Source organism: Phascolarctos cinereus, unplaced genomic scaffold, assembly GCF_003287225.1.
Source record: "Phascolarctos cinereus isolate Bilbo 61053 unplaced genomic scaffold, phaCin_HiC Scaffold_7;HRSCAF=346, whole genome shotgun sequence".
NCBI lineage: Eukaryota > Metazoa > Chordata > Mammalia > Diprotodontia > Phascolarctidae > Phascolarctos > Phascolarctos cinereus.
The window spans coordinates 28,620,245-28,764,423 of record NW_027556180.1 but is presented as its reverse complement, the minus strand read 5'-3'; the positions used below and the strand labels follow the sequence as shown (position 1 = coordinate 28,764,423).

At 39.0% G+C, this 144,179-nt stretch overlaps 2 long non-coding RNA genes and 1 pseudogene across 3 annotated transcripts; 2 read left to right on the top strand and 1 right to left on the bottom strand.

Moving 5' to 3' along the window:
• Nucleotides 1-59,746: 59,746 nt before the first annotated feature.
• On the top strand, nt 59,747-61,908 carry LOC110203422 (peptidyl-prolyl cis-trans isomerase-like 4 pseudogene; annotated as a pseudogene).
• Nucleotides 61,909-84,558: 22,650 nt separating this feature from the next.
• Nucleotides 84,559-100,176, top strand: LOC110203687 (uncharacterized). Its single transcript, XR_002323055.2, has 3 exons — nt 84,559-84,773; nt 94,954-95,166; nt 99,688-100,176. It is a non-coding gene; the product is annotated as an uncharacterized LOC110203687 (long non-coding RNA).
• LOC110203658 (uncharacterized) lies at nt 96,418-114,191 on the bottom strand. Of its 2 annotated transcripts, none has more exons than XR_013483275.1 (3): nt 114,054-114,191; nt 103,344-103,491; nt 96,418-96,520 (listed from the first exon to the last, which is right to left on the bottom strand). It is a non-coding gene; the product is annotated as an uncharacterized LOC110203658 (long non-coding RNA). The 2 variants fall into 2 exon arrangements; XR_013483276.1 differs by lacking the exon at nt 114,054-114,191 and adding an exon at nt 112,714-113,897.
• Between the last annotated feature and the right edge of the window lie 29,988 nt (nt 114,192-144,179).

Below are 144,179 nucleotides of genomic sequence, written 5' to 3'. Positions count from 1 at the left end.
CCCTCCCAGGTACCCATCCTGTTATATTTGGTATTCCAGTTATTTGTGCACGTGCTTCTCCCCTGCAAGATAATAAACACCGTGAAAGCTAGGACTAGGCTTGCGTTTTACTGACCTTTGTATATTCCATGGTGCTCCCTGCACGTGGTAGTCATTTCGTAACGTGTGGTGAATTATCAGGTGTGGTGGCTCAGGCCTGCAGACCCTGCCGCGGGGGAAGCTGAGGTTAGTGGATCGCTTGAATTTAAGAATTCTGAGCTTTAGTAGACCTAAATAGCCTATTGGGTGTCTGTTATGTCCAGGTTCAATTTGGTGAATCCCTAGAAATGGAGGCCTACCAGGCTGAATTGACCTAAGTCAGAAAAATGGAATTGTTGAAAAATTCCATGCTGATCAGTATAGGGATTGGGCCCACAACTGGCTGCTATATAGAGACCAGATCGCACCCCCTCATCCCTCTCCCAAATAAAACGTATATTGTGAATTGCCTAAGGCCCCACAATGAGTTAGAGCAGTGGTCCTCCAAGTGTAGTCTGGGGATCCCTGGGGTTCTCAGCCCTTTCAGAGGGTCTCTGAGGTCAAGCCTGAGGACTACAATATTTTAATTTCTAATATGATAAATATCAGTAGACATAATCCAAATAAACAAAGACTTTAGAGGAAGCCTCAATCATTTTTAGAAGTAGAAAGGAGTCCTGAAACTAAAAAGTTTGAGAACTGCAGAGATGGAGCATGTTGCGGAAAGATTGTTAGAAGCAGCAAAGACATGAGTTCGAATGCCATCTTCAATCCTAGCTGTGAGACCACGAGCAAGTCATTTAATTTCCCAGCCTCAGTTTCCTCAATTGTAAATACTCTGTGATTTAGTGATAGTGGATGTTCCCTACAATGATTAGAGCTCACTAGTACCTTTCTGTCCTTTATGACTCTTGTCCTTATTATCCCCATACGTTTGCCACTGAGGATAACCCAATTTACTAGGGACCTACCTCAATTTCTTATAACATTGAGAGGATAGCAGGAGAGCAGGTAACAGAATCCCTTTCTCCCCTGGTGTGATCGACCCATCCATTGCCTTTTTTTATCATACATTTCTTTGACAGTATATCTTATCCTAGGTCTTCGCAATTCGTTCTTTGTTATGTTGAAAGCATCCTCACACTCACCTGTGACTCACTAGTATCTTCTAAGCAATCTTCACTCATTTTAAATTGTTCAGAGACTGTGGTGTTCTGTGACTCATTAGCCATACAACAAACACCATTAGTAAAATATTGCTGTTAAAAAGATGGGCCTTTGTTTCAGAGAGAAGCTTAAAGGAGTTTTGCCATTACAAAGGGATACCATTATCTGAGATAACTAAATGTCTCGTGAAACAATAGTTTTTGTTGCTTTGGGGCACATGATCGATCAATCAATAAACACCTATTAAGCACCTACTATGTGTCAGGCACTCTGGTAAGTGCTAAGGATACAAACGGAAATGAAAGACAATCCCTACCCTCAGGGAGCTTACAATTAATAGGACAGACAACATGCAAACAATTGTGTATCAAGCAAATCACATACAGGATAAATAGGAAATCATTAATAGACTATAAAAACACATCCACCAAACCCTCTTGATTTTCTTCCCCAAGAAGAACCATTAAGACATCCTTCCATCTAGAGGCAACTTCTTTCTGGGTTTTGGTTTCATTTCTAGCAAGAATGTCAATACGGATAGAATCCCATTCTTCCCATACACTGTCTAGACACTGGTCACCAGAGATATGGATCTTCTATTTAAGTACCAGTAGTTCAGTTATAGCTTATCGAAGAACTATGAGGTCTTAACACGTTCTTCCCTTTTTTCTATGACTTTTTCACCATCAGTAGACAAACAGAAAGAGGCACAGGGCAGAGGGCCATTTTGTATTTTTCTTAGAGTCATTAATCAACAGATATTTATTGAGGTCCTACTATGTGCTAGGATAAGGTTGGATATACACAGACAAAAATGAAATAGCTCCTGAACTCAACTAGCTTTATTTTATTGAGAGAGACAACAACACGTCCACATATAAGGAAAGAGCACGCTCATACCCCAAGTAAGTTGAAGGGAGTAGGTTGCTAGGGAAGAGGGAAGGCAGTAAGTATTTGTAGAGCACCTATTATGTGTGCTAAGCTCTTTATAAATATTGTCTCTTGATTCTTACAATAACCCTGTGAAGTAAGGACTAGTATACCTATTTGACAGTTAAGAAAACTGAGGCAAACAGCGGTTAAGTAACTTTCCAAGGGTCACGTAGCTAGTAAGTAGGCCACATTTGAACTCGGGTCTTCCTGACTCCAGCCCTGGAGTTCCATTCATTTGCTATGCCACTTAGTTGTCTGTGCATTCGCAGTGGAAATAAGGAAAGGCCTCATGCAGGAGGAAGCACTTGAACTGAGCTTCAAAGGAAATGAGAGATGCTTAAGAGGCAGAAGTATGGAGGGAGGGCATTCCAGGCAGGGGGCACAGCTAGTACAAAGGTCCAGAGATTGGAGATGGAATATTGTTGTCAGAAAACTGCAAATAGTCAAGCTTGGTGGGAACATAGAGCATGAGAAATGGAGTAGTGTGTAATTACACTGGATAGGCAATCTAGGTCCAGATGAAAGGTATTAATTGCATTTAATCTTAGAGTCATTCTGGATCTGGTGGAGTTTTTAAGCAGGCAAATGACATGATCTGATTTGTGTTTCAGGCACACTTCTCAAATGGCCCTGAGGTCAGAGTTGAGAAGGAGAACATAATACGTAGGGATCAAACTTTTGTTCAAAAATTCTTATTAACTATTGCAACCCACAGTTTAAGAAGTGCTGAAGGGGTTGTAAGTGGAATAAATTTAAGAAGCTCTGAACTATATGGTGTCAGCTCAGTGGCGCATAGATTGGCTTCCATGCTACATTTTTGGGGATAGAGGGAGTCCAGAAATATGATTTCATCAGTATAGGGACCTCCTGTTGTGAAAATGCCCTCCACCAATGCATATTGACCATCCTTCTGTAACTCGTCTGGGACTACTTTGAGGTGAGGTGATTTGCTCATGGTTTCACAGCTACCATGGATCCACCCTAATAATATGCCTTCTAATTAAGTATAGCAATTGTTAACATCCATCATTACTGTTCATATTTCCTAATTGCCTGGTAGTAAAGTTTAGATGTGAATGTCAGTAAAGTCTAATTTTTTCAGTCTGTTGATTTCAGAATGTGTGCCTGTGGCTGGTGGTCATTGACACTAATAGGCGATAACTCAAGATAAAGGAGGATTCGAAATTATATACACCCTTGCTAAAGGTCAGATTTTCATAGCCGTGCATGAGGAATAATATAATTGAAAGTATTAAAGGAAGTCTGTCACAGAAGAATCAAATAAAGGAAATGAGTTTGATATAAATTTAAGGACCCACGAATGAAGGTGCACTCATCAATGGGGGAACTTTAATCGTATAATTATGGATCCTTGAGATGAAGGAATTCTAATGGATGGCTGATGTACCATTAACTTGTTAATGATATTATAATACCCCAGGGAGGAATTAGATCAGTCCTAGAGTACATCTGAAAGATGTTCACTATTTCTTCTTGTTTGGGCTGAGTTTTCTTCCTGGTGATTTCTACTGGCTACATTCTTTTATTGATGCCTCAGGAAAATATTTGATTATAAGACCTGTTCAGTTATGGATGGAAGGTCATCCATCTACTAATTTCTCCATTGTGGTAATAACTATTCTTCCTCTTCTAGGCCCAGGAATGTTTCCTGTTTTGTAAAACTGATCATTAGAATTTAATGGTCCTCACTGTTCTCAGGTCCATAAATGATTCACAAAATGTTAGAGACAAAGCCACCTGTTGCTTGTCTTGAGTAAAGTGTATGGGAGAGGAAGGAAGGGAGATAGGCTCTTGAATTCTCTTTCTGAAATGTTCAATTTGATACCAAACCACAGTTTACCAACTTCTTGTACTGAACCATGCTTATGAAGGTCCCGGAATTCTGACAGCTCCCAGTGTACACAAATGAAAAGAGATATGGGGTGGGTGAGGACAGTCCTAGGAGGGAGGGTAGGCTATCTAAAACAATATGATTACAATAACAAGGAAAGAAAAGAGGGATGAAGGGGAGAGTATCAGTGGCTATTCCACTGTCACAGAAAGACTTGTACAGAAACACAACTAGCAATTTTGGTAGCAAAACAATGAACCTGGGGCAAACACACAAGTGTAACTTCAACACTTTGAACAGAACAGTAACAGCCATGTTGTGCGATGACTAACTTTGATAGACTTAGCCTTTCTCATCAATGCAAGCATCTAAGACATCTCCAAACGTCTCATGACGGAAAATGCTATCCACATCCAGAGAAAGAATTATGGAGTCTGAAAGCAGATGGAAGCATACTATTTGCTCTTTTTTTTCCCTTCTGTTTTGTTTCATTTTCTCCTTCTTGTGCTTCCTCCTGTGGGTTCTAATTCTTCCTTACAACATGACTGATGTGAAAATATGTTTAATAGGAACGTATATGTAGAGCTTATATCACATTGCATACCATCTTGGGGAAGGAGGTAGGGAGGGAGGGGGAGAAAAATTTAAAATTCAAAAGCTTATGGAAGTGATTGTTGAAAACTACAAATAAATTAATTAAAAAAAAGACTTTGGGTAAAAAGGCTAAGTCAGCTTCTAGGAAGAGGAAATATCTCATTTGCAGTCACCAAATGGGAAAGAGCATCTATTAGTTTCCTATTTTTAGCTAATTATTACTGATAATTAAGGAGTGAGCTCATTTGTTTCAAGAGATCTTAGTATGATCTAAATTTCAACAGTCTGAGCAAAGCCCTAGTTGCCCCACCTTAGTTATGGCTCTGGGTCTGAAGCTCTGTATTTGGGAAGAATCAGGAAGACCACTAGCTAAAAGGAGAAAAATGGTTCAGCATATACAGGTAGGAGTGTCATCAGTGCCAGTCTGAACAAGGTGGGCAACCAGCACGACAAGGAAAGTCCAGCTTGACTTGCAATGATAAGCCAATCAGTTCTTTCTGATGCTTTAATGTGCCTTGACATACTGGTCGGGAAACACTATTCTAAAGCTCAGGTTAAATGATGAATTGGTTCAATATTTTCAATTGCCTTCAACCATGAAAAAATGCAAGGGAAAATATACAAATTTTATACAGTATTCATATATTCTTTACTTTAGAAATACACAGAAAGTTTGAAGCTGAAATGGATACCCTTACCACAATGTAAAAAAGGACCAATCACCTAATTCCTACGTTTCAGGGGATCTTCCCATGTCCAGAGAAGGAGAGTTGTGATCATGGTATTTCAGTGAGAGCTTTGAAATCCCCCAATTGTAGGCTATCAATGAGATAGAAGACCAAAGTGCTTTGTGGATTTCTAAGGATGGGGAGTAAGGATAGCAGTGGACAATCTGCCTCTCTGCTTGAGAAATTTAATGTTTGACTCAAACAAACCTAGAGGAAAGAATTCTCTGTGTAAGCACATTGAGGAAGTCAGGTCAGTCAACATGCGTTTATAAAGCACATACAATACGCCAGGCTCTGTGATAAGCCCTGGGCACAGTGCTAAGTGCTGGATTCTGATGAGTTGCAATATCTGACACGGCAGTGATCTTGATGGCTATTTCTAGCACTTCATTTATATGCTGCTGACTCACAATATGATAATTATGGAAGAGATACTTAATTGTAAGAACCATCACTTTTTAAATATTCTGGCTCAGAAAATTTGTGAAGACTGGCAGAGAGGAGGGCTCAGAGTTTAAGATGCTAAATGACCCATGAATGGAGCTCGAGCACCATCTTCTATAAAAAGCATTTCCTGATCCCCACAAGTGCTTTATTTTGTATTTAATCTGTATACACTCATATTTGTGTGAATCACTTTATTACAATAATTAGCTGATTTTAAGGCAAGCAATATAATGGCCATTAACATCCACTTAGTTGCCTCCTCTTTGGCTTTATAGAATTTATTTTAGATGAAAAGTCATGAATTCATCCACAATTGCTCTGAGCCCCCAGTTAGAAAATTCTTAACTGCTTGCCAGAAGATGGGTTGTCTGCCTAACCTTACATTTACAGCTATCTCTAGTTAACTCCTGGCCTCTTTGTGGTTGAGGAAAAATTTGGTTTACTGGAAATATTGTGAAATGAAATAGCAGATTATATTATAGTGATTGGCTTGACAAACATCAAGAGGAGGAAGCTGGGGGGAAAGGAGAACTTTCCTCTGGACTTTCCTCAGCTTGGGTCCTCCTCTTTGACGTTTCTGGAGTGCTAGTAACTCTCCTGGCTACCTCCCCTCTCCAGGACAGCTCATTTGGTCTTCAAAGATGGGCTGGAAAAGTCATGCTTGCTCCAACCTCTCAAAATCTGAATACTTAGAATCTCCTCTCTTTATCTCAAAATAAGCACAGCTTCCTCCTTTTTTACAAATTGCTTAGGATAGAACCCAGTCTCTTACACAATGACTTTGACTGATGCAGGAAGTTGTAACTACTGTCCATAAACAATTCTGATTGTTTGCTTCAGTCTGAAAATATTCACACCCAGTCTAGGTACCAGAAACAAAGGGGTGGGGAGGAGGATTTCCACTTTATCCTTACATACATGTTGTTTTCTCGACATAGAATGTAAGCTCCTTGGAGGCTGTATTGTTTCATTTTTGTCTTTGTATCTTTATTAAGGGGGCGGCTAGGTGGTGCAATGGATAGAGCACTGGCTTTGGAATCAGAAAGACTCCTCTTTATGAGTTCAAATCCACCTTCAGACATTCACTAGCTTTGTGGCCCTGGGCAAGTCACTTAACTCTGTTTGCCTCAGTTTCCTTATCTGTCAAATGAGCTTGAGGAGGAAATGGGAAACTTCTCCAGGATCCTTGTCAAGAAAACCCAAAATGGGGTCATGAAGAGTTGGATATGACTGAATAGCAGCAGCAGCATCCTTCTTAATCTAGCACAGTGCCTAGTACCCATAATGAATTGCTGATTGATGATTTGACTATCAAGACCAATTAAAATATATTAAAAAAAAAAGATATTGACGTCAATCTAAGAATCCACCCATTACAAAAATACTGGTCTTATGGAGAATATACTCTTAAAGGACATTTCCTTCCTTCCCCACCAAAACAATCCTTATTTTAAAAAAGAAGTGTTTAACATCTGATTAATGGGGTTCTTAGAATAGGTTTTAGTGGAATAATATTTACTCATTTTATCCCACTGTGGCAATGCAGCTAGAACATGAGGTAAAAATACATACAAAGTAGGTCAAGTAAGATCCTTTTTCCATCATAATCTAGGAGTGTATTTATATTCCTGAAGAAGAAATCTTTGAGAGACAAAAATACCCAGTGCGGTGTATCACCCGATATAAAAAATATATATTATTTTCCATAATTCAAAAACAACAGCAGCAGCTGGATATTGGTTTCACTGGCTAAAATATAGTGGTGTTCTTTATTTTCAAAGCCACATCATACTCAGTTTTGAAAAGGAATCAGAGTAAATCAGCCTTCCATGGCAACATTAGATTTATCTGTGCATATTTTATTTGAATATAATCATCCAATGCATTGCAAATCTTGCTAACTGAGGCCCTGAATGAAACAAAGGGATATATTTATGCCTCTTTGTTGTTATTAATAATAAGAGAGCTGGGAGCAGGTCTCACTTCTGTTTGGGTTTTTGTTTTGTTTTGGTTTTGGGGTGTGTGTGTGTGTGTGTGTGTGTGTGTGTGTGTGTGTGTGTGTTTCCTTGCTGTTGAGTCAAAAACTGATCTACATGCACGTGTTTTCATGTTGCTCCAGATGAATCCCTCAGGGCCAGTGACCATCAGTTTACACAGTCGCTTCTAATATACTAGTAACACTCTGGGTTGTGGATGGAATCACCTTTCAATCTGTTAGATTTAAAGAAATGTCTCAGTTTGATGCTAAAAAAAAATGTTTTAAGTCGAAGTGATGTGGGGTGCACGTTTGCAAGGGCCAAGAAAGAATCCAGCTACCGCATTCCACATTAGCTACAAATGTCCTAGAGTACTATTTCCAGTGCAGAGCAAAGTCTTCTCATGACATTGAAGGTTATGAGAGAGATGGGCAGGAAACAAGCATTTTATTAAGCTCTTACTATGTGCTGATCACTAGATACAAAAGCAAGCAAAGAGACAGCCCCTGACCTCAAGGGGCTTACCTTCTAATGGTGGGGGGGGGGAGACAGAGATAACACATGAAAGAGAGCTGAAAAGAGGTGAGGAATGAAGGCATCTATGTGGGTGGCATGGAGAATAAAGGTTTGCTAGAATGGGCCCCTCCCCAAAATAGGCCCTGGGAGAAACTAACCAATGGGAGAAAAGGGATAGATGGCAGTGAGGGGGCACACTAGAGAGGGGCATAGGACCTGTAATTAGGAATACTTGAGTTCAAATTCTGCCTTGGGTACTTATTAGCTGTGTGATCCTGGGTAAGTCAGTTAACCTCTGTCTGACTCAGTTTTCCTTGTTGTGAGGATCAAATGTATCCACATATGTAGATTGCTTTGCAAACTTTGGAGCACAATGTAAATGCTAGCTATTATTAGTAGCTATTATGTTCCAGGGTAAAAGGTGCTTGAGGGAAGTGGAGTCCTGGGCACTGAGGGAGGTTCCAAGGTGAGACAACAGCTGGGGCATAGAGTTGAAATCTAGACAATATTTGGACCACAGATTCAAGAGGTAGCAGAGTCAAGAGGAGGCTTTTTTTTCCCTTTAAGAATAGGGGGGACCCAAGAATGTTGGTAGACAAAAGGGAAGCAGCCAGTTGAGAGGGAGGGATATTCCCAGTAAGGTCTCCTTTTATTTACTAATTATGAGATTGGTTGTGGTAACCTGCCCAGCTCAGGCTGCCTGGTTTTTCGCCACTATTTTTTTTTTCTGTTGCCATGCTGGAATCCATGGACCAGTCATCTAGATTGAAGAAATGTCAACACCCTTACTTATTTATTAAGCACCTACTATGTTCCAGGCATTGAGGATACAGAGACAGACTGTAACCAGTGTCTGTCCTCTGGGAGCTTAGATTTTACTGCAATGCTTCCTTCTTTAATTCAGCAAGGGCCTACTATGACCAAGGCCTTGTTTTAGCTGCTGAGGATGTAAAGATAAACTAAAAACAGTCACTGTCCTCAGGGAACTTACTTCTACCTCTAAACTTCAGTGCATAAGGATTTTCCCCTCTGAAGCACAGGCCCCTGATGACCCTTTTCCATACTGGAGGCGTGGTGGTTGCACATGACCTGGGCTCATTTCCAGCAAACTCTCCAAGCTGCAGCTGGAGAGATGTTTCAGCCAACAGGCTTTTTAATGGGCTGAGCTCGTTGGACTATCAAATCTACACGTGCCATATTCCGAATTAGCCATTTAGCACATAAAAGGACTCAAGCCCAGTGAAGTCTTTGTGTGGTCTTCTGGGCTTCTGTGCCTCCCTTCACAACATCTTTTGCAGCCAGGCCCTTCTCTGCATTCCGATAATACTGCTTTATCTCAGGCCCTCTTTGCCTTTTATCCAACTTATTGCCCTGGCTCCTCTCTGGTCTCTCTGCCTCAAGTCTCTCACATCTCAAGCTCGTTCTCCACTCTGTAACCAAAGGAATTCTCCTTAAAACGTAGATCTGGCCTTACAACTCCTCTGCTCAGCCAACACCATTGCGGCTAGTCTAAAACGTAAATTCCTCTGGGGAGCTTTTCAAGCCCTGTGTGGTCTCCCCCAGCCCTTCTCTCCTGCCTCAGCGGACGTCATTTCCTCTCCTGCACTCTGATCCAGCCAAACAGGCCTTTTTTCTGCTGCTCCCACATGGCACCCCACTTCTTGTATCTGTGTCCTTGTACTGGCTGTCCTTCATGCCTAGAATGCACCCACTCCTAATTTATGCCTCAGAATCCCTTAAGATGAAACTCAGGGAATGTCTTTGGCATGAATTGTTTCCAGAAAAGTGCTTCATAGGATGCTTTAATAAATGCTTGGTGACTGATTCTCTCTCCTTCCCCACTAGTGCCCTCCCACCCAAATGACCTTGTACTTAACTGCTTTGTATGGAACAAGACACTGTATGTATTTTTGTATGGACTTGTCTTCCCGCATTAGAATGTAAACTCACTGAGAGTAGAGATTGTTTCATTTCGATGTATTCATATCCCTCTCACCTAGCACTTGGTCCAACAAATAGTAGGGGCTTAATCAATTTATCTCTGCCCCTTTTCTGACTTATCTTTTTTTTTTCCTATAAATCACCTTTGTTCAAACTTTTTCGTATTCCCCTTTTCCTTGGCCAGATTCCTAGCAAGAATATAGATGCTGAACCATCACGAATTGCTATAATTATTCATATAACACACAGGGACATGGTACTGGTCTGTTTTATCCAATAACAGGAAATACTTGTATAAAAAGCATCCTTAAAAAAATAACTTCAGGATAAGAGTTCTGTCCTCAGTGCTTGGTCATAGATTTCCAGAAACAGTTAGCCAAATATGTATTTCAACTTGGACCAAGTCAATGAACTCACTAGGTGCCTACCATGGTCAAACCATTGTGCTAGAGCCTGGGAATACCCCCCCCAAAAAAAAGAAGCTGCCCTCAGGGAGCTTACCCTCTCTTAGGATCCAAATACCATAAAAAGATTAGATTAGATATGCTTTCACTTCTAATTCTCTTTGTTCTATATATCTGGAAGCTATTTGGACATCAACAATGACTGCGACCTCCATGTAAGAGGAGCATTCATCTGCATTTTTTTTTAATTTCCAAGCTCTTTGGGACTTTTCAAATTGGGAGCAAGAACTAGATCCCCAATCAGAAGGAATGAAGGTTGAAGCTATTTCACCAAATGACAACTTGCTGCTAGTATCTGAGTAGGAAAAAGTGACTTTTCCTTTGACATTTATCTCCCTTTTCTCCTCATGCCTCCCCCCCCCCAAGGAACCCTGTGGTACATCTCTGTTTCTCTTCCTGTGGGCAATTCTCACAAAATGAACCCTTTCAACTTTAATGGAATTTTGCCTGCTTGGCCTCTTCATGGTAAATGACCCTTTATGAAACAGGCAATCTTTTTTTTTTTTTCTGTTTTCTTGTTTGAAATGCACTTCTATTTTGCCAGTTTGCCAAGTTGATGTGAGGAATGGCTTGGTGCTTTGGGGCATTGTGGACGACATGTTAATTATTTCATTTAGGCAGCCCACCTTCAAGAAATGGACCATGTGTGTCTTCTTCTTCTCATTATTTTTTTCCCAGCTTCTCTATAAAATGTTCTTTTCTCTTCAGGAGAGGAAGCGAGTTGTTTAAACTGTGAGGATGAATGATTTTTTTTTTCCACCAGGAGATTGCTACCGCAAAAGCCAGATATCGATTCCTTTGTTTGAAATATAGCAAAGTCATTTTAAAAAACTTTTTCCTTTTCCTTCTCTGGAGATAGAAGTTGTAAATTCATGACCCTGTTTTTTCCAAGGAATCACTGAAGAACTTGAGGACCTCATATGATTTTATGTTTTTGTGCAAGGGGCTATAATAATAATAATAATAGATTCCATGCTTGGAAAAGTGAGTACAAAAACAATTTCTCCTCTGGCAACCCAAATGAAATTTTATTTTCATTCTTAGGAGCATTAAGAGAAACCATCTCACATTCAGCCTTACTTAGTGGCAGATGTGATTTTGGATGAAGTGCCCTCTTAAATAAATGAGTTGATGCCATCTTTTCTGTGCAGAGGCATGGTACTGAGACAACAATGTTGCTTCATGGTGTTAAGCACAAAACTACTTTATAAACGTGGCAGGGCTTTTGGCATGAAACATACCCTATATGAGGGGAGCATTTTTTGTGGGTTGGGTTTTTTTTTGGCAGGGGAGGGGGGTGGAGTGGGGTAACACATCTCATGGAACATATGCAGAATGAACTTAATTTCCCTAGTCAGTTTTGGTTACACATACCCTTTTGACTGGGACATTTTCCATGGAGTAGAGCATGTGCCCTGGATTCTTGCAACCAGAGGCTCCTGGTTAATGGTCCTGGCTCCTAACACTAGGCATTGTGACAATGATGGCCGTTCCTGCCCTGTGTATTTGGTTGGAGGTGGGGCAAAACCCTTATATTCCTGTCCTGATTGGTCAACTTTTTTAAAGTTCTATATTTTGTTTTGCAATTTATTTCTTCTCTAATTTGAGAGAGTTACCCTTTTAAGCTTACTTTTCCGCCCCACATTTCTTTTTCCCCCTTTAAAAATATTTATTTATTTCATTAAATGTTTCCCAATTGCATGGAAAAAAAATAATACTCATTTTTAAACATTTTGAGTTCCAAATTCTTGCCTTCCCTCCTCTTCGAGAAGGCAAATAATTTGATATTGATTATACATATGAAGTCTTATAAAACACATTTCCACATTAGCCTTGTTCTGAAAGAAAACACAAACAAAATAAAACAATAAAAATAAAGAAAGCAGAAAAAAAGTATGCTTCACTTTGCATTCAGAATTCGTCAGTTCTCTCTCTCTAGAGGTGGATAGCACTTTTCATCATGGCTCCTTTGGAATCATCTTGAGTCATTGATCAGAGTAGCTAAGTCTTTTCCGGCTGATTATCCTTACAATATTGCTGTTACTATGTATAATATTCTGCTGGTTTTGCTCACTTCACTTTCCATGAGTCCATATCAGTCTTCCTAGGATTTTCTGAAACCACTGTGCTCATCATTTGGTATAGGGAAATAGTATTCCATAACAATCACATACTATAAATTGTTTAGCCATTCCCCAATTGATGGACAACCCCTTAATTTTCAATTCTTTGCCACTGTAGAAAGAGCTGCTATAAATACTTTTTTGTACAAATCTGTCCTTTTTCCTTTCTTTGATCTCTTTGGGATCTAGTAGTGGTATTGCTGGATCAAAGGATACGTACACAGTTTTATAGTCCATTGGACATAGTTCCAAATTGTTCTCCAACATGTTTGGACTACTCTGCAACTCCACCAAAAATGAATTAGTGTCTAATTTTCCACACCCCCTTCAACATTTGTCGTTTTTGTTTTGTGTCATGTTAGCCAGTAGGTGTGAGGTGGTATCTCAAAGTTGTTTTCATTTGCATTTCTCTAATTAGTAGTGATTTAGAATATTTTTTTTCATATGACCATAGATAGCTTTGACTTCTTCATCTGAAAACTGCCTGTCCATATTCTTTGACCATTTATCAACTGGTGAATGGCTCTTATTTTTATAAATTCAGCTCAATTCCCTATATACTTGAGAAAAATTAGAGTAAATGGAGAAATTTGAATGCTACAGGTAAGTTCACTCACCTTGGCAGTGTATTTTCCAGAGATGTACACATATATGATGAGGTTGATGCACACCTTGCCAGAGCTAGCTCAGTGTTTGGGATGCTCCGAAGGCAAGTGTGGGAGGGAAGAGGTATTAGACTGACTATCAGAATGAAGGTCCACAGAGCCATTGTGCTGACTTCATTGTTATATGCCTGTGAAACCTGATTAGTATACCAACGCCGTGCCAGGAAACTGAATCGCTTCTATTTGAAATATCTTGGGAAGATTACGAAGATCACCTTGTAAGTTAAGGTACCAGCCACTGAGGTCCTTTCACAAGCTGAATTATCAAGCATTCAACTCTACTAAAGAGATTGCAACTCTGATGGGCTGGCCATGTTGTTCAAATACCAAATGTATGCTTGCCTAAAAGGCTATTTTATGGAAAACTCATACAAGGCAAATGCTTACACAGAGGTCAGAAGAAGCAATACAAGGATCCTGTCGAGGTCTCTCTGAAGAACTTTGGAATTGATTGTGGGACATGGGAGACGGGCACAGGACTGCCCAGAATGGTGTGCTTACATCAAAGAAAGTGCTGCACTTTGTGAGCAAAGCAGAATTGCAGTAGCTCAAAAGCAACTTGAGATGCTCAAATTTAGAGCCACCGCCATTCCAAATGTTCATATAGACTCTTTGTGCCCAACCTTTGGTAGAGCCTTCCAAGCTCATATTGGTGTGATCAACCACAGTTGGACATGTTGTACGTTTACCCCAACATAGTGGGGTCATTTTGGTCCTTTTTGAGTATGAAGTATAACAGCTGAGAAATGAGACCTTTATCAGGGCAGCTTGATATTTTTTTCTTTGTTTTCTGTTTTCTTTCTAATTTTGGCTGAATTAGTTTTGTTTGTGCAAAAGCTTTTCAATTTCATAGAATCAAAATTATTTATTTTACTTCCTGTAATTCTCTGTATCTCTTGTTTAATCATAAACTCTTCCCTTATTCATAGATCTGACAGGTATGTTTTTCCACGCTCCCCTAATTTACTTATTATCTCATTTTTTCTATCTAAATAATTTATCCATTTATCAGTATCTTTATTATAGGCTCATAGAATAAAAGATGGAGGGAACCTTCAAGGTTACCTGGTCCAGATATCTCATTTAGGGAAGATGAAGCAGGCTCTGAGGGGTTAAAAGTCTTGCCCACAGTCTCATTGCTAGTACATGCATCAGAACTTGAACTCAGATCTTTCCAACTCCAAGTCCACCACTTTCTATGAGACTTCATGTTAAATGTCTGACATAATTGGCTGGTAGAGGTAGGGAGGAATGGGAAGAGATGAGATGCTTTTGTCGAGTGTCAAAATAGTTCAATTTTTATCATCTCTTTTTGAGGTCAAGATTTTGACCCTATCAGGTGAGGTTTTCCTCTTTCCTCAGTCATTAAAGGCATTCATTTGAGCAAATGGGATGTAGGAGAAGAGAACAATGATGCAGAGCATTCCTCTCCTCAATTAAATCCAGAACAACAATAAAGATATAAAGGGCACTGGAGGACAGATACCATTTTGTAGGATACTAGGGAGGCAGTCTCTTTTTCTACAAGAAATATACTGTATGTATATACATATATATATGTAGATGTGTGTGTATATATATATATATATATATATTAATATACTTTAGTGTACCATGTATGCAGTTCCAGATTTACTTTCATTTTGTATATTTAATAACATATATATGCATACATATGTGAAAAGTTTGCTCTTCACAGATCACCACAACTGTACTTCATACCTTAGGAGGTTGCTACTGCAGCTATTATGACTTTCATTTTATGGATGAGGAAAAGTGGCCCAGACAGGCTAAACGATATGACCAAAACCACCTAGTTATTAAATAGGAGAGGCAGAATTTGAATCCACATTTCCTGTTTCCAGTTCCAGAACACTACCCACCATGCCATGTTACCTCTATTTTAGTAGGTCTTTGTCTCTTCCGATTCCACAATAAGGAGGACAGCACCCTTGCCCCTTGGGTCTAACCTAGTAAGCCACGTGAAAAAGGCTACCACAGAAAAAGTCTGCACTAGCCATTTCCTTGGCAGAATTAGTGTATGGTCATAAAGTTAGGATGTAAAGGGATTTTCAAGGTCATTGAGTCCAATGTGATCATTGTACAGAAAAGGTCCAAAAAGTTGAAGTCACTTTCTCAAGGACTGTAGGATTCTATGATTGTTGATTTAGAGCTGGACAGGATGTGAAAAGTTTCCTAGCCTTGCCCCCTCTTTTTACAGAAAAGGAAACCAAGGCCAAGGGAAATTATGACTTGCTCAAGATTATACAAGTACCTAAATGTGGATTTGAACCCACGTCCTCAGATGCTAAATGCAAGACTTATTTCACCACCCTGTGAACCTTATCCTCACATGGTTTTTTTTTGCATCCAGTTTCTAATATGGAGTCACATAAATATTATTTATATATATGTCATTTTTGTTTCCATTTTTAGCAGAAAGAAATATTGGCTTTTTAGAAAAATATTAGGCATTTTTAGTGCTCCCAGCTGAGAACATGATTGTAAATTAAGTAGCATATTTGTGATATGTGGGTCTTCTGTTCAGATTCATTGCGAAGGTAAAGGAGGGAATAATAATAGCTCCCATTTATGTAACACTTTATGCTTTACAAAGCACTTTTCTTACAGCAGGAACCCTGTGAGGGAAGGAGCATATTTATTATCTTCATGTTACATGTCAGGAAACTGATGCTTAATGTAGGTGAGTTCTTCTGTCCACTCGCAGTCACTACAGTTCTGGCACCAATCACTTCTTATCTAGACCATGGCAGTAAGCTGCTGACTGGCTTTCCTGTTCCCAATTCTCTTTCTTCTCTTGCCCTTGCTCTACTTTGCTGCCAAAGTGTTCTCGCTAATGTGACCATATCACTCCTCTATTGAAGGGTCTTCAGTAGCTCCCTATTCCCCCTAAGTGGTTTGCTAGGATTGCTTGAATTGCTAGATTATACCCAAGGGGAAAGAGTATATCTTCTTCATTGTAGAATTAGAGGCAATAAAGGCTGGCTGAAATAGAGGCAGCATGGCATAATTCTGGAGCTGGAGACAGGAAGACATGGGTTCAGATCTAGGTGGTGCAGGGGATAGAACATAGGACTGCGAATTGGGAAGAGCTGAATTCGAATCCTGCCTCAGACACTCCCTACTGATCATAGAGAAGTCACTTAATCTCAGTTTCCTGAAGCTGCTACCTCACAGGGTTGTTGTGAGGATCAAACGAGTTAACATGTGTAAAAATACTTTGGACACATTTAAGAACTACATAGATGCTAACTACTGTTAAGTTTAACCTGGTTTTTAATGCTTACTATTATCAGCTTCCAGTCTAACTGTCCAGCTTTCTTTAACATTATCCTCCTTCACACATCCTATATTCTAGTGACATTGACTGACTAACTGCTCCTTGAACTTGGAATTCATTTGCCATCTCTGGGTCTCTGCACAGACTCTCCCTGATACCTGGAATGGACTCCCTACTTACCTTTCTCTGCCTCATAGTGTCCCTAGCTTCCTTCAAGACTACTCCAGGGCCATCCTCCTTTCCTAATTGTGCTCCCATGGATACTTCTCTCTCCCTTTTCAAATAAGTTTGAATTTGCTTCAGGGTACATGTTATATATCTCCCCTCCTTCTGAAAATACTGGAGTTTCTTGAAGGAATGGATTATTTGAAGGGGGGTTGTCTTTGCATCCTTAGCCCTGAACAGAGTGTCTTGTATGTAACAGGTGCTTAATAAATACTCGGTGAGTTTATGAATAAATGAATGAATGACTAGGCCATAACCAAATAGCTAGTCATAAGTTATTGAGCACATGCTGCAACTCCAACAACAAGAAGGAAGGCTGTGAATAGAAAAGGCAATTGTGAAAAGTGGATGAATAGCTTCATATGGTAACTCTTCAATATGTGATATGTACTTATGCATATATATGTACATACATATATTTGTGTATATGTGTGTGCATGTGCATGCACATATGTGTGTGTGTGTGTTCAAGGAACACTAGAACCTCTGGTTTGAGGGTTTTCAGGGCTGCTCATCCACCTTTGGCGTCCACCTTTCGCCCAGCTCTCCCCTGTGGCTCTAAGAATGCACAGTGGCCGTACTTCAATAAAACCATTTCAACAGTCCAACTATGCCAGTTTAAGGGTAACTGACAGGCCTCAAACCCAATGGTTTAGTTAGTTAGGGGGCATCTACCCTAAGCATGTGAAGATTTCCCTTAGTGGAATGGGTGGATGAGAACAATTTGTTCCAACAGCCATAAAGGCAGATGAACTGGGTGCTGTGAAGTGCTTAGAGCTTGGTCAGACATCAAAGACACAAAGGTCATCCACTGCATTCCAGGCCATAGACATCATTCTGACTTTTGACTCTGGAAGAGAGAGTGAAGCTGATGACTTTCTGCTGCCTCTGCTTCACTTAAATCCATGTACTCAGCCTCCTTCAGAAACAAAGGACAAACCAACTAGATAGATAGACAGACAGACAGATAGATAGATAGATGGATGGATGTAGAAAAGCTTATTAAGCAGAGCTAGAACTAGAGTAGGGCAACTGGAGCTACATCCCTGGGTGTGCTGAAATTTAGAACTTAGAATTTAGCGCTTTCAGTATGACAGCAGCTTAGAAATAGTGGTAGCAGCAACAGCAGCAGCAGCAGCACTAGTAGTAGTAACAACAGCAGCAGCTAGCATTTATATAGCATTTTAAGGTTTGTAAAGCACTTTACAAATATCATTGCATTTTATCCTCACAACAACCCTGGGTGTCAGTTATTTCTCCCATTTTACAGATAAGGAAATTGAGACAGGTAGAGGTTCAATAACTTGCCTCAGGTCATATAACTAGTAATTATCTTTTCTTTTTTCCTCTTTTTTTGGGGTTAGGCAACGAGGTTAAATGACTTGCCCAGGGTCACACAGCTAGTAAGTGTTATGTGGCTGGGGCCAGATTTGAACTCAGGTCCTCTTGAATCCAGGGCCGGTGCTCTATCCACTGTGCCACCTAGCTGCCCCATAGCTAGTGATTATCTGAGGCATGATTTTAACTCAGGCCTTCCTGACTCCAAGTCTATCACTTGGATCTATTGCAACACCTAGTTTCCCCTAATGTTTTAACTTAGTATCTGATTAACAAGAATTAGTGGATACAAATAGGAAGCTGCAGAATGCGGCTTCCTCCCTGTAGCAGTTATAAATCTTGTGACCTATTCCCCAACACAGCCTGGCCCTGCTCCCCCCCTTCTCAGCATTACATCCTGGGGTCTTTGTCAAGCCCTTATCCCTCACAACTGAATTGAGGGATGCTTTGTGCTGATTACCCTGGGTACAAAAACTCTAGTAAGGGTTCTGAGGCTTTGTAAGCATAGACTTCCTTAATGATCTTGCAGAAACTTAACTGACTAAAATGAGAGCAGAGATTAGCCTAATGCTCCATACCTTGATTCCTTTCACTGTCATCACTAGTTCATGGAAGATGGATCCAGCAATCTAATCCTCTAAGGAAAAAACAAGCAAAAGCCCCGCAACATTTTTAGAAATGAAAGGTAAAGCTGGGGTAGTGCTGGAACACATAGAGGCTCATTTCATAGTATTATAGATGCACAGCTAGAAGGAACCTGAAAGACTACTAAGCTTAATATCATTTTATAAAGGGGGAAACTGAGGAACAAAAAGGCTCAAAGGCCTCCCAGGGTCACACAGGCAGGATCATAGATTATGGAAGTGGAAAGTTCTTAGAGCCTGAGTTCATAGATTTAGACAAGGAAGGGACTTTTAAGACCATCTTGTTCAACTCTTCTTTTTCGGATGAGGAAACTGAGGCCCAAATTAGTTAAGTGACTTGATCAAAGTTACACAGGAAATGCAGTTGGGATTTGAAGCCAATTCCTCTGATTCCAAATTCAGCACTTGCTTTCCACTATACCACAGCAAAGGATTTCATTACAGGGAATGACTTAAGATTCTTTGAGGTCATGGAAGTGCCTCATTTTCCTGAGGACTGGAACATTAGCAGCTGCCAGTCTAGCTCTCTTGCTTAAAGAATCTGGTCCTTTGGCAAGCCAAAGTTACTTCCTAGTGGTAATAACCTCTTATGCTATGGCTGCCCTCAGAATGTTTAAGCAGGAAGAGGTCAGGATAGGTCAGCACTTATGTGAATGAGACATCTCCAGGAAATATGAAAATGTCACAAGGTCGCATGGTGAAGAATTTCAGATCAGGTAGGGTTTTATTTCTTCTTGTTTTATGAACTTTAGTATGATCCTTAAGGGAAGAAGTCACCAAAAAAAAACCTTGCAAAGTGTTAACAAAGGGATTTATATTTGACATAAATTTATCAATAAACCAGTAAGGATTTATTAAACACCTATTGAGTATAAGATACCATGTTAGGTATTGGGAGACAAACAAAAAAAATACAATAATCCCTGCTCTCAAGAAGCTGACATTTTATGGGGAAAACCATATCCTAATATAAGTAATTCTATGGTATGTGTGTATATGGGGAGAAGGTACACATGTAACTAATTACAACATATATGAGGTAAGTGCAAAGTAATTCCAGGATGCAACTAATAGCTAGAGGATTGATTTATTTAAAATTTAATTAACTTTTTCTGTTAACTCCTTCTCTCTACAGCCTTAGTTCAGGACCTCAGTACCACTTGCCCAGATTATTAGAAAGACTTTTAATTGGTCTTCTTACCTCAAGTCTCTCTCCTCTCTAATATAGCCTACACCCAACCACCAAACAGATTTTGCTGAAGCACCATCCAACTATGTTACTCAGTTACTCAACTTCAGTGGCTCCATATTGCTTCTAGGAGGAAAAAAAACTTTTAAAGCCCTTCATAACCTGTCCCAAACTTGGAAATACATTTTCAGCCTCATTGTACAATGACTCCTCTAGCCATAGTCTGTGATTCAGCCAAACTGGCCCTTTCTCCATTCCTCACATGCAGAAATCTCAGCTCCCACCTCTTTGTCCATGTGCAGGCTGCAACACATTCTGCATTATAGAATCTTTTTCATAGCTCAAGTATCATATTCTATAGTAAAATTTTTTTTTTACCTTCTCCGGCTACTAGTACCCTCCATGCCTAAGGTCAGTATTTAATTATTTTGTATTTATTTTCTTTATACTTATTCTGGAAACACTTATTGGATGGCTCTCCTGTCATAATGTAAACTCCCTGAGAATAGGCACCATTTAATTCTTTGCATTTGTATACCCAGCCCTTAGCACAGTGCCTGAAAGTAGGTTGTTAACAATTATTTATTGATATTTATTAATTCATTGAAAAATGTCAGGGGGAATGTAACCTAAAAGAAAGAATGTTGAATTTGAGTTATGGGACCTGGGTTTGAATCCTGTCTCTTATACTTACTATGTGAACTTAGGCTATATCCAGATTCAATGAGCTCTTCTTCTTTGGAAGTCTTCAAGCAGAGGCTGGAAAACCACATGTTGAATGTTATAATGAGGATGCTCTTTGTGCATGGGTTGGGCTAGGCTAGGTGGCTGCTGAAGTTTTTTCTAACTTTTAAATTCTGTGATTCTTCAATTCTATTAACTACATTGACAGCAATGACAAGAAAATTAGTGTTTATATAGTGCTTTATATTTTGCAAAGTGCTTTACAGGTATTGTCTCATTTGATCCTCACAAAAACTCTGAAAAGTAGGTACCATTATTCACATTTCACATTTACATTTACATTTATTTGGTTAAAAAAAATCTGAGGACGCAAGAGGTTAAGTGACTTGTCCAGTGTCATATGGCTAATAAGTATCTGAGGCAGGATTTGAACTTGGGTCTTTCTGACTCCAAGTCTATACTTAAATCTATTGCACCATCTAGTTTGCCTCTAAGTAACAATATCTAAGTAACTTAAGTTTATATTCTAATTGGAAAACTGTATGTATGCAGATAAGCACATGAAAAGTACATACAATAAGATATTTGGAACTGGAAGGGACCTCAGAACTCATAGACCTCAACCCCTCATTTTGCAGATGAGGAAACTTAGACATAGAGAGACTTACCCAGGCTCATACAGCTACTAAGTGTCTGAAGTCAGAATTTGAACCTAGCACTAAATCCAATCCCCCTTCCACTATGCCACTCATCTCATAAATAAATACAAAATAAATCACAAAGCAATTTCAGAGAGGGCTGAGTGTCTTGAAGAGATCACTAACAATTAGCAGAGAGGAATAAAAGAAAGAATAAAGCCTCTTGCTACAGGTGGTGCTTGAGTTGAGCATTGAAGGAATGACCACCCTGGTCAAGGAGTCATTCTTGTACCTGCTGATGTGTTTCGATTTGCCCTTGTCCAAGGTCCTTAACTTTTGTAGGCATCCACATTTTCCTGTGTAAAAGGTACTTCCGTTTCTAAAGGATTGAAGAACAGCTGTGGCAGCACTGTGCTCAAAGTACCAGCATTTCTGATTCTTGAATATCTTTCAGATGAGCTTGTCTTTGAGTTTGTGAAAGAACTGTTCAGGTGAAAAGCTGCTTTTATTGAGTCTCAGCCTTCAAGGACTTGCTTTTCACCTGGAAAAGAGTCCGAATGTTATTTTGGTAAGAACCGCAGTTGGGTTATTTCTTCCTAAGAATGAAGAGATTTGTGAAGTATCTTTGCTTCAAGACATCTTACATCCCTGTCTTTCATTCCATTCCTTTGCTTGATGAAGAAAGGGATTGTAGCAAAAGCCTGGATCATCTGGGCACCCATCTTAGGGTATTAGTAGTGAAGTGGAGGGGACTGGGGGAAAGAGTGACTAATATGCTTCTATTGTATTCAGCCTCACATAGAGAAGGGTATCTGTTGTTGTTTGTGACCTGAGATGGAGACAAAGCTTCTAACAAGTTCCTCCTTTTACACGAGTCCCCTTTGGAAGCTGAGGCAAGTATTGTGTTGGAGGCTAGATGCTTGACATTTATATCACTGGAAGAGATCTTAGAAAGCACCCAAAACAACCCCTTCATTTTACAGATGAATAAACTGAAGCCCTGAAGGGGAAATGATAGGCACACTCAAGGCCATGTAATAATGAAGAATGTAAGTTCTCTTACAGGAACAGCTTAATTTTTGTCTTTGCATCACCAACACCTAGTACAATCTCTTATATACTTTTGTTGTTGTTCAGTTGTTTTTCAGTCATGTCTGACTCTTTGTGACTCTATTGGGAGTTTTCTTGGCAAAGATACTGGAGTGGTCTTCCATTTTCTTCTCCAGCTCATTTTACAGATGAGGAAACTAAGACAAACATGGTGAAGTGACTTGTCCAGAGTCACCCAGCTAGTAAGTGTCTGAGGCCAGGTTTGAACTCACAGGGATGAGTCTTCCTGAGTCTAGGCCCAGTACTCTATCCACTTTGCCACCTAGATGCCCATCTTGTATACAGTAGATGCTTAATAAATGTTTGTTGCACTTAATTGAATCAAAGCAGTGGAATAAAGATCTGAACTCAGGTATTCTGACTCCAGATTCAATACCCCTGACATTATTCCCTGACAAGGAAATTAGTATATTGTGTTATGTGGATTGTATTCTAATTATTAGAACTAGAGAGTGATAAAATCCTCAAATTTTAGAACTATTGAGGACCTTCAAGATTTATCAAGTTCAATGTCCTCATTTTTACAGGCGAGGAAATTTAGGCATAGGGAAAATAAATGATTTAAAGTTTAAATGATTTAAAGTTAAAAGGGATTTTTAAGATCATCTAGTCTAAGCCATTTGTTTGCTAGCTGAGTAATGCCAAGACAGGGAGAGTGACTTCCCCAAGATCACACAGAGAGTAAATAACAGAGCCAAGATTCAAATATTTATAAGTGGAATTAGCTCCATAATTTCCAGATGATGGCCCATTCAGGCATTACCCTTACCTGACCTTCTCTGTATAATGAGAGTCTGCTTATGGTCCCAGGGGACCACAGCATAAGCTGTTACTTCCAATGAGAAGTTACATTATCTTGCAAAGTTGCAGATGATGTTAAGAAGGAATTGGGCTAGCAGGTTCTCTCCTTCCAAATGTAGAGCTCTTTCTGCTACACTACTTCTTATATTGGGTTCCTGCTTTAGAGAATCATTTGTTAATGGAACCAGCTGCTTAATTGGACTAAAATGTGGGGGGGAAAAACCATTTGTGAATGCTTATAGGCTGAAATCTCCCCTTCTAGAATCACTGTTCTTGGTTTCAAGAAAACAAAACCAGCATGCTATGGTGGAAAGAGGATTGGAATAGGGGAAACTGTTTTGTTGTGTCATTCTTGCCATCAACCAGCTGTAGGACCTTGAGTAAATTACTGCCTAAACTCTTTGGGCTTCTATCTTCTCACATGAAAATCAGAGTTGAACTTTCAGTTCTAAGATGTTCTGGTCTGTAATCCAACAATCCAGGCCAGGGAGTTATTTTATGATTCTGACTTGAAGGGTTTGGATGATGGGTCCAAATGCATCTGAAGTGGTACAAAGAAAAGACCAAGGCCATAGTTTTGTAAATCCCCTTTTTGCTTTGGTGCAGAAGATATACATATCCCTCAGGTCCCCAGAAGTCATAATGCTTCATGTCTGGTGCTGTAGCCCAACAAAGAATTTGTTCATCAAATCTGCAACCAAATTATGAAACCCCATACTAAACACATGCTGCCAGTATGATGAATGCTTACCTAATGTTAATAATCACTGCTGAGCTCACGGGGCCTGGGGCACTGCACCCATCTCCTCTCCCTGAGCAGCCCCTCTACTCTGGACATAGGCATTCATAGACTCATGATTAGATTTCAGTTCTAGGGGAGTCTGGCCTGTCCTGAGAAGCTTAGGTTCCCTTATCTCTTACTTTTTGGCTCATTATGACTCTCACCCTAGTGTTCTTGGTGGAAGATTTAATTACAAATTAAGTTGTAATTCATGTCTACAGTCTACAGAGTAGAAAGGTTCTTAATGTATATTATGAATCTGATATGGCAAGGATATTTATTTTCTATACATAAAAGAAGCGCTAAACGATGAAGGATTCATCATTCATTGACAGAATGGTTTATAACAGGCATCATTAATTTATTTTGTAATTGCTGTCATAATTTCTCTGGAGTCTAATACTTAAACCTCATCAGACCAGGAACAGTTTGTAGACCTACTAAATAGGTATTTCACAATTCACCTCACCTCTGCACTATTTAACCAACTTCAGACCTATGTCATCTGCTGGTGATCACTTTCTTGGATAAATAAACTCTCTTTACCATCAGTCGGTTCCAAATAGTGAACCCAAAACCTCTCTGGTTTACAAGGTCACCTCCAAGACTAGATGTGTCCATACAAAGAAAGATGCTATCTGGATCCAGAGAATGAACTAATAAATAGAAGTATGTATAGAATAATTTCACACACACACACACATACACACATGTACATATATACACAGACATATATACATATACATACATGTAGGTGTGTGTATATGTACATTTGTGTATGTGTGTATATATATATATATATATACATATATAAAGAAATTTACATGACAATTTTGTTGTATATTTGAAAGGAATAGCAAGTTGGAAATAGTAGATTTGCAGTTTCATGTGCAATCCTCTTTTTTATTGTACTATGTGATGGATATGCTTGTTCTATTCCATAAATTAAAAACAAAATACATTTTAAAAAAAGAATAATGTTGGGTCACATACTTAAGAAAGGAAACACAAAACAGAAAATGTAGTCACTGGCCCACTTAAAAGTTCACCTGGTTGAGTCTATACCCCATACATAAGCAAATGGAGTGTGGGTGATGAATAGTGGTGTCCATCCTCTCCACTTTTCCATGAAAAGTCTAGTGACAGTCTTGCCTCATGAGAGAGTCAAAGAAAGGAATGAGCTGTCTTCCTTTTAATTGACATTGTGTTTCACTCTCCTGCCACTGTTGGAGGAAAGGAGAACAACAATGAAGGCCCCTCAAGATTATCTATGCCATACCAAACAACCATGTCCTTTTGATCTCTGTGCCACCATATGGCAGGAAGCAATCTGAGGGGTTCAATCACTGTGATACAGACACTCAATGTCTGAGCAATACGTGGTCAGCTGGAATCAGAAAGGTCAACTTTGCACATGACCTGTGAACCTCCACTTATATTTATAACTCATGTTTGCTTCACTCTATCAAAACTGGGAGCTCAGAAAGGCTGTTAATGTGCCAGCATAGAGTAATTTTAGTGACATTAATAATAATGTTTTTACTAGTTTTAGAAGTTTAATTGATGCCTTTTGATTTTACACATTCATTTTTTAGATATACCTCCCCATGCCATCTCCCAACTTGAACCCTCTTATAATGGAAGAAACTGAGTCTTAAAGAGGTTGAATAACATGGTCTGGATTTTAACCTGGGTTTTTATGACTTCAAGTTCAATCTGCTCTTGACTATGCCACACTGGCTCCTTAAAAAATAAACTTTCTTGGAGGGCGGGAGAACCAGTGGAAACAAGCTCAGAAAACTACCAGGTACCTCAGCATTCTACAGCAACCACCTCTCCCAGTGCCTCAGCAAAACTAAGGGAAGCAGCCCTCCAAAGGGCCCCAGGCAGATAAAATCCCTACAATGTGCATCTGAAAAGAGCTGAAGAAAGCAAAAGGAAGGAAAGGCCTGGGTGAGCAGGAAATCCCCGGGAGCCACACTACCCAGTCCTACCCCTAGAGTTCCAGTATTGTTGTTTCCAGCCAAACACCAGGTAAACTACCAGAATCCTACAGCCTCCAACTGCCAACACTGGAGGCCCCAGCACACAAAGCCATCAACCAGACCCTAGGCTCCCAACACAAGAGGTTTGGGTTACTGCCCTCTGCTCCCCATCAGGACAGCCAAATCTTTTTAAAGGCCAGGAAATAAGCAAACATCATGATCAAAAAGAAACGTATGATAGATTCTTATTATAGGAAGAGTGAAGATCAAGGCAGAAATTCTGAAGAGGACAACATTGTCAACAAACCCACATCTGGAACCTCAAAAGGGAATATGAACTGGTCTGAAGCCCAAAAAGCTTTCTTAGAAGAGCTCCAGAAGGATTTTGGAAGTCAAGTGAGAGAGGTAGAAGAAAAAATGGGAAAAGAAATGTGAGGTAGGCCAGCAAGAGTCAATGGCTTGGACAAGCAAGGACAAAAATTAACTGTGGAAAACAAGTCCTTAAAAAATACAATTGGCCAACTGGAAAAAAGTACACTGAAGAAAACAAGTCCCTAAAAAATACAACTGGTTAAATGGGGAAGCAGGTACAAAATCTAATAGAAGAAAACAATTTGTTAAAAATCAGAATTGAGCAAATGGAAGCTAATGACTCTATGAGAGAGCAAGAATCAGTCAAGCAGAAACAAAAGAATGAAAAAATAGATGAAAATGTAAAATATCTCATTGGTAAAACAACTGACCTGGAAAATCGATCCAGGAGAGACAATTTAAAAATTATTGGTCTATCTGAAAATCATGATGAAAAAAAGAGCCTGGACAGTATCTTTCAGGAAATCATAAAGGAAAACTACCCTGAAGTCCTAGAACCAGAGGGTAAAATAGACATACAAAGAATCCACCAATCACGTCCTGAAAGTGATCCCAAATTGAAAACGCCAAGGAATATAGTAGCCAAATTCCAAAATTACCAGGTAAAAGAGAAAATACTGCAAGCAGCCAGAAAGAAACAATTTAAATATCATGGGATCACAGTCAGGACTACACAGGACCTTGCAGCTTCTACATTAAAAGACACAGGGCATGGAATATGATATTCCATAAGGCAAAGGAGCTTGGATTACAACCAAGGATCAACTACCCAGCAAAAGTGAACATGACTTTCAGGGGAGGGAGATAGATATTCAGCGTAATAGGGAACTTCCATACCTTTCTGATAAAAAGACTGGAGCTCAACAGAAAATTTGATCTCCAAATACAAGAATCGAGAGAGACAAAAAGGCAAATGGGAAAGAAAATAACAGCATGTTATTAATAAGGGCAAACTCTTTACATGCCTACAAGGGAAGATGACACTTGCAACTCTTGAGAACTGTATTGCTATTACACTATGTTAAAGGGGTATACATAAAGGGGGGGGTATAAATTGACTTTGACATAATGATGAAAAAAAATCTAATCAAGTGGGTCAAATGGATCCAAGTAAGTGAATTAATCTGATCTAACTAAGAAAATGTACTGAGAGAAAAAGAAAGCAGGAGGCAGACAAGGGTAAATTGCATCACAGGAAAAGGCACAAAAACCTATTACAGCAGAGGGAAAGAAGGGAGGGAGATGAGCATTGTTTGAACCTTACTCTCATCAGATTTGGCTTAAGAAGAGAATAACATAATCAGTTAGGTATAGAAATCTAACATACCCTATAGGCAGTAGGAGGGAAAAGGGGAAAGAAAAGGGAGGGGGCTAAGAGAAGGGAGATGGGACTGAAAGAGGCGGTGGTCAAAAGTAAAACATTATTGAGGAGGGAAAAGAAGAAAGGAGAAAGAAAAGCATAAACAGGAGGGGGAAAAGATGGAAAGGAAGACACAGATAGTTATCACAATTGTGAATGTGATATATGAGTGTAATGGAATACTATTGTGCTATAAGAAATGATGAATAGGCAGACTTCAGATAAACCAGGAATGACTTGCATGATTTGATGCCGAGTGAAGTGAACAGAACCAGGAGAATGTTGTACACAGTAACAGCCACATTGAGTGATGACTGACTTTGATAGGTTTAACCCCTCTCAGCAATACAAGGATCTAAGACATCTCCAAAAGCCTCATGATGAAAAATGCTATCTACATCCAAAGAAAGAACTATGGAGTTTGAATGCAGATAAAAGCATATTATTTGTAATTTTTTTCTTCTGTTGTGTTTTGTTTCCTCTTTATGGTGGTTCCTCCTATTAGTTCTAATTCTTACTTACAACACCACTAATGTGAAAATATGTTTAATAAGAATGTATATGTATAGCCTCTATTAGATTGTATGCCATCTTGGGGAGGGAGGGAGGGAGGGGGAGAAAAATTTAAAACTCAAAAGCTTATGAAAGTGATTGTTGATAAATCAAAATAAATTAAGAAAAAAAGAAAAAAAGAAATTTTCTTGATGTCCTTCTTTATATCACAGTCATTTCAATTCTTTAACATTGAATAGTTTCTTTTGACAAGTAAAAACAATTAGGTACAATTATCTGATACCGTGACCATGTTTGAACACATCTACAAAATTGTGTCCTTATAGAATTCAAGCTCTCTCAGATGATAGAAGTAGGTTTCAATATCTGAGGACCTTCACTCATTTTTTTCAGTTATTTAGCACTTTCTTTTACTGATTTCTTCATTTACATTGTGGTAGCATTTAACAATACATCAGTATTTAATGTGTACCTAATATGTGTGCCTGGCACGTAATCACTGTCTCATTGTGTACATTGTATTCATCGTATGTAGTGTTCTTTCGCTCTGTATCAGTTCAAGCAAATCTTCTCCATGTTCCTCTAAATTTTTCATGTTGGTCACTTCGTACTACCCCATAACAACCCAATATATTACATACCACATTCTTTTCAGCCATTTCTTAATATATGAGGGCCCACTTTATTTCCAATTTTTTTTTTTTGCTGCCACAAAAAGACCTGCCTTGAATATTTGGGTATATATTAAACATTTATTTCTATCTTTGACTTATAGTTTAGCCACCTTTCTCACATAATTTCAAATTATTAGGTAGAATATTTGAACCCTTTCACAGCTTCACCTACAAAATACAGTCTGTCTTTCTATAGCTGCTCACACATTTTTGTGGTTATTCAGTCATTTCTGACTCTTTGTGACTTATTTGGGGTTTTCTTGGCAAAGATAGTGGAGTGGTTTGCCGTTTCCTTCTCCAGGTCATTTTACAGATGAGGAAACTGAGGGAAGCAGGGGTAAGTGACTTGCTCAGGGTCACACAGCTAGTAAGTGTCTGAAGCTAGATTTGAACTCATAGAGATGAGTCTTTTTGATTCCAGGTCTGGCACTCTATCCACTGTGCCACCTAGCTGCCCTTTGCTTGTATATTTACTGCTCTTTGTCATCTTTGCCAACTTACATGGCATGAAGTTAGGAGTCAAAGATGGTTTAATTTGTATTTCTCTGACTCCTAGTGATTAGAATCAGGTTCTAAAATGATCATTTACTGTTCACAATTCTTTTAACAATTTTTTGTTCACTTGGAGCTTTGATCTATTTAGAAATGGCTGGTATGCATTTCTGTTGATTAACCATATCCTTCATATATCAAATTTCTATTGATGATATTTGATGCAAATATTTTCCCAGTCTTTAATATCACTTTTTGATCTGCATTTATTGACTTTATTTGTGCAAAAGCTTTTAAAATTTTTATCTTTTATGGTCTCCTCTGTCCCATGCTCACTTAAAAATTCCCTGATGCTTATCAGAAAGGGCTTTGTAACTTATAATCTCAGAGTCTGTATTACCTCTAGAATCAAATATAAAATCCTCTCTTTGGCTTTTAAAGCCTTTTGTAAACTGGATTTTTCCCACTTTTCCTGCCTTCTTATACTTTATTCATTTCCATGAACTCTGCCACCTAGTGACATAGTCCTTTACTATTATTTCTTTGAAACAACACTCCATCTCTTGAATCTGTTCATTTTCACTGGCTGTCCAGTGAAAGTTATTGCTGTAAATAGTAGCTAATAACTTTCCTTTTAATATTCATGGGGTCATTTTAATATTCAGGTTATTTATTTTCAATTTATTGTAGTCTATGTAATCAATCTATTGTAATCTAACCTAAATGCAATTTCTGCCGAAATATGTTCAATCTTTTCCAGCACGTCTCATAAAACTTTGTTCTTGGATTTAGGAAATGCTGGTTTACTGTTTTCATTTGCTTCTATTTATTGCTTATTTAATTTGATCCACTAGCCTACTTTTCTATTTTTTTTTTAACCTGGAACAGATAGTCTCTGAAAAAGTATTGTTTCATAATATAATTTGAGGTCTGAAAAGGCTAGTCTTCCTTAATTTGTGCCACTTTTCATGATTTCCCTTGAGATTTTAGACATTCTCTTCCCTGAAATGAATTTTTATATAACTTTATTTAGTTCTAAAAAGTCTCTTCTCATGAAGTTAATTGGTAGAGAATCAAATATATAAATTTATTCAAATATCATCATTTTTATACTATTGGCACAGTTTAACTATAATCAGTGAATGTTTCCAGTTATTCCATCTCCTTTTGTTTCTGTAAAGAATGTTTTGTAACTATTTACATTTTTTCCTTGTATTTAACAAATTTAAGGGTTTGTTTTCTATTTCTCTATTCCTTTTTCTTTTATTAGAATCCATTTGCATTCTCTTTCATCCTTTCATGTTATAATTATATTTTTGTGTTCTTCCATAAATAATTCACCTTCTCCTCTTAACTGACACTTAGTTTCTGTTATTTGCTCATACTCTTTTGAACCAACTTTCTTCACCCCACTTCCTCTCATTTAGTTTACCTGCACTCTCCAAGTTCTTTTGTTATTTTCTATTTTTTAAATTTCTTTTTTGTTTGTTTTCAGTTATGTTTGACTCTTTGTGACTTCATTTGGGGTTTTCTTGGCAAAGATACTGGTGCCACTGTCTTCTCCAGCTCATTTTGCAGATGAGGAAACTGAGGTAAATAGGGTTAAGTGACTTGTCTAGATGTCACAGAAGTGTCTGAGGCTGGATTTGGACTCAGGAATGTAAGTATTCCTGACTCCAGGCCTGGTACTCTATTTACTATGCCACCTACTTGCCCTTTGTTTCCTTTATCAGAACTTGGTCTGAAGTCCTGCGATATCCATATTTTGGCTAGATGTCCATGGACAAGTCACTTAACCTCTCAGTTTTCTCCAGATGCAGTCAAGTCAACAAGCACTTAATAAATGCCTACTATGTGCTGCACAGTGTGCTAAACTCTGGAGGTACAAAGAGAAGTAAAAACAACTCCTATTCTCAAGGAGTTTACGGTTTGATGGGGGAGTAGCAACATGTAAATAACCATGTTTATTTATAGGACAAATCAAAGAAAATCTTGGGAAAGGCACCAGTATTAAAGTGAATTTGGGAGAAGTTTCTTCAAGAGAATGGGATATTAGATGAGACTTGAAGAAAATCATAGACACAAGGAGGCAGAAACAGGAAGAAAACTCTAGGCGTGGGGGACAGCCAGTAAAATTGAACAGATTCAAGAAAAGAGTGTTGTCTAAGAGGAACAGCAAGGAGGAGCATGTAGCTAGATGGCAGAGTTCATGGAGGTGAGTAAAGTCTAAGAAGACTGGAAAGGTAGGGAGGGTCCAAGTTACAAAGGGCTTTAAAAGCTAAAGAGATGATTCTATATTGGATTCTAGAGGTAATATGTACTCTCTAAGACTTTAAGTTACAAACCAGTTGTTAATGAACATTAGCAGAGAGCTTTTCTATACTGGGATTTACCCAGAACAATAAAATTTAATATGGACCCAAAAAATAAGGTCAGGTGATAAACCATTTATCTTTGGTATCAACCTTCATGTTAAAAGTTTGGACAAATGTTGTGGTACCAATGTGGTAATTATGGAAGATGTCAGAATTGGTAACACACATTAAGGTGTTTATCAAGGGGCAGCAAGCCCAGTGTAGCAATCCAGCCTGATTTAATTAAATTCAGGAAACATTTCTTAAGCACATACAATGCAGTACCCCCCCTCCACCCCATAGTTGATATTTGTATTCCTATGCAGGCATATAACTGGACTTAGGAACTGTCAACAGATTTTCAAAGCTCTCTCCAAATGTTCTTTGGTTCACTATTTGTCTACTCTTTCATCAGGGTTTAGTCTGAATTGAAACCTAGATTCTACTTCAACATCATGCCTCCTGTATGCATTGTAGATTAATTCTGTGGTTATGGCATCTTTTTTCTCATCTCAAGCTGTATAGTTTTTACTTCTGAAATTCAACCAGTTCATTTACCTCTTAAAAATAGAATTGTACCTCACTTGGGTTGCTGCTAATGAACTAAAGAAATGATGGGGACACTGATGGGGATGGGGATATGAACCACAAAAAAAACCTAGATTTTAACCTAAAATAATCAATTTTCCTTCTCTGAAATAAAATACCAATGGTGAATATTATTGTGCTTTGGGTGGAAAGAAAAAAAATCATGATGATAGTATTCAATCTCCCAATATCTGAATGATCTAAGATTCTCTGCCCAATATTTTGTAGAAAACATCCCCCATGGCTAATACACTTTCCTAGAAAATCCTTTTAAAACAAGTCTTCCATTTTCCTGCCGTTCTGATATTTGCTTTCTTTTCGTCAAATCTGACACCTATCCACAAATCCATTTGGGTAAACAGGTTACTTCCATAAGGACTCAAACAAACAGAATGTGTAAACAGACTCCAGATGTTGCCCATCTGGAAAGACTATCTTTTCTGTTATTATTTCCATTTAGTATTTCACTTTTCCCAGTTGCATGTAAAAACAATTTTCAACATTTGTTTTTAAAATGTTGTGATCCAAATTTTTTCCCTCCCTCCTCACTCCCCTCATGAAAAGGCAAGCAATTTGATACAGGTTATATATGTGTGGTGAAAAGACTAACTTTTTAAAAATCCATCCTGATGGTTAAGGGAATTTAATTTTTTTTAAAATTAGCTCATTTTAATTGAGGAGAGAAATTAATTCTTGGAAAGATAGCTGTGCAAAATAGCTCATAGTCATAGCTGTGAAACTCAAATATATTCATACTTAAAGAAACTGGTGTTTGTCTGTGGGGGTGGAGGGGTTAGGTCATAGGATCTTAAATTTAGAAGTGCTCAGAAGTCATCTGATCTAACTCCTTTATTTTATAGATGGGGGGGGAGCCCAAGTAAAAGGACATTATTCAAGTTCACATAGGGAAGGAAATAAAAAAAAAGAAGCTGGGATTTGAACCCATGTCCTCTGATACTAAGTAATATTTAGCATTTATGTATTTATAGAGAACTTCAAGGTTTCCAAATCTCATCTTATCCTCCAGAAAACTCTATTATTATTTCCATTTTACAGTTAAGAAAATTGAGGCACAGAGAGGCTAAATTTTTTTCAGGAAGGGGAATAGTGCCTACTACAGGTCAGGCACTTTGCTAAGTGCTTGACAAATATTATTTCATTTGATCCTTACAAAAACCCTGACAGAAAAGTGCTATTATTATCCTTATATAGTAGAAGAGGTGAAGTGACTTGCCCAGGGTCACACAGCTAGTAAGTGTCTGAGGCCAAATTTGAACTCAGGTCTTCCTGACTCTAAGCCTGGTGTCCTATCCATTGAGCCAACTAGCTGTCTCATGGCCTTTTCTATTTTATAATATAGTGATAAACATATACTATTAGTAAAGGTAAGAGTATAGTATGATGTCCATGTAGCTGTTCCTTGAGTTTCTCTTTGGGATTGATGCTTTCATTTATTGCCTACATTGTCACCTTGAAATTCTGTCAGAATAGGGGAAAATATTTCCATTTCCTCAATTGTCCTGACTTGTAGTATATCCTTTGCAAGGTTGTCATAAGCATCTAATGCGGTAATGGAGTGAGTGCCATGCTGTGTAAACTTTGAAGTACTATATATACACTATATTGTATGAAGTGTATATATGTATATACATATATACTATGTATACTATCATCAGTTATTATTATTGTTAATGATAATAATTTCATTTGTATAGTTATAATTTCTTTGTTTAGCTGTCCATACATTGGCTTAACTTTCATAGAATCACCAAGCAATAGAATTAGCCAAAATTAATAATAATTGTGAAAAGCAAAAAAAAGTCTATATCTCTTATGTTAATCTTATGTTAGTTTTACTATGAATCTTCTAATTATATGAAGCAAATGGAGAGCACATTATTTTCAGTGCGTTTTTCACCAGATCTGGCAGGTCAGCAAGAGTATCAAGCTTTTTGTCATGCAGAGCAGCAACTAAGGTAGGGTGGCCAAGATTTTGCCCCAGGGCACCAAAGTTAAAAGAATGTTGACAGTACTTAACTGGTTGTGGTCCTTCCTTCTGAAGAGGACCAAAATGACAGCCCTATGTTAAGCTCAAGATATAATGCCTCAGACTCTGGCTGATCAGACCCATATGAGCTCCAAATGTTCTACCACAGGTCGGCACAAATAGTCCATGTGAATGTTTGGAGTAGATTCTCTAAATTTGCACATCTCGTATTTCTTTTGAGCTATTTCAATTCTGCTTTGCTCATAGAGCACAGCACCTTCTCTGATGAGAGCTCACCATGCTGGGTAGTCCTTAACCAGCATTTCGCATGTCACATAATCAGTTCCAAAGTTCTTGAAAGTGTCCTAGTACTGCTTCTTCGGACCACTATGTGAATGCTTGGCCTATGTGAGTTCTCCATAAAATAGTCTTTTTGGCAAGCATATATTTTGCATTCAAATGACATGGCCAACCCAGCGGAGTTGTGCTCTCTGAAGTAGAGTTTGAATACTTGACAGTTTAGTTCAAGAAAGGATCTCAGTGTCTGGTGTCTCTTCCTGCTAGGTCATCTTCAGAATCTTCCTAAGACAATTCAAATGGAAGTGATTCAATTTCCTGGCACGGTACTGGCATAATGTACAGGTTTTACAGGCATACAACAATGAGGTCAGCACAAGGGTTCTGTAGACTTTCAGTTTCATAGGCAGTCTAATACCTCATCTCTCCCACACTTTCCTTCGGAGGCTTCCAAACACTGAGCTAGCTATGGCAATGTTTGTGTCAACAGCACTGGCTCTCAGCAGTGTGAAATCAGCTGTGCTCAGAGCTGATTTATCATGAATAATTAGGCAAAAACAAGAGTAGTTGACCTGGACTTCTTTCCCAATGCTGCCATACCTCTAGCAAGCTGCCCCCTTCCTGGCTGCTATGGAGTGGCCTTGCTGTGCTCAGGGTCTCTGTCTCTTCATTTCAACTGAATTCTTAAAATGGTTATTCAAATGTTTTCCTCCTTGCTTCCCTTCCCTTCCCTTCCCTTCCCTTCCCTTCCCTCCCCTCCCCTCCCTCCCCTCCCTCTCCCCCCCTCCCTTCCCTTCCCTTCCCTCCCCTTCCCTTCCCTTCCTCCCTTCTTCCCTTCCCTTCCCTTCCCTTCCCCTCCTTCCCTTCCCTTCCCTTCCCTTCCCCTCCCCTTCCCTCCCCTTCCCTCCCCTCCCCTCCTCTTCCCTCCCTCCCCTCCCCTCCCTCCCCTCCCCTCCCTCCCTCCCTCCTCCCTCCTTCCCTTCCCTCCCCTTCCTTCCCTTCCCTTCCCTTCCCTCCCTTCCCTTCCCTTCCCTCCCCTCCCCTCCCCTCCCCTCCCTCCCCTCCCCTCCCCTCCTCCCCTCCCCTCTCCCCCTTCCCTTCCCTTCCCTTCCCTTCCCTTCCCTTCCCTTCCCTTCCCTTCCCTTCCCTTCCCTTCCCTTCCCTTCCCTTCCCTCCCCTCCCCTCCCCTCCCCTCCCTCCCCTTCCCGTCCCTTCCCTTCCCTTCCCTTCCCTTCCCTTCCCTTCCCTTCCCTTCCCTTCCCTTTCTTCTTCTTTCCTTCTCCTCCTTCTTCTCTTCTTTTTCCTCTTTCTTCCAGGCCCCTTATTTGAAGATTGCCCCAGGAATTAAAAATACTGGTTATGGGTTTCTTATAAAGTAGTGGTATCAGAATCTATAATGACTTTAATCTTTACTTGGAAGGCACCTCAGTGTACAATGGGAATTCTCTGGGGCTGTGAATAAAGATTTAATCCTCAATTCTGACGATAGGGGCATGACTTCCACTGGTGCAGATTGTATCTCACCCACCCCTTCTTGTCCCATAAGCTTTTTATCTGCATGACCCTATACACAAATAGCATTTCATGGAATTCTTGACCATGCCATCACAAAAAGTGTCATCCCATTGGCTTCTTACCCATATCTTCCCACAAATCCCTCCCAACATAATATAGCCTTTCCTCTAAAGGGTTATTTTTTTCTATAGGTACCAATACACCACTCAGGCTATCCATGCAGGTAGAGGGCACAATGGATAAAGTGTGGGCCCCAAAATCAGAAAGATCTGAGTTAACCTCCCACCTCAGGCACAACTTACTGTGTGACTGTGGGTAGTCACTTAACCTCTGTTTCAGTTTCCTCACCTGTAAAATGGGGTAATAATAGCCACTGCCTAGGATTTTTGTGAAGATAAAATGACAGATTTGTAAAGTGCTTTGTAAACCTTAAAGTGTTAGTTATTATTATTACTACCCACCTTAGCCTTTTCTTTCTCTGCTTGACTGACCTAGCTACTTTTGAGATTATTTCCTTCCATGACCCGCTTCATGCTACTGCTTATATTAAAGTCACTGGTAGTGTTAAGCTGAAGGCTACTTATGTCCACTACGTATCTCTTCGTTGTTAGTTGACTCATTCTTTGGACAGTGAGACTATCATTACAAACTGTTATAAAGCAAAAGATGATAAAGGTCTAAGCAATAAAACATCTTGGGGGTTTTTGGGGGGATGTATACAAATAGTTGTGTTCTGTTTTAAAAACTTGTTTTTTAAAATATCTTAAAACAGTATTTTAAAATCAGTATTAAAAACAATATTTAAAAATAGTATTTGATAAAACAATATTTAACTGTTTAATTATATAATTGCCTCTTTTTATTTGAATCAAATGGCTACTGGGAAAACCTAAAGTGAATTCATTGAGCACTACACTTTAATTTTTCAAACAAAAATTTCATTTTTTCATAGAGGTTGGTTGCTTTCTTAAGTGGATTTCTCAATATCTAAATAGCATTAGAGGTTTTCATTTTCTATCACAAGAACTACAGAATGAATTGTGCTTAAGATTGTAACAGAATCTGTGTAATATTTAAGAAAATTGGAATGTCTGAATTTTTAAAAGAATAGGTATTTACCTACTTCAGTAAAAGGCATTTGAAAACATATATCAGACAATAAAAAACTATTTCATGTTACACTTGCAACCAGTTATATAGTGAAATTTGGGAAGATGAGATTCGTTTCAGACATCTTCACTTCCAGTAGAAATATTCAGGTGGCGACTAAAAGCAAGGCAAAGGCTTGTTTTGTTGGGGATTTACACAGTTTAAAAGCTGTTTTCACCTTCATCAATTAATTGGTTATGAAGCACCTACCATGCACCAGGCATATGTTAGGCTCTTGAGATGCAAAGAACAAACAAAACAAATGCCTTTTCTCAAGAGCTTCTATTCTAATGGCAAAGACAGCGTGTGCAGCAGTAAGGTAAAACAAGATACACAGGAAATACAATCAATGTGGTCTTGGAAGGGCACACGCTGATGGCTGAGGGAACCAGGAAAAGATTCATGAAGAAGGTGATGCTTGAGTTGAATTTGAAAGGAAACCAGGGAACCTAAAAGGTAGGGATGAGAAAATGGTGCATTCCAGGAAAGGGGGATAGCCAATGAAATGCATAGAAATAGAAGGTGTTATATGTAAGAAGTAGCAAGAAGACCAGATTGACTGAACTCTGCAGTATGTAGAAGGCAGTAATGTGTGACAAGGTTGGGAAGGTAAGTTGGGCCAGGTTGTACAGAAAATGCATCCAGAAAACGCTTATTACTCTGATATTCCATGAAATTCATGCTCTTATCAAGGTGAATATTTTCTCCAACGATTCTGAATTCTTCCCACTGATGTTTACCCATCTTGTGTGACTCTTGTTTACCATAAATTCACGTCACAGTGATACCCAACATGGTGCAGGTCTTCCTTCCATTGTCTTGAGTTGGCATGGATGCTAAAGGACAATGTGAGAATCTTTACTCTATTTCTATTATATGATTCCTCATTTGTAATGTGTCTCAATCTGCTCAGACCCATCTTGGACTTCTCCATTGCTATTTGTGTGATCCTCAATTTCAATTCTACAGAGACTGTAGTGTTACATGATTCACAGCTAAAAACTTTACCAAAAGAATATCAATGTTAAAGCAATATCTTTTTATTTCAAGAAAATCTTGGGATTCATCAAAATTATTTTAGTTAGTTGAAATTATGAGTACATAGAAATAAACCATAAATTTAAAAAAATTTAAATATGTTTAATTAATGTCCTTTATTTGAAAATATATTTTATTTTATTACATATTTACCAGTTACATTTTTAAAAATTTTAATATTTATTAAAATTTTTTGAGTTCCAAATTCTCTTCTCCTTCCCATCCTTGCCTTAATGCCCTTTATTTATTTTTAATTCTGTTTATGCTTTTTAACTTTGTCTGACCTTTCTCCTGCATCACTCCATGCCTCTTCCTAGAAAGCCATCTCATGGTTAATGAAATCTTTTTTAAAAGAATAAAGCAAAATTGCTTAACACATTGAAAAAATCTGTTACATATGCAATGTTCCTTGCCTATGACTACAACATTCCTCTGAAAATGGGGTAGGGGGAGGCATCCCCTCACATTTCTTCTCTGAGGTCCAATTTTCTCTGTGCAACATTACAACATTCATCTTTAACTGTTTGTAGTTAGTTTTTTCCCCCATTTACATTGCTGCAATCATTGCATATATCATCCTCCTGGTTTTTTCTTCACTTCATAGCAGTTTCTTTAAGAATTTCCATCTTTCTCTGTATTCATCATATTTGTTATTTTGTAGAGTTTAGTAATATTCCATTATATTTATAAACAATTTATTTACTCTTCTTCAATTGATGGGCATCTATTTTGTTTCCAGTTTTTGCTACCACAAAACTTTTATTTTTATGCCAAACTGGACAGAAATACCCATTTCTGCTGAGCTCTCCTTTACAAAATGATCTTTTCTTTTATCACTTCGCTTTCATATATACATATACATACATATATACATGCATACCTGTATATGTATATATGTGTGTGTATATGAATATATATACACATATACATATATACATATACATATACATATACATATACATATACATATACATATACATATACATATACATATACATATACATATACATATACATATACATATACATAACATATACATACATATACATATACATATACATATACATATACATATACATATACATATACATATGCATATACATATACATATATATATATATATATATGTATACGTATGTATATCCCCTCTTGCCTTGTAATGGGCAATCCAAATGAAAGAAGGGGAAAAGAAGTTCAACAAAACTAACCAACACATTAACCAGGTCTAACAGGATAGGCAAAATTCCAAACTCATCATCACCAACCTATGTGGAGAAAGTAGAGAAATGTAATTTCTGATTTCTTCGTGGCCAAGTGTGTTTATGACAATTCCACAGCGCTTGTTGTTGTCATTGTTGTTGTTATTGTTTGAATTGTCAACGTCAACAAACACTTATTAAACATCAGTTGTGTAGGCAATACTGTTGTGGTTCTGGCAGAGATACAAAGATTAAATGAATAATGTTTTTTGCCCTCAGGGAGTTTATAATCTAGGATAGAACTGTAGCACTTGTAAAAAAAAATAGCAATAATACAAAATGATCCATGTTACTAAAGTAAAAGAGCTGCAAACCAAGCACATTGCAAGATAAGAGGGGGAGAAACATTCTCATTGACCTGGGACATTCTAGTAGGCTCCAAGGAGGAAATACAATTTTATCTAGGCTTTAAAAAATGGCTAGTATTTCAAAAGACAGGCATGGTAAAGCATGGCATTCCATGTATAGATTATAGAAGAAAGACCATAGGTTATCTTCAAAAAGAGCCTGGCAGACCACGTGTGGGTATGCTGTAGTGTGGATTCCTTTGTGGGGGGGGGGGCTTGATTATTGCCACTGAGGTCTTTTCTAACTCTTAGTTCTGTAATTCTGTGAAATACACTAGCAAGGTGGAAGAAGGCTGGTCAAAGGTGAATAGCTGTTGAGAGTGCACAGCTTGGTACAATTACTAACTATACCCCAAGCAACATCAATAGCATTAGAAGTTGTTTCCCTAGAAACTAGACCCGGGTATATGAGTCAGAAATGGAGCCAGAGAACTGCGAGTTTATTGGAGTAGTCAGGGAGGAAACATGGAAACCATCATTATAAAAGCAAATAGATAACAGTGGTACAAATGGGAGTTAGTTCCATTGTGTGTGTGCATATAAAGAACTTGGGAGCTTAGCAGTGTTGTGGGAAAAATCATTCAGGAAAAGTGGCCCTGTGTATGTGGGAGAAGATCTAACATTATAGAAGGCTTCGACATTTCAGGGTTCCTTCCGTAGATGACTCTTCAGATGAACGTTTATTGGATTCAACTACTTGCGTCATTTCAATTAAAGAACTTTTGAAGGAGATATAGAAGACCTTTGGGTACAAGCGCTTTCCTGGTCAAACTACACCATTCTGTGTAGAATGTTGTGATATTTACCTTGAGTTTTTTATATTAACCCATAAAATTGATCACGTGAGGTGTCACAATCCTGATATACCAGTAAGCAATAATAATAAAATTGACATACCCTAGATATACACAGATATGCTCCAATTGCAGTCACATGTCAATTTCATAGCCACAGTCATTAAAAAAAATTGAATGCTAGAGCTATGGAGGCACCTTGAGAATCATCTGCTCAAAGGTATTACTTCAAAAGTGACACCTGAAGTGCTAAATGACTTGTCTAAGGTGACCTGGCTAGTTAATGGCTGATGAGTAAGGAATCATCTAGGTCTTCTGCTTCCTAGTAGAATGTTATTTCTATTATATCATACATGCTGTTTCTCCCTTGAGACTGAGCAAATTTTGATTGTATAATTGCATTTGCAGACAACATTTTAATATGCTTGACGAGGGTATTTTGTGAGAGTAATAAAAAGTTTTGAGGTTGTAGAAAAGGCAAATCTTTTGAGATAGACAGAGGTATTTAATATGATATGAATTTATGACCAAAGACAAGTAGTATCCCCCAAGTAGAATGTAAACTCCCCAGAATAGGCTCTTTTAATTTTGTTTTTGCATCCTCGGTACCTCGCACATAGTACTTAATAAGTATTTGTTGGATTGCGTGGGATTGGAAAGAATTTAAACCACGGGGTCCTAGCTCTGGGTTGAGTTTACAAGTGAGTTTTGTTCTTCAACTTTATGGAGGAAAAATATGACCCTTGAGTCTTCTTAGAATTAATGAGTAGCAAAGCCCTAAAGTGAAACGAGTCCCTGCTTCTTTAATTTCAATTTTTAAAAGTGCACTTATATTGGATTTGAATAACATAGTGAGTCTTTGGGAATAAATGCCCACCTAAGGGTGTTATCTCTCCAGTATAACATTGTCATGCTAATAACAGAAAAAATGAATAAAAATATTTAAAGGAATTTGTTCTTTAAGGAGTCGTATGCTATGAAAAATGATTCCTTGGGACTTGTGGGAGAGTTAATTACTATTATTGGCTTCAATGTGATACTCATCAGTGAGGTAAATGTATGGCCAAGTAAATGACTATTAGGAAAAAGTGTTATTTTAAAAATAATTTTGTTAAAGCTCCCCTGAAGATATGATTTGTTGTTATTTGGTGCTTTGGGGCTGTGCCTTGTCAACTGAGCAAGTATTTTTAAGCTCCTACTATGTGCCAGTGTGAGTATAAAATGGTACTTATTTGAATGTTTTTTTTAATTCAGTGTGACAGAGGGAAAAAAAAGACATTTGTGTGAGAAATGGTAAAAAAAAGTTTTTAAGAGAAAAGTTCTTGGTAGATGCACAGACAATTCTGAGATGGCCCAAGAGAAAGCACTCCCTCAGAGGAAAACAACTCACTACAGACAAAGATAGGTGGTATGGCTTGTTTCCCAACAGCTAATTTATCTGATTGTTTTATGGGGTTTTATTGAGGCTGATAGCTGGGAAATTATGATCATGAGAACTTTTGGTAACTATTAGATAATTGCACATTATTGCATTTCTTAACCTAAGAAAGGATGAAGAGGACCTGATTTGAGGCATGAGGAGCCAGACATCAGAAACCAGAGCAAGATTCAGTGACTGAAGCTTGCTCAGAAAAGAGATCAGAGAAACCAAGAGAAGTTGATCTCAGAAGCCAAGCTTTCAGAAGAAAAAAAATATGAAACACTATTTGGAGCAAATCTCCATTATTTCAAAGAGCTGATTGGGAGAAAGGAGAATTGTCTGCTGTGGGTAAAGGACTGGAGGAAAGACTGCTTTGCTTTCTAGTTGTCTACAACACAAAAGAGGGGAAACTCCTCAAAGATTTTACCTATTTTGCCCTTTATTGCCCTCTATATCTCAAGAAGAGAAAGCCCTTCAAAGATTATAGAGAGCACCATCTGAGTGGTTTTGCAGATCTTAGGATAAAAGGGAACTACTTTTCACTTGAAAGATTGTCACAATGCTTTAGTACCTAGCCAAAGGAATAGACCAAAGCAACTCTGCTTATCCCAGGCTGAAGGCTTTTGATGAGCTAGAAGAGCTTAATTCTACTTCAGAGTAAAAGTAGCAAAGAAGTAGCTTTGTTCAGCAAAAGACCAGGGGGTTCAGAAGATGAGAGATCTTGCTCAGCATGACTGTTTCCCAAAGAGACCATCAGTATTGCAATATTGAGACACCTCCTGCAATCCAGTCATAGTTGGGGGGTTTTTTGGTTTTTTGGGGCCTTGGTTTTCCCTATTTGCTACGTATTTGTAAATTTATGCCCATTCACACCCCCCCCAATAGACACTATGTACATTGGTGGGAGAACATGACCCAGATTTATGGGTCTATAATTGTTTCTATTATTCTTGTTTTTACCTTTCTTTAATAAATGCTATGAAATGATTATTCTTGTTTTTGTCTTTTAGAACATGTTTGAGGCTTAAGAGTTAACAGTATCATTGTGACTAATTTGTGTAAATGGGAAGTACGCTAGTAGGGGCTCAAAACTATACTTGTGAGTTTCCCCCACATCAAGAGTTAAGACCTTAGGACCTGAGAATTGAGTTGAAGTAGTATGGCAGCCTTGAAACCCCTCCCTGACCAGCCCCTCAAGAATTGTCAATGTAAATGCAGATTGAGGTGAGCCGCCCCAGACAGAGACAGAAAGAGAGAGAGAAAAGAGAGTGTGGGTGCCACATGGTGGTGGTGGGGGGTGGGGTGGGGCAGACACTGTACCTGATATGTAGCCATTGAAGGACTTTGTTCCTTGCTCACGTAAATGATTTTTTAGAGAATCATTCCACTGACTTTAACCTATGGATGGGCCTGACATCAGTGAAATGCTAAATAAGCATCTCATGCTTTAATATAAAGAAACTGAATGGAGATCTAACTGAGTTATTCCATTATAAGCTTTATAACCTTTTCTTGCTCTTGACATTTAAGAAAACTGAAGAAAATACAATCTGATTACTTAAAGGTCTATAATTTTCCCCCTGCTATTTGACCCTCACTCATTTGCCTCTTGTGTGATTCTAAACTTCACTTATTTAAAGATAGTGGTGTTTCATGGCTTAACACTGTCACAGGAGAATATTGGTGTTAAAATGAAGTTTTTCTTTCAGTTAGCAATTTGTAGCCATTAAAATACTCCAAAGGCAATCTAGCCCCTCCCCTTCCCCTCCAGTTTGGTTCTGGGCCCAGCTCATTGTTCATACTCAATGTCTGTCCCAGAGATATCCTCATGGACCATCTCTATAGATTCTCCATTCAACTACTTATCAACGTCTGGCCAATAGGTTTTCTTTATCTACCTGGTTTTACCTATACAGAGAGTTAGACTGAGTTTTTTTAGTGGTCTCATTTAGGAGCCTCTGTAGTACTCTGAGGACTTCTGCAACCACCATAATATCATCCACAAAAGGGAGGAATCTGGAGGATTTCACCAACCCTCTCCAATTTGGACTCTTGGACTTTATAATAATAATAATGCCTTTCTCTCATCTTATTCTAAATGCAAGCAGGAAAGATGCTACTGCTGAGGTTTTTCATCTCTCCCTTTTTCATAGAATCATAGTCATAGATCCTGAAATAATATTCAGTAAGAAGATACTCGAGACTAGTTATACTTTTTTTATTTCTTCTTTATCACATATTCAAAGGTGTAGTGGGTGGTTTCAGAGAATATATATATGTGTATGTAAACTATTTCTTGATAGATTCTTAATTCACAATGCTACTGACCTGGTTCTCTCATTTACATATTCTGTTTCTTTTGGATAAACTGTGTATGTGTGTATATATACATATATATATATATACACCCACATATATATACATACAAATATACATATATATGTATGTAAATATATGTATGTATACATACACATACATACACACACACACACACACACACACACACACTTCTGTTGTGGGTCACTTCAGTTCACTCAATTCCCTCTACCATTTGCTGTTCTAATCCCCTTAATTCCCTCACTTCTAGAGCCAAATTAGAATCATGGCCTCATCCTGTAAAGCCTCTGGGATGCCCATGTATAAACAAGTCAAAAAACATTTACCATGAGTCAGGCACTCTGCTAAGCATTGAGGATGTGAGCTCAATTTGCCTTCTTGTGCCAGGATCATTCATTCATTTTGCTCATTACCCAGATTCTATGTATTTAGGTATAGGCAGTGGGATTCTATTATTGCATTATTGGGTTTTTGTCTCCCTTGAACTTCTGAGTGTGACTAATGCTTTTCTTTCAACATTGTAGCCACACTGTGCAGCATATATTGTAGTGGATACATAGAGGCAGTGAGTTCTCTCCATATTCCTTTTCCATTGAAATCCCTTTTGGTCACATTTTCAGAACTTCAGGTGTCTGGACTGGTCCTGACTCATACCAATTCTCAGGAAGTTGAAGTTGAATATTGGAACAAAATGAGACATTTGTCATTCAACACTTGACAAAAAAGACATTTACTTAGCCATAGCAGAAGAAAGACATTCAGCAAGAGTAGGAACTGAGGGTACCTTGGGTTGATTCAGTTGAGTGAAACTTATTTTCCTGAGTTACCCATTGTGATCTACTAGCTAAGTATCCACTTAAACTGAGACAACCTACCGCCTTACCTGCCCTCTATCCCACCTCCCCAACACCCCCCTTCCTAAACCCTACCCCACCCCATTCACTTAGTAAGCACTATGATTTGTTTAGTGACAGTTACTGGTATTGCAGAAACAGTGCCCAGGGGGGAAATAACCTCTCTAAATACGTTCTGGATCTCCTCATAGTTGCTGTGTACTCAGGCAATGAGGAAGTGACACCTACAGATTGAGCCTTTGGCCCCCTGAGCCAAACAAAGCTCAAGGAATGTCTCAATTTTTCTTAAGGAAAAACGAATCTAACTTGCATGGTTGAGGGGAGGGTGGGAAGTGGGGGAAGAGAACAATTCCTCTTTGTTCTGTGAAGTTTGGATTCAGTCAAAGGGCTGCACTTGAGGACCTAGAGGGCCATATGTGGCCTTGAAGCCGAAGGTTCCCTATCCGTGGTTAGGCTACTGCTCCTACCACACCAGGCAAATACATATTTTTTCCAGTCTATCCTTATTTTAAGCTGTGGCTCTAAAATTCAAACCCCATTTTCAGGCATTATTTATTCAATCAAATCTGCCTTTCCCTTCTGAATTCATTGTGTTCAATGAGCAGCCATGATGAATGACTCCATCCATGCCCCTAATGGCTTCAATTTCTTGCCCAAACCTTAGTAACCTTTAGCAATGCTTTATATGTTTCTAGGCAATATTATTTGAGCTCATGGGAATTCCCAGAAATGGTTAGCTATCATTTGCTTTGTTAAATCTTGATATAGTCTCCGTTACATCTTGTACACCTGCCCCAGGAAGAGAGTCTGCCTCTGTTGTTGTTTATTGCTTGACAGATAGCTGCCCAATGTTCCTCATTGGGAAAATGCCAACCATCACCAGTGGTCTCTTCTTCCTTTGCCCCAGAAGCAACTGTGGGTCTAAAACATCATTCTTTAAAGGACACAAGCAGCTGCTCCTTCTTGGGGAATAGCTCCATATTTCTTCTGTAGGCCCAAGTCTTCATTGTTCTTTTTTCCTCTCTAGATCCTCTCTGTGGTATTCTTCCATCATCCAACTTCCTAACACTAGTCAGGATCACACTTTCCCTTTCCGGATCCTTTCTTCAGAAAAAGGCAGCTAGGTGGCACAGCAGAGCACTGGCCCTAAAGTCAAGAAGATCTGAATTCAAAATCAACCTAAAACAATAACTAGCTCTGTGAATGTAGCAAGTCACTTAACCTCTAGCTCTCAGTTTCCCCAACTGTAAAATGAGGATTACAGCACCTAGCTCACAGGGCTGCTGTAAAGATCAATGACGTCACATTTGTAAAGCACTTAGTACAGTACCTGGCACAGAGAAGGTACTTAATAAATGCTTATTCCCTTCCCCCTTCAATATTTTCACACTGGGACCCATTTTCTTTTTTTAAGAAACACTATTCTCTGGGCAGCTAGGTGGCGCAGTGGAGAGAGCACCGGCCCTGAAGTCAGGAGGACCTGAGTTCAAATCCAGCCTCAGACCAAACACTTGACACTTACTAGCTGTGTGACCCTGGACAAGTCACTTAAACCCCAATTGCCTGAAAAGGAAAAAAAAACCAACCCTATTCTTCTTGAAAACATTAAAAGTGGGGAAATACCTCCTCATACATAGAATAGTAACCAGAACTTTGGACATACACAGCAGTCACTTGGCTGTGGAAAAACACTCGCTATGTAAGTTGTCTTGAAATTGAGCTTACTGGGGGTAGCTAGGTGGCGCAGTGGATAGAGCACCGGCCCTGGAGTCAGGAGGACCTGAGTTCAAATCTGGCCTCAGACACATAATACTTCCTAGCTATATGACTCTGGGCAAGTCACTTAATCCCAATTGCCTCATAAAAAAAAAAGAAAAAAAAAAGAAATTGACCCTACTCATCACATTTGCTGAAAGCGAGGTCATCAGTCCCTATAGTTCATTCTAGTACCCCTTTCGCAAAACTGGTTCTGAGAGGATCTTCAATTCTGGGTTTCTTCTTGTCATCTCATTAGCTCCCCGATGGCCACACCCAATGTCTTTTCCCTTCTCTCAGTAGCTCTTTCCCTGTCTTATCAACTTTGTTTTTTACTACGACTTACCAGCTTATTACTCTTGAGCCTTTCTCTTGTATTTCTTCTTCTCCTTCTCCTTCCCTTCCTGCAGCTCTAATTTTATGGTTTCTCTTTCCTCTCCCTGTGCCTTTCACCTTCTTCTTCTATTTGAGTCCCTATCACCCTTCCCCTCAAATCAGGCACCTCCTTCTACTTCCTCTTTGTAATCACATTCATCTCTTCCCCAAACAGTTAATGACTTCCCGTTGTTCGTCTAATGATGTATTACCTCCCGACTGAAGGCCTTTTGCAATGTCTCCAGTGTACTTGGCCAGCCTTTCTTCATGCTATTGCCTTTCATATATTCTATATTTCAGCCAAATGAGACTATTCTCCATTCCCTAGTTTTGTCCATCAGTGAGTTATCTACATTCTTTTGATAAAACTGCCCCCCTCCCATTGCCAAAAACAGGCTTTGTGCCAGCTCCGTTTATTGAAGCCACTAAACCTCTCTAAGAGCAATCTCAAGGGCCGCCTTCGCCAAGAAGCATTCCTTAAGCTTTCCCTCCTTTACACTCTCAACTAAAAGTAACCTCTTTCTTCTCAAATGTGTTATGGTAGTCTACTTGGATCTCTCCTTCACATTTATGTCACATTGTCTTATATCAGTTATTGGTATACTTGTCCTCTCTCCCAAGATTGTAAGTCTCTGCTTGAAAGCAGGGACTATAATACATATGTCTTTGATTTCATAGCATCCGGCATAGCCCTTTGTATATAGGATCACAGATTCCAAGACTATCTAGTCCAACTCTTCATTTTAAAGATAATGAAACTGACACCCAGAGATAGTTAAGTGACTTGCCCAAGGTGACACAGGCAGTCAGTACCAGTTAGATTTCAAATCAAGGTGCTCCGATCCCAAAGCCCTAACTCTCTCTGCTGTAGCATGCTGACTCTCTGAATAGAATGGTCATTATCAAGGCTTGCAGAGGCCCAAAAGGTCCTCTATCAAAACAATACTTCCCCTGCTACCTTACTATGGTACCCAGAATTTCCACCATTGTTTGGATGAAGCCTAGCATCCAGAGAGATGTTGTCTTTTTGCCTGAGTTACTCATTAATCCATTAATGCCCATTATGACTGTAACATGGTGTAGTTGATCAAATCACCTCTTTTTACTTCTTGAGGAAAAGAAACCCGAGCCTAAGGGAATGAGGCACAGGACAAGTACATTTTGGTGAGTGAAGTCCTGGTATTGGGAACACTATCAGGAAGGTCAAGTCTGGGTGGGCATCATGGTATATTTATGTATATATGGGGTGGTAGTAATAGTAGGAATGAGGGGGACACCTATAGGCATCAGGGAGTGGGGACACCTGGAAAGCCTGCTCAAGTAGAGTACAAATATAAGAATGCCACCAACAGAGTGCCCCCAAGATCAGTCTTTCTCTATGTTCCAATTTTCCCCAAAGCAGTCCATAGGAATTTTCTGTATATAAGTGTGATTGAAAGACCCACTGCAGGGCAGACATTCCTATCCACTCTGTGGTCACTGGAATGAAATTAGTGGCTGTTCCTTCTTCTGGTGACCTAGAAATATCTTTCCTTTCTTGCCCAGAATACATAATCACAAGGGGGAGAAACCCTACTTTAAATCCTTTAAATGCAATTTACTTATGACAAATGAGCCTGAATTTGATGCACTGTACTTAGGTGCAAATTCTCCAAAACATGCCATTCAGAAATTTTCTGTGATCCCTATCTAATGAGAGAAAACTTAAAGTGTTTGGGACACATGAAAATCCATCTCAATTCAGGCAGCAAACTGGAGCATCTGAGCCCTCTTTCCCAGCCTTGATATTCAAACTTCTGACATCTCATGGTCTAGCACTTACATTTATTTTGACAAAATACCCAAGTGCTGAAGGGAGAAGATGTATTTATCAACTGCAAATTAACGATATTCATGCCACTAAGTAAACATATGTAGGCCAGCCATTATTAAAGAAAACCTGAAGAGACAGGTATGAAAGAACAAAGTAATCCTCTTCCTGAGCGACGTTTTGGTCCTCATACAGAAAGGTGCCATGGAATGTTCATCTAAATACTGAGCTCCCCAGGGAGCAAAACAGAGACCCCGCAGGGGGACAGAGAGGCTTCAATGATAGAGCTAGGAAGAATTGCCTAGGGATGATGCTTCATAAAGTAAAGGAAAGCATCTCTAGAATTCCAAGTTGTGGCTGCAAATTGGCCAGCATGATTTTCAAGCAGCAGTGAGGAGATCAGCCATCCAAGCACTAAAGCTCAGAGATGTCAAGTGACTTGCCAGTGGTCACTGAGATAGTCAGTATCAGAGGTGAGATTAGTTCCTAGGACTTCCAGCAATGTCCACTATACTATACCATACTATACTATACTGTACTGTACTATACTATACTATACTATACTATACTATACTATACTATACTATACTACACTGTACTATACTATATACATATGTATGTATAATATGGCTTTACTGTATATGGCTTTACTGTATAAAAACACTTAAAATTCTCCCCTAAATTCCTATTTTTCCACTTTAAAAATATCACGTGTACCTCCCAAATTCCCTATGGGCCTTGAACTTTGACCTGCAAATTGGCCAGCTCAGGAGGCCAGCAAAATCAGGGTTTAAGTATCTCACTCTCAGAAGGACACTTTGGAGCACATTACCTCTTCCCAGGAACATGCCACTCCCATGGGAACAAGCCTTCCCAGCTAATAGACCCATATCTCTGTGCTCCCCAATGCAGCACCACCCTTATGTGAGTTTTACTCTATGTTAGTACGAATATGTCTGAGTTGTGTGGTGGGTCCCCTTTTCTTCTTCTTCTTCTTCTCTTCCCATCCCACTCTTCCTTATCACTTGCCGATAAAATTTGAGCATTGAACTAGTCCCCTTTTTTATGACATCCTAATTCATTAAGGGGTTTGTTTTTCCCAATGTTGCTGGATGGTCGATGGGCCTTTCTTTAGACATAAACTGAGTTCCCCAGACAAAAGTTTTGACAGGTGCACATAAGCGGGGGGAGTCCTTGGGCAGTGTGAGCCCAGAATTAGAAAGTAAGGGGTAACAAGGGAACCTATGAGCTCCCAAGAGGAATTGTCTCATGTCAAAGGACTGTCACCAAAGTGCCACCATACAGATAACTAAGATTTAAAGATTAGCTAAAGATATTGGAGCTAGTACAAAGAATTGAGTAGGTAGAAAAATCACAAGTATCTACTGAAACCAACCAAATTAAATCAGCAGATTCTTAAATACTCAGTAACTTGAATGAGAAGTTTGACATAAAAGATAAAGAATAATATCTCAGAAAACATGGTTCCAGATTAAGAAACTGAAGAGGCCAAAAGCCTGTAGACTCCATAGTGGCAAGGATTTTATAATATAAATATTTTCCCTGCTACCTTACCCAGAATACCCAGAGTCTCCACCATTATTCTTTGGATGAAGCCTAGCATCCAGACAGACCTTTTCTCTTTCACCTGAGTTACCCATTAATCTATTAATGCCCATTATGACTGTAACATAGTATAGTTGATCATCTTTCTTTGCTCATCCAGCTACATTCCATCTTTTTTTAATAGCTATATTCCTTCTTATAGCTATGAGCCTTCTCTTCCCCAGGCTCTTTCTTTATGCATTTCTAGATTGTCATGGTGCCACTAAGTGCCATGTTTCCCTTCATTTATGATCTCTCATTTTATCCTGGCTCGCTATCTTTGAGATGAGAAATAGAAACTCGAATAATGGTCCAGCTAGAGTAGGGGAAAAAATCAATATTCATGACTTTTTGAAAGTGATAAACTGTTGCATTAACCTCCATGAAATGCATGTAGCAATTCCATAATGATGCATTACTTATCAATCTTGAATCATTTTGAGTTTTGCAATGTTTTTTGCGTAAGACATGAATCCCTATTTCATTAAAAATCAGCTTAAGAGAAATGTCCTGATTCCTTCATTTGGTTATGTTGGGTACTGCTCAAATGAAGCAGGCCATCCCATACGCTTAGACATCTTTTTTTATTCTCCATAGTTTTTCATCATGCCAGTTTTCTATGGTAGCTTAGGAAGCTAATGTGATCTTTAGCAACATTATGAGAAGAGTAATATCCTGTTCTACAGGGAGGTTATGACCTCATTGAACTTTACCTTGATCATACCATATATGAATTATTGTATTCAGTTTGGGATTCTTTTTTAGGAAGGTCACTGATACGTGAGAGCGAATACAGAAAAGGACAGCTAGTATGGTGAAGTGCATTGAGTTCCTGAAAAATAAGATTGAATGAACTATGGGTGTTTAGCCTGGAGAAGAAAAGACCTGGGTAGGAGTCGGGGAGGAAGCTGATTTGTGGTTGTTCAGTTGTTGTTGTTGTTGTTGTTTTTAAATTATGTCAGACATTTCATGACCCCATTTGGGGTTTTCTTGGCAAAGATACTGGAGTGGTTTACCATTTCCTTCTCCAGCTCATTTTACAGATGAGGAAACTGAGGCAAATAGGGTTAAGTGACTTGCACAGGGCCACATAACTCTTAAGTGTCTGAGGTCAGATTTGAACTCAGGAAGATGAATCTTCCTGACTTCAGGCCTGGCACTCTATCTACTACACTACGTAGCTGCTGTAGGAAGCCGATGGTTGATAGGCAATCATGGAGAATAGGGATGAGACTTATTCTACCTGGCCCCAGAAGGCAGAAATAAAAAGCACTGGTAGGAAGGTGCAGAAAAGCAGGTCTGACTTTGATGTAATCAAATGCCCCCCCATAGATTGGAACTGATGGCTGGAGAAGGAAAGGGCCAACCACTCCAGGATCTTGGCCAAGAAAACCCCAAATGGGGTCATGGAGAGGCAGACAGGACTGAAACGATGGAACAACAGCGATGACAATGGCAGAATAGGCTGCCTTGGGAGGAGGGGATTGATCCTCTCCCAAGGTCTTCTAGCACAGGTTGGAAGCCCTTGTATTGACTTGGGTAAGTCATAGAGGGTATTCTTGGTTAAATGTAGGTGGCCTCTGAGGCCCCTTTCAACTCTAGGACCCTGGGATGCTGTTCCCACACTTAGTCACCTGATCAACAAGCATTTATTAAGCTCTTACTATGTTCCAGGTCCTATGCCATGGGGATACAAAGAAAGGTAGAAGGAGTGCCTGAAACCAAGGAGTTCACATTCCAGTGAGAGGCAACATGTATGCAAATGTCCATACAACATATATACAGAGTAGGTGGAAGATAATCTCAGAAGGAAAACAATAGTAGGGGTAGTGGGGAGACCAATTTGATCTCATTTTACAGATGAGGAAACTGAGGCAACCAGGGTTAAGCTACTTGCCCAGGGACATAGCTAGTAAGGGTCTGAGGCCAGCTTTGAACTCAGAGAGATGAGTCTTCCTGGTTCCCAGCCCAGTGTTCTATCCATTGTACCCCCTAGCCGCCCTTCAACAAGGACAACAATTTCAGAGGGAAAACAAGTGTTTGTTGGCTCCTTGTGGGAGGTAAAATTTGCTCTGAGTCTTAAAGGAAGCCAGAGAATCCGGCTGGCAGAGGTGAGGAGGCACAGCATTCCAGGCATGAGGGCAACCTAGAGGAAAGATGTGGAGATGGGAGATGGGCTGCTATGTTTGAGGAACAGCAAGCAGGCCATTATGGCTAGCTTGTGGCGCATTAACAGAAGATTAAAGTATGAAAATACTGCAAAGTAGGAAAGGGACAGGCTGGGAAAAGCTTTAAAAGCTAACAGAGAGAGGGGCAGCTAGGTGGTGCAGTGGATAGAGCACCAGCCCTGGAGTCTGGAGGACCTAAGTTCAAATCTGGCCTCAGACACATAACACTTACTAGCTGTGTGACACTGGGTAAGTCACTTAACCCCCATTGCCTAACTGAAAAAAAAAAAGGTAACAGAGGATTTCATACCTGATCCTGGAAGTAACAGGGAGCCACTGGAAGCTATCGACTGGGGCAGATGACATGGTCACACTTGAACTCGAGGAAGATCGCAATGGGTTTTAAGTAGGAGAGGAGCTATTGCTGTCGTGTTTTTTTTGCCCAATGAGAGACATATTCTTAGGGAAGTTCTCTCTTAACTTAAATGAATGTCATGTAACTCACAGGCAAATAAAAGAACTATACAAGCCAGTACCACTTGTAAAGAAGACTTTAGGCTCTCTTTGTAAAAACAGTGTGTTGACATTCCTTCCAAAATCAGTCCTATTTCAAACATGACAATAAAGCATTTTTTTTTTAGATTTTGAAATATAAAAAGCAATCACAAGTCAGCCAGCAGCCAAGTAGAATGAATTTTGGTTGCAAGGGGGAGGAAGGCAAGAGGCTTTAAATAAATAAGAAGAAAAAAAATCTTTGCTGGAAATGTCATCCTAGAAAGGCTGTTGATCATACCCATCTTCTGGTTGATGACTTCCTATGAAATATGTATTAATCTCCTCAAGCCCAGCCATACATACAGCCTCATGGCATATTTATTTTCCTGGGATGGGCCATTCCATTTTAATTTCTGTGGCAGTTTTATTGAGCCTTCTTGGGTCTGCCTTGAAATGATTCCACTCTCTATTGCTCAGATCACTGCATGATACAATTCCATCTATTTTGCCAGAGGATTTAAAATGCTGGGGAAGTTTTCAGTTATGATCCAGAAGGTAACACCTGGGCTTAGGGTGTCACGCTCACTGCAGATGGAAAGTGGACTAATCCACAGCAACTGCCCGAAGCATTTGCATTCAGTTTGTACATCAATAAAAGCCTTTGAGGTTATGCTCACTGGGATCAGAGAAGAAAAAGTTGGTTGTCCTTCCACCTCACTGAAAAAAAATGGCCAACAGCTAGCCGTGGGAACCATCCAGCTCTGTGTGGCACATTTAAGTAAAGTCAAACAGAACCTGCCCAAAGTCACATAGACACACATGTGTCAGAGGCTGGATCTGGCCCCGGTCTTCCTGACTTTGAGGCTAGCTCTCTAGCCACTCTCTGTTGTTACTGCTCCTCAGGAGGCACAGATCTGTTGCTTATCATCATCAACATCCTCATCATCATCATCCTCATCACCACCACACCACCACAATAATATTGATAATATCAAGATGAGAATCCAATGAGGTCATCTATGTAAAGCGCTTTGTAAATGTTAAGCACGATACAAATGTTAGGTGTTAGCTAACATTTCATTTCATTTCATTTGATCCTCACCATAGCCCTTTGAAGTAAGTGCTGCTGTTAGGCCCCTTTTACAGGTGAAGAAACTGAGGTTATGTGACTTGCCCAGATGTTCTGCACTCCGCCCACTGTGTCCCAACCTCCCAACAGAGGGAGCGTAGATTGATTGGCTGGCCTCTCATTGAGTGTGCCTCTGGTTTTCCTGGGTGCCAGTGGAGGGGATTGGGGTCCGTTTTCTGAATTTTGATCCTCGTGGTTGCAATGGCTCTGGAGTCAGGAGAACAAACAGTGCTCGATCTGATGGCAGTGGACCCAGGTTCGGTTCAGTTCAGTTGCGTCCAGCAAACATTTATTAAGGGCCTACTGTGTGTTGGCCACTGTGCTGAGTGGCTCACTCTCTTAGGACCCTAGGCCATTCATTTCATTTCTCTGGGCCTCTGTGTCCTTATCTCCAGAATGAAAGGTTGGGCTTGATAACGTCTGAAGCCTGTACTAGAGATGCCTCCCTGATCTTTGTATTCAAATCCTATCACTGCCGCTGATTTCTACGTCACATCGGACAAGCGGCTCCCCTTCCTTGGGTAAGTCCCTCCCTAGTTCCTCATCTGTAAAAGGGGTGGGCATACTGCTTATTCTCTCCCTTCCACTTCGCAAGGCTGTGGAATTGTTGGGAGGCTGAGTTGATGTCAATGATACAAACACATGTAGCAAACTGTCAGTTCATAGCCGGGGGCTCATTCAGGGCTATTTGATTCTCATTGGCTTTTCTGAATGTCAGTAATAAGGACCAAGATGTGTCTTTGTCCAAATGGGCTATTTTGGTTCCATTTCCTTTAGTGGGTCCATCTATTGCTCTTCCATCCCTACAGTAATAAAGCTAGCTGACATTCATAGAGCGTTATAACATTTGGCAAGTGTTTTTTGCAGACATCACTACATTTGAGTGCTACAATGACTTTGTGAAGGAGACCCTACCAGCATGATTATCTTTACAAATGTAGAATCCAAGGTGCAAGAAATTAAAATAATTTGACCGTAGCCATACCGCTAATTCCCAAGTGGGGTTTGAGCCCAGATCTATCCAAGTACAACATCCTACTCACTCACTATGCCCCTCTTCCTTTCACCCTTGTTTTATGCTAAACCTAGCATCTCTTCACATGTTTGACTGCATCCAATGAATCTATCATAGAATTACCCATTGGCCACATGCTCCTCCAGAGAGTTATAAAGAACATGTACACAAAGGTGAGACAAAGGCCATGGACTCAGTTAACAAGTCTTGTTACTGAGTAAAATCTTTGATTACACATTGAAGTCTTGAATTATGGAATACTGATGTTAATCTTTGCACTTTTTTCCTTCTAAGCACACAGAATTCAAATTGAAGAGGCAGTGTTGCCTAAAGATTAGAGAGCCAGCCTTGGAATCAGGAAAACCAGAGTTCAAAGCTTCCTTCTTACCATCACTGGCTCTGTGACAGTGGATACATCACTTAACTTATCCATATCCCAGGCTACTCTCAAAGTCTTGAAGTCCCAGATGTGCTCATCTTTATCAGGGGAAGGCTTTCTGTAGCAAGAGTTTCTTAGAGGTGAAATCATAGGTCTGAACCTCCCAAAAAAGAGAAGAAAAGAAAAGAGAATTGATAATCATTCAAACTGTGCTGTGATAGAAGCTAAGGCTCGAAAGAAATTAGACTAAAACTAAGAAAAGTCATACTTTGAAGGGGAAGAACATTAGAGGAAAGTAAAATTATGACCAACTACATTAGTTCTGCATTTTTTTTTTGGTAATGGCATTATTAAGTAAGATGGGGAAGGGGGCCATTAATGAAGAACTTGGCAGGCTTTTACCTTTTTTATGGGTCAAAGGAATTATTTTCCTCCTAGGCTAATCATCACTTTCTCTTTGTTATTGTTCCACATTCACTGAGTTCTTTACAATATTTCCAAGATTTCAAAGCTGGGAGGAACTTTAGAGGTCATTTAGTTTACCTCCCTTCTTTTTATAGTTGTATTAACTTAAACTGAGGTTCATGAGGGAAGTGATTTGCTTAAAGCCATAAGGGTTGCTACGCAGTAGTGAAGGTCATAGAATTGGAGATCTGCAGCCAGACTGGAACGTGGAGCTGTTGAACCAATGTCTTCATTTTACAAGGGAGTAAGCTGAAACCTGGAGAGATTAAGTGATGTAAATTCACCAAGTTCATAAATAATTGGCAGGACTGTGATTTGAATATGATTCCAAATCTAGATGGCAAATCCTAAGCCCAATATGATATGCTAAAGGATGCTGAGCCTTACTTTCTCCCCTCCCCTTCCTCTTTCTTCTCTTCTTCCTCTCTTCCCCTCTGTCTCTCCCTGCCCCATCTCCTTCTTCTCTTGCCCTTTATCTTTATCCCTCCTCCTCTTTTTTTAGAGGACAACCTTTTAAATACATTTCATCAAACCAAATGCTCACTTTCTAAGATACATGGAACAAAAAGTTTATCAAACAGAGATCTAGCAAAGGAGATCAAAACAATGTGGAAATAGGATGAATGAATGAATGAATGAATGAATGAATGAAAAATGCATTTATTAAGCACTCTGTGTTCTAAGCACTGTGCCAAGTGCTGGAGATACAAAAAGGAAACTGTTAGATAGTTCTCACTCTCAAAAAAGCTCATCCTCTAATTGAGGTAGACAACACATGGGCAAATGGTCAGCTTCAGGTCAGATGGAAAAGCCTTGAAGTCTTAAAGGGGCAGCATCAGAGAGGATCACAAGGACCAGTTGTCTCCAGGTTATCACAGTAGGTCAGATGCCAGTGCTGGAGATCTATAAGTAGATAAGACATGCATCGTTCCTGTCATTCTGTAGGCTACTAGAGTTGTTCTGTGGGTGCTTTCATTGAGCCTACATCTATGAGTTTATGTCTTAAATGATAATTTATCCGTGCAATCGGGAATAGAAAGCTATCTCTAAGAATAATAGCAGGATAAAGACCTCTACAAGAACCGTTGCTACTTGGACTGTAATAAAAAATTGATGACAATACAAGAATAATAGCTCACATTTGTCTAGTGCTTTAAGCTTTACCAAAAGTACAGGAAAGTGCTATAAGTAAATATTATTCCCATTTTAAATATGAGAAAACTGTGAGCCAAGTAAGTACAGTAATTGGTCCATAGTTAGTAATCCAGTTTAATCCAATGTAATCCAACTAGCATATGAATCACCCATTCTATCGAAGGCAACGTATTAGACTCAGGAGCTACAGAAAAATTAAAAGAATCTCTGTCCTAGAAAGCTAACATTCTTCCTGGAGAAGAAAGGGATAAGTGTAAAAGAGGATTTGAATCCACGTAGCTTATTACAGTTATCTATCCTCCCCAAAGTAATTTCAATAAACTTCATGGTAAGTGTATTTCTCAATTTAGATAATTGTTGGGGACTGTTTTTCCTCATTAGTCATCTCTGGCTTCATTTCCAGTAAGTCTCATTGAAGGGAGATCTGTTGTGTCAACACTGAAAAACTCCTATCTTGACCTCTGCATTCTTTCCACAGTTTTGAGGGGCTACGAGTGGACTGCATTTTATTTGCCCAGGATGGTTATGTGAAAAAATCAAAGTAGTAAAATACCCTCCAGCTGCTTTGTGAGTGTTGTTTTTGTCCTGACTCCAATCTAGCTTTTTAAGTAACTACAAAAAGAGATTTATTTAAACTTCTACATCAAACCAAAAAAAAAATACATTTTCCTTCAGTATTTGAATGCTGTAGATAGTGTACTTTCTAGGGATGCACACATTGATAATGAGGTTGATGCACACCTTGCCAGGGCTAGCTCAGTGTTTGGGATGCTCCGAAGGCCAGTGTGGGAGAGAAGAGGTATTAGAATGACTACCAAACTGAAGGTCCACAGAGCCATTGTGCTGACTTCATTGGTGCATGCCTGTGAAACCTGGACAGTCTATCAGTGCCATGCCAGGAAACTGAATGGCTTCCATTTAAATTGTCTTAGGAAGATTCTGAAGATCACCTGGCAGGAAGAGACACCAGACACAGGTCCTTTCTGGAACTGAACTGTTAAGCATTCAAACTCTTCTTCAGAGAGCACAACTCCTCTGGGCTGGCCATGTTGTTTGAATGCAAAATGTATGCTTGCCAAAAAGACTATTTTATGGAGAACTCACACAGGGCAAGCATTCACATGGTGGCCAGAAGAAGAAATACAAGGACACTCTCAAGGTTCTCTTAAGAACTTTGGAATTGATTGTGTGACAAGGGAGACACTGGCACAGGCCTGCCCAGCATGACATGCCCACATCAGAGAAGGTGCTGTGCTCTATGAGCAAAGCAGAATTGAAGCAGCTCAAAAGAAACATGAGAAGGGGCAGCTAGGTGGCACAGTGGCTACAGCACCAGCCCTGGCGTCAGGAGAACCTGAGTTCAAATCCGGCCTCAGAAACATAACACTTACTAGCTATATTACTCTGGGCAAGTCACTTAACCCCAATTGCCTCGCCAAAACATATAAAAATTAAATAAAAAAAAGAAACACGAGATGCACGAATTTAGAGAATCAATCCCACATGTTAATATGGACTATTTGTGCCCAACCTTGGTAGAATATTCTGAGCTCATATTGGCCTGATCAACCACAGTTGGACACACTGTAACTTAGCTCTAGCATAGTGATGTCATTTTGATCCTCTTCAAGAATGGACAACCACCACCACAAAAGGAAAGGTCATGTAATTGGTGCCCTTGGCACACAGAGAGTAGGGCAGGCAAAGCTATATCCTCTCTGAACATATTGCCACCAGCTGACTGTACGCAGGAAATCATTGGCTTTGCAGTTAGTTTTCCGAAACATCTATGCCCAATATTATCTAGCCCACAGAATTTTATGACACCTTTCTCAATATACCAGGATGAAGGAATGAATGACAAGGTCAATATTCAGTGATTTCTATGTTCCAGGCACTATGCTAAACATGAAGGATACAGCAGCATGCAAAGGTAATTGTTGTTTTTTTTTTCTCCAAATCTGGGGTGGTTTTGTATGCTGCTGCATATATAGGGGGAAGAGCTGATGCCTATTTGGCTGACAGATTACTGAGCATGATGCTGCATACATGAAGCGAGATCTCAAATCTGATTGTCTAGGAGAATGCTCAGCATGACACTGTATAGCTTCATGCAAGGCATTGATATTTGCTGGCTCCAACCAGTCTTCAGAGAGAAAAACACATAGAGACAGAACAATTAATATACACACATAATCTTATAGAAGAAAGTCAGTCCTTGCCTTCAAGGAGTTTACATTCCAAAAGGGGAGCTATAGGAGGAGAGTGAGCTAGAGGATGAGAGGATAGGAGTGAAATCACATATCTTAGGCTCATGGCTGGAAAGTGCTTGGAGGACCAGAGACCAAGCTAGATAAGGTGAAAACTCACCCATCAGAACCTAGGGTGGCTGCAGGGGAAGGAGTCTGAGTTGTGGTAGGAGGGAAATGCAGCTTGATTACAGATGGTGTGGCTTGGAGAAGACCAAGACATACATATTCATTTGTTGATTCATTCATTCATTCATTCATTCATTCATTCAAAAAACACAGAGTGCCAGCATATACAAGGCACTGATAAATACACACAGGAGCTACAACCACAGGAGATAAACAGGAGAAACAATTACAAAAGAGTTCAGGCTTTCAATGCACTTGAGTTTTCTTGCAATGGCTCTATACAAGAAAGTTGAAGAAATTTTATGAATGTAACTATTGGGACTTTTCCATCTTTATTAATGTTCTTAGTGATTGGCATCCTAGCTCTTTTTTTGCAGAGGCAGAATGATATATGTGCACTAGAGTGCTGATTTGGATTCAGGAAGATGTGAGCTGGAAAAGTCATTTAACCTCTATATGCCTAAAGCAAATTTGTTGGACTTATCAAAGTTGTAGATAGGATGTAATCTGTATTGCTGAAGGAAGTTTACCAAGCTCAAAAGAACTATAGATCCTGCACATATATTTTCTTTTAAATTTGTTCTGGGTTCAGCAGGGTATGTAGAAGCCTTTCCCCCCAACATGGTTCTCGATTTCTCATTACCACAAGAGAAAATCTAGATTGCCTTGATGGTACACATACAATGTGTGTCGAAGTAACAGAAGGAATGGATGTAATCAAGAAAATTAAAGAGAATTGTTGACAAAGACTTTGTATCTTACAAAGATATTGGGATAAAGCATACAGTGATTTTAGATAATCCATTTGATGAACTAGCTGGCCAACCAATTCCTGATGGATCACCAGAACCAACCAAGGAGCAACTTGATAGTGGAGCAGATAAAGAAACCAATGATTTCTAAGAGAGACCAGCTGAATAAATTGAGTCATGGCCAAGAAGAAGGCAAAAACTCAAGCTATTCTTTTATGAAGGATGGGAGATTTACCCAATGCAGATATTGAACCTCCAAAAACTGTCCCATTTGTGTTCAAATTGAATCCAGTGACCACAGATGAAGATCTGGAAATAGTATTCTCAAGATTTGGGCCCATAAAAAGCTATGATGTCATTTGTGACTGGAAGACGGAAGAGTCCCTTTGTTAGGCCTGTATTGAATTTGAAAAGGAAGAAAACTGTGAAAAAGCCTTTTTCAAAATGGATAATGTGCTTGTAGATGACAGAATGACATGCATTTTAACAGTCTGTTGCAAAAGTTAAATGGAGAGGGAAAGGTGGGAAACATACCAAGAATGAATTCAAGGACTATGAAAAGGACCAAGAAAAATCTTCTAAATTTGCTTTCAAAGATAAAGTAAAACCCAAACAGGATACAAAATATGATTTCGTGCTGGATGAGGAGACAGAAGACTTTAAATCAGCTCATTCACATACAAGTAAAAAACAAGAAAACTCATCACTGCTCTGGAGGATTATACAAAAGTAAAAAATGGCATCATAGGAAATATGAAGAGTGTTGTGAAAAGGGAAAGACCTCAAAGTCACAGTGGTGGCCACAGCTGCAGTGGATCTTGGGATAAAGATGTCTGCTATAGTAACAGTAAGTCTAAATACTGAACAGAACTCTGTGAAAAGAAAAAAGACAAAAGCAAAAGTCCAAAGGAACATCTAAGTACAGATGAAGGAAGATACATCAGAAATGATTTCTAAATTTTCTGTAGTGTGACATCCTACTAATTATAGACTTGGACAGACTAGAATCAAATCAGTCAGACACTATTCTTACCTTTCACTTGCTTAAATCTTTCACTAGAAGTACATAGACATTTTCATTAATGCAAAGTAAACAAGACAGTAAAAGTCTCATGAAAAGATTTTAAAATTTAAAACAAAACAAAACCAAAAACCTATGAATAAATTAATATCTTGTCTCTGGACCTCAGCTTTCTCATTTGTGATGTGAATGCATTGTACTAGAATGGTTAGTAAGATCTCTTCCAACTATAACCCTGTGATCCTTTTATATAAGTCTAGTGTTCTCTTGACTACCCAAAGCCTAGACTTGGGGTGGTGAACCTATGGTCTCGAGGCCACATGTGACCTTCTCAGTCCTAGGGTGAGGCTTTTCGACTGAGTCCAAGTTTTACAGACCAAACCCTTTTAGTAAGGGGATGTGTTCTGGCATTTGGACTCAGTCAAAGGGCCACACTTGAGGACCTAGAGGGCCCTATATGGCCTTGAGGCCACATGTTCCCCACCCCTGGACTCTAGACCAAATACTTGTTAACTGACTAGCAAGCTGGAACCCCTAGCTGTACATATATGGAAGCCCATTAACTTACCATGGAATTCAGTATGTTTCAAGACAGGAATGGGGGAGGTGAAGCACTGAATGCAAACTGGCCCATGGAGGGTGCAAAGCCAGGCCAAGGCTATGGCTTCCCTGGAAGGCAGCCTTTCAAGCCTTCTAGCGCTACTGGCATCATTATCCCTGTCTACCTGCGGTGCTCCTCTTTCACTGTTCATCAGATTCCTCCTCCTTTGTACCTCCTTGCCAAAAGTTAGACGAAGCAGGCATACATGTAGGTGGCATTTCCGAGACTTATGTGATGCCTACCTGCCCAAAACGCTCAGAGATCATCAAACGGAATTACCTGAGAAACCTAGAGGGCTTCCAGCAAAGAGATTCCCTACTTACTTCTTACCCCCCAAAACCAAGCCCTGTGCTGTATGGTTTTAAGTACATCTATTCAACAAGCAGGTGTGTAGGTATTTGATGGAAGGAATCAAGTGAAATACTGTGAACCTAATTATCACTCAAATCAGGCCTGATTCTAAAGAACGACAGCGCTCTGCCCAGTAGGTCTTTAGCAGTAGGAATCAGTTTTAAAGATATCCCAGTCTCTTCAGGAATAAAGTTAAAAATGGGGTTCAGTGGGTAGATTGAACCTGGATTCAGAATAGATTCGAGTTCAAATCCTGCCTTCCATACTTAACTGGTTGCATGACTGGTCAAATCATTAGGCCTCTATCATGCTCAACTTCCTCATCTGGAAGTGGGGATAATAACAGCCCCTAACTCACGGTGTTGTTGGGAAGATGGAATGAGATATTTGCAAAGCGCTTTGCCGACCTTGAGGTGCTATATAAATCTTGGCTGTAGCATAGAAGAATGACCCTTAGAAATTGCTTATGCCAATTCCCTCCTTTTGTAGGTGGTAGTACTAAGACTCCAAGAGATCGGATGATTTACCCCCAGGTTACTCAGCTACTCACTGAGACAGGATTGTAAGCTATATACGAAGAGAGATTGATCCATTGATTATATTTACTTTGGTGTGTAGCTCAGTTCCTAGAAGATAGTAGGGGCTTAATAAACGCTTGTCGATTGGTTGAGAGGTATAAGGGACCTCAATTAATCCAACTCTTTCATTTCACAAACAGGGTACCTCAAGCCTGAGCGTTAAAGTGGCTTGTCCAAGGTCACCAAGGTGGTGGGTGACAGAGGTGGGATCTGAAACCAGGTCCTCCGACTTGGGTCAGTTTTCTTTCCATTGATCCAAGTCTTCTTTAGCTAACAGTGATTTCTCTGCCACTCACAACTCCATGTTTCTAATCTCATGTAGAGACACCCCCAACCTCGTCCCTTTGCTTCCTTCCTCCTCTCTAATGTATTTTTCTTTGTGTAGTTGTATAAGAATTTCACATATAAGCTTGAGTCCCATTAAGAATATAGTGTTGTATTGATATGATGTGTTTCATCTGAGATACCCAAATATCTTTTGGATCCTGCCTGGATGTACTTTCATCCCTCATATTTAGTGGGTAACATTTCTAGGTCTCGCCTTCTAGTCAAGTGCTCTTTGTCTACAGATATTTATCTGTAGAATTTTGTGGTTTTCATTTTTATTTTTAGAAGGCCAAGCAGAGACCATCACATCTCTGGATAATTCAGAATAATTAGCAGTTTGATGTAGGAATGCTGAGAGCTGGAGGCAAGCAAAAATTAAACCACAGTAATACCAACAAGGATTGAATTCACAATATGGCTTTCTGTCCTTTGTCTGGCAAGATGAATAACTCTCCCTGCAGTTATGTTACAGTTCTAGAAAGAAGACTAATTCTGGAGAAGGGGCAGTGAGGTACAGTGGAAAGAATCCTGCATCTGGATTCAGAGGACCTGGATTTGAATTCTTCTCATGTCACTTTTAGTACCTATGTGACCTTGTACAAGTCTTTCATTTTTATGGCCCTTAATTTTCTCATCCATAAAATGGGGGTGGGGAATCGGATTTAGATATCTTCAGAGATCCCTTTGAGGTATAAATCTTTGATCTCATGAATACTAGTTTATCCCTTCCTTAAGCTACTCTCTTTTCAACTGCTCCCAATCTCTTCACATCCAGGAATTTATCGTATCATATTCTGGATTTGTGAGAATCCCTTTCTGTGACCCCAAACCCTGAAATCCTTTCCTTCTCTATCACCAAAGATTGGCATGCCTTATCAAAAGACATAACTTTGGCCTCCTGCTTCCTCAACCTTCTCAACCCCCACGGCTTTTGTCTCTACTCTACCTCTCAACTATATACTGAAACCACCAAAACTTAATCCCTGCCCCCCTCCACACTGTACCAAACATTATTCCCTGTCCTCTCTATCCCATCATTTCAAATTAATTTTCCTAGCTACTGGAATTGCTGACTGCAGCTTTGAATCAAGGACATGTCATCTCCAATTCCACTCTGGTTGGCTCTACAATTGTACACTAAATTTAATGGTTGCCCTTTGAAATATTCCATAGTAAACAGCTGGGACATTTTGCATCCAATGAAAAGGAATGCAGATAAGCACATGTACACCTGCCTGAGTCAAGTCCTAATGCATCTGGCCCTGGAGCTAATTAGAAACTTTGTTTCCTGATGACAATTAGCCTTTGGAAATATCGAGGCACGCTGAACCTGGTTAGTCGAGTAATGACAGGCAATTAGTTATAATTGTCCTACTCAGGGAGGAAGAAGTAATAATAGGAAGGAGATGACTGCTGGAGGAATTGGAATAAGATTATGTTAATTAAAAAACATGGCAAAGAGAATTTATTTTGGGAATCTTCAAACTTGCCAATTTCTGAGTGTGGAAAAAAAAACATACTTTATTTGCTAAGGATAGTTAATGCTGGAAAGTCATAAAATGACAGTTTGTGATTGGGATCTAAATGGGATCATAGATCCCATCTAATCATTTCATCTACCACCCCTTCCTACATTTTACAGCTTAGATGGCTCTTGCTCTTGGTGTAAAGGACTCCTGACTTCTGATGAGCTTCTCACACGCCCTTCCCTTGATCCACAGTATTCTCTTTGGAGGTTTCCATTCAGATATAATGTAGAATTCCAAGGAACTCTGAGGACTCTGGGTGGGTGAATACCCCTCACTGTAAGGTTGCCATAATTGACTATAGCTATTCTCTTATAAGAAGCTCTCTATAAGCTCTGAGATTATCATCACTTCATCACATCTTACTTGCGCATACACTAAGTCTCCCACTTGTTGAAAACCTGGATGGTGTAGGTAATGTTAGACCTACATAAGTGTTCTATACTTCAAACTGCTTGGAGTGGAGTGACAAAGTCATACCTTAAAAGTGGGACTTTATTGTTCATCTAGTCTGTCTCTTCAGCTTACAGAAAATCACAGAATCATTGATTCAGAGCTGGAAAGGACATCAGACATCATCTAATGCAACCCCCAGATATCACAGGCAAGGAAACCAAGAAATAAAGTGATTTGCCCTATCTCTTTTTAAGGAAGCAGAGCTGAGATTTGGTACCCAATCCACTGGCTCTCGGTCTAGTGCTATTTCTATAGTACTATGAAGAAGAAGAGATGATGACCTAGGGAACTAAAGGACACTGGATGTAAGGTCATGGACAAAAGCCGTGTTATACATGCCCTTGTGTCAGCCCATACCTACCAAGTCCTAGTGAAAAGTTTGTTTGAACAATAAGAGATATAAATAGGACTAAAGGTTTCCATATTTTTTTTACCAAAAAATGTGGGTCAAAAGATCATAGATTTAGACTTAGAAAGGATAGTAAAGGTCATTGATTCCAGCCATGTCATTTTTTCAGATGATGAAAATGCAGCCCAGGATAGTTAAATGACTTGCACATGGTGAGCCAGCTCATTACTGTTGGAAGCAGGATTTAACCAGAAGTCTTCCTGGCTTCAAAAACAGTGATCAAACTACTGTACCATACTGCCTGTTCAGTTCATTTTAGATAGATGCCTTCAAATAAACAACTACCAAAATAGAGAATTCAGAAAACATCCTTCTCGATCATGGGAAGAAAGATGGATAATTTTGATTGCACAAATGAAAAAGGTTTTGCACAAACAAAACCAATGCATCCAAAATTAGAAGTAAAGCAGGAAAATGGGGGGGGGATTACAGCAGTTTCCTCCGATAAAGGCCTCATTACTCAAATATATGGAGACCTAAGGCAAATTTACAAAAACATAAGAGCTGTTCTTTAATTGATAAATGGTCAAAGTGTAAGAATAGGCAGTTTTCAGAAGAAAAATCAAAGTTATCAATGGTCATATAAAAAGGCTCTAAATCACTATTAGTTAGAGACATGCAAATTAAAGCAACTCTAAGGTATCATTTCACAGTTATCAGACAGTTAACAAGACACAAAGTGAAAATGACAAATGCTGGAGAAGATGTGGGAAAATAAATACACTAATGCACCGTTGGCAGAGTTGTGAACTAGTCTAACCATTCTGGGGAACAATTTGGAACTATGTGACCCAACAATCCCACTACTAGGTCTGCATCACAAAATAGATCAAAGAAAAGTGAAAAGGATCCAGATGTACAAAAAACATAGTTTTGTGGTGACAAAGCATTGGAAATTGAAGGGATGTCCATCTATTGGAGAATGGCTGTGGCATATGATTCTGATGAAATATTATTGGGCTATAAGAAATGGTTTCAGAAAAAAACCTAGGCAGACTTATATGAACTGCTGCAAAGTGAAATGAGCAGAACCAGGAGAACATTGTAGATAATAACCACAATATTGTAAGAATGATCAGCTGGGAAAGATTTAGCTACTCCGATCAAGACAAAGATCCAAGATGATTCCAAAAGACCCACGATGAACAATACTAACCATCTCCAGATACAGAACTGATGAATTCTGAGGGCAGAATGAAGCAAACTTTTTTTCACTTTCTTTATATTTCTTGCCTCTTATTGCTTGCTGTTCACAACATGGCTACTATGTAAAAAAGAAAAAGACCCTTTCTAATGTGTTCTCAACTATTTGGTTTGGAGGTGCCATGGCCCAATCAGGACACCCAAACCGGTCTTCCTTCTTTGCTATATGATTTTCAATTTAGTTCAACAAATATTTTGGCATCTAGGTGTCATTGTAGGCAGAATGCTGGACTTGGAGTCAAGAAGATGAGTGCAAATCCAGCTTCAGACTCTTACTATCTATGTGCTTCTGGGTAAATCACTCAGATTCTCTATGCTTCATTTTCTTCATGCATAAAATGGGAATGACAATAATGCCTATGCCCCAGGGTTGTTGTAAAGATAAAATAGGTTGATATTTATAATGTGCTTTACAAACTTTAAAGAGTCATATAAGTGCTAGCTAGAAATAATTCGTGAACTCCTACTATGTGCGAAGTACTATGGGCTGTGTGTGGTGAAGAAAAAAAGAGCATAGTCTCTGTCCTATAGTTTGGTTCTAGGGAAAATCTGACAACTCATAATGCAATTACCATCCAATCAACATTTATTAAGCACCTACGATATTCCAGGAACTGTACTCAGCAATGGTGATACAAAACCAAAAATTAAAGTCATGACCTCCAGAGCTTATGTTATGTTGAAAGTAATAACTAAGTTGATTTTATTGGGGGGGGGGGATGATGCCACTGAATCAAAGAACTTAAAGGTACGCATTGAAGGTGTGTTGCTATCCTGACCTTCTCTAAATAGGTCTCATCTTATAGAATAAGGATTGAATGAACCTGTGGTTTCATTGGTATAGGGAACTTCCAAGTGAGGAAACTCCTTCTTGCAATGCAGCTCTGCTGTTTATACTTTAAAGAGAATTCCCTAGAGTACTGAGACATTATATGGTACTTGAAACCAAGTAATAATGGTAACGATAATAGCTAGTATTTACTATGTGCCAGGTGCCACGATGAGCACTTTATCATTTTTCTCATTTGATGCTATTATTATCTCCATTTTACAGTTGTGTAAACTGAGGCAAATCGAGGTGTAAATAAGATGGATTTTATTATTCTTTTTTAGATACTAGTTCCTGGGATCCATGGCCAAAGCAGTCTACTAGTTCCCAGGAGTTCACATTAGAAACAATTTCTACCGCCGCTGTGCAGTGAGATATAAGGATTAGATAGTGTAAACATTTGTGCTTGGTTGCAAATAACCTACTGTGCTTGCGCTATGCTCAGTCAGCATAACATTGCTAGAGTTAATTTAAACTTGCTGGCCAAATGCCTTCTATGTGTGCTCCTCTATAAATCAAGTGAGCACTGGTCAGTGAGTGGGGATTTCAAGGATGCATAGGTGAATGCATGTGTGTCTGCCTCAACCAGCCTCCTTTGAGACTTAGAGGGCATTTGGGGAATTTGTGACCTTGGGTAAGTCATTTCATTAGGGATGCTGTTCATGCCTTGATTGGCCCCCATCGAGGCTTAGGGGGAATGCACAAGCTGGAATGCTGTGCTGCCTCGACTGGTCCACATCAAGGCTTAGGGGAATGAGATAGGAGTTGTGCTCCTACTTAGGGGTTGTTGCTCCATTCCTGCTGGCTCCTGCCAGAAGAGTAACTGGGGGAAGGTGTAGGAGTTGGTGCTCCCTTTATCAGCAATCTACTTAAGAATAAGAATAAATTATTATTGAACCCCTCATTATCTCTCCATTCCTGTCTTTCTGGCTGTCCTGATCAAGAGCGAACCTACTAGAGGCTGGAGCCCAAAACCTCCTGTGACTCCTGTGTCCTTAGAAGAGGTTAAGGTCACAAAGCTAGTGAGTTCTGGATTTGGATTGGAATTCAGGTCTTCATGACTCCAGGTCTGGCACTCTTGTTCATTGTGCCATCTGGTTTCAAGGCCAACTGTTTATTCACTATGCCAGCCTCATCATAAACCTGTGTAAATAGTCACATGTATGTATGAACTTGAGCTTAATCTCAGTAAATTGGCCAGTGTGTATATACTTTACTTTGCCTGAGCACTTATGTTTGTGTAAATCTTAATATAAGTTCTAATTTAACCCTGTCTATACCTATAACTTTTTTTTGCTCTAGCATCCATCTGTCATATGCCCTTTTGATGAAACTTGTCTGACCCATCACGCCCCTGTGCCTCCACAGGAGTTTGGTAATTAGATTAGGCCCTTCCATTCCCAAGGAGGGGAGATAGATAGAATGCCTTTTAGATCCAATTCAAACTTCTCTTTCCTATTGTCCTTTTCTGAGGTGTCAAGGCCTCTAACCTCTCCACTTGCCTGTTGATGTTATTGAGAAACTGTGGAAATCTCAGGTTCTTAGCCTTTTGTACGTCATAGGCTCCTTTGGCAATCTGGTGAAGCATATGGCTCACTTGTTAGAATATTTTTAAGAGCATAAAATAAAGTGCATTTGTATTACAAAGGAAACCAGTTATTTTGAAATATTGTTATCCAAGTTAAAAAATTTAAAAAAAAATATGGACCACAGATGAAGAACTCCTGCTGTAAACCCAATCAACCCATTGATCAATAAGCATGTTTAAACCACTTTCTATGTTCCAGGAGCTGTGCTTGCTGTTGGTGATGCAAAGACAAAACAATTCTTGGCCTCAATGAGCTATTAGAGGAGACAACACATATACGCATATGAGAATATGTAAAATAAATATAAAATAAACACAAAGCAGTTAATTACAAGGCAGTTAGAGAAGGAGGCTACTAGAATTTGGGGGGAAGGGGAATCAGCGAAACTTCAGGTAGAAGGTAGCATTTTAGCTGCATCTTGATGGTAGAGAATTCCATGAAATCAGGAGTGAGTAGGTCTAATGGAAACGCATGGAGATAGGCAATATGCCATGTCTGAAAAAGAGAGAAGACCAGTTGTCTGGAATGTTGAGTGTTAGGTGAATAATATATAATGAGCCTGGAAAGATAAGTTAGTGACAAGAATGAAAGACTTTAAAAGCCAAAAAGCAGAGTTCATATTTTCTCCTAGAGACAGTAGAAAGTTCCTGGAGTTTACTGAGTAGGGGAGTGATATGGTCAGAATATGACTAATGCTTGTTTGGCTGATGCTCCAAGAGGCAGTAGCTGGATCTCATTGGAGAGTTGCTGGGCGTCCAGAACCAATGGAGTTTAGTTCCTAGAAAACATGAGCACCCTGCAGAAAGATCACCTAGCATTGCCATTCCTGGGGCTGTTGGCCAAAGGCCAGATCCAAGAGTTGGATAAAAGAGGCCTTTGTAAAGTCTGTGTCCTTGATATAAGAAATTCTTTAAGACCTGAATTGGGCTAAGGAAAGAGATTGTAATGGGAGAGCCTCCATTTTCAGAGAAGCTTCAGTATGCCTGTGTGACCAATAAACGAATTATATTAGAAAAAGGCGCTGTTGGCACCCCAGATGTTTAGGGAGAGGAATTCAATCAAAGATCCAAAAGGACCCAAGGAAGCCAATAATATTGATTGACCTGCTGTGGTATATCAAGATGTCTCTGTTTCCCTATCCGTTGTTAGGCAGGCAGTAAAGTCATCATTTTCTTTAAAATCTCTAGGGAAGAACACCACAAAGTCACGGGTAGCAATTTGGGTGCCTGGAGGAAACGGGTCAAAGGCCATCAGTCCCTTTCAGTCTTGTCTACTCAGTCTCTGTCATTTGCATGGATCATAATTGTCATCTTGGGAGTAGAAATGTTTAGACAAAAAGAGCTTGCAAGGCTGCGGGAGAAAAACGATTCAAAAACAGACCTAAAGTGCTTAGATACTGCTTTACCTAGGCTGCCAGGGCAGCTGGCTGGGGTCTATAACACAAAAGGGCTGAAATAGTCAGAGGCTCTTAGCTTTTCAGGGCCAACAGCCCCAGGAATGGCAATGCTAGGTGATCTTTCTGCAGGGTGCTCATGTTTCGCAGGAACTAAACTCCATCAGATCCAACTCTCCAGTGAGATCCTGCCACTGCCTCTTGGAGCATCAGCCAAACAGCCCTATGAGCTGCAGCAGTAGCTCAGAGAAGAGGCTACCTCCCAAATGAATAATAACAGATGCACACAGCAGTTAGCAGCATAGCAGCTCAGCAAAAAGTCACCAAGAACACAGATGCTCAGCAAATCCCCGGCAGAGAGAAGCATGGTGGCATCACAAGAAGGCAAGGCAGCTGTGCAGCACAATAGGCATGAATTCCCCAGGGTTCTCATGTTCTCTATATGTGTGTCCCTCCTTATAGGTGTGTCCCCTCATCACACGTATCCTCTGCTTCAGAGATGTCAAATTCATATGCACAAGCAAGCTCCCAGAAGGTGCCCAACTGGATTAAAATTTAATTGGGAAATATTTGACAAAATAAATAAAAATATGACAGCACAGATAGTGTTAATTTGTACTTTTCTAAGTCAATATGTGACTAGTAGAGATCCTTACTATTTAAGTCTGAGATCATTGCTCTACTCTACTGGTAGCATGGGCTTCATAGGATAGTGAGTCCCTGTGTGTACATGGGGCAATAGTCTTATTTGTTGTACTACTACATTTGATTAGATGTCATTTGCTTTGTATTATTTGATGGGTGAAAGCAAAGTGAACACATCACAAGAGTGTTGGGAGTTATGGGGTTGGGGTTTTTTTTTGAGTTTTTATGGTTTTGATACTGACCCACAAAGTGGCTTGAACCTGAGCTACCTTTGGAGGGGGTACTGAGTAAATGTCTGTTTTGCTGTACCTACAGTATTTGTAAATAAAAGATTCTGAAACAAAGAAAGATTTCTTCTTCTGTATTCTCCAACATGTAAAATTCAACAGAGGACTTAACAGTTTCAGTGGTGAAGGAGAGACACGGCATGTAATGTATTAAATCCAATTCTGAATAATGCAGATGGCTGATACAGTCTTCTAGAAATATGAGATGTTTCTAGTATTCCCTTTTTCTCATTGATCAGGTTGGATTTTGAGAGGAAGCATTTTGCTTCATAAAGAGTACCACTCAATCATTTATATACCCTGTTCATTAGCATAAACAATACTGGCAATTCCTTTCTTCCTCTCCAAAACACATCAGAATATGGTACACATTTTGGAAAAAAGGCTCATTTCTGGCAATGAATGGTCTTCTGGAAGCTTTGGGACTCCATCCAGTACTTTTAAGTTTGGCAAACTGGAAAACACTCTGAAACAGGAGAGACATCACAGTAATTAGGTTGACCTGCTAAAGACCCAGAGCATTCTATTTCAGCTACAGTCTCTATAAATAAGCTTTCTTTTATGTCTCCCATCATTATAAGAAAGATGGCAGCATTGCAGCATCAGTGAACCTGACCCTAGTGTGTTTCACTAGCTTCCACATGGAGGTGATAGGATTATAGGATCACAGATTTAGAGCTAGAAAGGACCTTGGAGGCCATCATGATCAATGATTATACATTTCACCTGGGTGGGCAATACTGGCCTGCCTGGCTCTAGACGTGGGATTTAACACGTCTTTGACAGACTGTGACTTTTGATCATAGACACTGAATGCTACACAATTTGTTTTTATAACTGAAATAAATTTCAATGGTTACAGACTGCCCTAGGGAAAAATCAGTGCAGGGATTTAGCTGAGTGGTGTTATTACAGGAAGAAAATGATGGTCTATGAACATATTATAAAATAAAAAAAAAAGAATAAAGCCCCAACTGTGAAATGAGATTGAAAGAAGAACTCTACTACAGAAATAATGAGAGGATGCCAGATTTGGGGAGGGAGATTGGGCTGTTATCCCATCTTGACTGAGGGCACCTTTCTAAAGCTTACATTTCCCATTTGCAAATCAGATGCTGAGTTCAGAGGACAGATCATTCTCATCACCACCAAGTTAACAGTTGGAACTGATATTCACTAGCAGGTTTTTCCCCCTCCAAAGAAGGCATCTGCTTGACTTTACTGCATTGTATGTGGCCTATGGAGAGAGATCTGGCATCTTTCTGACTGTCTAGGATGCCAGAACTGGAAACTTCTCAGAGTGAATTCTCCTGGGGATTAACTGATAGAGGACCAAACCGTCTTTATGAAAGTTACAATATGATTTCCTCTCCTATAGCATCACAGATTTTGAACTGAATAAGACTTTAAGGGTCTCCTAATCCAACCCCCTCATTTTATGGGTGAGGAAACTAAAATGTAGAGAAGGAAAATGATTTACCCAAGATCATGCAGCAATCAATTTTAGAGTTGAAATTTGATGCAAAGTCCTCTGATTCACAGTGCAGTACTGCCTCCACTGTACAATATTGCCCTTTACTGCCTTGGAGAATCTCTGGTTGGGGGAGGAGAGAGGGAAGGAAAGGGCTGGGACTTTCCCAGTGAGAGCTCAGGCATAAGCTGCTTCTGGGAGTCTGGGATTGTGTGGCTGTTTTCCCTTAAATACATTTTATCATATTGGAATCAGGAGCTTCCCAATAATAAGTCAAATGATGGCTGGGGAGTTATCCACCTGCCTACAATGACCTAAACTATTGTCTATGAACAAAACCTGGAGATTTTAAGTTCTATTTTTTTAGACTGATGTTTTCTGGTTGGAGGACCTGAAACAAAGGAGGAAGGGGAAAGATAAGTGAATCTTTGTCACAATTCCAAGTAATAATGAATAAGAGAAGCATATAATTGTTTTATTCTTTCAAGCATAGTTTTAAAGGGTCGTTTTCCCAGGCTAACGTGATGGCTGGCTGTCACTGATGCTCAAAGAAGGTTTTATAGCACTAATAACTCACGTTTCAAGGTCATTCAAAATTCTATAAATGACTTCTGCTGCAGCACCGTGAGACAAGTATTGTGAGTATTATTATCCTCATGTTATCAATGAGCAAACTGAGACTTGGAGAGGGGATGTGATTTGGAGAACTAGACAGTGGCAGAACCATCAGAAGGCGTTAGGTAACAAAAGGAAACTGCTACTAGTCTTCACTTGATAGGCACTGAGGGATCAAAGCCTGTGAGGCCAGAAGTTTGGATAACTTGGGAACACGGCAGAGGGAAAGTGAATTGGAATTTGATGACAACTGCTGCCTTCATTATGCGCATTTGGATTTTAAGATGACTTGCATCTCTCCATTTGAAACTTCTGCCTTCAATAGACTGTTTCTAGGGATCAGAATGGTGATTTCATTGGTAAAGGGATAAAACTTGCTCTACCAAGGCAGTTCAGAGCATGTTCTGCTCCTTATAGTCTTGGAGAGTTTCCTAGAGTAAAGAGAGGTTAAATGGCTTAGATGGTGCAGTAGGCCTGTGTTCAAACCACTAAGCCTCCCTCAGCCTCAGTTTCCTCATCTGTAAAATTTGAAAAATAAAGCACCTGCAACACCTGCTGTGAGGACAAAATTAGATAATTTACACATAGTGCTTTATAAACATTAAAAGCCCCATGGGCTGCAAAAATCAAATCTGCAACAAAAGGAAACTGAGGCAGAGCTCTGAGCACAATCAGTTTCTTAGGGAGACCAGTGGTCCCTGAGCAATTGGATCCAAGACCTTTCTTGCAGTCAAGGATCCCTCTACTTACTGATCCATTGCTTTTATAGACCTTGGGAGGCCACTAAAAACAGAATGATTGATCATTGTCAAAAGTAGGGGAACTTCTGTGATTGGCCAAGGAAGATATCCATCAACCACTAGCATTTTATTAGCAGTGTTCTGGGGCTTTTCACAGGCTGTAAAAACCATTTATGACAAGGGAACAAGGAAACTGGTTTTTTGAGTATAGTTCACTTATAGAAGTGTGTGTGTGAGAGGTGGGGGGTGAGTAGTACTAACACAGTAATTTCCTAACATAAGTTAATAAAAGTCCTTATAACAAGCCCAACTAATAAAGCATAAATTTATCCTATCAATCAAGTAGGAGTAATATTTTCATCAATACATAGTGGGTTAATTAATTGTAACCCACATGACTCTTATCCTTACAGCATTAACTAAATCAAACTTAATTCTATGATACTTCACTCACTAATACAATCACTGATACTCATTAAATCATAATGAACTAATACTGATTAAATTGAGTAGATTTAGCAAAATCATTTTCACAGCACTATATAAATGTGAACTAAATGCAAGGTGTCCCCAAAGTCTTAGCGCATTTTTATGCTACTAAAAACTTAACTAAAACTTTTGGGCCACCCTGTACAGAAATCTAGAAATCAAGTTTTTTCTTGAATTCAAGGTTAGCTCTCTAGCCGTTATACCGCATTGTCTCCCTCAATGGATATTGTTAAATAAACATATTCAGGTGCTCTACAGCACTAAATTAAGGATTGAGATACATTCTTCCTGGATTCCAAACAACAATAATAATTAATAATGATGATGATGATGATAACAACATTTATATAATGATTGAAAGTTTATAAAGTATTCCATGCATGTTATATTATTTGATCCTTACTACAATTCTGTGAGGTAGGTACTACTATTATCTTCTTTTAATAGATGAGGAAACCGAGGCACATAAGTTTAAGTGACTTGCACAGGGTCACCCAGTTCGTAAATGTTTTTTTTTTAAATAAATTTATTTATTATTACCATTCTTTTCTTTTTTAAATTTTGAAATCCAAATTCTCTCTCACCCTTCCTTCACTCACTTCAGAAGGCAAGCAGATGGTATCAATTATATATAAGAAATCATGCAAAACATATCTCTATATTAGCCATATAGCCAAAAAAAGCAAAAAAGAAATAAAGTAAGAAAATTTTACTTAAATTTTCAATTAGAATTCATCAGTTCTCTCTCTGGAGGTGGATATCACTCTTTTTTTCATTGTGAGTCCTTTGGAATTGTCTTGGATTATTGCATTGAACAGAGTAGACAAGTCTTTCACAGTTGATATCACATAACCATTGCTGTTACTGTACACAATGGTCTCCTGGTTCTTCTCACTTCACTTTGCATCAGTTCATAAAGGTTTTACCATTTTTTTCTGAAACCACCCCCTCATCATTTCTTATATCACAATAGTACTCCATCACAATTATATACCACAACTTGTTCACCTATTCCTCAATGAATGAGCGTCCCGTTAATTTCCAATTCTTTGCCACCACAAAAAGAGCTGTTATAAATATTTTTTTACATACATGCATTTTCCTTTTTCATTGATTTCTTTGGGGTAAGATCTAGTCATGGTATTTCTGGGTCAAAGGCTATGCACAGTTTTATAGCCTTTTGGGCATAGTTCCAAATTATTCTCCAGAATGTCTGGACCAGTTCACAACTTCATCAACCATTTATCAGTGTACCTATTTTCCTCATTCTCTCCAGCATTTGTCATTTCTGATAGATGTGAGGTGAAGCAACCTCAGAGTTGTTTTAATTTACATTTCTCTAATCCATAGTTATTTGGAGCATTTTTTCATATGACTATGGATATCTTCAAGTTCTTCTTTTGAAAACTGTCTGTTTATATCCTTTGATCATTTATCAATTGAGGAATGGCTCTTAGTTTTATAAATTTGACTCAGTTATCTATGTATTTGACAAATGAGGTTTTACTCAGAAAAAATTGATATAAAAGTTTTTGATATTGCTTCTTTGTCTATGGTACCTTTTAGCAAAATGTAGTTTTCCTGATTGTCTCTTTTATTTAAGTCTCTTTGTTTTTGTTTTGCTTGAGATCATGATTGCTACCCCTGTCTTTTTCACTTTAGTTGAAGAATAATAGATTCTGCTCCAGCCTCTTGTTTTAACTCTTTGTGTGTGTTTTTTTTGTTTCAAGTGTATCTCTTATAAACAACATATTGCTTGATTCTAATTTCTAATCTATTCTGCTATCTGATTCTATTTTATGAGTGAGCTCTTCCCTTTCACATTTACAGTTATCATTACTGATTATGTGTTTCCCTCCATTTCATTTTCTTCTGTTTATCCTTCTCTCTCTCTCCCTCCCTCTCTCTCTCTTTCTCTCTCTCTCTCTCTTTTTCCTGCCCTTCCCTAAAAGTCTTTTTTTCCTCCAGAATACTTCCTCTCTTAATCTGCCTTCCCTTTTATCATCCCTCCCTTTTTCCTTCCCTTCCTATTTCCCTATTAAGATAGATTTTATATCCAATGAGTGTGTGTGTGTGTGTGTGTGTGTATTCTTCCCCCTTTAAACTGATTCCAATAAGAATGAGGTTCAAGTATTGCCCACCCACCTTCATTTTCCTCTTCACTATAAAAGTTCTTCATTGTAAGTCCCTTTTATGTGAGAGAATTTCACCATTCTACCTCTCTCTTTCCCCTTTTCCTAGTACATGACTTTTTCTCACCACTTCATTTTTTTGAGATCATCCCAACATAAATTAACTTACATTTATGCCTTTTGCCTATATATATCACCTCTAAATGGCCTAATACTGACAAAATTCTTAGAAGTAACATGTACTTCCCACATAGGAATGTAAACAGTTTAACTTTATTAAGTCCCTTATGATTATTCTTTTTTATGTTTACCTTTTTATGTTTCTTTTGAGTCATTTGAATGTTGTTTTCTTTTCAGCTTTGGTCTTTTCATCAGGAATGCTTGAAAATCCTCTATTTCATTAAATATCCATTTTTCTATTAAAATATTACACTGTTTTGCCTTGCTCCTTTGCCTTCCAGAATATCATGTTCAAAGCCCTCAACTCCTTTAATGTGGAAGCTGCTAAATCTCCTGTGATCCTGACTGTGCCTCCACAATATTAAAATTGTTTCTTTCTGGCTACTTGCAATATATTCTCCTTGACCTAGGAGCTCTGAAATTTGGCTATAATATTCCTAGAACTTTTCATTTTGGGGTCTCTTTCAGGAGGTGACCAATGGATTCTTTAAATTTCTATTTTACTCTCTGGACCTAAGATATCAGTTTTCCCTGATAATTTCTCAAAATATGATGTCTAGGCTCTTTTTTTGATAATGGCTTTTAGGTAGTCCAGTAATTCTTAAATTATCTCTCCTCAATCTATTTTCTAGGTCAGTTGTTTTTCCAATGACATATTTAACATTTTCTTCTTTTTTTACCATTCTTTTGACTTTGCTTTATTGTGTCTTGATGTCTCATGTAGTCATTAGCTTCCAGTTGCCCAATTCTAATTTTTAAGGAATTATTTTCTTCATAAGCTTCTGTACTTCTTTTTACATTTTGCTAATTCTGCTTTTTAAGGCATTCTTCTCCTCATTGGCTTTTTGGACCTCTTTTACCATTTGGGTTAGATTATTTTTTAAGGTGCTTTTTCTTCAGTATTTTTTTGGGTCTCCTTTGGCAAGCTGTTATTTGTTTTTCATGATTTTCTTGCATCATTTTCATTTCTCTTGCCAATTTTTCCTCTACTTCTCTTACTTGCTTTTCAAAATCCTTTTTGAGCCCTTCCATGGCCTGAGACTAATTCATATTTTTCTTGGAGGCTTTGGATGTAGGAGCTTTGACTTTGTTGTCTTCTTCTGGTTGTATGCTTTGATCTTCTTTGTCACCAAAATAAGATTCTGTAATCTGAGTATTTTCCCTCTGCTTGCTCATGTTCCCAGCCAATTATTTGACTTTTTTAACTCTAGGGACCTGTATATTTTCAGTTCTTCCAAGGTGGTACAATCAAGAGTGGGGTGTTTCCTTCTTTCCTGGCCTGTGCTCTGGTCTATGAGTGACCACAAGCACTCTTTTCTGCCTTTGAACTGTGAGGAGGATTCCCTATTTACAGCCACTACAAGCTCCACCACGCCAGTACTCCTCCTCACCCCAGGACTGCCACCCAGAACTGTGACCCAGCTCCAGGCATGGTGAATGCAAGAGAATCCTGCCTCAGCACCAGCAAAGAGATCCCTGCAACTCCCCTCTGATCAGCCACTCAATTCCTCCTCAGTCTGTGGTCAGAGAGTTCAGGAAGCAGCTGCCACCCTGGGGCTGTGTGGACTGGGGCTGGGACCAAGCTTCTCTCTCACAGTAGTCACAGACTTTTCCCACTGACCCTCTAAGTCATCTTTGGCATTTGTGGTTGAGAAGTCTGGAAACTGCCACAGCTGCCTGTGATTCAGTCCCCTGAGGCCTGCTCTGGGTTTGCTAGGGCCCTGTCTTTGCTTGCACTTCTCACGCTGAACTGGGGTCCTTTCCCAGCCCAGCACAATAGACCTTTCTTATCAACCGTCCAGGTTGTCATGGGCTGGAAATTTGTTTCACTCTATCTTTTTGTGGGTTCTGCTGCTCTATTATTTGTTTAGTCATTTTTTACAGGTATTTGTAGGTGTTTGGGGGAGAGCTCGAGCAAGTCACTGCTTTTACTCTGCCATCTTGTCTCTGCCCTTCCCCCCGCCCCCAAACACACAATCTCTTTATAACCATTTGTTCAACCTTCTCCTGGACTGAGAACTCCTAATACTGCTGCTGCTGCTGCTGTCACTTTTGCAGCTGCCTACAAGGCACATCCCTGGTACTGCTTCCATTCTGTAGGCTGCTCTTACCCTGATGTCACAGACCTCTCCTGCTGACTTCCTAAGTTATCTAAGGCTAGGAAAAGGTCTCACTCTGAGCCCTTGTCACCCCTCTGTCACTCCAAAATTCATTCTGAGGATTTATTTTACAGTTGTTTGATGGGGAATGTTGGGACAATTCAGCTGGCAATTCAGCTGCCAGTACTCTGCCATCTTGGCTCCACCCCAGCTGATAAATGTTGAGGCAAAATTCAAACTCAGGTCTTCCTGACTCTAATTCTAGCTGCCTATCCCATAGGTGCCACCTATAAAGCTAATGCTGGTAGTAATCAAATGACAGCTAGGTCCCCATTATTGAGAATAATGAATCCTATAAAGTGGTTACATCATTTGAAATTGCATCGCATATTCCATTTTGATCAAACCAATTATCATATTTTGTATACTTATAACTTTCAATAGTGTGAATTCAAATACATGTGATCCACTAATCAGGATTCAGCTGGACTTCACTATAACACTGCTTCACATAAAACAAGGTTTATTAACAATTAGATCACAGCTAGTTCACCTTACCTTTAATTCTCCATTGGCAGCTTCCATCAATAAGTGGGCAACACAGGATGGACAGGGATAGAGGGGTTGCTACGTTGATAAAAGCACATATCTAGTGTAAATGTCAAAGTATTTGTGGGTTTTAAGTGGATTATTTTAAAATATCTCCTACTAAAGTCTTTCTCCAATATTTCAATGTGGCATAGAGGTGACTTTAGGTTCACAGAGACTGTGTCAGTAGAGTGTATGTTCTAATAGGTGCTAAAAAGGCACAAAGACAGGCCTAGCCGTGGATTGACTGACTGTATGTCTGACATTGGAGGAGTAGCCTAACTAGGTGAAGAAAGCCTCATCCTCACACATTTGGCTACTAGGTAACAACTTGCTTTTTGACCATAGCAACTCATGAAACCATCTACTGCCAGAGTTAGGAAGGGGTTGAAGATTTCTAGGGAGGAGAAGATCATCCACCTCAAGGAAATTATAGATCCATCAAGTATCAGAGTAAGTTAAAGTGTGACTTAGAGGAAAACAAGTGGCTGACTTTGGGCCAACAGCTAAAGAAAATTGCTGCTCATAAATTAACAAAAATGATGCCTGGAAGCAAAAGAGGATGCCTAAGGCTGTGATTTTTATTAATGGTGAACCCACCGTCTGGTACTGGGAAATTTGTTCTCGGAATGTCACCTAAACACAATTAGCAATGCTATTGAAATAACTGCTGCACCCATGCTCCTGGAGGAATGACAAGATGGGGACAGTTTGCTCTCAGATTATAGTAGTGTGACAGTTCACTAACATTGCAAGATTTACTTTCTCCTCAGCAGAATATAAGATCCTTGAGGGTAGAAATTGGTTTTTGTTTTGACTTTGTGTTCCCCAGGGCCTCATGTGGGACTTAATAAATGATGAATGAATTAGAACAAGGCCAGGTCACAAGTCTATCTTATTTCTTCAGCTCCTTGAGGACAAAGGACATTCATTTATCCTAATCTAAGGGTGTGTTGTATGGTATAGATAAGGATTGGGAGTAGGCATGGGATTTCATGGTATGAAGGAATTCCTGGTACGCAAATTCCCTCCATCAATGTAGGATGGCACGTTATGTTCTTAGAGAATTGTCCAACACTGAGAAGTTAGGTGTCTTGCCTAAAGTAACATAATCAGTGTATGTTAGAGGTGGGACTTGAACCCAGGTCTTCTTGACTTCAAGTCTAGCTCTCTTTCTGTTTTGTCACACAGTCTCTCTTTAATCCAGAAGCAATTTTATTTTTATGGCTTTTCACTGTGAATCAGGAGTGTAGCAACTTATGAGAACCAGTGACACAGTGGATGAAGAGCTGGTCTTGGAATCAAAAACTGGGTAATCCAGTATATAGCTTCCATGTATTTACTTGCATGTTGTCTCCCACATTAGACTGTCAGCTCCTTGAGGGCAAAGACTGCCTCTCGCCTCTTTTTCTATCCCCAGCACTTCACACAGTACGTGGCACATAGTAGGTTCTTAATAAATGTTTATTGATTGACATGTTAAAGTCTCACCTCACACACTGGCTAATGGCTATGGAACCCTGGGCAAATCACTTAGGCTCAGGGCTCCTTAAGCAATTCTCCAAGACATTAATTTGCAGGGAAATTGCCCAACTGCCTTCATAGAAGGAGCTTCCTCACCGGGAATTCCCCTATTCCTATGAAACCACAGGTAAGGACAAAAAAAAAGTGGAATATGATGTAATATACTTCCAGAATTGGGGAAATGATATTTTTGATAAGGAAGGAAATAAAAGCTATGACTTATTGTTAAAATGTAATGGGGATAAATAAGCATTAGAATGTAATTTTGATGCTGGAGAAAGATCTTAGATCCCGTTAGGATAGAAAGAATAGTAGCTCTGCTGTTCAGATCTGGGATTAAACCCCGCCTTGGATGGGAGGTTCACCCATGTGAATTTAGGCAAGACACTTATTCAAGGTCACTGTTAAGTGACAAAAGGTAGAATTCAAATCCAGTTCCTATGACTCTAAGTTTTATTTCAGTTTTCATACATAAAATAAGGAGGTAGTTTAGAGAGCTTCAAAGATCTCTTCCTTCTCCAAATCTATGTGCCTGTAAGTGTAGAATTTGGAATCAGAAGCCCTAGAGCCTAGGTTTGAATTCAACCTCTGCTTCTTACTGACTGGGCTTGGCATGTCAAGAAATCTCTCTGAATCTTAAGTTCCTCACCCACTCAATGACAGGATTGGGATTAGATGGCTTCTAAGGTTCCTTCTAAGTGGCTCAGTGGGTAGAGTGCTGGGCCTGGAGCAAAGAGGACCTGACCAGATTCAAATCCAACCCCAAAAACTTATTAGCTGTGTGACCCAAGGCAAGTCTTTTAATGCCTATCTGCCTCAGTTTCCCCAATGGTAAAATGGAGACCCTGGAGAAGGAAATGGCAGACTCATCCAGTATCTTTGCCAAGAAAACCCCAAATGGGGTCACAAAGAGCCAGATATGACTAAACATGACAGTAACAATGAGGTTCTTTCTGGATCTAGTCTTTCTTCCCTCATTTTAAGAAATGAAGAAACTGAGACCCAGATAAGTGGGCTAATTTGTCCAAGATAACATAATAAGTTAGTGAGAAACCCTGGATGAGAACTTAGCTCTCTGCATTCCAACTTCTCCTCTACCTTTCAGATTTACTGTAACTGATAACCCTGAGAAAGGGGCCCAGGAGCAGCAAGACATTCGTCTTCATGTCATCCTTCCCAAGGCTGCTCAAATTCTATTGTACCTCCTGGGCCTGTTCCCAACAGTGAAGAAGGGAGTAAACTCACTCATGCTTGGCAGGTATATTACCTCTTTCAGACTACTTTGGTATATTTAATAAGTTATCTTTTTCTGTTCACTAAGTGGGGCACTGGAAGCCAAAAGGAATGAAAATCCAACCAAAGAATAAGCATTTTGGAAGGATGTTGCCCTGTATCTAATCTAAGCCAGATCCATCTTCAGAAAAGAACAGAAATATCATCCATTAAATGCCGGAGGTAAAAATGCAGCCAGGCATAATTTAATATTACTCAGAGTGTCTCAGATGAAATGTCCTACATACGTGTGAAGTTATCTTGTTACTGGTACCTAAAGCTGACACATGCCAATCTTTTCGAACTTAAAAAAGGAAAAAGTGGGTTGGAGATAATGGAAGATAGCAAGGGTATAAGGCTGAGAGTGGTGGCATCTCTAAATTAGACCAGATTCATGAAGTAATGGTAACAGGGAAAAAGCATAATAGATTAAAGAGAATTCAATTGGGGCAGGTGTTTTAGAAATTACTCCTTTAGAAGAAGCATAACTGAATGTGAAGTGTGAGCAAGCCTTTGTTTATTTGGTGGTGCTGTGGTTAGAGTACTGGGCCTGGAGTCAAGAAGACTTGAGTTCAAATCTGACTGTGTGAACCTACCTAGGCAAGTCATTTTACCCTCTGTCTGACAGTTTTCTCACTGGTAAAATGAGGGTGATAATACTACCTACATCCATGGGTACTTGTGAGGATTAAATGAAAGAGTGTTTGTAAAGGTGTGCCACATAGTAGGTGCCTAATAAATGCTTATTCCCTTCCCTTAGAGGACTTACTGTTTTCTGTAGTTTTGGTGAAATTCACAGGGATTCCTCTTGAGCATGAGAGATTCTAAAGGAGTGGATTGCAAGCTGGAGAGTCCACTTAGTGTTGCGATCTGGTTTTCAGCCAAGGATAAATGCCGTGTTTCGGGTATCTTTGGCAATTGTTTGAAAGATGTAAAGCAATTTTTGCTGACATTTAATTCTTTGCATCTGGGTACAAGAAAAACAATTCATACAATATCTTCTCAAGAGGGAGAAAATCCATTCACTTTCTAGTGGGATTCTGTATGTTAGATACACTTTTCAATTCAAAAATAAAACATTAAAGTCATCATTTAAAAAAAAAGACTAAAATTCCCTAAAACTCTCTAGTGAATACATTTCTTTTCCTGATGAATAACTGTCCTCAGCATGTGGATTTAACACCATAATTTGATTAGGCTGAGCTTACGTTGCTAAAAATAAGTCACATCATTATAAGTTCCACGGTGTCCTAAGGACAATGATGTAAGAGTCCTTTGTTATTTAGGTCCTGGTGAAAAACAGCCACAGCCATAGTCATGGGATTGAGGCATCTGCCTGTCAGGAACCAAAGGCTGTTTTGCACAGAATGAGTGATCAAGACAATGACGGTGTTACTCTGATGATGTTCAAATTCTGTAGGAGGAGGCAGGTGAGAAAATGAGAAAAGTGAAGACAGAGCTTTTTAAAGAGAGAACTGACATGAATGAAGACTCAAGGTAAACTCAGTTTTCATCAGAAAGTTAATTTATTGCTAAAAGTCTGTTTCTCTTAACAGTAGAATTATGTCCCAGAATAACATTATGGCTTCCAAAGATTTAAAAATTTGTCCTTAAAGTTGATCTGTACTATATGAATAATGGATGAAAAGCACATTTACAAATTGTCCTCTCAAGGCAGGGCTAAGGACATGTAAGGTGGGGGAAATAAGTAGGGGGGTTGGCATTGGAAAGGATTGTCAAGGATCATTATTCATTAGAACTGATTTCCTGGTTTCTCCCTTTGTGCCTTGGGAATGTTATTTATTCTTAGAATGCTTGTCCCATCTTACTCTTCACTGGCCCAATTTCTTTCCTGTCCTCAAAATTCATTTTTAAAATTAATTAACCCCCAAAGTTGTCCATGAGTGGCTGCACATTTTATTCACTCCTCTGTCAGTGTTCATTCTTGGTGATTCAATTCAATTAAAAAAAAAACATTTAAAGTACCTCCTACATGCCAGGTACTGTGCCAAGTACAGGGAATATAAAGACAAACATGAAACGGTACCTGGCAAGTACTTAATCAATGGTTGAATGAGGACAAGCAGGGATATGGGCAGGGAGGACAGACAGAGACAGAGAGAAAGAGACAGACACGAAGACAGAGAGAAAGACAGAGCGAAGACTGAGACAGAGAGAAACAGAGACAGACACAGAAAGACACACAGAGAGACATAGAAAGAGAGAATGAATGTCTCCTTAGTGATATTGAAAGCCAAGATGGTCTTTTCTCTTTCCTTTGTTTTCCCTCATGGTGACTGACTCATAGAATTTCTAATATACAGGTGCTCAATAAATAGTGTTGACTGACAACACCTAAGTCAGGAATAGAAGGTACATGGCCCAGTAATCAACACTGTTGTTTGCTACTCAACAAAAAAGGACAGACTTCTCTGCTCACATGACTGTATGAGCATAAACTACTCTTCTATGATTCTAGTGTAATTAGTGCTTCAAATTAATAATTTGATTTGAAAAAATTCTATTAGTCCATTTTCTCTATTTGCAAATAAACTTATTTTCATTGATGTAATTCAAGTCACCTATATACAGCGAAAGGCATTCCCTCTTACTTAATATTTAGTGTGCCTTTAAATGGGCCTTAAAATATTTGTAATTTTGAGATGCACCTATACCTGACAAGAAATTATTTGAAATAAGAATTCTACTATTACTGATACTGACAAGAGATGTGTATTTAGAAAAGAAATTGAAGGTATTAGAATAGGCAAAGAAGAAAAAAAGTTATCACTCTTTGCAGATGCTATGATGATATACTTAGAGAATCCTAGAGAATCAAGTAAAAAACTACTTAAAATAATGAAAAACTTTAACAAAGTTGCAGGTTATAAAATAAACCCACATAAATCATCAGCATTTCTATATATTACCACAAAGCCCAACAAGAAGAGATAGAAAGAGAAATTCCATTTAAAGTTACTGTAGACATTATAAAATATTAGGAGTCTACCTGCCAAAACAAACCCAGGAATTATATAAACACAATTATAAAACATTTTTCACACAAATAAAGTCAGATCTAAATAATCGGGAAAACATCAGTTGCTCATGGGTAGGCTGAGCTAACATAACAAAAATGACAATTCTACCTAAATTAATTTACTTATTCAATGCCATACCAATCAAACTACCAAAACATTATTGTATAGAGCTAGAAAAGAGTGGTGCATTTAGGATATGTGCACAAATACATTGCCTAGACCAGTGATTTCTTTGGGTTTAGGGAACTATACCAGTTCACTCCTTCTGATAAATGTAGATCAGCAACTATTTCTCAATTGATGGTCTGAGTGAATTACCTGAGTCACTAAGCTGTGAAGTGACTCCTCCAGGTTCATGCAGGCATGTATAAGTCAACAACAGACCTTTCGCCTAGGTATTTGGCTCCATGGCAGCTTTCTATTTCTCATGCATGATCAGTATAGACGACTAAATTCTTTCCTAATACAGCATGCCCTAGATCTTTTGGAATGTTGTTTCCTTGCCATGCTTAGAGATTTTGATTTTAAACTGTCTGCTGCGTTGGTAATTGAATGTGGTGTAAGTACCTGGGCAGTCTTATGGCACTTAGATCCGTCAAAGAATTGTCCACCAGCCAAAGGGTTCGCACTCGAATTAGTCTTCGGAGAATCCTGTTCAAATTATCTGCTTGATAAGGGTCTCCCAAAGCCTGAAATGAAATGTTCAAATTCTGGAGGGGAACAAGAAGGTGAAAAAGCAATTTCTTTTTTGCGACTTTTTTCAAAAACTGTTTTTTTTTAAAAGACCTGATGATCTCACACAGAACCACATAACTACCTACTTCCCCTGAAACCCACAGTTAATGACAATTCAGAGTCCTGTGAATATCATGCAAAGAAGGTAACACGAGCACTTTATTTTTGAAAAAAAAAACTGTGGATTTATGCCTAAAAATAACTTTGGAAGTTGGCTGATTTTTCACAATCAACCACCCTATCAACATTCTTGATTTCAAGGGAACTAAAATAATTTCTATTCTAAGCTCTATAAGCTTAAAGAGTCATGATGCCTATAAAAATCACATTGTCTCCTTTTTAAATGAAATTTCTATATGATCACTATTAATTTCTGGAAATAAAAAATGTAGAATAAGAGAAAGTGTCAATACATTTAACTTTTTTCTGAAGTAAAATTGCTTCCTGTTTTTAAAGGACCTTCAGAAGTCTAACATCTGGGAAGATTATTAATGTCACTACAGAGTTTCTATGTGTTTTTTGACATAACACAACATAAACTAAATGATTTAAATGTGACTTTTACCAAAAAATGGAAGTTATTAAGATAAAACTACCAAGTAAATGCTGAAAGGGCACATATTAATGAAGTGCAGCTGGAACTGTTCAGTCTACATCTACCTGGATATTCTGATTATCAGGGCCATTCAAGGCCACTTTCATTAGGAAGACTGTTGACTACCTTGAAGTCAGAGGCAAATTTAACCCTAATCCTAATTTCACCTTATGGAAAGTCTCACTGTTGGGATATAAAGGAGGTGATCTGAAGGCCTAATATCTTTTCATCTCCTCATTTATGCAGGGGGAAGGTATTTTGGCTCATTTGCATGTGCAGATCAGACCTGGTCTCAAATAGTTAAACTGGGATAGGTCATTCAACCAAAAAAATGTTGTCATACTAGCCATAACTAGTAATTCTGAGATCTAGTGCAAATACAGAAGAGTGGTGAAAGTAGATACTTTACTTTGATTGAGAGGAAGGGTACAGTAATTCTAGAGGGCAGGGCCAAAATGGGCCCTTTGGTCTCTAGATCTTCTGTACCTAACATTAAGTTATTCATTGACCAAAGGCTTATAAAGTTGAAAGAGACCTTAGAGGCCATCTCATTTCCCAAGTGATAAATGAAGTTTTCCAATGAAGTTCTGGACTTTCAAAGAAGTTCAATGAAGGTGATTTTCCATTGAAGAAATCAAAACAATTTATAATCATATAAAAATGATCTAAATCAGTGTTGATTAGAGAAATGCAAATTAAAACAACTTTGGGATATATACCTATCAGATTGGCTAAAATGATTGAAGGTGAAAGTTGACAAATGTTGGAGGAGATGTGGAAAAAGTTGGGACACTAATTCATTGTTGGTGGAATTGTGAACTGATCCAACCATTTTGGAGAACAATCTGGAATTATGCCCAAAGAGTTATTACCCAGCATTTCCAAAATGATTGCCAAAGATGATTAGAGAAAAAGGAAAAGAACATATATTTTCTAAAATGTTTATAGCAGCTCTCTTTCTCATGGCAAAGAAGTGGAAACTGTAGGTATGTCCATCGACTGGGGAATGGCTGAAGAAGTTGTGGTATACAATTGTGGCCATCTAGTCTCATCCCCTGTAAGGATCATAGATCCAAAGCCAGGTGGAGCCTCAGAGACCGTCCAGTGCAACCTTTCCATTTTAAGGCTGAAGAAATTATATCATTAAGATTAGTACAGGAACCCCCCCCCCAAAAAAAAAAAAAAGATTGCTACAGGAAGATTAAGTGACTTCCTGCCTCCTGAATGCAGATCTAAAGATAAAAAAAATAGACCTTGCAGGCCATTTATTCTGAAATAATCATTTTATAAATGAAAGAAGGGAAGTGACTTGCCCAAAGTCACACAGTCAATGTGTCAGAATTCAAACCCAGGTCCTCTGTCTCCAAATCCCATGTACTTTCCAGTGTGTTGTGCCACCTCTCGTTGTCAGAGGTACTGCTTTCTCTACATCTAGATTATTAGGGTACCAGAGAAGAAAATTTTAAATCCCATGGAGTAAGATGTTTATTTACTTTTTTAAAAAATGCTTTCCAGTGTGCATCCTTTCTAGAGAAGTCTCCAAAATTGGATCTAAACAGAATACCTGGGTCAAGTCGGGTCTCAGAAACCCAACTGTTTGATTTGGTCCAGCTTATCTGTGTAGAATTATTCCAACGCAAATAAGAACTTTTCATTACTCAGAGATAGAAGGAACCCTAGCTCTCGTTTGAATACAAACATAGAAAATTTACCAGAAGGGACCTTGGCATCGTTGGGTTCAACCACAACCTGAAATTCTAACACTCCGCAATATTCCATAAAACAAACATCTACATGCCTGTTATGTGGAAGGTACATGGTCAGGCACTGATGATACAAAGGTAAAAAATAGTGAAACCCTAGTTCTCTAGGAGCTTACCTTCTATTGCATGGGGAACACATTGCATCCACAGTTAAGAATAATAAAAAGTAAGACCTGAGGTTAAAGGAGATATCCAAAGTCATCATTTGGTCTCTGCTTGAAGGCTACTTGTATGATCTTGGTCAAGTCATTTAACTTCTCTAGGCCTCAGTTTCCCCATCTCTACAATGAAGGGGTTGGGCTAGATAATATATAAGTTCACTCTAAACTCTACATCTTTAAGGCAACGAATTTCAGCAACAGGTTTTCTCTTAGAGGACTGGAAACGACTATGTGCACCATTCACTACTGAACTTACTGCTTCCTTTCTCCTGGCAGAGCTACATGGAAGGGACAGGCTGATCAGATTTGGTCAAAACTCCAGGTTCTATGAATTATAGGAGTCATTTAAGATTGTAAGAAGATTCGTTGCTTTGCGTTACTAGCTTTTTTCCTTGCTCAAAGGAGAAGGCTCTTCCTGAACTCTTTGAGACAAATTTCAAAGACAATTTCCAGTAAGAGCAACATAAAAATAAGGTTTAAAAAACAACTTGATGACAATTGGATGAGTCCCAGTTAAGGGTCTAAATGACTAACACATTATGAGGGACCCCCCAAAAATGAAAAAATGAAAGGGAGAAATAGAAACACGGTTAATCTTTAGAGGAAGTTTCACTTGCTTCTGATCAATAAATCCAATCTGAATCAACAAGGACAGATGAAACATCTGCCTTGTTCTAGGCCAGGGGTGGGGAACCTGTGGTCTTGAGGCTACATGTGGCCTCAAGTGCAGCCCTTTGACTGAATCCAAAAGGTGCAGGGGTATTGATACAAAGCCCAAAATGGAATCATCCCTGTCTTTAAGCAGCTGACATTCTGAGGGACTCTAGAAAAATCATAAAATAATTGGTGTATATTGGTGCTTTAAGAAATACCCTTATTAGCTGTTTTTAAAAAGTCATATTTAACAAAAACTAATGAAGAAGGTGTGCATGTTTAGGTCATGGGCCTTTTGAAAAATTCTTACCGTACATTCTTCCCAGTTTTCTTGTTGCCACTTTTCCCATTTATCTTTTTCAAGTACCTTTTTCTTTGGAGGGAAGTTATATTCCTCACGTCTAAAAAGCAGGTCTTCTTCAGAAGGCCCTAAATAAAAATCGAAACAAAATATAATAGAATATCTTTACGCTACTGGCTTTGGGGAAGGAACAAGCAGAACTCTAGCAAGGTTGGGGCACTCTGGGCTTGTTTCTGGGTACCAAAATTTAGAAAGAGTCTTGGCAACCCTTTCAGTCCCTCTGCAGGACAAAAATAACTCAGTCAAGCGTGTAGTTAATCATAGATAATTAACCGACACAGGAAAGGAATAGATGTGGCTGTCTTCCCTCGAGGGGTTATATTCCAGCAGAGCTTCCAGGTTTGGCCCTCCCCTTCCCCACTCCCAGCCCATAGCAGCCTTCCCAGTAGGAATTTCAAGGCATCCTAGAGTATGTTCTCTCTGTCTCAAATGAATGGGAGCACATTTTATATCACTTGCCCTGGCTATAAAATTGCTAGTTACAGCTCTGGGAACATGACCACTAACTACTTTTATAAGCAACCTGTGTAATTTAGGGCCTTTGATGTACGTTATTGTCAGGTTTCAGGAGACAGGACATGGCAGGTTTATATCCAAACACTCCAAGTACCAACCAAACATGTTATAACAAAATTCTGCTATATCTGGTGACTTGTTAGGCTAAGAAAAGGGAAAATTTCTTCATATTGCCAACTTCCTAATCATTGCAAATCATTCTTCTCATCTTTTGCCTTATGTGAAATGAGATATGACACATACCCTTGCTTCTCCTAGGCCTTCTAAGGCAAATGAAACAGTATTTCCTAATATACAAACCCGTATTTTCACATCAGGTCTAAATATTAGCAGACGATCAGTTATTTGGATATTGACACTCAACTGAATGATTCATTTAAGCCCTTGTTTCCCCTTTGATGACAGCTTGGTTTTTATCCAAGCTGCTTTTCCAATCAAAGGTGAGCAGGGAAAAGGAGAGAAAGGAAAACTTCAGGGAGCAAACAGTGGCAGCCGTATAGCATAGTGGATGGAGTAGTGGGATTGAAGTGGGGAAAAATCTGAATTTGAATCTTGCCCCAGATACTTCTTGGCTTTGTAACCCTGAGTAACTTAGTTATTTCACTTCTAACAGCTTAAGTTCCTTCATGTAGAAAATGGGAATAATTAACAGCCCCTACCTCACAAAGTTGGTGTGAAAATTAAATGAGATATGCAAAGTGCTTTGGAAACTTCACACCTACATATCAGATAGTTATTATGACTTTTTATTTAGTGGTTCTCTTAAAGACTGTGATGAGGTCATTAGGGACTTCTGATAAAGCAAGGCTTTACATTAGTTAGGGATTTATTGATCAACAGGATGCCTATTCTCTCTTTCCATGGATGATCTGGAGTTGGCTATCACTCAGAATTTCATAAAACTCCATTAAAAAAACCAACTCACCATTGTGTCAGGAATTCAACTGATCACAAATGACACCAAATCAGTGTTCACGGTTACTAGTGTACTACGTCATGGCCTTAAACTGTGTAAGATCCTTGAGGGGAGGAGTGGATTTGCGTTGACTCTCTATGCTGCCACACAGGGCTTGGTGTATTGTCATTGTTAAGTTGTTTCTCAGTCATATCCAACTCTTCATGATCCCATTTGGGGTTTTCTTGGCAAAGATGGTGGAGTGGTTTGCCAGTTCCTTCTCCAGCTCATTTTACAGATGAGGAACTGATGCAAATAGAGTTGAGTTCTTACTCGGGGTCACACAGCTATTAAGTGTCTGAGGCCAGATTTGAACTCATAAAGAGAAGTCTTCCAGACTCCGGGCCCAGCACTCTAACTGCTGCACCATCCAGCCCCATGCTTGGCATAAAGGACACATTTGATAAACGATCACTGAGTTTGAAGTCTCAGTTGACTGGATATTAAAAATATTTCCCATAAAGGCAAGGAGAAGAAGAAAGGACATCACTGTTGGGGACAAAATGACTCACTATTTTGAATTATCTTTTATTTCACTGTTTGAATTATCTGACAAATATGAATTTCTGGCCCTGGAACATGAGCAAAGTCACCAGAAAGGGCAACTTTAGCTATCCAAGTGTTTTTCTTTCACTAATATCAGTCATTTTTTTTCTTCCCTCTCCATGCCTTCCCCCATCCCAAATAGCTTGATCATCACCAATGAAAATAATCTACCCAAATCACACCTGTTTTTGCACCTACTTCCCTAGGAATTGGGGAGGTGGTGGCTGTCTGCCTAGTGTTCAGTCCAAGTAACATGGAAAATTGCTCGACACCTTAAAGTAATGGGCCTGCCATCCTCCAAGGCCATTTCAAACTAAACACCCAACAATTTTGAATATGTACTCTTGGTTCATTATGCTTAGCTCAAAGAATCATAGAGATGAAAAAAATTGAATAATCAGCTAATTCCTGGGGAGAAAGTTTCCGTACTGCATTGAAGTGGTAGAAAAAAGTTTGGGACACATTTCTATATGGCTCATGTCCCAGAATTACTCAATTTGTCTCCCTTTGTTGTTTGACTTCTATTGATCTCTTGCTCCCTTAATTATTTCTCTTTAAAGGGACTTTCAAAGATTTTTTTGAAGTTGGAAGCCAAAAGTCACCTCAATGCTGAGAAGCTGTATTAAATGGGATTGCCTTTTTTAGCTCAGTCTTGGATGGTAATTGAAGCTATATCTCAATAGCTGAGAGCTCCAGTCTTTACTCTCTGACAGCTGAGATATGGTGGCATGAACCTCATACCTCAGAGCTTATTCTTTCTTTCTTGCCAGACTTGCAACTCCTAATAAGCAGTCACTGAATAACTTCCTGAGAGATTTTCAAACAACAACAAAAAACATCCTTTTGTTTCCCCTGCTGACTGTTTCTTTTTTTGTTTGATTTCTATTTGGGAGAGATTCATTTTTAGCATTATCTGATAATCAGAGTCTCAAGAACTAACTGTTTATCATACCCCAGATAACCTTTCTTTTCTTAGAAAACTCCCTCTGGATATCTGACATTTGGGTAACAGCTGAACTACTTTTGATGACTATTTCAGGATTTAATCTAGAGAGAGAAGGCAATTCTTTTTAGAAGGTATTTATTTCTGTAAAAAAGAAGAAGAAGAAGAAGAAGAAGAAGAAGAAGAAGAAGAAGAAGAAGAAGAAGAAGAAGAAGAAGCTGTTTCCCAGATCCAAAAGTGAACCTTTTAGTATAAGGCCAAGGAGCATTTATTTCAGAGAATCATAGAAACTTAGAATTTAGAAGGTTGCTTTAGATTACAGTCAAGTGGGCATCATCAAATGAGACTGCTAAGCCACTCAGGAATCCCTTTAGCAATATCCCTGACTGGCGGTCATCATGCTTCTTCTTGAACATGTCCAATGACAAGGAACTCATTATCTGTCAAAGGAGCTCATTCCATTTTTGGATATCTCTTAATAATTAGTCCTTATATTGATCAGAAATCTGTCTCGCTCTAACTTCCACCTCTTTGCCCATATCTTATACTCTGGATCTAGACCCCTAGATAAGTCTAATTTCTTCCAGATGATCACCCTTCAATTGTTCGAAGATACTGATCATATTTTCCTTAAGTCTTGTCTTTCTCAAGTTAATCATTCCCAGTTCCTGGTAACCCTTTGTAGTGTTTTGAGTCCTCTCACCATGACCACTGTCCTCTGGATATACTCTGGTTCATCAATGTTCCTTTTGAAATGTGGTACCTGGAAATGGACACAACAGTCCAGTCACGGCATGATGAGTGCCGAGGATAATGGAACTATTGCCTTCTGTCATCTAAATAGAGATGGAGCTATGGATTGAGCTTTTTAAAGTGGCCATTTTACACTGTTGTCTTACATTGGATTTCTAAACATGCTTTTTTTTTCCTGATCTATGTCAAAAATCTACCCTATCAAAAAGGAAAATGACCTCATGGAACTTACATTTTCCAGGAGGGATATGATATATGCACACATAAGTATAGACTAGAAAACCAGAGAGGGGAGAAGCACTGCCAAGTGAGAGAGGATCAAAATGGGTTTCACAGAGCAGATAACATCTAAGAAGATCTTTGAAGGAAAGCAGGCATGTAGTAGGCAGAAATGAGGAAGAAGTGCATTGTATGTTTGGGGAACAGCTTGACCAAATGTGCAGAGGCGGGAGATAGAATATTAAGTTCTCAGGAGCTCAGGTAATGGCTTCCATTTTTACTAGAATACAGGGTAGATTAAGAGGAGGAAGATCAAATAACTTTGGAAAGGTAGATAGAAGACAAATTGTGCAGAGTGTTAAATACCATCCCAAGAATGCTGTTGTGTTGATTAACTTAAATTGTTCTATTCATTAAAAGTTCTGTGTGGTACAGGGTACAGGATTGGGCATCAGAGGACCTGACCTCAAATCCTATCTCTTCTACTTATTGCCTGCATGACTTTGGACAACATACCTATCCTTCCTGGGTGGCAGTTTGCCTATCTCTAAAAGGAAGACTTTGGACTAGATTAGGGCTTCCCAGCCTCCGGATGCTGTAGAATGTGTGCAATGGGCTCCACAAATCCATTGATGAATCACAAAACGAGTGAGTGTTCAGTTGGTTTAGTTATATCTGACTCTGCATGACCCCATTTCCTTCTCCAGTTTGTTTTACAGATAATGAACTGAAGCAAACAAGGTTAAGTGACTTGCCCAGGGTCACATAGCTAGTAAGCGTCTGAGGCCAGATTTGAGCTCAGGAAGAGTAGTCTTCCTGACCCAAGGCCCAGAGCTCTAACCACTGTGCTGCTGAGCTGCTCGATTAACAAACACATTCATTTCAAAGCCTCAGTACATAAGAGCTTGATCACTTGTTGACTGATTGATCACTGAATTTGTATTAGCGTTTGGTCATGACGATTGATATTGATGAGAGGCAGAACATCATGAGTAGAAAGATGACTTCAGGAGTAGAGAATACCTGGATTCACCCACCACCTTTGACATATCCTGTCTATGTGACCCTGGGCAACTCACTTAACTTCTTAATGGCCCAAGTGACTCTCTAAGACTCCAAGTTGCAGATCATTTACAGATCTGCTTTGGTTCAGGGAATCGGTTCAGTGGGAGATCCCTACCTGAATGATATCACAGGTCTGTACCAAAGGAAAATGAAGGTTGGACCAGATTGTCCCTGCACTTTCTTCCGGTTCTGATATTCTGTGATTCAACAAAGGGCTGTCGTGAGGCACCAAGACTAGACTTTTTTTGGTTTGGCCCCAGAGGGCACAATAAGGTGCAATGGATAGGAGTCTTAAGAGGTAAATTTATATGATATGAAAGAAAACAAACTTCCTCATAATAAGATTAGTCTCAAAGGGGAACGGTTGCCTCAGGAAGTAGTAGGTCCCCTTGCTTTGAGATTTTCAAGGAGAAGGAGAACGGCTATTTGTTGTATATGCTGCATATAATGCATATTCTTCAAATATATGTTGGCCCGGTGGATGGCCTCAGAAGTCTCTTTGAACTCCAAGATTCTGTGAGTCTTCGAAATCTTAGAAATTTACTCTGTGGTAGCATAATGTCAAAAGTAAGTAAAAATTCTATGAGCTTGTAATGCTTTTAAAAAATTTATTCAAAATCAAAATCAAATGGCAGAAATGGAGATTCAGAATTTTGTGCAGAATCCTCTCTTTGTGTCCTGTTATATGTATAAAAATGCTGGGGGAGGGGAGCAGTGTTTAAGTTCAAAGTTTTAAAACTAAAAATTTTTTAAAAGATAAAAATAGAATTGCAAAGAGAACTTATTAAAATGAAAATTTTCCCAAAACATACATGTCATATCCACTTACACTTGCTCTCATACCTTTCCTCACTCTTGGACAGCGTAGTTGGTTCCCCTGAACATCGTGTTGGTCTAGGTTGTTCCAGGTGAGGTATTTGAAAGAATCTGATGGAAGCTAAAGGAAAGGGGAGGAAATTAAAAGAGAAATGAAATGATGGGTTAATGACTGGAGGTCCTGTTAACTGGTTTTTATTGGCAAAATGAATGTGAAACGTTGGCTTCTCCAATCCCAGAAATACTCAAAGATTAGTTTTTAGGATGCTCATAACTTTTGAACTGGAAGGAGTCTTGGAGGTCATGTAGGCCAACTCCTTCACTTTGCCAATGAATAAATAACTGAGACCAAATAAATTTAGGGCCCTGCCGAGGCTCACAGAGTTAAGTGTCAAAGCTAGAACTGGGAGACTAGGTTCTCTGACTCCAGATGCAAAACTTTTCCCACTATATCATGGCTATATTAGGAAATAATTCACTAAACAGCCATTTTACTCTGAAGCAGAAGTTCCTGACTTGGGGCCCACAGATAGACTGCATGGGGTCCATTAACTTAGAAACAAAAGGACTGGGTGCTGCTGTTGATCTGTTTTAGTCCCGTCTGCCTCTTCATGACCCCATTTGGAGTTTTCTTGGCAGAGATACTGGAGTGGTTTGCCATCTCCTTCTCCAGCTCATTTTACAGATGAGGAAACTGACTCAAACAGGGTTAAGTGATTTGCCCAGGGTCATATAGTTAATAAGTGTCTGAGGCCAGATCTGAACGCATGAACGTGATTCTTCCTGATTCCAAGCCCAATGCTCCATCCACTGTGCCCTTTACTTTCATTAATCTTAAACTGAAATTTAGCATTCCCTTCATTTATGAATGTAAAGCATCAAACGCTACTCTGAGAAGGGGTCCACAGGCTTCACCAAAGGCATCCATGATACAAACAAAATTAAGAACCCTTGCTTTAAAGGGACTATGCTATTAAACACATACCCAATAAACTCGTTTATCTATTAGGGACATGCGTATTGGTATATATTTTATGCCATTACACTGGGGTAAAAGAAATTTGACAAGTCAAAAATGTCAATTTCATGCCTCTACCTGGCTCCTAGAAAGGCTAGATTGTTTAATATCTTCTATTTGACCATTTTCAATCTTACCTCTGTTATAAATATTTTATCATGACCTTAGTTGTGTCAGATAGATATCAAATTCTTCATTTGCAAAAGGAGACCAAGTCATCCATGCCCCCATCTTACACATATATAGGGATGCTCATGGAAAGCTACCTACAGAATGCCTAGGAAACAGAGATGCTCCTGGGTATTCTTATTAACAGAATCACAGAATTGGAAGGGGCTTCAGAGCCATGTATTCCAGCCCATTTCTAAAAACAACTCCCCTCTACAATTTACCCACCAAGTGTTCACTCAGCCTTTGCTTTAAGGCCTCCAAGGTAATGGAAATCCACTGCCTCTTGGGTAGCCCATTTAATCTTGAAGAGCTATAATTGATAAGAAGTTTTGTTTTGTTTAATTTTTCCCAAGGCTACATTCATCTTTTTTTTTTTAATTCTACGCTTTGCTCCTAGTTCTGCTTTCAAAGAATAAATTTGGCTTTAGTATCCTGGTCTACTCACCAGCAGCATGAGCACATTCTGGTTTGCTGTGAGTTAAGTGCTGTTCCACTGTATTATTTAAAAATAAACTGAGATTATTTCCAGTTGAGTGTTTTTTGGAAGCCTCCTTTTCCAAACTGTTTTATGCTCTTGAGTTATTTTTCCACTCCTACAGTAGGAGCAAAATTGCCTGGAAGGACAATCCCCCAAGACTAAAACACTCCTTTGCCTTTTTATGTCTTCAGATGGCATTATCGTCATAAAAAAAAAAGGGACAAATAAAAGTAGCAGTGACAGAAGGGAAGGAGGCATGGCTTAGTGAAAATGGCACTGCTCTGAGAGCATGAGAACTGGGTTCAAACAAATGCCACCCTTCTGCCCCATCTATTAGCCATATAACCTGGAAAAGTCCAGTATGTAGTAGAAAGAGTAGTGGATGGCCAGCCAGAAAATCTTGAGTTCGAATTCAGATTCTAGCACTGACAAGTATGTAACCTGGGAAAGCTCCTCTTGTTGATCTTTATTCATACCCTGGTTTCCTTTCCAATGCATTATGACACCCTCCATTCAAAAAACTCCGGTGGCTCATTATCATTTCCAAGATTAAATATAAAATCCTGTTCAGGATTCAAAGTCCTTCACAACATGGCCTCCTCCTACCTTTCCAATCTTCTTATGCCCTGCTCCCCCTCACTCCACCCCCACTACATTCTCTGTTTGTTTGTTTTTTGTTTTTATTTATTTTTAGGCAGTTGGGATTAAGTGACTTGCCCAGGGTCACACAGCTAGTAAGTGTCAAGTGTTTGGCCTGAGCCTGGATTTGAACTCAAGGCCTCCTGACTTGAGGGCCGGTGCTCTGTCCACTGTGCCTCCTAGCTGTCCCCTCCACCCCATTCTCTGCAATCCAGTGACACTGACCTGAAATGCCCTTCCATCTCCAGACTCTGGGCATTTCCACTTGCTGTTCTCCACGCTTGGCATAATCTCCTTCCTCATCTCTACCTCCAGGCTTCCCTGGTTTCCTTCAAATCCCAGCAAAGATCCCACCTTCTACAGGAACACTTTCCTGATTCCTCCTTCATGCTGGTGCTTTCTCTCTTGCTTATCTGCAATTTACCATGCATGTATCTTGTTTGCACATAGCAGAGTGCCTGATATGTGGTAGGCACTTGATACATGGCTGTTGACTGACTAATTGATTAGTGGTTTTCACTTTGTCTCCCCTATTAGACTGTGAGCACCTTGAGGGCAGGAAATGCTTTTTGCCTTTCTTTGTTGCTTAATAAGAGCTCATTTATTGCCTGACCATACCATTCTGAGACTACGTTATCTTAAAAGTCACTTGCAGCTCTGCTACTGTGTGGCTCTAGTTTATACTTTTCAAAGGATTTCAGTGGAAGAAACACTGGTTCTGAAGTCAGAGGACCAGCATTCAAATGCCCCTTCCGATGCTTACATTCTTTGTGACCTTGATCACAAAGTCATTCAACCTCCCTGGGCCTTAACATCTCCATTTATTAAAAGATGGAGTTGGACTCCATAGCCTTTAAGATGTCTTTTGGCCCTAGATCTATGATCTCATATTCCTGGTTCACACAAATAGGGGCTTCTTGGGTGATGAATAAATGTTTAATTTAGGTTCCTCTGACAATGTGAATCTTTTTTTTTTTGACAGGTGGAATGTCAGTGGATATTGCTTCCATCAAAGTGGATCACCAGTTATGGAGTTTAGGGTCTTAGAGTTTCCTGGGGGCATTGAAAGGTTAAGTGATTTATTCAACTTCACATGATTACTAGGAGTCAGAGGCAAGATTTGAACCCAGGCCTTCCCTACTCTATGGTTGGCCCTCTGGTACTAAAGCTCCTTGCTTCTATGATACTGTGTAATACAAATTTTAAAGTTTTGGAATAAATTCAGGATTTTCTGCTATTTGATATGGAGAGGTGGGGTAGTCACTTGGTTATGCAGATTAGAACATTTTGGAATTAGGATATTTGACATGAGATTCAGACAAACTTAAGGATATACCATGGGCTGTGTCTATACAACACCAAAATCTTGGACCAATTCAGGGAACATCGCGATTCATTATGTAGACCATTGAGTAACAAAATAAAACAAACCTCCCAAATACCTCTAAATAAATCCTACTATGAGACTGAAGCCTTCACTTTTTCATTTTTTAAAGAAGCTTATTTTATTCTTAATTTTAGAAATAAAACAAGTATTTCCTTAATTGATAGAACAGAGAAAAAAATGATTGTTCATGAAATTGTAAATCTGTTATATACAACCTTCTATTCCTTTTAAATATATAATATAATTATCATGTAATTTTATTTTTTTTCCTTTGTTTCTCTCCCCTACTTTCCAGGCCTAGAGATGGATATCATTAAACACAAATATTTAGATATACATATATATGCATATACACATATATATACACATGTGTGTGTATACATATATACATACTATATATATTATACATATATAAACCCATTCTATATGTACTTCTATTTATTGGATTCTGTTTCTCTGGCTGCAGATAGGATCTTCCTTTACCTGTTCTTTGTAGTTAATTTGAGTATTTATAATAGTCAAAATGACTTAGTCACTCTATGTTGTTTTTAAAACAAAGCCCTTCCCTTTGGAACTGGTGCATTTCTGTCATATAGGCTCAGTCTTTAAAACATTGAACTGTTTGATATTGTATAGACCGAAGTTCAGCTTGTTGGCTAACTTTTCACATTTCCTTCGCCTGTTCTGGTTCCATATGAGGAAAGCCAGGAACCAATACCATCTTCTTCCAGAGGAACGTGATGTTATTACTTTTAAATTTTTGGCGTATTACCCAAGGGAGTCAGCCTGGGTTCTATGAGATTATCAGCTGACTTGTCACCGTCTCAAGGAAATAGAGGTGTGATTCTTCAGCAACAGTAAGGAATCCAAGGGAAAGGCTAAACATGACAGCCTAATTAACTCTACCATGTTTAATTAACCCTGGACATATCAAGTTGTCTCTAGGTCAACCTTTTCACAGCCCCTAGAGTGGAGATTCCAAGCTGTTCAAAAGAGAATGCACAAACGTAATGTAATTTTAGGGACAAAGAAAGATGCAAAAATGATGAAAAGGACTGTTCTGGGTAAAACCAAGTTTTGTTTTTCTTGCCATGTTTAGACTATTTGATGTTTAATGTGCTGATTTTTTTTAAAGAAAAGGAGGATGTTCAAATTTTGAACATACGTATTTATTGGTCCTATTCATCTTTTCCTCTTCGCAGAAACCACTTCTTGGGTACATAGGTCTCTAGCGGGGGTATGCTTTGTGAAGTACGGATGGTATCGTATGGCCAACCACTGGTTTTCCAGGCCTCTGGCCAAAAGCTTCCAATACATTCAGTCCCTCCCAGAGCAGCTCCAGGACAGCTCTAAGTTTTAAAACTTTTTTTCTGACATCAAGCCTAAATTTGTGCCTTTGAGACTCTCACCCACTACTCCTAGCTCTGTTCTCTGGAGTCAAGCTTAAAATCTTCCAGGGTTCTTAATCTTTGCGGGGTTGTGGACCCCTTCATGAGCCTATGGAATGCTCCTCAGAACAATGTTTTTAAATGTATGATAAAATATATTATTTACAAAGGAAACCAAAGATGTTGAAATATAAGAATCAAAATATGTTTTAATTTTTTTTCTTTATCTTATTTTTGAAGGCAATTGGGACTGTGACTTGCCCAAGGTCACACAGCTAGTAAGTGTCTGAGGCTGGATTTGAACTCAGGTCCTCCAGACTTTAGGGCCAGTCTGCTATCCACTGTACCACCTAGATGCCCCCTAAGTGTAGTGTTTTTTTTTTTTTAAGTTTACAGATTGCAGGTTAAGGACCTCTGGTCCAGTCCTTATTTGGAATGACAGCCCTTCAGACTTCTTAACATCATCACGTTCCTTCTTTTTCCACCTCCCCAGCCCCAGTCTCTTTTAGAAGATAGGTGGATATTGTGCCAAGCTTGGAATCAGAAAGACCTGAATTCAGATTTGACCTTAGACATTTATTAACCATATGACAATAGGCAAGTCACTTATCCTTTATTTGCCTCAGTTTCCTCGCCTGCAAAATGAGGAGAATGATAGCACCCATCTTCCGGTGCTGTTGTAAGTATCAAGTGATGTAATAACTGCAAAGTGCTTAGCACTGTGCCTGGCAAAAAATAAGCAAAATATAAATGTAAATTATTATCATCATTATTATTCAGGCTAAATATCTCCAGGTGTTTTTTTTTTCCAGATAGTCATCAAATCTATAAAATAAGGCAAATGAACTAGAGGTTGAAAGCCAAGGTCTCTTCCGGCTTTCAATCTAAGACCCTAATTGAGAAGATCTTACAATCTGGACTCATTATCATTTCCCCCTTCCTGACCCTCTCCAGCTCTATAACGTCCTTCCTTAGGTGTGGCCTGCACAATTGACCATGATACTCCAGCTCTGTTATGATCAAAGCAGAGTCCACTGGGACCATCATCTCTTTATTTCTGTTCACTATGTGACTCTCCTAATGCTGCCTAAGACCACATTAGACTTTGTTTTTAATCACACTGACCCACAGTGACTTTGTAATTTACTAAACTCCCTAGATATTTCCCATTAAACATATTCCACTAAAGTCCCTCAATATTTTCTGAAGGACCTGACAATTAGCCATGCCTCCTGGATGTTATACTCATGAAGGTTATTTTTTTTTAACCTTACCTATATGATTTTGCATTCATTCCTATTTTAAATATAATTTTTATTTCATTTGATCCACTGCTCAGGCCTGTCAAGATCTTTTTCTGGATCCTGATACTGTCATCTAGGTATTTGCTACCCCTCTCAGCTTTGTCTTTTGAAAATTTGATAAGCATGCCAGTTTGTGCCACAAACATGCCGCAGACAAGGCTTAATAACATCAGCAGAAGATGAGGCGGGCCACCCTCCTGACATTTTTAGTAGCTCCAAAGCATCCTGGGATGATGCCCTTATCTGTCCCCTCTGCTTTTCTTTTCTTCCCCCTCCTCTGCTCCCCACCCCCCCATCCAGGTGCTCATCCTCTTCTTCACACACACACACTCACACACACACACACACACACACACACACACACACACACACACACACACCCCTCTCTTCAAGTCTACAGTAGATGAATTTTCCTTTCCCCCTCTCCAACATCTGTCCATGAAAGAGAAATCTCAGGTTTGTTTGCAAATCTGTTGAAAGTGTTGAGAAATTTTGCCAAGAGGAAGTATGCTTATAAAGAGCTTTAAAGGAGAGAGGATCGATGATCAAAGATATTTACCGGTGATGAGATGCCTGAGTCAGAATAGGAATGCAAAGTGCCTCTGTTTCTACACAAAGTGGTCCAAGTATTTGTTTCACTCAGTTCAGAGTAGTGGGATGAATTGGATTCGCAAATGTCCCGACTGCTTCTGTTCAGACCTGAGGAACTGAGTGGGAGAATGATTAAAATATAGGACATATTCCTTTCCAAATGTTCTTCTGTGGTCTATTTCATATGTATAGAGATTCCACTATTTTTAAAAATATCTCATCATGGTAACATAATTTCAAAAGCTGATTTGAACTGGCTGCACATGGAAATTCCTGGAGAGTGACTCAATTTTCCAAGAACAGGCTTGCTCGTTTCTCATTTCTACATTAGTTCTATTTTTAAGAGGATTTCCAAGGTCGACAGCGACTACAATTACTCTTCACTTCTGCTTAGAATGCATGCCTTCTTCTGCACGAGGCCTCTCCTGGTACCATCAGCTTCTACTGCCTTTCCCTTTAAGGTGACCTCCCATCTCTTCTATATGTATCTTGTATACACCTATTTCTCTAAGTGTTGTCTCCTTTATTAGAATGTAAGTTCCTTGAAGGCAGGGACTTCTTTCGCTTTTGGTTTATATCTCTAGTGCTTAGTACAATGCTATGCACCAAGTAAGTGCTCCATCAACATTTGCTTGATTGAATAAAGTCATGGTTTCCGTATGCCTTGCAAAATATGGGTTCCCAGATTGGACCCTAAAATATATCACATCAAGCTAGGTGTTTTTTTTTCCTCAAGGGTAGGGGGAACAAAATAGACCTGTGATTTTACTGGTGTCAACTTCCATTATGAAAACTCCTTTCTTGATGCATATCAGTAACCTACTTATAATATTAGAGAGGTGCCTAGGGTTTTGAGAAATGAAATAACTTGCCCATGTCACACAGAATGGCAGTTCTTCCTGATTCTAAGTCTTGCCCTCTGTTCACTAGCCCATGGTGCTTCTCAACTACTTAATGGTAGTAAAGAATTCATCCCAGGAATTAGGCCAGCCTTCCCTGTGGGACTATGACAACAAGTCTGAGTAGTGTAAATGGATGTAGAGTGGATAGAGCCTTGAGTCAGTAAGGTCTAGGTTTGAATTCCTACACTGACATTAGCTGGGTAGCCATTCCCAAGACCTTTTAACCCTCCATTTCCTCATTTCTCAGATTCCCTTCTGGTGGCTACTTCACTCACAGGAGTGTCCTCAGTCAGTCAGGTGCAAGCATTCATTAAGGCTTATTTTGTGTCAGAAACTGTGCAAAGCAAGCCTTGGGGAGATAAAGAAAGAAAAGGGGGAAAATGGCCCCTGCCCTCAAGGTACTAACATCCTAATGGGTGAGAAAACATGCAAGATAGTGTAGAAAGTCATCTCAGAGGGTCAGGCACTGGATGAACCCAGAAAAACCCACTGAAGAACTCACTAAAGATAACATATACAATGCACTTTGTAAACCAGAAAGAGCCATGCTCATGACCATTATTATTGTTAGGCCATTCCTCCCCCAGCCCCAACCTCAGACTGAAACAAGAGCCCAGTAGGCTGCCTAGATATACAGGCTATCCCAAAAGTCTTAGTGCAATTTTAAGCTTTAGTACCTTAAAACCACATGAAGACTTTTGGAGACGACCCTGTATTCTGCAGAGGTTATGTAGGATAGTCTTCCTGTTTTACCAAATTGGGAAATAAAGGGGAAAAAAAGATGAGCACAGGAGAAGAAACAAGGAGAGGGGAGGATAACAGAGTGGAGAGAAGTTCCTCAGCCCATCTCAACCACTTGGCTTCCTTTTCCATTCATTAAAAATTATACTAATTCTCCCAATTCCCTGTGTGCTCTTATTTTCATACCACCTATTTGTAGCACTTGCTACTAGCGTATCCCTTATCTTCAGTTAGGGGGCCTTTCTTGCCAATCCGGTCTTCTTCTTCGCTTGTTGTCCTCAGTTCTCTTCTTTTTGCTGTTATTTATTATTTTAATTGAAGCGTTTAAGATGTAGTGTATAAAAACGGTACTCTCTCCAGCTAAGGAGTATTGTACAAGCACTTTTCCTGAATTTTGTTACCACTTGTCCTATTGATCAATTTTTTTTTTCCAGGCCCTTGGGGTCTTAAGAGAAGGTAATCTATATTTTATGTTAAAGTGACTGCCACTGAGCCAATAAAATCTGCCTTTCTAGAGTGCCCTCTGGGTATGTCCAAAGGGCATGTTTCACGCACTAACTGGAGTAAAAAAGCAATCATAGCCATGAAAATTGTTGAAATCCCCTTACAAAAATAAAAGAAAGAAAGAAACAAGTTTAGCACTGTTAGCAGGAAGGTAATTGTACTTTAAAATGCCATAAAATAGTCAAGGCTCTGTTCTTAATCTTTCCAAAGCTACAGTATAATACAGAGCAAGATTCTCTAGACAGAGCAAAGAGATCTCAATCACTGTCAGCTACTTTGGCAGGTCGGATTGCTTTCAAGTGTGACTTTGGGAAAGTTTTCCTCGTCACTCTTTGGACACTTAAACCTACCAATTAGATAAGGGTTCTTCTGCTGTGTACAAAATATTAACATTTCAAATATGAAATTAAAGGAACAATATTCAGTTATTTGAACCCTAAGCTATTTCGCAGATGGAAGGGCTTTTTCTCAATGATAATCTTCTTTAAGATTTAGCCACCAAAAAAGTTAGAATAACTGACTAAGGAGAGAATGCAGTAAATCCCTCAATTCCCTCATTTTATAGACAAGGAAGCAAAGGTTACACAGGGCCAAACAGAAGGTAAGCTTCAGAAAATCCAGAAAAACCTGAATCCAGGTCCTCTGACCCAAGAGTCAGAACACTTCCATTGTATCATACTACTATCTATCTATCTATCTATCTATCTATCTATCTATCTATCTATCTATCTATCTATCTATCATCTATCTATCATCTAACTAAATACAGTGGAGAAGGGGTTATGAATTGTCTGGTTTGCTCAGGGTTAAGCCTGAAATCTTTTATTTGATTTCCCATTTTTGAAACTATTTAAAAATAGTGCCCTCTTCTGGACTGAATTAATAATAATAACTCAATTTGGGGGTTTACAAAATACTTTTCTTCCAACCCATCTTTGGGGTTTGGCAGTGCCAATATGATTGTCCTGATTTTACAGATGTGGAAATGGGGGGTATGGTGTTTAATACTATTATAACTTGTCTAGGGTCACACGGCTCATAAGCTGCCAGGTAGGATGTAAGCTCTTTGAAAGAGGGAACTTTTAAGTATTTCTGTTTTGTGCTTATATGCAACCATAATAGGCAATTGATCAATGCTTGTGGATTGACTGATCAATTGAAAAGGAAGGATTCAAATACAAGTCTCATGACTCTGGATTTAGTGCTCTACCCACCAAACTGTCTCTCAGTGGAGGAGAAGGCAGGACAATTTTAATATTTAGTGACTGAGGATCTCAAAGTACCTTGGCCATGATTCTGAACCCCAGTAACCAACCAGTCTGTCAGTCATAGGCTCATAGATCTGGAGCCAGAAGGGATCTCAGAAGGCATCTAGCCTAACCCTGTCATTTTACAGTTGAGGAAACAGAAGTTCAAGAGCATTAAGTGACTTTGTCCAATGTAGCCAAGTTAATATTAGAAATAGGATTTGAACCCAGTTCCTGTCTGTTGTAGCCAAAACCAAAAACAAACAAACAAAAAACACTGTTTACCATATCAGATTCCAGGACCAATTTCCTCTGTACCACAATGTGATCTTGTTTTCTCTGCAATTTTCCATCAATTATAGAACGGTACATTTTAGGATCACATGCTCAAGGATTTAAAGCTAGAAAGGAATTCAGGGGTCATCCAGTTCAATTCCCTCATTATCCAAATGATAAAATTCAGTCCAATAGAAGTTAAGTGCCCAAGGACACACAGTAAATGGCAGAGTCAAGATTTTTGAATCCTAATTTCCTAATTCCAAATTTAGTACCCTTTCCATTATTCCACAGTCTCTCCCAAGATAGAGCTGGCAACGCAACATTATTTGAGGAAGGCTATACTTATTACCCACCTCACCATGGGACTACTTCCTAAATTTGCACTTTCACTTACTGGTTAAAGTCCCCCTGGGCAGCTATTACTGCTGCTATTCTCAGGGCTCTATAGGTAATCCCTTTTTTAAAAATAATATTTTTCCCAATTACATGTAAAACCAATTTTTAAAATTTGTTGAGTTTTTTTGAGTTTTGAGTTCCAAATTCTATCCCTCCCTCCCTTCCTCTCCTTCCTTTCCCCTCTCTCTGAGATGATAAGCAATCTGGTAAAGGTCATACATGCTCAATCATGTAAAATATTTCCATATTAGTCATTTTGTGGAAGAAAACTCAAACAAAAGAAGAAAGAAAGAAATTTAAAAATAGTATGCTTCAGTCTGTATTCAGACATTAATTCTTTCTCTGGATATGGATAGCATTTTTCATCATGAGTCCTTTGGGATTGTCTGGATCATTGTATTGCTGAGAGTATCTAAGTCATTCACAAGTCTCCATTGTACAGTATTGCTATTACTGTGTATGATATTCTCCTGGTTCTGCTTACTTCACTTTGTATCAGTTCATGTAAGTCTTTCCAGGTTTTTGTGAAATCATCCTTTTAGTCATTTCTTATAGCATAATAATATTCCATTACAATCTCTATGGGTAATCCTAAGAGTCTAAGCTTTCTACTACTGTTGTTCAGAAGTCTTCATCAATATTCTTCCCCTTAACAATTAAACAGTTGAACTCCATTTGCTTTTATATAAGGAATTTACTGGGAAGCAATATCAAGAGTAGTTGGTAGAAAACACTCAGCCTCCAAACCAAGATGCACTCTCCTCTTGTGCAATAAAGTTCCTGAGGAGAAAGGGCTCCAACTTGAAGTACCAAAGAAGTCTGGCAAACATTTTGAGACAGGTGGAGCCAAAGGGTACCACAAAACTCCGTGCCCCTGAGAGTCCTTTTCTCCTGTGGAATCGTTATGAAGTTCACTGTCTGCTGGGCTCTGAGGAATCCATAGCTGGTAATTCTCTCTGTGATGATGGGTCACAATTCCTGAAGCTGACACTATCCTTGGATAACTGTCTCTTCCCACCCACCCAAAAGTGCTTTCTCTTTCATTGGTTATGACTGCTCTTTGGGGAGTGATATAGAACTAGTAAGTAAGGAGGTGTCCACCAATTAGTGAATGGCTGAATAAATGTATTGTACATTAATTTGATGGAATGCTATTATGATGTAAGAAATGAAAAAAAAAGACTATTTCAGAGAAACCTAGAAAAAATGACATGGGCTGATGAAGAGTGAAGTGAGCAAAACAATGACAATACATACTATAGCGTCAAGATTATAAAAAATGAACAATTTTGAGAGACTTAAGAATTCTCAACAAGGTAATGACTGATCATGATTCCCAAGGCCAGTGATACAGAACTCTACGTCTCCATAGACAGGTGATAGACAAATAAGTAGAATGGGATGAGATTTTTGGACTGTGGCCAATGTAGGTATTGGTTATGCTCGACTAAGTTTATATGTTACAAGGGTTCTGTTTTTCTTTTCTTTTGTCCAGTAGGGAGAAGATATAGGAAGAAGAAAAAATAAGTGCTTGATAATTGAAAAAATAAAATTGAATTTTAAAAAGTTATCTATCACCTCTTAATTTTATGCTTGGAGAAAGTAAGTCCAGAAGTGAAATGACTTACTTGAGGTCATTCAAAGAGAAAGTGACAGAGCTGAGAATTGAACCCATGTCCTCTGATGCCACCATGAGTATAAACTTTGAATGAATATCAGTCTGATCACAGCTTTAGAGTCTTAAGGGGCTTTAGAGGTTTTCTAATCCAATCTCCTCATTTTATGTGGAAAGTGAGACCCAGAAAAATTAAATGACCTGCCTTAGGTCACATAGGCAGTAAATAATCTTCATATGCTGGAAGAATGTTCCCATTAATGACCACCAATTTTTAAAAACCCACAAAAGGGGACCATTTTTACAGCCAAATTTCTGAAGTTTAACTAGTGTGTAGATGAAGTCCTTTTAAACCTTTCTGCTTCCAGTAAACAGTTATTGTAAAGTACCAATTTAAACCCTTATGAAGGTGGAATTAATTTTTTAATTGCTTTAATATAAACCTGCCACAGAAAAGGTGCCCATATAAATCTGGCCACAAGTGTAAGAGAGAATAGATTGTCTTCTGAGGGGACAGCACTGGCCTTCAATTAATTTTTTTTAAAAGGGTAAAGGAATAGGTGAAGAAGGAAACAGATGAATGGAGACCAATATTATGGGATGAAAAACAACAATGACAGAGGTGATCCATTCAGAAGTATCATTCATTCAAAGACAGTGTTGCTCCTTACAATCATTAAGCCTCCTCCATTCTCTGTGGCAGTCGCCATTGTGTGTTTGTTTTATTGAAATGCCGCGTTGGTGATTATAAAAGGGTGTAACACTGGAGAAGCAAGCAGTAACAGATGCCCTCATTTCTGGGACATGGCCTCAGTGGCTGAGTAGATCCAGGCTACAATAAGGGAGCCTAATAAGGGTCAGGCCCTGCTTTGAATCACTCAATCAATCCGCAAGCATTTATTAAGCACTTACTATGTACCAGGCTCAGGGGATCCAAATACAATAAACAAAATACTTTCTACTCTCAAAGAACTTATATTCCAATTGTGAAGACAATGAGTGCTATCAAAAAAGGTCCAGATAATTCAATGAGTTAATTTAGAAGCTGTCATTATGAAAAGAGGCCGTTTGTCATAGTGGGGAAAGAGTCAGGAAGACTTGTGTTCATCCTTTGATAGACACTGGTTGTGTGACCCCTGGGTAATTCATTTCAACTTTTAGTACACCGGGCAGCTTTCTATAATTGTAAGGCACACATTGGTGAGAAGATTTTCCTCACCAGGAATTCCTTATGTCAATAAAATGACAGGTCCATGCCCCCCTCCAAAAAAAATACCATCTAAATAAACATGATAGGTTCACCTGACTTCTGATTTCATCCAAGACAACTTTCCTTAAAACTCAGGAAATACTGTTAAGGATCTCAGACTGTTGAATTTTCTACGCTTTAGTCCTGAGATTCAGAATGATAAAATTTTCACAGAGTTTAAATTCAATTCCTTGTTTTAACGACATCAGTCATTGCCTTGGAGATTGGGTGCAAGCCTTAGTACCTGATTAATCTTAGGCAAATAATATAACATCTATAGTCTCAGTTTGGGCACCAGTAAAATGGGGGGGGGGAGACTGGACAAGATGAATAGTAGGTTCACTTTTAGTTCTAAATCTACATATAATCCAGCAACAAACTTGTATCTCCATTTGTTCATTTACTTAAAAGGGGGAGGGGAGAATGGCTAATGAGATAGAAGAGAAATAATCAGCATTCTTGAAAATAGACAACACAGATATAGAAAGGACCTTAGAGGTCATCTAGTCCAAACTCTCATTTTACAAATGGAACAATTAACACCCAGAGAGATTGTTACCTGACTATGTCATAAATGGTAGGGGTAGGATCTGAATGAAGGTCCTCTTAATTCAGCATCAGGTCCCTTTCCAATGTCTCATGCAGTCAGTCACATGACTTTGGCCCTCTATACTAGTCTTATATGTACCCCCTAAACCAAAAATCAAGGGAACTAGAAAAATAGGGGACCTCCCCTGGAAAAGCTAGAAACCTATTCAGGACAAGAAAGAACACCCAAGTGGCTGCAAGTGTCTAAAGGCAAGCCAGACAGGTCCAAGTGATGACAGTCTTCACTGGAGAGTTCTGTTTAGAAATATCCCAAGATGAGCTGCAACAAACACAGCTGGGTGGCCTATGAGATTTCTGAAACTTCAGGCCACTTTTCTGCTCCCTAGTTGGGTTTCAGCTTTGAAAATTCAACACTTAACATAGTTTCAATGTGCTATTGAAATGGTAATGTAGACACTAAAGGGACAATATATCCTGGGAATAGTTCTTGTGAGCAAAGATAAAGGCCCAAATGAAGTTGACTGAATATTAGGAATTTAGAATAGATGAGGCACTTGACTCCTAATAGGCTGAAGATGTGCCAACTCTGAGGAGCCCAGTTCCTTATAATTGACCAGAAAGTGAAATTAAATAGACGTTCTAAGAAAGATGTTTTTGTATTGGTTTGAAAGTCAGACAAACAATCCCTTTGGTAAGGGACTTTTGCCTCCAGCTTTCTTATGTAAACATTTTTAGAATATAGTGTATTGGAGATTCAGAGAGTGAAAAGGAGAGAGAGCTGTTGTCTGTAGTATTCCAATGAGCCAAAGGGAACCACATTCAAAATGAGATATCAGTGAAAGGAATGTTTATAGGAACTACAAAGCCTCTAAACCAGGGAGGTACCCAGTGCTTTGGGAGAAGCTGTGACATCCAGCTTGATTTGGTCCAGCACTCCTTTCCCCAGTTATATTTCTTTAAGACAGATCAAGAAGAGAGAAGGGAGGGAGGGAAAGAGAAAAAGAGAAAAGAGGAAAGAAAGGAGGGAGGGAGGGAGGGAGGGAGGAAGGAAGGAAGGAAGGAAGGAAGGAAGGAAGGAAGGAAGGAAGGAAGGAAGGAAGGAAGGAAGGAAGGAGGAGGGAGGGAGGGAGGGAGGGAGGGAAGGAAGGGAGGAAGGGAAGAAGGGAGGAAGGGAAGGAGGGAAGGAAGGAGGGAGGAAGGGAAAGAGGAAGGAAGGAAGGAAGGAAGGAAGGAAGGGAAGGAAGGAAGGAAGGAAGGAAGGAAAAGGGAAAGGAGGGAGAGAGAGAAGGAGGAAGGGAGAAAGGAAGGCAAGGAGGGAGAGAGGGAAGGAAGGAAGGAGGGAGGAAAGAAGGAAGGAAGGAAGGAAGGAAGGAAGGAAGGAAGGAAGGAAGGAAGGCAGGAAGGCAAGCAGGCAAAGAGGGAAGGGAGGTAAAAAGGAGGGAAGGAGGAAAGGAAGGGAGGGGAGGAGGAGGGAGGAAGAAAAGAGATAAAAATGACCCAGTGTTCATTTTCTGAGAATGTCATGACACCTCTTGAGAAAATTGGGGGGAGGGACACCCTAGCAGTGCTACAAAACTGCGGCTTGGAACCACTGTCTCAGCTTCACCTTAGGCCTCCTCTTTTCCCTCTCCCCTCCAAAGGAAAAATCAACCATATTCTATGTTCTAGTTACCGAGGGCTGTTAAATTGATGGCATAAAAAAAAAATCCTTACTTTCATGGACCATTGTTAGTTTTTTAAAAAGGGCTGCTATTCTAAGTATCTGTATGAGGGGAGAGGATAATGACACAGTAGAAAAGCATTGTCTTGGAAGTCAATATAAAAATTGAAGTTCCTTTTATCATCTTGTTTCCTACCTTTCAGACATGTCTTGTTGCCGCATAAAGTTCACTGGACTGTCATAAGGTTATTTTCCTGAAATTGTTTTCTATCGTGTTTCCAGGAGACAATTTAGGAGCTGTCTTCCAAGACCCTGTAGATTCTTCAGTGAGGGGAGTGCCACAGACGAGGATTATGGGGTACCAAGTGAAATAGGTAACAGGAAACTGGCTGTTCCCTAGCAACATGGTGTCCCTTTAAGAGGTATTGTTACCAGTCCCTTCAAGTTCCTCCAGGGAATTACTATAACAAGACACAGTCTTTTCTAGGGGCTGTTTTTAACTGAATCTAATTGAAGTTGGAATGGATATACCCACCATAGAACATTAGAGTCTTCCTTGAGATTGATGGAGGGCCTTCTTATATTCAGATCTACATATCTTTAATTGTTCTCTTTCCACCTCTGTTTTATTGAAGGTAAAACTTGGGCACCATCCTTGCACGGTGTTTAGTTTCATGCTCCTCTTCTGAAGTTTCCAGCCTCTTGATGGGAAATTGGCTCTGGTGCTATGTGAACACAACAAACCAGTATCTTCCAAATCAAGGAACTATACCATCCAAGCATAACATTTTTTTTCTCAAGAAATATTGGATTAAAAAAATTTTAATTGCATTCTGCTTTTAGGAGAAAAAAGGACAGATAGTCAATAATAGTATTCTTTCATTGATTCCGCTCTGGCATAGCTCCAGGCACTGTTCATCCCTTGTTTCTATTGGAGCTGAAAAGACTGGAAATTTCACTCTTACATGCCTTATTATTCAAGACCAGGAAAAATTCATTTGTACTTTTAAAAATAATGTTTTATTGATGTCTTCTATTTTTATAAACATAGTTATTTCCAGTTATGCCCTTTTCTATTACAATCAAAATAGTATTCCCTTGTAACAAAGAGAACCAGTTAAATAATACCAAGGAACAGAGACTACACCAGCCAGCATATGCAGATTTCCATACCCATACTCTACCTCTTCAAGGAAAGGAGAGAGATGCATTTTCTCCTCTCTTCACCAAGGTCAAACTTGGTTATTACAATTACTCAGTGTCCAACTTCATTTTAGCATTCTTCTCATTTACATTATTATAGCCATTGTATATGCTGTTTTCCTGTTCCACTTTCTTCACTCTTAAACTCTTCATAGGAGTTTTCCAATGTTTCTTGGAATTATTCAGAGTCATTACTTTCTAGAAATTACTAACATTCCATTACTTTCATATACCATAATATGTTCGTTTCCCAAATGAGGAACACCCACTTTTTTTTTTCTGTTGCTACCACAAAAATGAGAGGCTAATATATTTCACTTTTCTCTCTCTCACCTTGCTGGTGGATATGCCCAGTTGTGGGACCAGTAGGTCAAAAGCTATAGACAGCTTACTCAGTTTTCTTGCAAAATTACAACTTATTTTCCAGGATGGTAGGACCAATTCAGAAATTCCATGTATTAGTGTGGTACAGTGAAGTGAGTGTTAGTTCTAGAATGTGGATTCAGAACCTTCCTTTGTCACTGACTACCTATGTGGCATATCCACATCTTCTGACTTCTGACATTTGTTATCTTGGGGTTTATTGGCTAGATTTCTCTTTTAAAGACCATCCCTTAAATCCAATTCACTCTGGCTCTCACTGATTGACCAACAACAGGTCCCTGCCCAAGCACCACTAAATGATTTATTTTTTGGTGCCCAGATAGCTCAAAGTGAATGCAAATAGTAATTGTTTGTCTTTTGGCCAGAAACCCTGGGGTTTCCCCTCCTACTTCAATTTCTTTTTAATTAAAGGGGCCATCCCTTGGCTCACTTCTCAAAAAGCCCTAATGACTGAATGGGCATTGCCTCAGTCAAAATGAGAACTTGGAAAGAACTTAGCTTAATAAGGCCAAGGTCTCCCACTACATCCTGGGCCATCTTCAATTGCCCTGATCTATATATGGCCACTGGACCCAGATGGCTCTGGAAGAGAGAGTGAGGCTGGTGACTTCGCACAGCCCACCCTCACTTAAATCCAATTCACTTTCGAGTCATGGCAACATCTTCCTGATGTCATGGTCCATTTCAAGAACAAAGGACAAACCATGCAATGTGACATTGGACAAGTCATTTAGATTCTCTGGGTCTCAGATTCTTTTCTGCAAAATGAGGGGGCTAGATGAGACAACCTTTGAGGTCCCTTCCAAATCTAGTGCTATGTGTCTATCCTTTCCATAGCCCTTGGAACTTGACTGTCTTTTGACATCTTTGCCAGTCCATTTGGTATGAGGTAGAGTTTCAGGGTTTGTTTAATGCTCATATCTCTTACTATTAGTGACTCAGAGGGAAGAATCTTTCCTACATTTGTTGATGGGAACAGGAGTATAATTAGCTCTACGATGACAATGGGCATGCCTAAATGGCTCAATGAGCAGCATAATCGGTAAGCCACTTCAATAAAATTCTTGTTTCGAAATTCGGTTTTTGGTATCTATGTAGAAGAGAAATAGTGTTTTTTAGGCTTTTTTCTCTTTCCAAAAAAGTGGTAGTTCCATCTTTGATAAAAGTCCCACAGACTAGCAAATGTACTCGTTAACAAAAGTTTGACAAAGCTACAACATTATGGTCGTCAGCATTTCCATTACAAGACCCAGTTCCCTAGGATTTGTACAGTGGCTGTAAAATACGCTTCAGGCTGAAACAGAGGATGCAAGATTTCTGCCTCAAATTAGCTTTTTCCCAAAATTTAATAAATATCTGCAAGTAGATCCACTTCCTCTGAGTCACCAGATATTTTAAAAATAAAATACATCTCAGATTTCGTCCATGAACATTCTATTCAGAGGCATCTCGCATGGTGTAGAGGTGCCTTTGAATTCTTGAAAGTTATATCAGTAGGATGCAAACCCTGCTACATCCTACCAAGAAGACCCTGAAAAGAGGGAGATTAGTGGTCTCCCTGTAAAGGGAATCACATGTGGCTCTATGTATGAGGGGGGAAAATACTTTTTTTGCCCTAAACAAGCCTGTGATGATCTTGTTCATTATTGAAGGCAGTTGAAGAAAAATTCCATATCTGTGAGGAGTTCAGGGGAGGGGGTGGGCAGAGATTATTTGATCTGTGGAAGAAAAGGAAAAGCTTAACAGTGATGTATTAAGGGCTGGCCCTACACATGGATGAAGTAAGTGTTTATCGTTATGATCTAAAAGAGATTGAAATATTTCCTACTGACCTCCTCGACTCACCATCTGCCAATGTCTTAAATTCCAAGCATGACTCATGCTTTTGTTTAAGGATGCATAAATTCAATCCAATCCAATAATCATTGTTTCATTTTTTAAAATAACTTTTTTTTTCATTTTTCAATTAACAAGAAATGATTCTCCCTCCCTTCTTGCTCTACCTCACTGAGAAAAAAAGTAAAGAAAAAAACAAAACCATTATAACAAATATACATATAATAATAATAATAACAATAGCAGCACACATTTATATAAAGATTTCTAGGGCATGGCAGAGAAAGTCCAACAGTGCAATGGCTGGCAGCTGCTGGCACTTAAAAATGTTTGATTAATTACTAGGATCAGCTAAAAACTAAAGCACAGCTTAAGCACTTAGTGGTGAGGCATCCAAATGATGGACTCAAGAGCCATGAAACACATAGAAGGCAAGTATCAACATGACATGGATACTGAAATGAAATGCAGAAGACAATGAATAGATCATTTTTATCTATTCTAGACTGTGATTCTGCACAAACCACACTTTTTTTCAGACTTTTAAAAAATTCAAATGCTGCCTTGTTCTGACACTTCTTAGTTCAAAATACTCAAAGATATTGATAAATTTTGACCAAAAGTTCACTGACCAAATTTTAAAAGAATTTTTTTCTAATCTTGCTTGTAAATACACACACACACACACACACACACGTGTGCATGCATGTGTGTGTGTGTGTGTGTGTGTGTGTGTGTGTGTGTGTAACCTAGTGTGGTCTGTAGGAAGTTTCATTTTTTTTTCTGCCTAAGCCTATTCAAGGTTACTGATGCTTTCCAACTATAAGCACCTATTTCTGAGGGTATTAATAAATATTTGACATATGCCTTAAGAATCTACTGTGTACTGTGTACTTTTTACTGGACTTGGGTACGTTATCAGCAGCTTTGCAGTAAATACTGTCATATCAACATGCCATCTCAGAAACGGGCTTGTTTCTGCATCTCCCACTGTCTCTAAGACTTTCCTTTTCGAAGTCAATTAACCTGCCTTTGCCAGTAAAAGTCACCTTTCCATGTTTATTGAATAGCCATAACACAGAAGCCCGATGAGGATTTTGCTGTGTCAGCTGTTTTTCGAAACTCTATCTTTACCTCTTTGACAATGGATCTGACATTGCAGAAACCATCAAACAACAGCAGGTAATTTCTCTGAAATTTAAATCAATTTCATTGCCTATTTGTGCCCATAGAAGTCTGGCAGTTTGCTCCAAAATGTTGACTAGACTTACTAAGATACTTTAGTAAACAAATACCAGAAAATCACCCAAATGCTCCCCGAAATCCAAATGGTTTCAGAATCTACTTTCTTCAAAATCCTGTAGGAAAACTTCCAGAACACGAGATAGCATTAGGATGGAAAATCAATCAATCAAGCAAGCAACAAGCATCTCTATGTACAGTCAATGTGCTAGGCTCTAAAGACAAACATGAAACAGTACCTGACCTCAAGGAGCTTATATTCTTTGGGGGAAGAATGGGAGGTAACATATACATCTATAGGCATCTACATATGTAATAAATATAAGGTAAATCAGAGGAGGGGCAACAGCATGTAGAAATGTAGAAAGTAATGTTTTGGAAAGACAAAAATAAAAACAAGGGCCTCTTAAGAGGTAAAAGCAGGAAGAGAGTGTATTCTCAAGCATGGAAGACAGCCAAAGTGAAGGTACAGAGACGAGAGATGGAGTGTTATGTTTAAGGAAGAGTGAGAAGACTAGTTTGGCTGGCTTGCGGATTGTGGGAAGGGGAGTAAAATGCTGCAAAATTGGAAAAATAGATTGAGAGCTGGTAGGAAGGACTTTGAAAGTTAAAAGATGAGTGTATATTTAATATGTATATCTGTATCTATCTATCTATATCTATGTATCTATATCTATATTCATCTATCTATATCTTTAGATACAGATGTATGAAAGGAATAGCAAGTTGTGAGGGTTTGGAACATCCTCTAAGGAGAGAGAGAGATAGGGAATCAATTAGGGAGGAGTAAGCACATTGTCTTGATATTGTGAGGATTTATTTCAAATTAGATAACAAAGTTGTCTTGTTGATCCGGTCGGTCAGTTTCATGTAAGTGGGAGGAAGAGGAGGGATACAAACATGTATTAATTGCTTTCTGTATAGACACTGTGCTAAGCGTTTTACAAATATTGTCTCATTTAATCATTACAACAGCCTGGTGAAGTAGATGCCCTTATTCTCATCATTTTACAGATGAAAAGAACTGAGGCAGATAGAAGTTAAGTGATTTGCCCAGGGCCACAAAGCTAATTAAGTATCTGAGGCCATAGTTTAATTCAGGACTTCCTGACTCCTGGCTCAGCATACTATACACTGAATGACCCCTAAGAGTGGATGAACAGTGGGGGTGATCCAGGATTGAGGTTTGGCAAGGTATGATCAGGGCAGCTAGGTGGCACAGTGGATAGAATGCTGGGCCTAGAGTCAAGAAAACTCATTTGCCTGAATTGAAATCTGGCCTCAGACATTTATTAGCTGTGTGGACAAGTCATTTAACCCTGTTTGCCTCAGTTTCCTCATCTGCTAGATGATCTAGAGAAGTAAATAGCAAACCACTCCAATATCTTTGCCAAGAAAACACCAACTTTGTTATGGTATATGAATGTAATGGAATACTAACATGCTATAAGAAATGATGATCAGGCAAATTTCAGAAAAACTTGGAAAGACTTGTACGGACTGATGCTGAATGAAACGAGTAGAACAAGGAAAACATTGTATACGGTAACAGCAACATTGTTTGATAATCAACTCTAATCGACTTAGCTTTTCTCAGCAATGCAATAATCCAAGACAACTCCAAAAGACTTGTGATGGAAAATGCTATCCACATCCAGAGAAAGAACTATGAAGTCTGAATGCAGATCAAAGCATACTATTTTCACTTTTTTTTGCAGCTTTCCCCTTTTGTTCTGTTTCTTCTTTCACAACATGAGTAATGTGGAAATATGTTTACATGATTGCACATATATGACCTATATCAGATTGCTCACTGTCTTGGGGAGGGGGAATGGGAGGGAGAGAGGAAGAAAAAAAATTGAAACAAAAATCTTATACAAATGAATGTTGAAAACTATCTTTACATGTGATTGGAAAAAATGAAATACTATTTACCGAAAAAAGAAAGAAAGAAAAGAAAAAGAAAGAAAGAGAGAAAACCCCAACTGGTGTCAGGAAGAGTCAGAGACAATTGAAATGAATGAACAACAACAAAACCATCAATAAAACAAAGGGGCACAGATTTGGAGAATACAGGAAAGTGCGATGAACTGGTTAGCTGTAAAGTTGAGGTTAAGAAGGGAGGAAAGTGAAGTGATAGTTGATGGCCTGGGAGAGTACTGAGGGATGGAGCTATTGGAAGTCCTGAGGATTAAAACATAATATATATGCTGAAGAGCAGTAAGCTACAGGAAGAGATGGAATGATAGAAGGTTATATTGTGGGGTAGGGATTTCAGAGTATGGGGTTATGGAAGGAGAACACATTTAGGCAGTGATGAGATCAGGTTTGTGACTATTTCTCTGTGTAGTTGTGGTAGAGAGGAAGTGTAGGTTATGGGAAATGAGGATTGATAATTTGGAAGGTTGGGGTTTTTAAAGGGGAAATCAACCTGCATGCTGCACAGGAATTGGGGTGGAGTGGAAGACTGGAATCCAGTTACTGAACTTCTTGAGAAAGGAGAGAAAAAAGGAGAGTATTCACTAAGCTTTGAATTGGGGAGTAAACTCAAACAGAAGAAACCTCAAAGGAGGAAAGATGAGTGAATAATTATAACAAGGGGACAATCAGTGAGGTAACATTCATTCACTCAACCAACAAATGCATACTATGTACCAGGCAATGATCTGGGAATAAAAGGAAAGACAAAAATACTTCTTCCCCTCAAGTGGCTCACATTGTAATGTGGGAGAAAATATGCAAACAACCAGATAGTATAAGGTATATACTGAAACTGGAAGTAGTCTTAGAGAGGAGGCATTAGCATTGAGTGATATGGAGAGAAGGTTCTTGCAAAAGGTGGAATTTTAACTCAGACTTGAAGAAAGCTTGGGAAACCAGGAAGGAGAGATTAGGGTGGCAAATGTGGTTACCCTGCTTGTCTCTTTTAATGAGGTCTGTTCTGGAGAGTGGGTGACAAGCTTAGACTTGTGCTTTAGGAAGATCATCTCAGCAGCTTTTGCTTTGTCTAAGATCACAATTGCTACCTCTCTCCTTTTTTTTTCCTTCCGCTGAAGCATTCTACTCCTGCCCCCTTTTTTAATTCTGTTATCTATCTTTCTGTTTCAAGTGTGATCTTTTAAGCCACATACCGTTTGATTCTGATTCCTAATCCATTCTGCTATTCCCTTTTATGCAGTCAGATGGTGCAGTGGATAGAGTGCTGGAGCTGAAGACACATTTCGTTAAGTTCAAATCTGGCCTCAGACCTTTACTAGCTGTGTGAGCCTGGGCAAATAACTTAACCTTGTTTGCCTCAATTTCCTCATCTATAAGAAGGAAATGGCAAACCACTCCAGTATCTTTGCTAAGACAACTCTAAATGGGGTGATGAAGAGTTGGAAATGACTGAACAATAAAATTCTCTTCTATTTTATAGGACTGATAAAGTATCTCCCTGTGACTTCATTAGTTCTCCATAAAGAACGCCTTTTGAGGAAATTCCAGTACCAAAACAGATCTGCACTTTCTTTGCAACTTTCAGTCTTAGATAGTTGCCTTAAAGACTGAAGAGTTAAGTGATTGATTGAATTTGACAAAGCCTTCATATGCCAGGGGTAGGATTTGAAAGGAGTTCTTTTTGGTTTTGAGACCAGCTCTTTATCTGCTATGTTTTGCTGTCTTTATTTAAAATAGCATCATAGGGCCAAGCAAACAGTGAGTGAGGCTGGGGCTAGGAGAGGCCCAAGGTCACCCAGGCTGGTGGCTGCAGGGGCAGCATTTGAACCCAGCTCCCTTCCATTCCACCAACCCAAGCTCACGAAGGGCCTGCTGCTAATAAGTAATAGCAGCAATGATAAAAGTGATTATCACCCTGGCATTTTCTAATCCTCTGAGCTCCACCCCACCAGATACAGTTGCTTTTGGAGTGTTTCAGAAGTGTGTGGTTCCAAGACAATTTGAATTAAACACCCAGCACCTGTGATTCCAAGCCTCAGCCTTTGGGGGTTCTTCCTCAGCTTTTGAAGAAATGCCCATCCATTTGATGTTGGCGTAGAAGTTTCCAGGGAAAGCTTCTGGGAGGCTGGAAACTTCAAGTAAACAGTCAACAGGATTGATGATGGTCACCAACTGTGCAATGACCTCATGAATTGTACCCACTAGTGGGTGCCCCTCGAGAAGGCTTGCGCGCCATAGCCTGCGGAGTGGGCCAAGCCATGGAAGCAGCTTGTGGAAAAAGGGTCCATAACGTGCAACCATCAAAATGCCTGGAATGCTGTCATGTCTCAAGGGGAGAAGGTGAGCAAGCCGCATCTTGAAGTGAAGGCCTGCCTGCTGAATGAGGTTTTGAAAAGATCAAGAATTGGCAGAAGGAGGCATTTCATGAGCAGATGATGGGGGGATTCAGGGAGACCCAAGAGGCAGAGGATGGATCCAGGAAGGCCTAAAAGCCCTAAGCGAAGAAGCCCAAAGAAGTGGATTTGAATAACCCTTCCTACATCCTTCTCTCCTTTCTTCCTCCAATTAAATGGTAGATTCAGCTCAGTTTCATTTTCTCAGTATCATTTTCTTGTGATACTTTTGAGATTTGTTTTATTTCAAGGCACTGTACAGTTAGATTTTTTATACACCTTTTCATTTTCCCATTCACTTCTACTTAAATTATGACACCAATTTCTGCACTCTGATCTCAAGCGAAGGAGGGCCCTGTGTCCCTGCATATTATGCTACTGCTCTACAGCCACAAGTGTAGGTGACATCTGTTGTAGTGGATCATGGGAAGGTTGGAAAATATTATGTTTGCTTCTCTATCATGCATTCTCTTGGTGCATTTTTGGCATTTAAATGTGAGTTTCCAAAATAGTCTCAAATAGTACTCAAAAATTCAGAATATTTCAAAGCTATTTTCTCTGTAGGATTGCTTCAGACCCCACTCTTTGCAAGCTGATCAACAATTTCATCAGTGATTTGGAAGGTTCAAAGATGAAGATTAACTTTTCCAGGAAGCACAACTGTAAAATTAATTAAGAAGCTTTTTATTAGCCAATCTGTCATATCTCAGTGTATATGTGTGTGTGTGTATATACATACATATATATATATATATGTATGTATATATGTATATATGCATATATATACATATATATATACATATGCATATATATGTAATTTGATATTCAGAAAACCTAAAGAACATGTCCACTGTTTTAAAATTAGCTTGAAGAGTTTTGACTGGATCTGATTTTGAGACTGCTTGATGACTGTTGAATTAAGACATGTTTAAATCTGTTGGGTGGACTCCTAAGAGCTCCACCTTACTGTAATGGACATGGCCTCTGATCATGCCTCCAAAATGAGGGATCAGTGGAGTCTAGGACTGCAGTCTTTCATTTTGGAATTGGTTGGGGCTAGGTCCCCCTGTAGATCAGCAGCAGTCCCTCTGTGGGTTCTTGTAGTAGAACACTGTAAAATGTTGCTCCATTTTGTTAACAGTTGCAGAGTACACTCATACATAGCATTGTACTGAAATTGTCCATTTGTGATCAGGTCTTCTCCATAGCCAAGGAGTCAGTGATTGCCAGGAAAATTGATGTGTTTCTGTGTAGGAAGCTGCATGGGCATTACTTGGGGGGGGGCAGAGAAAGTCTTTATTTTGTGTAACTAAAATACTATAAGCATTGCTTAGCTATGCTCTTTGCTTTAGGAGATCATAGGTTATATATTCACAGAACATTTCTCATGAGCTTAAATAATTTGCTTGGAGTGCATGTGCCTGTCATGAAAACTTACCATCATGATTATTCATCCACAAGCTAAAGATATGACAAAAAAAATTGTCAAAACCTCAGTTTTGGAGTATCAAATGCTTATTTTAGAAAAATAATAAACTATTAATCTCAAAGAAAAGCAGTGTAGATTTTGGCCTGTGTGTCTCCTTTATTTTTTTAAACCATAGTGGAGTCCAATTGGTTGCCATTGGGACACACTGGAACCAACTATGCTTAAGAAAGAAAGAAAGAAAGAAAGAAAGAAAGAAAGAAAGAAAGAAAGAAAGAAAGAAAGAAAGAAAGAAAGAAAGAAAGAAGAAGAAGGAAGGAAGAAAGAAAGGAAGAAAGAAAGAAGAAAGAAAGAAGAAAGGAAGGAAGAAGAAGGAAGGAAGAAGGAAGAAGGAAGAAGAGAAAGGAAGGAAGGAAGAAGAAGGAAGGAAGGAAGGAAGAAAGAGAAGAAAAAAGAAAGAAAAAAGAAAGAAAGAAAGAAAGAAAGAAAGAAGAAAGGAAGAAAGAAAGAAAGAAAGAAAGAAAGAAAGAAAGAAAAAGAAAGAAAGAAAGAAAGAAAAATGAGCTAAAACATATAATGTAATCAATAATATGCCCTGTGCCTGGACTATGGGTTCCCTACAGATGGTGAGATCCTCCAGGTGCTCTTGTTTGCAGATAAAATTACAGAGCCTCCTAAATAAGAAACCTAATCATTCACATTATTTCATCCTAACTATCCACACAGATAAAACAAAGTGGATGAATAATAATACTAATAAAATAATCAAATATAGCACTTTAAGGTTTACAAAACTATATCGATATCTAAGTGTATATGTAGATATCTGTATATGCACATTATAGACTTCTCAATGTCTCTGTGATAGGTGCTATTATTATCCCATTTTATAGATGAGGCAACTGAGGTTCACGGTTAGAGAATGCTTATTGTTCAGACTCTGATACGCAGTTGATTGGAAAATCCATAGTTCATTTGCACACATATATTAGATTAATTGCTGTGAATTGGACAAAAAGCTCAGTCCAGAATTGAACTGAGAAGAGCAGATTTAAACAGAGGAGAGAAGATTGCATTGCCTTGGGTAAAAATAAAAGCCTATCCTTTGTACACCAACATTCTTCCAGTGATGATGTATAGCTTCAAATCACTTCTACAGACTCTGAAAAAAAGATGTTGAGAATTAGCCAGAGGACAATGGACAAGTGCATGGTAGGTGTGAACAGGTTGTGACTCATTACAAACAATGAATTATACAGAGGAAGTGGTGTAGAGGCTACTATCAGAGAAGCGTAAGATTTTTTAAAAAAATTAGCTGGTCCCATGATGCAAGTGAAGGCTAGCCTATAGGTGGTCCAGGGACTCTACTAGTATCCACATAAAGTGAAGATAACATGAGAAAGGATATGAGCAGATTAAGTCCACAGCAGATTTGTAGGAGGTCCTGGATAAAGGGACCTGGGATAGGCAGGCATTAGGTATGGACATATTCATCATTGATTGGTGGAAGGAATTACCTCATGGAGCACTTGTGAACCGGTAGATCCCAAAAGTGAAACTGAGAATCTTAGAACATTATACTTAAAAGGGATCTTAGAGAATCTAAGATCTCCAAAAGCCCTTCCATCTACCATCACTCCTTAGAAATATTGTTTACACATTGTCTTTCTTAGCGATCTATTACAATACATAAAGAGATCCACGCAGGGCCTGCTTCTGCTGGCATAGATCCCAAACTCTCCACAATTTCCTGATTTGCTCTAGTCAGAATTACTATATATATACATGCACACACAGATAAATGAATGGAAAGATTATGAACAGATGATAAAGAGGTAGCTGATAGACAGACAGATGGACAGATGGACAGATGGATAGATAGATAGATAGATAGATAGATAGATAGATAGACAGACAGACAGACAGACAGACAGATAGATAGATAGATAGATAGATAGATAGATAGACAGACAGATAGATAGACAGATAGACAGACAGACATACAGATAGATAGACAGATAGATAGACAGACAGACAGACAGATAGATAGACAGACAGACAGACAGATAGATAGACAGATAGATAGATAGACAGACAGACAGACAGACAGACAGACAGACAGACAGATAGATAGATAGATAGATAGATAGATAGATAGATAGATAGACAGATAGATAGATAGACAGATAGACAGATAGATAGATAGACAGACAGACAGATAGACAGACAGACAGATAGATAGACAGACAGACAGACAGACAGACAGACAGACAGATAGATAGACAGATAGATAATCAGGATGTGGTGGCCAACCCTGTATTGATGAGTTTAGTGGAATAAAGAAACATGACTTGATTTGTCCTCAGACTCAGTTTATTAATTTGTCTAACAGATTCATCTAACAGAACATGAAAGCTATTCTTTTGACTGTGCAAAGTAAACTAAGAGAAATCTTTATATAATTCTTCACAGTTTATAAAGAGGCAGCTAGATGGCATTCTAGATATAAAGTAGTGGATTTGGAGACAGGAAGACTTGAGTTTGAATCCTATCTCAGACACTTACATGTTCTGTGACCCTGGGAAAGTCACTTAATTTCTCTTAGCCTCAGTTTCCTCATGTACAAATGGGGATAATATTAGCACCCATTCCCCTACGTTGTTGTGAGGATCAAATGAGATAACATTTGGATGTGGTTTGTGAACTTTAAAGTACTATGTGAATGTTAAAGTTCAGCTACTATTATAAATTCCCTTTGTCACAACTCTGTGGGGCAGATAGTATAAATATCACTACCCTTTTTTTTAAAAAGGAGGAAACTGAGTCAAAGAGGCTATGTTTTTCTAAACTTACACAGCTAGTAAGTGGCAAAAATACGTATACCTACATGTATACATATGCATACAAATGTGCTTGTGTATATGTATACATACGAACACATACATGTATATGTGTATATGTATGTATTCATATATATATATATACATACTTATACATATATATGTATTATGGACTTCTCAATGTCTCTGTGAGATTGGTCTGGTACCAGGGAACTTAGGTGGTACAGTAGATAGAGGACCAGGTCTGAAGTCAGGAACATTTGAGTTCAATATGACTTCAGATACTTAGTAGCTGTGTAACCCTGGGCAAGTCACCCTGTTTGCCTCAGTCTCCTCATCTGTAGAATGAGCTGGAGAAGGAAATGGCAATCCACTTCAGTATCTTTGCCAAGAAAACCCTAAATGGGGTCACAAAGATTTGGATACAACTGAACAATAACTGGGATGCAAACCCATCTCTGTGATTCCAAATGTAATGATATTTCCAAAGATGATACAATTGAATGGCTATAACATCACCTTTTCTCCAATTTCATAACTACTATTTTCTCAAATAGAGAGCAGTGAGGAAATATGTGGATCAAGGAAGATTTGGGCTCCAATCATGCTTCTATTATTTATTAGCTGTGTGACTCTTGGAAAGTCACTTAACCTCTTTGAGGCCCAGAACTCTCTAAAGCTCTAAGAGACAGAAGGGCTGCAATCAGCTCATTGGGATGGAGTTCCCATAGAAATGACAGGTCCCTCAACAAATACATTGCTGTTAAGACTTTACTTAATGAATGAAATTTTCACGTATCATATATTTGGGGCACAATTAAAAGAGCAAAGGAAAACATTGAAAAGTGTGTCTTTGGTTAGTTTAATAAGTAGGCAACTCAAACTTCTCCACTGACTTCATTAGGATCTGTCGTTTGAATAAATACAGGGTGGAGCTGAAAAAGTACACTGTCATGGCTGGATAAACATAGGTTTTTCCTTTGGGCACTGGTCTTTTTTCTTTTGTAGCAGTACCACTATAAAACTGTTATATATGATGGATGAAAACATTTCTAAGGAGAGAAATGTTTTAGGATTCGGGGGAGAGAAGGGTAAAGTGAAGGGCTGGGATAGTTGGGGGAAGAGGAGAGTCACGGATGCTCTCATTTTGTCAGTAACTTTTTGTTTGTTTGTTTGTTTTTAAGTTCTAGGCAATTGGGGTTAAGTGACTTGCCCAGGGTCACACAGCTAGTAAGTGTTAAGTGTTTGGTCTGAGCTCGGATTTGAACTCAGGTCCTCCTGACTTCAGGGCCAGCACTGTATCCACTGCGCCACCTAGCTGCCCCCATTTTGTCAGTAACTTTTAACAGTCATGCTTTTCACTTGGAATCATGGGATCGGGCTTTCCCCCTCTATGGTTATCTTGTCTTCATATGTGTTTTGTTTCTACCTATTTATCTGCATGTAGCCTTCCCCTCTAGAGTGTAAGCTGCTTGAGGGCAGGGACTGGGGTTTTGCTTGGTTGCTGGCTTTAGCTTTTGCTGCTCGTTGTCGTGGATTTGTGTTGCTTTTTATTCATATCCCAGCACGTAGTGTGCCTGGCACATATAAGGACTTAATGAATACTTGTTGCCTGGTTGGTTTAATGCCAGAAGGGACATTAGAGGGCATCTAGTCCAATGCCTTCATTTTCCAGATGAGCAAACTGAAACAAAGAGAGATTTAATGACATATGATCACAGATTTAAAACTGAAAGGACATTGGAAGCAACTGGGGCCAACCATGTCATTTTATAGAAGAGGAATTTGAACCCCCAAAACATAAAGTGACTTGCCCAAGGTCACATTCAGTAAGTAGCACAGCTGCATTAGAACCAGGGCTTCTGACTTCAGAGCTAGCCCATTCCTCCACCTGTACCAGGGAGGTAACTCTGCCCACTGGTCGGATGAAATATAAACATACAATGGTTTAATCAGAGCAAAATAAAAAGACTGTTTCTTTAATTCTTTCCTCCAATTCAAATTTTCAATTTAAAAGCATCCATTCTATTTTCCCCTACTTTCTGAGTATCTGGTTAACAAATAGAAAATTGGAGTTATCCTAAGACTGGAGTGATTTTCAGAAATTAATTAACATTTGCATTGTTTATGCCTTCTGTTATGAAAGACTTCTTTCTTTTTTTTTTTCTTACAGACTTTGTTCAGAAAAAGATTCCAGCTCCCTTTTCCCATGTCACTTTGAAGATAGGAAAACTACAGCAAAGAAATGAAGTCTTTGTAGATCCTTCTTAGTGACAGCTGCAATAGGTGGGCATGGGCTTGACTGTGAATGAGCAGATACTCCTAAATTAACAATAGGAAAAGGTAGAACCCAAAGAATTGGGGCTCTCCTCTACTTTGACCCTCGACAGAAAATAGAAACCTTTTCTCTGATTTTTTTCTAGAGCATCTTAAGTCCACCACCAGATGGCAGAGGTACCAAACATTAAGGAATCCTGCTCCTGAAGGGAAGCTGTTTGAAAGATCCTGTATCTTCATGGGAAGCACAAAATGCCTTCTCTTCTCTTTTCTCCATCTTTCTGGTTAATCAAGAGTTCATTCTTAGGGTCCAATGTCACCTGGCAATTTCCTGGTATGTAGATCACTGCATTGAGTGTTCCAATGTTCTATGAGATGCGTGATTCCAAAAGTCATCCTGCATTCTGAACAGCGACATAAAACCAAAAGTGAAATCACAAAAATAGGGGGACAAATTGGGTTCAAATTGCCAGGAAGATAAATGGTAATGTACTGGGAAGCCTTCAATCGAGGACAAGTAGTCTTACAAGGAAATGATGCAGAGGGCACAGAGCAATGTTAATCCACTTAGAAACCGCTATGGAAAGGGTTTATTGCAACAAATAAAAACAGAAATATTATTCATTATATCATTGTGATGGCTGCTTATTCCTAATATGGAAGAGCAAAATAAAGGTTACTACACCAAAGAAGAAAATCAAGTAAGAATAGAAACTATTAATTCATGATATGGAGGTTATCAAGGGTTTTTTTGCCATGAGACTACAATATTGGAGTGCCCAGATATGATGATGCTGAATAAAAAATATGAGGCAAGTCTGTTACAAATGAGCATCGAGTTTATAAATGCATGGAATAAGCCTAATGTCTTCAGTTGACTCTGATGAGAGCTGCAATTGGATTCTGTGGAGTCTCTACTTTTTAAGATTCTCACGTGACTGGGTTGGAGTTCTGTAGGATTTTCAATCAAGGACTTTCCATTTAGTGAGAATTAGAATAATAAGTGTACTTGACTAACACAGAATACTTAGCACCTTAAAGAAAGGATGCTAATGATAATGCATTTATTAAGTGCTTACTAAAATCAAGGACTGGACTAACCTGTTGTTTGTCCTTCATTTTCAAAGAAGACTAATGACATCATGGAGTGATATCTTGACTTGTGAGTGAATTGGATTGAAATGAGGCAGAGTTGCACAAAGTCATTAGCTTTACTCTCTCTTCAGCAAAGTCCAGTGGCAGGATAAAAGTCCAGATGACTGGTGATGGCCTGGGATGCAACCAATGACCTTGGCATCTTCCATGTCTGACCAAGCTCTAAGTACTCCACAGAGTCTTCTTCAGCTGCTTTGATAACCATTGGAACAAATTGTTCTCAACTGACCATTTAGTCAGGGGAAATCTTCACATGCTTAGGGTAGACACCCTCCTAACCCACTGATGGATATGAGGGCTGTTCATTATCCTCAACCTAGTTAGGGCCATCTACTGAGAGAGCTTACCAGGGTGAGGCAGCTAGGCATCCTACAGCTTCTTGGATCCACAGGTGAGAGAGTTGAGTGCCAAGTGGGCACCAAAAGTATATGAGCAGCCCTGAAAAGGGCTTGGCAAGCCCTCACGCCAGAGATGCCAGTCCTCCTTGAACACCTCATACGAATACAAGCAAATCAGACAATCCTTATCCTCTAAGAACTTATATTCTAATAGGGTACAGAAACATGAAAAAGAAGTTAGAAAGGGGAAGAGGTATGGTTTGGAAATGGCCCAGGAAGTGGCCCAGAAGCTTAGCTTATGGAAAGATAAAATTAAAGCTTACCTTTGAGAGCCCAAGTACTGAGGGGCAGAGTACTGTTGGTGCTGGTGTGTGGGGGGTAGGGTTGAGGATGATAGCAAAAAAAATTAGGAAATGAACAAGCCTCCCAATTACATTAATTTGAATTCATAGTCAAGTAGTCAACTAGTATTATTAAGAATTTTCTATTTGTCAAGAACTATGTTAAGAACTAGAGATACAAAGACGGGCAAAAACATTTTTTTTCTAAGTCTGACCTCTTAAGGTGTTCACGGTCTAATGGGGAGGGGTCACGCAAACAACTACGTATAAACAAAAGATAGAAAAAAAAAGTGAGAATAATCTTAGAGGGAAGGCACTAAGATTCCAGTGGACTGGAAAAGTCTTCTTGGAGAAAGTGGACTTTAGCTGAGACTTAAAAGAAGTCAGAGAGTAGAAGAGGCAGAGATAAAGAAGGAGAGGTTCTAGCCATGGGGGACAGCCAGGGAAAATGTTAAAAATAAGGAAATGGAGTGCAGCAAGGAAGCCAGCGTCACTGGATTGAAGCCTATGTAGAAGAGACTAAATTGTGAAGAATATTGGAAAGGTGGGAAGGGGCCAGGTTATGAAGGGCTTTAAAAGTCAAACAGGATTTCATATTTGATCCTGAAGGTAATAGGGAGCCACTAGAACTTATTGAGTGGGGGGGGGAAATGATATAATCAGATTTATATTTCAGGAAGATCATTTCCCAAGTTTTCATTCATATTATATAAACACATAAGAAAAAATTGCACGTGAATAGTATATCTATATCAATTACACATGCCAAATGTTGTTTCTATGTAACTTCAGATCTAGAACCTCAAGGTCTGAAATGCTGTAATCTTGGTACTAACTCCAGATTTTTAGCTCTTTGCTCTTTTGGTCCCCATGTAGGGTTTCCTCTGGAAACTTGAGAGAATAGCTTATGTTTAAGTAAAGGATTCCTAGTCATCGTGAGCATTCAGGATAACACAACAGATCAAGCATAAGAAAGCCTTATTTCATCTTGCAGGCAGAATGCAGAACAACATAAAGGACTAACTCATAAATAATCAACACAGTTCTCCTCCAGTGAGATCTATATTCCCCCAGCGACCTGAATGGGTGTATGTACAACCCAGGTAAATTCAAACAAACGATTATTTTAAAATAATTGATTAACCACTAAACAGTTATTTGATTAAATTCAAGAAATTTCCCCACAATAACTGAACACTTTATGCACTATCTCTAAATGGTATTTTACTCCTTTTTTATGTGTAATTTTCCTTTCACTTTAATCTGCAAAAGAAAAGGATGCCCAAGTTCTGATGTAATTAATAGAAAATGAAAGCACAGAAACCCATGGAACAGGGAGACTTCCTTTTGCCATCCATCACAGTATTTCCTATCATTGGCTAAAAATAAATATGTCCTTTTGTTTAACCCCAAATAGAGTAGTCTAACCACGAAAAGTTTGGTCTATAGAAACCAATGAGAACATTGCACTGTGAATAATTGAATGTGGATGCTAGGGCAATGAAGATCAGGTTACATCATCTCTCTGTCATAAGACATTAAACCTAGGTTACATGCGAACGACGGGAATCTAAGGTGATTGGAATATTCCCTCATATTCTGATTTATGAGCAGTTAACTTATGGTATCTCTAAGATATTTATTTACAAATGTGAAAAAAAACTCACCCTTTCATTTATCAGTTCTCTATCATCCTCCCTGTCCCTACCAACCCCCCCCCCCACTTTCACACCTCGCTCAGATACATATCACCGGTTTATCCAGACTGCTTTGCTAATGTTCCAGGACATCTCCCTGGATTATCAGGGGTTTATACATTTGGATTCTTGCCTGCTCCCAATCAATCTGGATTAGAAGAGGTTGTATTAGAATTTATTGTCAATTGTGCCCTGGAGCCTAGACAAAGCTAATTGACCCTGCTTGGCTCATTGTCCTTGAGAAATGCCAGGCAAGAGGGAAAATGAATGAAAGCATTCTGCTCGGTCTATTTTTCTTAGAGCCTCAGTGGAGAGACTCTGTTGGAGTGACCTGTAAGATTTCTGGCACAAAATCCCAAGTCTCTCTTTATAGCCCTTCATTAATTTGCAGTATAGAATATTGTAATGCCATGACCCGTTTGAGTTTATGCTTTGGATCCCTTGATGTTCAGGTACATTTGGAAAAATAAATGTTTGTCCTGTTGGCTCATGCTGCAATAACTTGGAACCTTGAGTGCTCTACTGGATGCCAACCCATTCTTTATTAATGACTCCATGTACTGTGAAACCTATAAAGGTAAGGTGAGAGGGAGTGCCCATTGGCCTCAATTGAGATATGAAAAACTAAAGAATTAATTCATATAATTCTTTTTATTGCAATTATTTTTGAATCAGTTCACTTCTACTTAGCATAGTCACTCAACATTTATTGCACACCTACTACAGGGGATACAAAAGCAAAATTCAATAATCCTTGCTCTCAAAGACTTCATTTTCTATGGGGAGAATCTCACTCCTGCAGTCCTTTCTTGGCTCTGCTCCTAATGCTCTGGACTTCTTTCTGCACCATGACCCAACATCCTTCTCACCCTGCAATATCACTCCACCTCTTTTGTCCCTTTTTCTGATTGGCCAATTTTTCTTGGAACCTCCATTTTAAAGCAAGTACCAAGGCTAGTTATGTTTATTCAATTTCTTTTAGGGTTCTCTCCTGACTCTCCAAACTTCTTTCTCCATCATGTCTCCAAGTGGGTACTTTCTCCCACCTCCTTTTTATTCTTCTTCTGTATGTGTAGCCTTGCCCTATTAGAATGTAAGTTCCTTGGAAACAGGGATTGTTTCTTCTTAAACATTTCTTAGAACAGCATCTGTCACATAGTAAGTACTTAGTAAATGTTTGCTGCTGCTGCTGATGGGGCAATAATGTATATAAGAATGAACAATAGCCATGTATAAGAATACACAAAATGTATAAAACATATGTTTGTATGAGGTAATTGGGGGTTACAAGTAGCTAGAAGGATCAGAAAAGACTGTGTAAAAAGTCATGTTTGATCTGAATTTTTAAGGGAAAAAAGGGATTCTGAAAGGCAGGAGTGAAAAGGCAGTGAATTCCAGGCACAAAGGACAAATGGTGCCTGAAGATAATACATTCAGCTTTGACCTTGAGTTTTAAATGCCTACAGGACATTCAGTTCAGCATGTTCATTCGGTGTTGGAAATCCCTGATTAGAGTTCAAGAGAGAGCCTGGGACTGGATATATAGATTTGGCCTAAGGAGTCATCTACATAGAGATGATAATTGAACTCATGAATATCATGATATCACCAAAGGAAGAGAGAAGAGAGAGAAGAAGAGAGACAGACAGACAGAGACAGAGAGAAGAAGAAGAAGAAGAAGAAAGAAGAAGAAGAAGAAGAAGAAGAAGAAGAAGAAGAAAAAGAAGAAGAAGGAGGAGGAGGAGGAGGAAGAGGAGGAAGAGGAAGAGGAGGAGGAGGAAGAGGAGGAGGAGGAAGAGGAGGAGGAGGAAGAGGAGGAGGAGGAGGAGGAGAGGAGTGGAAAGAAGAGAAGGGAAGAGTATTAGGGAGAATCCATAGTTGGTGGGCATGACATAGCTAATTAATGGGCATACTAAACATCATGAAATATTTAATTTTTTTTCTATGAATGTTACAACTTTTTATTTGGGATAATTATTAGACAACAGAAAGACTAATAGACAAGATTTCAAGACACACGAATTCTAGTTCCAGCTATACTACTGACAAGGTCTTTGACTGTGTCCAAACTACTTCATTGTCCTAATCTCTGTTAATTCCAGGACCTTCTCTTTGCTGACTTCTTATTTACCCTAACTGTTTATCTGTAGTTTTGCATGTGGTCTCCCCTATTTGATGCAGAGCTCCTCAAGGTCAGGGACTCTATTTTGCCCTTCTTGGCATCCCCATTGCTTAGCACAGTGCCTGGCCCATAGAATTGTTGTTTAAAAAGTTTGAAAGATGTAGTTTCTGGGTAATTTAATAATTTTATTAATAATGTCAGCATTTTTAATAAAAGGCCAGTGGCACTCTTGAATACCAAAGGCTTTCATGGTGGTGGGCTCACAGTTTATATGCCCTTTAGAAAAGGGTAGCAATCAACTCTGAGTGGTTAACAATTATTGAGAGGTGGACTTTACAGAGAAGTGAGCTCACTCCAATGAGGGGCTGAGAGTGACATCATGTCACTCTTAGAGAGACTATCCCTACTCAGATCACCTCCAGATTTGGGCAGCCCAGACAAAGAATCTATATCTTCCACCCAAGCCTGAGCTAGTTGGATGGAGTAGCAATTCCCAGAATGAGGAGAATGTTAATCCTATATTCCATTATCCCTGTCCTTGAGAGACAGGACATGGAAACAGGACAGGGGGAAAAAAAGCTAGGATCTCTCCAATTTTAATAACTAGCTATTAACATGAGAGAGAAATTGTCATTTCTCTCAGAAGGCACTTAAATGCTTATTGACTCACTTTCCTTTGCCTTAGTTACTTTATCTGTATTATTTATGCTAGCCTACTTATCTGGAAGTATAGAACAACAACCTATTTCTCTTCTGTTGAACAGGATCTGAAGAAAAAACAAAACAAGGAATAAACCGCCCTTCTTAAGCAAATTGAACTATACTGGAAATAGTATAGGCTTAGTGAAGAACTATGTGCAGGCTGTTTATTGACCAGCCTAAATTTGTAATGGGCTAGCACCATTTTGGCTAGATGATAATGAGGTTTTTGGCCTTAGGAACAATGGCTGATCATCTAGTCCAATCTACTCTAATCAATCCATTCAGCATTATTAAACACTTACTACATGCAGGTACTGTGATGAGAACTGGGGACAAAGAGAAAGACAAAAGATAATCTCTGCTCTCAGGGAAGTTACAGTCTAACAAGGTGGAGACCATTGTGTCCAACCAAGATATAGAAAGGATAAGTTGGAGATAATCAATAGAATAAAGGCACTAACTAGCATTAAGGGAGATCAAGAGAGGCTTTTTATAGGTGGTAGAATTTTATCTGGGGAAAGAAGGAAGCCAGGGAAGCTAGGAGGTATAGATGAGGGAGGAAAGAATTCCAGACATTGGAAAACAGTTAACAAAAACGCTTGATGTCAGAAGATGGAGTTCCACATGCCAAAAACCTCAAGGAGGCCAATATCATTGGATCACAGAATAAGGGCATGATGGAGATGTAAAAAACTGGAAAGGTAAGGAGGTGTCAGGTTAGTAAGGGCTTCCAATATCATAGGGAGCATTTTAGAGTTGATTCTTGAGGTGATAGGGAACCATTGGAGTTTACTGAGTAGGAAGACCTTCACTTTAGAAAGACCAAGGTAAAACCTTAGTGGGGGGTGGATTGCATGTACGGGGAGACAAGGAAACCTATCAGAAGGCTATTGCAGTAGTCCAGGCATGAGTTGATATAAAAGGGTTGCTATATATTGGTTGAAATGAATGTCCATAGCAATGAAATTCTAAATCTCTAGCATATCAAAGTATTGGTTTTGGTAAAATGGGACTATATCTAAATCTAGTTGGATAGCTAGCTATCTTTCTGCCTTATACAGCTATTTATTTATGTCTATACCCATAGATACAGTTAACTGAGATGAAGTGACATGAAAATATATGAAGCAGGTATGATATTTGCCTAATTCAATTCTTAATTTCCCTTTTCCCCCCTCAATTATTATTCTATAATCGACCAGTGGTTTGGTTCCTCACACCTTGAAATTTCCCACTATCTCAGAAATCGCTCTGACATTTTTAGGCCTATAGAGTCTCATTCCATCTCTAACTCAAATACATCTTTCAGCCTGTAGCTGAGTTGTTGCTCCAGGCAGAAGGTAAGAGTTTGCTGGATATAAGCCTCATCTTTGCATTACTAAAGCATTACTCTCTATTCATTCTTCATTCATTCATTCATTCATCATTCATTCATTTGCTTATTTATTTGTTTTTATTTATTTATTTTTCTATTTGTTTACTTGCTTATTCACTTATTTATTTATTTGTTTTTGTTTGTTTGTTTGTTTTTCACCAAATTTGTGATTTAATCTGTGTAGGGAGGTGAGAAATTTCCTCTACAAGGCAAGTCATCACTTGCTCTGCAACTTGTAGTCTTAGAAAATTGCCTGGAGGACTGAGAGGTTAATTGCCTTGCTTAGGGTCAAATAGCTAGTATATGTCAGGGGTTGATCTGGAAAAGTCCCCTCTGATTAGTTCTACTGGCAAAAACTGTTGAGCAAATGTACAATCAAAAAGAAAATAATGAAACAGAAGAATGGTAGAGTGGATGACTGTGAGTCAGTCAGTGAACAAGAGCCTACTATGTGCCAGGCACTATACTAAGTTCTAGGGTCAGATTGTTTAAAATGACCACAGCCCCCTTCTCATTACTAAGACTAAACACACTCTGCCCATCTGTGAGCAAAACCTCTGGCTCTTTAACTTTTATGCATCTTTGCATAACTCAGTCTCAAGGGTAAAGGTGTCAGATTTTCTATACCTCTATATTCACATAACTCTTCTAATCCTGCCCTCATCTGTTTCTCTTGAATACACAATATGAAAGTGTGGCAAAAAAAAAAAGAAAACCACACCCTACAACTTCCTCCATACCACTATCTGGGGCCATGTTCAGGTAGCCAGACAACTCTTGATTAGTTTCCAATCTCCGTCTCTTTTGCTTAGAAAACTACTCTTTGACTGGTTAGATCTACTGGCCAAAACTGATGAACACATGTGTAAGAAAATAAAAGATAGAGGCAGTATGGTGGAGTACACAGGGCATTGGACTTGGAGTCTAGAAGACCTAGGTTCAAATCCTGCCTCAGATGCTTACTAGCTGTGTGACTCTGATAAATTCACTTAACCTGTCTGCCTTAGCTCCCTCGACTGTAAAATGAGAGGATTGTATTCATTGACCTCTAAGTTCCCTTTTCCCTCAAAATCTAAGATTCTGTGAAACACAAGGCAAATCCCATTACATAACTCTTGGTAAATATTAGTGATAGAAATATAGGAAAAAAAATTTTATTAACTACTACAAGTTGTCTGTTTGGTGTTTGTGGCATGGCTTTCTGATATAGAAAACAATAGTTTCCAAAGAATTTAAAATGAATGTCACACCGAATGCACTAGAAATGTGTGTGATAGGTATGAGCAGGCGGCAACTTAAAACTGATGAGGATCTTCAGAGAACCCAAGGAAAAGATATCATCAGAGAAATATGTAAGAAAAATAAGTTGATGACATGAAACATGTGAGGCAAGACAGAGGGAGAACCATGTGCTCCCCTGGTCTCGTCATGTTAGTGAGGAAGGCTTCCAACACATTGGGTGGACCCTTGTTGGAAAATTGGTAGGAACATATGAAAAAAATTGTACAGTATGGGAAGGCGTATGATAGCTTGTGATCTGCGTTACTGGGGGCAACAACAAAATTAATAAAATCATAGATTCATTAGAATGTTTTGAAATTTTGAAGTTCTTTAGTTTATGGTAGAATGCTTCAGCCTCTGTCCCAGGTGCTGACTGAAGTTCTGCATGCTGATACAGTCACAACTGAATGAATAAGAAAAACTCAGAAGGTGTTGCCAAGGGAACAGTTATGGCTGACCTTGTCACACAATCACTATCAAGCTCTGTAGGCAGTATACTCTGTCTAAAATCTCAAGCAGCTCCCTGCCTCCAGTCTCCCCCTGATTCAGTCTATCTTCCACTCAGATGACAAAATGATCTTCCAAAAGCACAGGTCAGATCATGTCACTCCCCCTACTCAATAAACTTCCGTGGCTCCCTCTAATCTCTAAGATCAAATCTACAATTTCATTTTGGTATGCAAAGTCCTTCATAACCTGACCCATTCCTTCATTTACAGTCTGATTACACTTTACTTCCCTCCGCATATTCTATAAACCAGGGACATTGATTTCCTTGCCGTTTCATATATTTATTTAGTCCCGCACAGTGTACCAGGAACTGTGCTATTCATTAGGATTACAAACAAAAGTAATATATACATACATATACATATATACATATGAACTCTAAAGGAGCTCATAGTCAAATGGAGAGTCAACATGCAAATATCTATGTACAAATTAGCTATTTTCAAGATAAATTGGAAATGATCAACAAAAGAAAGACATTAGAATTAGGGGGGATTTAAAAAGACATTAATTAGAAGGCAGGATTTTAGCTGGGACTTGAAGGAAGAAAGGGAAGGTAGGACATGGAGATGAGGAAGGAGCACATTCCATACATGAGGGACAACCAGTGAAAATGTCATAAGTCTGAAGTCAAATTGTCTTGTACAAAAAATAGCAAGGTGACCAATCATTGGATCACAGAGTACCTGGGAGGATATAAAGAATAAGAAAATTGGAAGGGTGTTGAGGCAAGGTTATGAAGGGTTTTGAACACGAAAAGAATTTTATATTTGATTCTGGAGATAATAGGAAGCCACTGGCATTTATTCAGTAGGGAGAGGGATGGTGACGCAGTCAGATGCGTACTTTCAGAAAATCACTTTGACAACCAAATGGAGAGTGGACCAAAGTAGAAGAGAATTGTGTCAGGGAGAACAAGTAGGAAGCTCTAGCAATAGTGTAGGTGTTTGATGATGAAGATTTGTACCAGGGTGGTAGCAATGTCAGAAATTGAAATGGGGCATAAGTTCGAGGTGTTAAGGTGAAGTTGGGCTTGGCAACAGATTGGATATAGGGAGTGAGACAGAGAAGTCAAGGATGAAGCCTCGGTTGTAAGCTTAGGTTACTGAGCGAATGGCAGTACTCTCAGCAGTAACAGGGGAATTAGGAAGATGAGAGGGTTTATGGGTGGGGGAAAACATGATAAGTTCCATTTTGGATATGCTGAGTCTCAGATGCCTATGAGACATCCAGTTTGAGATGCACATTAAGCAGAGTAAAAGTGGAGGTCAGCAGAGAAGTTAGAGTTGGATAAGTCAATTTGGGAATTACTAGCGTACAGATGATAATTGAATCCATGGGAGTTGATGAGATTATGAAGCAAAGACATCCCATCTCCCAGCTCCATACATTTTCACCAGATGTACCCTATACAAGAATGTTCTCTCATCTCCAACTTTTGGCTTCTCTGAATTTCTTCAAGTCTCAGCCAAAATCTGGCATTCTGCAAGAAGCCTTTCCCAGTCCCTCAAATAATAGTTCATACTTTCCCTCAATTAACTACCTCCAATTAACCCTGTATGTATTTAATTGTTGGTATTCCATCTCCTCCTTAAAAGGTGAGCTCCTTGGAAGCAGGAACTGTTTTCTAAAATTTCTTATCACAGTGCTTGGTATATAGGAAATGCTTAATGAACACTTGTTGATTAATTGGCTAACTGAATTGCTGTATTGCTGAATGGACAAGATACCCCAGGGACACATTCAATACAGGAAAACACAAAGAAAGAAATAAAAAAATAAAAAGAAATAAAGAGTTGTCCAGGTTAGTAGACTCCATCCTACCTAGGTCCTTTGGTCTCACTCCTATCAGTAAAACCATCCCCAGAACCACAGTAAAAGAGGAAATGTAGGAGTACCAGACAAAATGTCTGGATTCTCTCTGATTTTTATGTGTTGTCTAGAGGTAGCCTTAGAATGGAAGATAGAATAATACCATCTTTTGTACTAGTCACAGCAGCTATTACCTTCCTGCTCAGTAGTTCAACTATCTTGTCTTTCTCATATTATAATAATTTATACATAAGTTCCTAAAAGTTCTAAGACTACTCAGATCACACAGAGGTGGGATTATTGATTGCAACCCGTTACATAGCAGGTAATTCATTAATGGTTGTTGGATTGGACTATAAAGAAGAAAAATGGAGGAGGATGGGGAGAAAAGATTATCTGTGTTGGTTGTTTATACTGGTCAGATTAAGCTATTATAATTCAACACTTTTTCTTACGTAGCCACTAAATAAATGGCTACTAAATAAAATAAAACTAAATAAAATTTATGCAGTGCTCTGAGATTTGCAAAGCACTTTACATTTGTATTCTTATTTGATCCCCACAACAACCCTGTGAGGTGGGTGCTATTACAATCTTCAGTTTACAAATAAGAAAACTGAGGCGGGTCAAAGTGAAGTGACTTACCCAGGATCGGTCACACAGCTACTAAATACCTGAGGTATTATTCAAACACAGGTCTTCCAGACTCCAGGTCCAGCAGTCCATCCACCGTTCCACCCGCTACTATGAATGAGACACTGTGTTAGGCTCTGGGGATTCAAAATCGAAAAGAAAACAGTACTTCTCTTCAAAGAAATTACACCCTATTTCTCATATAGACTGATGCAGGACTAGCTGAAAGACAAAGATGCACCTTACACTTTACATCAACAATTTTTATTTTTAAAGAATCCAACTCAAGCAGAACTAGCCTTTAATGACAATATACATGAGAAAGTAATTTGATTTTCCTCGAGGAAACAACATTAAACACTGCTATAATAAATCAAAATTTGGGGTTGGTAAAGGAATTATTGGCACAAAAGGAAGATATTAAAATTGTCCAGGCCATTAGAACATTATTTGCACTGGGGGTTGGAGGGTAGGGGAAAAAAGGGTATTATTGTAGTAAAGTAGCCTATTTTTATTTTGTTTTATAGAACATTCTGTTCTGTTTCTCCCCTACTTTTGTGTACAATTTTTTAGAAATTCCCTTTGTTTTTGGCTACTCAATATCATATTTACTATTCTTTAATGTCGCTAAGCACTATTTTCCTCATATGTAAAAATGAATGGGGATTATGTTTTCCTTGCTAATCTCAAAGAGTTTATAGGGTGGTTAAATGAAATGATATGCAAGAAAAATGCTTTGTAAACTGCAGAGAATGACTCAAATACAAAGCACTGGGAATATAAAAATGCTCATAACTGAATTATTATCAGCACATTTTTAAAAAATAGCATTGTAGTTTTGTTGAATTTTGTTGCCTGTCCTGCAAACAGGAATGTGTGAGACATAAGCTGGGTTTTAATCTTTTTTTATGTAAGAATATCTTGGCTTTTGTATTTTTCTATTCCCAATGCCTTAGATAATCTTATGGAAGTTACATAATAAGATAATATGATATGAGATTTCCACATTGGCTTTTCTAGGAAACCAATGCATACACAAAAGAATCAAATCAATAGATTTTGCCCAAGACTTCTTAAAGCTATGGCCACAACAGCAAAAAGAAATAGAAACTGGAGACTGCTGACTGGAAGATTCTGACAAAATCCCTTTTATCATTAGCACGGCAGAGGGGTTTTTATCCTGAATTCCCAACATTAACTGTATACAGTCAGGCTCACCTCATAATTGCTTAGCTTCCTCATCATTTTGTCTATGTAGTTAGCATTAGCTATGCCTAAACCCCTGGTCCATTCTACCAGTGTCATGAAAAAAGAAAAAAAAGAAAGGCAGACTGCTCATTTGACAAAAGGGGTAGATCTCAATTACTTGTATGTGTTGGGGGGGTGGGTTGTATAGACATGGCTATAGTATTTTTTTTTCTGTTGTCCTACTCAGTATAGTGAAATCCGTGCTTGATAATGGAAAATGGGACAGTCTGTGACTCTTACATGGTTTATTCTCCCTTTCTTTCCATTCATCAATAGAAGCAGAATGTTCTTAAGATAGAAAGCTTTCATAGTAAGTTTGGTTAGGGATGTACTATTGTCTTACTCTGGATTTGTCAACAGAGAACCTGAGTTGGAATCCTGGACCTTCGATAACCTTTCTGGACTTCATCTACTTAAAAACAAACCAACAATAACTATATACATACGCATACATACACACACATATATATATATATATATATATATATATATATATATAGTGTGTGTGTGTGTATACGTATATATAATTTTCTCATATATATAATAAAGATATGGAAATGTATGATCCTACAAATTCTTCCACATGCTGCAAAGAACCTCCCTTATGCTTTGTCAGAGGTAGTAAGGAAGCTTTGTGATTGTTGGGAAGTTAACTAAACGTGTATTGCTGCTCTTACTTATTTTAACAATAGACTCAAAACTTTCAAACCTTTAGAAAAAAGCACAGAATTTGGCATCCTAAGGCCACAGGTTTAGATTTTTAAGGGACCTTGGAGGTTATCTCCTCCGATGCCATCATTTTATAGATGAGGAAACTCAACTCTTAAAACAAGAAGAGCCCTCCCAGGCGATCTAGTTCAATGCCCTTATTTTACAAATGAAGAAAATGAGCCTCAGGGGCCAAGGGTTACATAGCGAAGCAGCTGAAGTATGAGTTGAAGCCAGTCCGACTATTCCCAGTCAGTACTCTTTCTCCTGAACAATGCTGCCTCCACAGAGCACATGGGTTGGAATCCTTGGATCTCCTGCTAAGTAGCTAAGAGGCAGCTCATTGTTGTGCAGTGGATAGAGCAGCAGACCTGGAGTCAGGAAGACCTGGGTTCAAATCCAGCCTCAGACACTTACTAGCTGGGTGACTCTAGGCAAGTCAATTCACTTCTCAGCCTCAGTTTTCTCATCTGTAAAATGTGACAATAGCAGCAGCCACCACACAGGGTTGTTGTGAGGATCAAATATGATAATGCTTGTAAAGAACTTTGCAGACCTGAAGGTGCTAAACAAATTTTAGATATTGGCTCTATGGCTTTGGTCTAGTTCAGGGGTAGAGGACCTAGAGGCCACTTGAGGCCTCAAGGTCACAGGTTCCCTACCCTTGGTCTAGTTATTTAACCTTTCTGGTCCTCAGTTTCTTCCTATGTAAAAAATCGGTATGGCATAGAGGAAAGAGTATTGACTCTCAAATCAGAGCACTTAGTTTCGAATACTGCTTCTTGTACTTACTACTTATGTGACTTTGGGCAAGTTATTTAGTCTCACTGGACCTCAGTTTCCTCATCAATAAATTGAAGGTGTTAGACTACACAGCCTCTGAGGTTTCTCTTAGTTCTAGTTCTATGCTTCTATATTCCTATGTCAAGACGAGCCTCAAATTTTCTCCCAGTTCTAAATATATAGTCCCAGGATCCACCTGTGATAATCGTAATGGAGTTTTGTCTCTCAAAGTGGAGGCACAGAAAACGCTAGATTGTCTTTAGGGTTAATTTTCCAGCAAGCAGTGAAAGTATTTACCAACTTTTTCTGATAAATGAATGCAAACTATATGCTGATATTTCAGGATTTAATTCTGACCTTTGAGCCATAACTAAAAGGCATAAACAATGAGAGAAATGTCATTTGCAATGAGGTAAATAAGGGATTTCACCCTAGTTAGAATTGTACTATCTAGGGCCTCTTGAAGTTCAAGGGATGAAGGATTTTCTTGAACACCTTCTTTGCCAATTCCTTGATCAGTGATCACTTTCCTGCACATGTTCTGGGGACCTGAATAAGCCTGAAACCTCTCTAAATTTGAAGCCAGAGAAAATGGGATTGAATCCTGCCTCTCCCACTTATTATGTGGAGGATCTGGGCAAATCATTTTACCTCTCTGGGCTTCGATTTCCTTATCCATTACAAAAAAGAAAAGGGGGAGGAGGGGTAGATTGGACTAAATGACTTCTAACTCTTTGTCTATGATATTATGATCAGGGTGGGGGGAAAGGGACCATGTTTCTAATGCCACTCTGACATTTGCTAGCTGTGTGGCCATGGAAAGTGATGTAACCTCTTTGGGCTTCAAATTTCCTTATCCATATCTGTTGGACAAGATGACCTCTCAGGTCCTATGTAAGATGGCACAAAAGATAGAGTGTTGGAAATGGAGTCAGAAATACTCAAATTCAAATCCTTCCTTGGACACTTATTAGCTGTATGACCCTGAGCAAGTCTTTTAAGCCCTTTTCAGGCTCCGTTTCCACATTTGTAAAATGAGGATGATACTGGCATTTACTTCACAGAATTGTGGTGAGGATTAAATGCTAACATATGTAAAGAGTTTATGAGAACCTTAAATCACTGCAAGAATGCTGGCCATTATTACTATGACCAGGAATAAGAAGAGGCCTGGATTCAAATCCCATTTCTGCCACTCTCTAGCTGTATGGCCATGGGCAAGTGGCTTGTTTCTCTCCGGGCCTTAGATTTCCTCATGTGTAAACAGACGGAGTTGGGGTGAATGACCTTCAAGGTCTATTCCAGCTCCAAATCTGCATTTCTCTGACCTCTTGCCTCTCACTTGTACTTAATAGATGGTGTTTTGAGAGTTTCTGTGGCCAAGAAAAATCAATACCCCACAGGTAATGAGCCTTTTA